Genomic DNA, 144,179 nt, shown 5'->3' with positions numbered 1-144,179 from the left:
ATGCAGTATGATGAATAACTTTTAAACTCTACAACACCAAACATTCAGCTGTGTCTGTGTCATGGGTGGTGGGGGTGGGGCCTGGCTAATAAGGTTTTTCCACCCTCCCTCCATGGATTGTATGAATCATGTATTTTTATACATGCATATGCATATATACATAGTTCTATGATGGTACAGCAATGCACCGAGAATTTTGTCTTGTCATGATGTTTAAAATCTGTTTGGTAATTTCTGCACTCTGTACTGTAGAGCTGGACAACTGTTTTAGCTGTTACAGTTATAACAGTTGCTCCTCCCTGTGAAAACTTACTGTCACACATTTAATTTTAGCTTCTTTCCAAAATTTCCCACACTTCTTGTTCTGCATTTCTTTGTGGTTTTCACACCTACCTCAGCAGCAACTTTACCAAAGAACTAACACAGCGGAAACTAACCAAGACAACCACAGACTCTCTAATTATTCATTTACTTCTTCTTTTCCTGTTCAATAAAACTGTATTAATGTTCACAGGTTCAATACATTCTTGTTCCTTCACTGAACCTTCAGACTGTACGATGTTCTGTCTCAGTGCACAGAGAGATTAACTGTAAACAGCATCTAAAACTGTTTCTTTATACTGTAAATTCAAAGTTAAACTTAGAAAACACTTAGGGCCAAATCCACAAAGAACGGATTGCGCCCGTTAATAGAGCTCTGAATTGCGAAGCATTTGCACCCGCAATCTGCCCTGTTTTAAGATCTTATTCGGAGCAAAAATGTTCATAAATTTCTGCAGCTGAGTGCAGTTTTCCCTTGTTTTGCATCTGATTGAGTGTTTTCAGGCTTTTCTCCACATTTCAGCACACAGATTGGTCCATAACAAAAACTGCAGAGAGCACAAAAGACTCAAATTGCGTGTCTTTAAATAGCAGAGATGCGCACACACACTACACGATCACACAATCACAAACCAACTTTCACGTATTTTGCGTCTTTTACTTCTCTAGTGTGTCGCATCTATGACATCATGTACAGAAATTTCCATCAAAATAGGCTGCAGCTATTAATGTGACTCAGGCAGGTCTGAAACGTGTTAGATTAATGTCTAAACCTTGCAATAATGTTGTTCAGGTGTTACTGAATGTATCCGGGATTTCGCAGAAACATCAGTAGGCTACTGATGTTCGGTCTGTTGCCCACAGCTGGCAGCAGCATCACACAGCAGTGGTCAGGACTTGACAGTAATTAATGTTCTGCGTTCTGCTACACATCTGCACAGATCAGTTGTTACACACAGTTTCCAGGTTTATACGGAGGAATTGTTTGTAATAAAGCAGCCCTTATGGGTGAATCCTGAGCTCCATCAGAGCTGTCAGGACATTTTTATTTATATTAGTTGAAAGTCCGAGATGAGCCTGAAACCCCCATATCCACTTGAAATCAACACATCATTACTTCTTAAGTTTCATCTACTGGCATCTTGCTCATTTTGCATGTTAATAATGTAAAGAGGAAGGAAGTTTATTTTTAACAGCTTGACTTCTGTCTTCTGCCTGCAGACCACAGAGAGACGTGATCGTATGAAGACAACGTCCTTCTACATTGAAGTCTTGTCTTTTTTCTTCTTGGGATTATTATTTACCTGCAGACATGTTTTATTATCTCTGAAGTCAGAGAGATGAGAGGAGCAGCTATGAGTTTAACAGCAGCAGCGAGTGGATTTGTTGTCTTCCTTCTCTCTGTGTCAGGTACTGTATGTCTACATTTACATTGTAGGTACATTGTAACTTATTCAGAGCAGCATGAAATGAGTTTCAGAGAGGAAGAAATCATTCATTCTCAGATCACCATGTTTATATTTGACCTGTAAAGTGATACATAGTCTATCCTTAAAACTCTGCAGCCATGAGGCATAGGATTGGTTTTATAATGGTTGGGACATTTTTGTTGGTTGACCAATATGCACATTTATGTTCAATTGCTCACATTTGTGTACACACAAATGTTTTGTTTTGTTTTTAATTAAAAATGCATTTACTTATTTAACTTGCCCAAAACAGGACTTGAATCATGTGGATTGTTTTTAGATTTAAAATGACACTTCACTCATTTATAAATAGATTCAAGACTTAAATCAATATTTGACACTTACATATGATAGAGAGTCACTTTACTTCATGCTACTCTGTTTTAACCAAACTGTCTGCTGTGTCTTGTCTCTCTTTTACTGTATAGATTTACCTTCAAAACACTACTGAGAGAGACACAGCAATGATCAAACATTAATCTGTCTTTAAATCATCTCAAAAACATTCACTTGTTTATATTTTCTAACCAGCTCATGAACTTACAGACTTTATGACACCAGAGTTCACCTGAGAACCTGCTGCTTCATCGTCTTGTCTCTAGCTTGCAAATCCAAATCTACACCAACTGTATGAGACATTCACTTTTGTTTCTTTAAAACTGATGTTAAGCAAACTAAATGTTTGTATACTTGTTTCCTAGTTTCCTTTCCAGGTTTAAAAACTGAAACACAATAATAAGTGAAAATAAGTCTTTCCCCTGATGTCGTTTTGAATCTGATTGTGGTTTCTGATGTGCTCTGTGTTACAGTGGTACAGGGTCAGAATGGCTGGGGAGTGACTTACACTTCTACTCAGATCTGTGCCTTAAAAGGATCAACAGTGGACATAAACTGCACCTACAGATACCCATCCAGAATAAATGACCGTGATAATGAAGTTGAGAGAACATTCTGGTTTACAAAAGAGAGTAATGATGTGTATGTGGATCTGGCAACAGACTCAGAGTATTCAGGTCGTGTTCAGTATCACTGTAATAAGAACGACTGCACTCTGAGAATCACAGACCTGAGAGAGAGCGACTCAGCTGAGTACAAGTTCAAGTTCATAACAAACGACCCAGGAGGGAGATTTACTTGTTCACCTGGAGTCACTTTGACTGTCACAGGTAACATTTTCATCTGAAGATTTAATAATTTAATTCCAAACGGTGAACACAAGTGTGTGTGTGTGTGTGTGTGTGTGTGTGCTTGTATGTGTGAATGTTGATAGTTAAGTTTCAAATCAAGTCTGCTTTTCTTTTTTTTTCTTTATTCATATATGCAGATCTCCAGGTGCAGGTGAGCAGATTAACTATCAACCAGCATTATTCCTGGGCAGAGCTGAAGTGTCACAGCAGCTGTCATCTATCTGATGGTTCTTCCTACATCTGGAACAAGAATGGACAGCACATTTGGGGACAAACATCTAATTCTTATTCAGGCAGCTTTCATTCTACAGACAGATATTCCTGTGCTGTGAAAGGACATGAGAAGTTCCCCTCTCCTTCACTGTGTGAGTTTACTTTACAGTCTTTTACACCATCTAGTGGAGTGTTTTAGCTAATGTACCATAACTGAATGTGTCTTAAATATGGGTGATATCACTTCCCTCTCTGTACTGGTCCCATTAAGCTCTTGGGATACTGCTGTAGGTATCCCAACATCAATACAACCTGTAAAGCACCACTGAGATGCATATTGTATAATGTCTGACAGCTATAGGCTACATGGATAAAAACACATACAGGAACAGTCATGCACACATAATGCTTAATGTTGGAGACATCAAGCCTCAAGCTTTTTCAGCATTAGCATGTTCTGTTGCACCTGTCACCACATCAAACAGTGTTGTCACAGTGTACTTACACACCCTGGAGTGCACTTCTGCATCAGAGGTTAAACCACTGGAGGGCAGTAAAACAAGGCTTCAGCTGGTGTTAAGTTGCTCTTTGATGGGGAAAAAAATGCACTGTGAAATGTATGTAGTTTAGTTCTATAGTTTATTCAAGTGCATTCTTAACTGAAAGGAGTAATGCTAAATACTACATTTCCCAGAAAGTTATGAGAACACTTGAAACCCAACAGTATACATGGCTCCTCATCTCATGATTGGCTCCACATCTCATGATTATACATTTCCTTTATCAAATTGTATCCAAATTAAATCCACGCCTGAATTTAAATGAGAAACGTCAACATTGCATTATTAATTGCATTTTGTGGTACTCAAGTGTAAAACACTCTTTATGTTTGTCCTTGTGTTGGTGCCATAAGCTTCATAAATTAGTCTTATGTCCTTCTCTGAGGAGGAAAGAAGGAGGCCCATGCAGTATCACAGCAGGTTTACATACTAAAGTACCTTCATGACAGATTAAAGTCTGTTCTCTGATGTTGTTATGAGTCTGGTTGTGGATTCTGTTGTGTTCTGTGTTACAGTGGGTCCCTGGGGAGTGATGTACTCTTCTACTCAGCTCTGTGCCTTCAAAGGATCAACAGTGTTCATAAGCTGCACCTACAGATACCCATCCAGAATAGATAACCTTGATATTACAGTTGGCAAAACTTTATGGTTCACTAAAATTAATGGTGATCAATATTTGGATCTGAGAACAGACTCAGAGTATTCAGGTCGTGTTCAGTATCACTGTGATAAGAACGACTGCACTCTGACAATCACAGACCTGAGAGAGAGCGACTCAGCTGAGTACAAGTTCAGGTTCATAACAAACGACCCAGGAGGGAAATATACTGGTTCACCTGGAGTCACTTTAACTGTCACAGGTAACATTTTCATTTGAAATGGAACAAAACATTAGTTCAGGCAGAGCACAGAGCTTTACCAGCAGCTTGGCTACCAGCTGACTAATAATGGTCATCATATTGATAGAAGTGGACAGTGTTTCCATTATAACCCGACACTTCTTACTATTACTTTGCTTACATGCTAATGCTGACACCATCTGCTGCCCCAATCTCCTCATTATGCGCTATGCTTTTTATATTGTTTATGTCGCTCAAATCTAATATTCATCTATGTGAAAGAGCAGGTTCTTTTCCACCAAATCTAACTTTATAACCATTTGCTATAAATGGTCGATTTCTTGACATTGTGATCAGTTAGTTTCAGATGTTTCAGATCATTGAGGAAATGTTACTGTGAACATGTGGATATTTGCTTGTATGTGCTGTATGTTGACAGTTAATTCTGAAATCACATTTCTGTTTGTTGTTCACAAATCCAGATTTACAAGTGCATGTTAGAAAATCTTCCCCCAACCAGCATCCCACCTGGACAGAGCTGACATGTCACAGCAATTGTCAGCTGCCTGTTGATCCTTCCTACATCTGGTACAAGAATGGCCAGCAAATGGAGGGAAACAAAGTTCATTTGCATCTGCACTCAATTAATCCTGAGGACGAGTATTCCTGTGCTCTATCAGGATATGAGTCTTGCCCCTCTCCTTCAGTGTGTGAGTTTTCTCTACAATGTTCCACTAACACATCAAGTGACAACTTTGACTCAAATAGTCTACAACAAGTCAGACCCAGTTTAACTGCTTACACTTTTTCATTTATACTTTGTACTTTTATCAACTTAACTATTTTACTTGGACCAAAATGTGATGTTAATTGTTTTTTTGTTTTTTTGTTTTTTGTTTGGTGTTTCTTAAATAACCTGATGGCTTGTGCTACGGTGTGTAAGTGTAGTCAAGTGCAGAGACACCATACTAAGCAACGTAATGTCGTTAGAATGTTTGTAGAGACAGCAGGATTTATAGAACAAAACAAAAAAGATGTGTAACAGTGAGGCAATTAGAGCTATATGAAACTACAGGGTCAATAAAACAGCAAGCAGAATCTGAACATACACAATCCAAAAGAGGAAAAACAAGTGTAGAAAAGGACAACTGATTAACAATTAGTGATAAGCAATCTCCAATCTGCAGTCTAAAACTGCTTGCATGAAAGACAGTGAGCACCTGAAACAGGTCAGTGGCAATAATCAAACATTAAAAAGGAAGTTGAAAACTTATTCTCTTATAATTTCTTTTCTTTAGAGTATAAATTATCAGAAAATGGAACAGACTTTGTTTTATGACAATATTCACATCTTAGAGCTAATATGTGTTCATACCATATCATCTTACAGATCCTCCAAAGCTTCCCTCTGTGTCAGTGAGTCCCTCTGATGATATCATTGAGGGCAATTCAGTGAATCTGACCTGTAGCATTGATGCTAACCCAGCTGCTAATTACACCTGGTACAAGAAGAATGTAAATCCAAACCTTCAAACTCTCAGTAAAGATCCACAGCTTGTCTTCAGCTCCATCCAGTCCTCTGAATCTGGAGAGTATTACTGTACAGCTGAGAACCAGCTCGGGAAGAGGACATCTAAACACATCTTTATTGATGTGAAATGTGAGTGAAACAGCTTATTTAAAAAGTAAAATACTGCTTACACTGGTAAACATCTTTGCACTTTTTTAACCAAAAAGCATTTTACAGATCATGCATGTTTTCTTCAGGTTCCATCTGCTGTAAAAGTATAATTTAACAGTTCTGTTTCCTTCAGTTCAAACGTTCAGACATTTCACTTATTTTAAGGACAATGCACATTAATCAATGTTTCTGTGTTAGCCAGCTGGCTAATTTTCAACTTCAGTCCCATGGGGAGATGTTCTGAAACCAATGAAGTGATGGTTGAAAATAACAGACAGAAGGCAAGAAGATGCCACAAAGACAATTGCAACAAAATAAGCACTCACAAGACAGTTCACAAGCCATGTAGAGCAACAGGAGACAGCAAAACATTAATACAATATCTACTATTCATCCATTCACTACACCACCTTCAAGTTTCCAGATGCTGCCACATGCATGATGCTGTTTTTAAAATCATGTGCCACTTTAGTAATCATCACCTTAAAATAATCTGTGTTAATATGTATTTTATAGATGCTCCAAAGGCCTCTTCTGTGTCAGTGAGTCCCTCTGGTGAGATAGTGGAGGGCAGTTCAGTGACTCTGACCTGTAGCAGTGATGCTAACCCAGCTGCTAATTACACCTGGTACAAGAAGAATGTAAATCCAGACCTTCAACCTCTCAGTAAAGATCCACAGCTTGTCTTCAGCTCCATCCAGTCCTCTGAATCTGGAGAGTATTACTGTACAGCTGAGAACCAGCTCAGGAAGAGGACATCTAAACACATCTTTATTGATGTGAAATGTGAGTGAAACAGCTTATTTAAAAAGTAAAATACTGCTTACACTGGTAAACATCTTTGCACTTTTTTTACCAAAAAGCATTTTGCAGATCATGCATGTTTTCTTCAGGTTCCATCTGCTGTAAAAGTATAATTTAACAGTTCTGTTTCCTTCAGTTCAAACGTTCAGACATTTCACTTATTTTAAGGACAATGCACATTAATCAATGTTTCTGTGTTAGCCAGCTGGCTAATTTTCAACTTCAGTCCCATGGGGAGATGTTCTGAAACCAGTGAAGTGATGGTTGAAAATAACAGACAGAAGGCAAGAAGATGCCACAAAGACAATTGCAACAAAATAAGCACTCACAAGACAGTTCACAAGCCATGCAGAGCAACAGGAGACAGCAAAACATTAATACAATATCTACTATTCATCCATTCACCACACCACCTTCAAGTTTCCAGATGCTGCCACATGCATGGTGCTGTTTTTAAAATCATGTGCCACTTCAGTAATCATCACCTTAAAATAATCTGTGTTAATATGTATTTTATAGATGCTCCAAAGGCCTCTTCTGTGTCAGTGAGTCCCTCTGGTGAGATAGTGGAGGGCAGTTCAGTGACTCTGAACTGTAGCAGTGATGCTAACCCAGCAGCTAATTATACCTGGTACAAGGAGAACCAAACACTGCTTCAAAAACCAGGGCGAAGTTATAATTTAACCTCCATCACCTCCAAAGACAGCGGGAGCTACTACTGCAAGTCTGAGAATCAATATGGACAGAACTCTACGTCTTTATTCATTGATGTCCAGTGTAAGTACAAAACAAATCAAATCTCTGACATACAAAGTTGGGTTTAACAGTATGTTATCCACAATTTGAGTTTAGGCTGGTAGAAACATCATGCTCTAAAGTAGAAAGACTGAAAGGCAGATTCTAGCATGGCCGATTCTTCTTTGGTCCCCCCTTGCTGGTTTTTATACACATAAAAATGAGCCTGAAAAGAAATGCTAATTTGTTTGGTCTCTATACATATTGCCCCCCAGATGCTCCAAAGCTTCCCTCTGTGTTAGTGAGTTTCTCTGGTGAGATAGTGGAGGGCAATTCAGTGAATCTGACCTGTAGCAGTGATGCTAACCCAGCAGCTAATTATACCTGGTACAAGGAGAATGAAGATTCACCAAAAGCATCAGGACAGATCTTCACCATCACTGATGTCAGTCCTGAACACAGTGGAAATTATTATTGTGAAGCCCAGAACAAAAGAGGACATCATAACTCCACCTTATATCTGACTGTTGTAGCAGGTACGTTTTTTTCAGTTCATTCACACATGTACACATCATCGGTCATAATCCACCATATGATGAAATGCAGTTGGGGGGATTTTGTGGTGGCAATTTAATGAAGCCCTTTTCAAGTTAAACCACCCACCTTAAATTCTTCAGTTTCAGGTGAGAAGAAGCAGCTGGTGATTCTATGTGTATATTAGAGGGAGTGAATGGTAGTCTGCACCAAAGATTTCTGCAATGACTGGTTTTAGTTTATACCGGCGCAGTGATGCTATGTGCAAAACTGCTTCAGTTACTTATTGGGTAAATAACAAACTGTAAGAGCTCTGCTTGGGCTGGATGTAGCGCCAACACAAATATAGAGCCATTTGTATTCAATAGTGGCTGAGAGAAACATGAACTCATGGAGAATCTTGATATTGAACTACTGCATATTTTCATTTAGAGGAAATGTGCCATACTACCAATTGTAGCACATCTGCCTGGCAGAAGGCCATGAGATAGACCCTGGATGTACTGAAAGGGTTCAATCTCCCAGATGGCTGAAGTTAGCTTGGGGATCCCACAGAACAATGTAATTTGTCTCCTAGGAGGGCCATCATTAATATTATTATTTTTATTAATGATAATGGCCTTTTTTATATCATTATTATTATTTTTGTTATATCAGTGTTGTATTTTATCACCATTACCCAGGAGCATGGAAATCAATTGTCATTGGAACAACCACTGCTGTTCTTCTGGTTATAATACTACTCTTTGTCTTCCTATTAATAAAGTAAGTAGATTTGTTTTACTAAAACATTGCTTATTAAGTACAGTTTGATAACTGAATTATGAAATAATTTGTTTTCTTAATTAATTCCCCTAACCAGTAAAAAGAGGCCTTGTAAGCAATTATCAGAGCCCGGAGAGAGAGCTGAGAACAGAGAACAGGTGAGTAAAGAGAATTAAACAATTCAGTGAAAAATCCAGTGAAACCCTGCTTTGGTTCAGCAGTTCAGTTCACACTGCTTAATCACTCAGTATCATAAATACAACATGAAAACTCAGTCAAGTTGTGGAGCAGTTCAATGTCCTCATCGCCATTAGTCTCTCTTCAATCCTCTTCATCACTTGGTCATGATTATATTCCTGCTACATCCAGAACTTTGTATTTTGAACAGGGTATTTGTTCAATACCTTATGTTTCTTTACTTGCCCTTTTGTCTCTTGTTGGTGAAAAAGGAACATCTGTTTGATCTGTATCATTACTTGAGGTGATGCTGCTTAGGCCTTTCCGGTTGTGGTTGCTTGTCAATTTGTCTTTGCAGCGTCGACCCACTGAGAGGCAGCCAGAGGAGCAGGATGACATTCACTATGCCAGTGTCACGTTCTCCAACAATCAGGCAGATCCTGTTTACTCCAACATCAGACCAGCTCGACTCCAAAGACGTGAAGAGGAAGAAGAGGGTGTTGAGTATGCTGCTGTCAAATTTAACAGTGCCCCAAGGTGAGCAGCTCTTTACACAGGGACATTTTTTTTATTTTAACATTTTATTGCTGTTGAATTTGCTTGTTTTGTTTACATTCTTGCTATCACTATTAGTTTATGCCATCTCCAGGATCATTTGATTTTTTTTAATTCCTTCTCAGAACCAGAGGTCAGGAAACAGAGGAAGACCCAGCTGCATTGTACAGCACAGTCAACAAAGCCCGATGAACACAACAGGAATCTCTAGTCTACCTTTTTTAAATTTTAAAGCAGGTAATCATTTGATTTTTAGCTATGCTACTGGCATAGCTCTGGAGATGGTAATGTCAGTCGGTTGGTTGGTTTGTTGGTCCTATTGGAACAGCAACTTATGGTCCCCACAGGATGAATCCTACTAACTTTGGTGATCCCCTGACTTCAACTCTAGTGCTACCAGCAAGTTGACATATTTGGTTTTTAGTCACATGTCTTGACAACTGTTGGATGGATTGCCATAACATTTGTTATAAATATCAAAGGATTCCCAGCATGTGGATGAATACTGATGACTAATGAGAAATTTGTATATAATACACTTTAAGATAAGTCATGGTTGTTGCAATGAAAACAATGCAAACCATGATGGAGGTTAGTATCGAATTCAGTCCCTACTCCTGAACACTTATAATTGAACAAATTAACTGAGAGCAGCCTTGCATGTTGACTTCATCCTGATTCTGTTTCTAAATGGGTCCAACAGCAGCGTCTACAGCTGTAAGATTCTTGTGTCAACTAAAGAACTGATTCTCTAAACTGAAAAAATTGAAATGGAAAGCAAATTTGACTGTGACCTTTTGTCAATATGAGTGAACAGTTGGCGTTTCAACCTAATACCTTAATTGTATTGAGCTTTCTATCCCTACTAGAGTTAACTTATCTCACTTGGTTTCTAATGTCTTTGCATGAATGTAAAGCAAATTATCTGTCACATAATTGTTTAGGCACCACTGAGAGAAGCCTGACAGAACATTTTCTTACATACTGAATTGTTGCCACATTTACTAAAAAACAAAACAAAAACAAAAGAAGACAGGAAAAAAAGGTTTGGAACCATCAGGCCACAAAATTAGTCTCTCATTCTCTCCTTTATATAGATTACAGTACAAAGTTTGTATATAGTTTGTAAATCAGCAACAAAGTTATTCCCTTAGGTATTTACTGGCATTGAGTTCATCATGCATATCAATAATGTGAAGAGGAAGTCTGGTGTATTTTAAGATTCTGATCTCTGTCTTTTGGTCTCCTGACCACAAATGAAAGTTACAGTTCAAGACAACTTCCTTCTAAGTCTAAGTGGATCTGCTTGATGTAACTGATCTTCTGTACATTATTTACCTGCTGATGTGTTGTTTTTTTTGTTTTTGTCTTGTTTTTGTTGTTGCTTGTTTTTTTTTTCTTTGTTTCTGAAGCCAGAAAGAAAAATGATAGGAACAGAGTTTAACAGATTTGTTGTCTTCCTTCTGTCTGTTCCTATGAGAAACCCGAACTGGGATTAAGAATAATACGGAATAATGAAAACTCAAGTCCTTGAGAAATAAAAACAAAAGAATTACACTTAAAATGCTCTAAAGAGTCAACCAATGTTGTGTGAGACACATTTCTCAAGTGACTTACTCCTGCTTACAACAAAGTGTAAAAGTCTCTTAAGAGCAACTTTCAAGTAATCCCAGGATTGATTACATGAAAGAATTATTTATTATTATTGGTTATTTGAGATATGTATTATTATTTATTTATATTACAGTAACCTGGAGGTTTCTTTAAAACCTGTATGATTGTGTGAATATATCTGTGTTCCCAGATGTGAATTAACTTGGAGAGTGCAATGTTATTATTACTGAAAGTAACAATGGCCCAAACCACAAAAAACAAACATAAGATGTTTCTTGAAACTGGAATTCCCCTTATGTAAAATAATTGAAAATCCAATCATTTTTTTGTAATTCTCGCCTCCAAGCAATCATGTGAGCCTGGAGAGAGTCCAGACAACAGTGAAAATGTGAGGAAGAAAAGTTCAACAGTACCAATGCAAAAGAAAACCCCATTCAGTTTCCACAGTTTAGTTCAGACTGCTGAGTCACTGACTATCTTCTAGATCAACCTAAAAATCTATCTGACAGAAAAACACTTCATGCTGCCCTTATGCCAACCTTCTTCACAAAAAATAACGAAGAATAATTGTTTAACTGTAAACCTCAAGAACATAATGAACAGGACCTGTGTATCAAGGTTGACACAAATGGTGTCTTTCTCCAGTTTTTATCACACCCTGATATCAACAATATGTTTCACAGCTCATGTTAGACATGTTATACATTGTGAAAATTTGAATATTTTGTTCTGCATCATTGCTGCTAGTGGTATTTACTTTTTCCTCATTCTTATATTGTATTATCGGAGTAGAGAATAATCTTATGGAACATGATATTATAACTGCTTTCACTTTCTGTTCTCTTTTCCACCATGAAAACACAAATAACATTTGAATAAAATGTCCATATTGCACAGATTGGGTTATAATGACCAGAAAATCTTTGTGTACACAGTTATTTTCCATCTTTCCAACACAATATCACTTCTCAGACAAGTCTGAGAGTCTACAGCCTGCAGGTGTTGACAGACAGTTCTGTAGCATCTGTAGCATCATCAAGCTTCTTGCATTTAGCTTGCAGGCTGGGATTGCTGGAGCACTCTGCAGACAAAGGCCAGTGCTCCACCCAGGTGTCCTTCCCTAATATGTAGATGAATCTGTCAGACAGGGAGCAAAAAGAGAGAGGAGTTTATTTACATTTAAGTTGCATTTTACAAGATCAGAGTGTATCAAGATAAGTTTTTTTAAAGAGTTACACTTGTGTGATTCATTTGTTCACTTGTCCCCATTAACCTCATGATTGATTATAAACCAGAAACTCAGGGTTTACTTCTTCTGATGTGGAAAATAAAAATGAAGCAGCCTTTTCAAGCCATAGTTTGTACTTAGGAGGTCAGTTATGTTTTCACAAACCCCAGTTTTTGATGTAGCCACAACAGAGGAAGGAGTGTAGCACATCACATGTAGGTGCGAGGCTATCAGAAATCAGCATCAATGAAAAGTGCCTGTCTGCACACGGACCTTAAACCCCAAATTTATTTAAATTGACAATGTTTCAATCCCTGTTGGCTGTCCAATGACCTGATGAAGTCTGACTAGGATCAGAACATTCATTTGTGGTTTGGTGGTTTGTCATTGTTGTAGCAGCAAAAAAAACGAGGTGAGCAGCTCTTCACACAGGAACATAGTAGCAAGAGTTTTATTTCAGTTTTTCCTTTATTACATTTGACTGTCATATCTTCATTATGGCTGTTTGTATAATTTAATACAATATCTACAAAATCACCTGATCCATTTTTTTAAATTTCCATCTCAGAACCAGAGGAAACTGGGGAAGATCTAGCTGCACTGTACAACACAGTCAACAGAACCTCATGAACACATCAGCAAACTCATGTTTTGTTTTTTGGGATTTTTTTTTTCAGTTTGAAAACAATGACAAGAACTCCTGCACACTGTCTCGCTTACTGCTGGAATATTTATTAAATCACTTTGTCCACTGTCCATTTAAATTGGTCTAAAATATATAACTGTCTCTATGATGCATTCTCAGAGAGGTCCACACTGAAATCTTATCTTAAATTTCAATGATTACCTGTGTAGCCCCAGTGTAAACCTAAGTTTTTAGTTCCTAAAAATGTGGATGAAAATAATTTAGTAAGTCAATTAAACTGAAAGTTATATAGTTTAATAAAGAAAGAAGTGGTTACCACAAGATTAAGATAATTTAGTCATAAAAAATGTAGGATGTAAATAGTTGAATAAGTAGTAAAAAACAAACAGTTCTCAACAATGTTGAAGTGGGTGTAAGCAAAATAAAATAATAAAAAATAAAAAAAACACAGATTGTCCCTTTAGTTTCAGCTATTTTGTTTGATCGGTGACTGTAGGTATCAATCGATTCTGTCTCTGTGCTGTCCAGTATTATGTCAGGTGTGTCCAACAATCATCAGCACTTACTATTCAAAATAATTACAATACACTCAAGAGTAATAAAACAAGGTACTGAGGTCACATTCATTTGGGTTCTTGTCACATAGGCATTCTGGGTAAGAAACGGGTGGACAAACTAGCCAAACAAACAAAGGAAACATAGACATCCATATTAAACTTTAAAACATCAATAAAGACTGGCAACAGCAGTGTGGTCAGGAAATAAGGGGGAGATCAAATTTACATTTGATTCAAAATAGAGTGTGTGGTGTGAGAAATGGAGGAAACAGAAAATAGGAGGTAATAAAAGCTAAATGAAGAATAGGACACAACAATCTATACAGCACACTTAATATAGAGAAGCATCCAATTGGTCTTTGTGAACATTGTTAATTACCAGAAACTGTGGAACAGTGATCATCAGCTGCAATAAACATATATCGGAGAGAAAGGACATGATGGAGGAAACGAAAAGATTCGGGCTAACAGGAGCAGGATTAAAGAACATACTGGAGTGTGGTGTTAGTGGACAAGGTAAAAGATGCTTGATCAGATACCTCAGGAGAACAGGACTGATGGAAAAAGTGACAATCTGGAAACTGTAGGAGTGAACTAACCAAAAGATGGCAGTAATGCAACACTATGTGATGCCAGTTGCTGTTAAACCTCAGAGAAGAAGAAGTAGGTATCAGTCAGTGCCACCTGTGGTAACTGGCTGTAGGTAAAGAAGAGAATGGAGGGCAGGGTTAGACGAAAAAACAACAGTCTGCTATAATGAAATAGTGGAAAAGTGATGAGAAATAGGGATTCTGCCAAACAAATCTGAGAGGATTTAAGTTTTGTGTTATTGAATTTTGTGACATATATTGATATAAACCAATTAAGTGTTAAGTATTTTCTCAGGTAGTTAATTGATTTGCTAATTTTGGTAAAGGTAATTATGTTAATATTATTTTGAAAGATACTAGTTTTTATTTTAAGGGGTAAATATTATTAATACATTCAAAAAGCAATCAGTCCTTCTAAATTGTTGTCAGTTATTTAAAATACAGCATGGTTCTTTGTTTATTAGTAGGGTATTATAAGTTTCACCTAAGGCAGGTAAACCTTTTAAATGAACTGAGCTAAAGATGCAAGTAGTGAAAGTGATCCTGGAGACTTCAAAAATATTCAGTGATAAAACCTGCTAACTTAAGTTTGTAGTACTTGTGCGACTGGAGTCACCGGAGTCATTTAGTGGAGCTGTGGATACTTGCCAGTGTAATATTTATTAACGTTGGGTTAGAGGAGATATACTAAAGATTATTATAACTTTCAGCTTTGGACATATCTCAGGAGTAGTGTATCAGTTAGTTAACAAGTGGTAAGATTGTAATGTGTAAGATATTTAAAACACATTGGAGTATTAGAGAGCTTTTACTGATCAACTTGTAATTTCCTATTGCTGCTATTAGATGGTAGTAGAGAGTTATATTTCATTGATAACAGACCATTTCCACCGTTCTTTCTGTATTTACAGTATGTCTTCCAGTTTCATTATTACAACCAGTTTTATTGTCAGTCAAGTATTTGTTGTCAATATTCTAACATTCATCTTGTGAATTATTTCTACTGCCTTACAGTAACATTACAATTATCTGTTTTTCTGCTTTCTTTATACATATTATTACAGCTTGTTTTTGTTCTACATCACACTTTCAATACCATGTAATTACATTTGTCTTTGTTCTTTGTTGTTTTGTCTTGAATAAAAATGTTCTCAGTTCTAATTGGAGAGATGAGTCACTTATTATGACAGTGATTGCAGTAAAACAGAATCTTTACAAATAGATTTCTGTATCACTGATTTTGTTTTTTTTTTTTTTTTGTTTTTTTGTCATACTGCACTTTTTATTTTCTTAATACTTATAATAAACACTGTACTCATCATGTGATTTCTTTCATCTCATACTGATGCAATACATCTTGTTGAACTCATGGTGGTGTATTCAGTGTATTAACATGCACTACAAGTGTGAGGAGATGCATCAGACTAAATGTCACACACTTGTCACGTGTCATGGTTTTTTCTTTAGACACTGAACTGCGCCCACACATAAAAAGAGTAAAATAATAAAAATATCTCATTATTTCTCTTTTCTCTTTAAATTACTAACAGGCCAGAACACTGGTCTCTTATTCTCTCTAACATAGATTACATCAAGTCTTTGGACAACAGTAAAATATGGTTTTATTTCTCCTCATGCATATTCATAATACTAAGAAAGAGGAAGGAAATCAAGTCATTTAACATCCTGATATCTGACTTCTGCTCACAGATCACAGAGGACGAGCATCTTAACAGACAACGTCCTTCTCTGTTGTAAGTAGAATAGTTTACTGATATGATTATTACATGTTATGTACATTATTTGATGTGTTTTATTGTCTGTGAAGCCTCACAGAGAGATGAGAGGAGCAGCTATGAGTTTAACAGCAGCAGCGAGTGGATTTGTTGTCTTCCTTCTCTCTGTGTCAGGTACTGTATATCTACATTTACATTGTAGGACATTTAGCACACTTATTCAGAGCAGCATGAAGTCATTTTAAGAAAGTAAATATAAAATATTCCAGATCAGCACTTTTCTAGGTTTGATGTATGTGTGATGCAGTATGATGAATAACTTTTAAACTCTACAACATCAAACATTCACTTCTGTTTATTTCTGTGTAAAATATAGCTGTTGAATGAAGACAAAAAAAATAATAACAGTATTTACTGCTGAACACTTTAATAATAATATATTAAGATGTTCAGCTGTGTCTGTGTCATGGGTGGTGGGGGTGGGGGTGTCTAGCTAATAAGTTTTGTCCACCCTCCCTCCATGGATTGTAAGAATCATATATTTTTATACATGCATATGCATATATACATAGTTCTATGATGGTACAGCAATGCACTGAGAATTTCATCTTGTCATGATGTTTTAAATCTCTTTGGTAATTTCTGCACTCCACACCCCTTCCTGTTAAAACTTGTCACCTACCTTATTTTAGCCACTTTCAAAAGTTTCCCTCACGTCATGTTCTGCATTTCTTTGTGGTTTTCACACTTAATTGAGCAGCAACTTTACCAAAGAACTAAGAGAGAGGAAACTAACCAAAACAAGCACAGACTCTCTAACGATTCATTTTCTTCTTCTCTTCTTCAATAAAACTGCATTAATGTTCACAGCTTCAATACATTTTTGTTTTTTCACTGCACCTTCAGAATATACGATGTTCTGTCTCAGTGCACAGAGAGATTAACTGTAAACAGCATCTAAAACTGTTTCTTTATACTGTAAATTCAAAGTATGTATAAATATCTTTGGACTTTTCTATGCCTGTGCTCACACAGGCAGAATTCAGAAATAATATCATGAAAGTCATATACTAGAATTATAAAGTGCCTAAAAAGTAAATAAACATGGAGAGAAAGAATGATACAGAACAAGTCTGTCAAGTTTTAATGAGGTGAAAACAACACTGATGTACCACTGATCTGCTGCTCTACTCCAAAAAAGTTAGTTAAATATGTTTTTACTCATTTTCTGTTTGAAGGACTTGTTTGATGACATATAAGAGACACATTTCAGGCGTTTAGCTTTTTTGAAACTACAATGAACAAGGATAACAACAGTAGAACCTTGGACTAAAGCTGAAACACTCAGCAGTAACAAATGATAAAATATGATAAACAACTGATAAAATACTGTATTCCAGTTCAGTTCTAGTTAGATTGATGCACGATGAGGAGCTTTGAATGGCAACAAGTACACATAAAGTCATATTGGTGCCGTGATCCACTTTGTTTTATTCAATGATTCTTAACTTGTTATGAATCTGATTGTGGTTTCTGATGTGCTCTGTGTTACAGTGGTACAGGGTCAGAATGACTGGGGAGTGACTTACACTTCTCCTCAGATCTGTGCCTTAAAAGGATCAACAGTGGACATAATCTGCACCTACAAATACCCATCCAGAGTAAATGACCATGATAATGATGTTGAGAGAACATTATGGTATACTAAATTGAGTAATAATGAACCTATGGATCTGAGAACAGACTCAGAGTATTCAGGTCGTGTTCAGTATCACTGTGATAAGAACGACTGCACTCTGACAATCACAGACCTGAGAGAGAGCGACTCAGCTGAGTACAAGTTCAGGTTCATAACAAACCAACCAGGAGGGAGATTTACTGGTTCACCTGGAGTCACTTTGACTGTCACAGGTAACATTTTCATTGGAAGACTTAATGTAACTTCAAATGGTTAATATCTTGGAAATAGTACTGTGAATGTTTGTGTTGATATTTTGTGCATGTATAAAGATAAATGACATTTTTATTCTTTCTTTACATTTCTAGATATCCAGGTGCAGGTGAACAGATCAACAGCCTGCAAAGTTCATACCTGTGTCCAGGCAGAGATGAAGTGTCACAGCAGTTGTCATCTAGATGATCGTCCTTCCTACATCTGGTACAAGAACGGACGGATAATAACAGAACAAACATCTCCTTTTTTTTTGGGCTTTTTTTATCCTGCAGACAGCTATTCCTGTGCTTTGAAAGGACATGAGACGTTCTCCTCTCCATCAGTGTGTGAGTTTATTCCACGAGCATGAGCATAATCAGCAGAGTAACAGTGATAAGTGTCATGTTATGATGTCAGCACTGTACAGCTGCATGACTATGATTGGATCATAAGATTAAAACATGTCCATATTTTCTCCTTCAGATGCACACAAGATTCCTCTGGTGTCTGTGAGTCCCTCTGGGGACATTATGTTGGACAGTTCAGTGACTCTGACCTGTAGCAGTGATGCTAACATAACAGTTAATTACACCTGGTACAAGAAGAATGTAAATCCAGACCTTCAACCTCTCAGTAAAGAACCACAGCTTGTCTTCAGCTCCATCCAGTCCTCTGACTCTGGAGAGTATTACTGTATAGCTGAGAACCAGCTGGGGAAGAGGACATCTGAATACATCTTTATTGATGTGAAATGTGAGTCAAACAGTTCATTTAAAAAGCAACATACAGCTGTTAGTCTTGTCAACCTTGTTAAAAAATATTAGGAAAGATTTTTCTGATCATGTCTGTTTTTTTCAGCTCTGCCTGCTTCACATTCAGTCTGCTGCTGTAGTTCACTGAGCAGCTCCAATACAACATGTTGTACTAATGCAACCCTTCCTCATTTTATAGTTAATTCATTTTGATACATCTCCTCCAGATGCTCCAAAGCTTCCCTCTGTGTCAGTGAGTCCCTCTGGTGAGATAGTGGAGGGCAGTTCAGTGACTCTGACCTGTAGCAGTGATGCTAACCCAGCAGCTAATTATACCTGGTACAAGGAGAATGAAGACTCACCAAAAGCATCAGGACAGATCTTCACCATCACTGATGTCAGACCTCAACACAGTGGGAATTATTACTGTGAAGCCCAGAACAGAAGAGGACGTCATAACTCCACCTTATATCTGACTGTTGTGGCAGGTAAGTTATGCTCATTGAACTTTACACACACACACACACACACACACACACACACACACACACACACACACACACACCTGTATACTGCATTTATCGATGAGCCATATCTCCTTTCTGTTGCTCTCAATTTTTAGGGAAATCAGTATTTATAATGAATATCATCGTGGTGATTCTGGTGGTCCTGATGTTGATTGCTCTGCTTCTCTTGAGTCTGTGGACGAGGTAAAATAATAAAAATTAAATACTTTCTTTAATTTTCTTATTAAAACATTTTCATAGTTTTTGAGTCATTTAGTTAAATATTTCTTGATTTTGTTGGATTCAATCCAGGAAGAAGAAAACTCTGAGCTCCACCACTGAACTGAATGAACCTGTAGAGACTATAGAGGTGAGAGAGAGACCTTATTGACAGAACTTACCCTAAAATACAGTTATGATCACTTGACTCATAAATGCACTCAAACACATTTATATTATCAGCATGAAGCTGTGAAGTGAATTTATATTTAAATTACAACTTGCAGAATGGAAAATCGTAATGTATTTTCACCTGAACACAATAGCAAACAATTCAGTTTTAAACACAATTTCATGCATCATTAATAAAATCTAATTAATTGCAAGTTTTATGAATGAGGTCCATTAATCCTCATTTTGACATCTCTCCCCATCAGTTGGACTCTTCTCTTGTGTATGAGAATGTCTCAGACTTGCAGGTCATCACTGCAGCACAGACAGAAGACACAGAGGAGCAGGAAGACGTGGAGTAAAGTCCAGTCAGGCTGGAGCATCATGAAAGGAAGAAAAAACAGGCAGATATCAGATTCATAGTAACAGTTATGAGAAGTAACTCACCTAAATTTCATGTGATTTTGTTGTGATGCAGTTGAACCAGAGGCTGGACTCACCTGATGGAAGCAGAAAGTAGTACAACAGTGAAATATGACAGTGGAGAGAGAGGCTGTAGAGGATGATGTGGACGTTTTCATGTTCAGTTTTCAGCAGCAGCAGCAGGTAGAAGTGAGCAGCAGAGACAGTCAGTAACAGCATGTAGCAGAAGCTTTGAGAAGAATGTGCTGATGGCAGCTTGAACTGAATCATGTCGACGTGTCAAACATGATTGATTGTTTAGATCAGTTGAATGTCAGGTGGTGTGTGTGACTCAATTGATTTATAATTTACTGAATGTTCTGTCTGAACTAATGCAAGCTTATTTTTTTCTCTGTAGAGTTCGTTATATTACAGATATTAAGGATTAGAGCTGTTGTGTGAAATGCTATTTTAAATGTAAAAACGCTATAGACTGGAGAGAGAGACTGTAGAGGATAATGTGGACGTTTTCAGTAGCAGCAGGTGTGTGTGACTCATAACTGTGTTTATGTATATTGAGTGTTCTGTCTGAGGTAATGCAGCTTATATTATTGTACTTTACTCCTTTTTCCTTTTCTATATTACAGATATTAAGGATTAGAGCTGTTTTGAAAACTATTATTTTAAATGTATAAATACTGTAATTAATATTAATTATTAATTAATAATTAATATTAATTAAAATTAATAATGTAATTTTGAGGAATCCTGATTATCTTCTTGTGCAGTATACTGTATATTTACACACATCAAACATGATCTCAGTTCTATCACACTTTATTGAATGTCACATTATCCAGATATTGCAGTGGCTGATTCACAATAAACAGACAGCTTCCACAACAACTGTAGTTGGAAACATGATTTCAGTTCCCTCTCACTGCTGCAGAGGGCGACAGCGTGCAGAAAGTTTCAGCTTTAAATAAATTGTTTTTATGTTTATTTTTCATTTTATGAATTTATTTTCCAGCTTTGAAGACAAATAAAATTTAAATCTGTTCTTTTGTTCTGACTTATTTCTCACTTTCCCTCTATTTTTGGATGAAACTTGTCACATTTTAAGAGTTTATTATGATTTGAGATGTTGCTAAAATGAAGATGCACAGACACAGTTTGTATTGAAGAAGACCTTAATTGTCATGTGAGATGTTTATCACCTTTTGGGTCTATTTAATGTCTTTGGGGTCACTCAGGGAAGCAGAAAGTGTGGCAGTTTACTGAGTATGAAGCCTTTTCAGTATAACAGTCCATATCTGTTAGAGACAAATGAAACTTAGTAAAAGTTCAGTCAGGAAGACTATCTTTTCAATGCTCAGGTCTGTAGTATTATTTCTCAAACAATCTGTCATTCCCATCCCTCACGCACCTCACTTATAATTTCCTTGCCATCATTCCCCTGGGCATTCATTAAGACGTCAGCTGTTCACATCAGCTGGTCACATCTAACCAATAACATGTTGACACACCTTCATTGTCAGCCTATGATATTGCAGCTGTCTTTTTAAATATGTTTTCTCCTTCTCTGCCTTAGTGCTTCTATGGTGCCATTTTGCGCTCCCCACCACTTCCCCATCACTGCTCAGTCTTTGCAGATTCATCATTGCATCACTTCATCAAACTCATCAGCCAGTCTCCAGACTCCATGGGGGGATTTATCTTGCTGCTGCTGAATTTAATGTCAAGAATAAACAGATTAAGAGCAACGGCTAAAAGTTAATTTAAATGTGTCTAAACAATCAGTGATGGATGGTTAAATGTTGTTTCAGGGTTGTGATTCAGTATCTCTGTTGTTTCACTGTCCTCTAGTGGTAAAGCTTCAGTGTTGCAGAGTCAGGCTTCATCACTGAGGTCTTCCTCCTGTCTGCATTGAAGGATAAGGGTGGTGATTTTCTATATTTCAGTGAGCCACACTGTTGCACTGGGTGACATGTTTTCTTTCCCCCAATAGCAATGATTACTATAGTTTGTTTAGAAACGGCTCCAATTAATAATGACAGCAATAACATTTACAGTCTCTGGAGAGACTGCAATGTGTTTGCATTTACAGAGTTTTACTAGCTTGTTGTGCTACATATCACAACATCTTGACTTTGTTATGAAAGAGTAATTAACATAATACCACAAAGTTAATAAGAAATACCATTAGACACTTCTCTTTTTCTGTGTATTTCTCTCTCACACAAACAAAACAGTGAGAAATGACAAATCATGATAGTTGCATCACATGTCTGAAGATGGTTTTGTATGAAGCATTTTCAGTATAACAGTCCATATTTGTTAGTGACAACTGTAGATCAATGACTGAATCATTTTCATAGTTTTCTAGAACATGCGCTTCAACAAGCAGCAGCAAAGTCTGGTAGCTCTCAATTTTTGCTGAATTACTGTATATTTACACACATCAAACATGATCTCAGTTATATCACACTTTGTTGAATGTCACATTATCCAGATATTGCAGTGGCTGATTCACAATACACAGACAGCTTCCACAACAACTCTGTAGTTGGAAACATGATTTCAGTTCCCTCTCACTGCTGCAGAGGGCGACAGTGTGCAGAAAGTTTCAGCTTTAAATAAATTGTTTTTATGTTTATTTTTCATATTATGAATTTATTTCCCTCTATGAAGATCACTTTTCAAGACCAGAACACTGGTCTCTTATTCTCTGTAACATAGATTATATCAAGTCTTTGGACAACAGTAAAACATGGTTTTAACATATATGTTTACTGTCTTATTTCTCCTCATGAATATTCATAATAATAAGAAAGAGGAAGGAAATCAAGTCATTTACTGTCCTGATATCTGACTTCTGCTCACAGATCACAGAGGACGAGCATCTTAACAGACAACGTCCTCCTCTGTTGTAAGTAGAATAGTTTACTGATATGACTACTACATGTTATGTACATTATTTGATGTATTTTATTGTCTGTGAAGCCTCACAGACAGATGAGAGGAGCAGCTATGAGTTTAACAGCAGCAGCGAGTGGATTTGTTGTCTTCCTTCTCTCTGTGTCAGGTACTGTATATCTACATTTACATTGTAGGACATTTAGCACACTTATTCAGAGCAGCATGAAGTGATTTTAAGAAAGTAAATATAAAATATCCCAGATCAGCATTTTTCTAGGTTTGATTTATGTGTGATGCAGTATGATGAATAACTTTTAAACTCTACAACACCAAACATTCACTTCTGTTTATTCCTGTGTAAACTATAGCTGTTGAATGAAGACAAAAAAATAATAACAGTATTTACTGCTGAACACTTTAATAATATTATATTAAGATGTTCAGCTGTGTCTGTGTCATGGGCGGTGGGGGTGGGGCCTGGCTAATAAGGTTTGTCCACCCTCCCTGCATGGATTGTAAAACTCATATTTTTATACATGCATATGCATATATACATAGTTCTATGATGGTACATCAATGCAATGAGAATTTCATCTTCTCATGATGTTTTAAATCTGTTTGGTAATTTCTGCACTCTGCACTGTAGAGCTGGACAACTGTTTTAGCTGTTACAGTTATAACAGTTGCTCCTTCCTGTTAAAACCGTATTATCACACATTTTATTTTAGCTGCTTTCAAAAGTTTCCCACACTTCATGTTCTGCATTTCTTTGTGGTTTTCACACCTACCTCAGCAGCAACTTGACCAAAGAACTAACAGAGAGGAAATTAACAAAGATAAGCACAGACTCTCTAATGCTTCATTTTCTTCTTCTCATCCTGTTCAGTAAAACTGCATTAATGTTCACAGCTTCAATACATTCTTGTTCCTTCACTGAACCTTCAGACTGTACGATGTTCTGTCTCAGTGCACAGAGAGATTAACTGTAAACAGCATCTAAAACTGTTTATACTGTAAATTCAAAGTTAAACTTAGAAAACACTTAGGGCTAAATCCACAAAGAATGGATTGCGCCCGTTAATAGAGCTCTGAATTGCAAAGCATTTGCACCCGCAATCTGCCCTGTTTTAAGATCTTATTCGGAGCAAAAATGTTCATTAATTTCTGCAGCTGAGTGCAGTTTTCCCTTGTTTTGCATCTGATTGAGTGTTTTCAGGCTTTTCTCCACATTTCAGCACACAGATTGGTCCATAATAAAAACTGCAGAGAGCACAAAAGCTTCAAATTGCGTGTCTTTAAATAGCAGAGATGCGCACACACACTACACGATCACACAATCACAAACCTACTTTCATGTATTTTGCTTCTTTTACTTCTCTAGTGCTTCGCATCTATGACATCATCTACAGAAATTTCCATCAAAATAGGCTGCAGCTATTAATGTGACTCAGGCAGGTCTGAAACGTGTTAGATTAATGTCTAAACCTTGCAATAATGTTGTTCAGGTGTTACTGAATGTATCCGGGATTTCGCAGAAACATCAGAAGGCTTGTGATGTTCGGTCTGTTGCCCACAGCTGGCTGTGTGTCACAGCTGGCAGCAGCAGCATCACACAGCAGTGGTCAGGACCTGACAGTAATTAATGTTCTGCGTTCTGCTACACATCTGCACAGATCAGTTGTTACACACAGTTTCCAGGTTTATACGGAGGAATTGTTTGTAATAAAGCAGCCCTTATGGGTGAATCCTGAGCTCTATCAGAGCTGTCAGGACATTTTTATTTGTATTAGTTGAAAGTCCGAAATAAGCCTGAAACCCCCATATCCACTTGAAATCAACACATCATTACTTAAGTTTCATCTACTGGCATCTTGCTCATTTTGCATGTTAATAATGTAAAGAGGAAGGAAGTTGAGTTTATTTTTAACAGCTTGACTTCTGTCTTCTGCCTGCAGACCACAGAGAGACGTGATCTTATCAAGACAACGTCCTTCTACATTGAAGTCTTGTCTTTTTTCTTCTTGGGATTATTATTTACCTGCAGACATGTTTTATTATCTCTGAAGTCAGAGAGATGAGAGGAGCAGCTATGAGTTTAACAGCAGCAGCGAGTGGATTTGTTGTCTTCCTTCTCTCTGTGTCAGGTACTGTATGTCTACATTTACATTGTAGGGACACTGTAACTTATTCAGAGCAGTATGAAGTGAGTTTCAGAGAGGAAGAAATCATTCATTCTCAGATCACCATGTTTATTTGACCTGTAAAGTGATACACAGTCTATCCTTAAAACTCTGCAGCCATGAGGCATAGGATTGGTTTTATAATGGTTGGGACATTTTTGTTGGTTGACCAATATGCACATTTATGGTCAATTGCTCACATTTGTGTACACACAAATGTTTTTTTTTTTGTTTTGTTTTTAATTAAAAAATGCATTTACTTATATAACTTGTCCAAAACAGGACTTGAATCATGTGGATTTTTTTAAAATGTAAAATGACACTTCACCTATTTATAAATAGATTCAAGACTTAAATCAATATTTGACACTTACATATGATAGAGAGTCACTTTACTTCATGCAACTCATGTTTTAACCAAACTGTCTGCTGTGTCTTGTCTCACTTTTACTGTATAGATTTACCTTCAAAACACTACTGAGAGAGACACAGCAATGATCAAACATTAATCTGTCTTTAAACCATCTCAAAAACATTCACTTGTTTTTATTTTCTAACCAGCTCATGAACTTACAGACTTTATGACACCAGAGTTCACCTGAGAACCTGCTGCTTCACTGTCCTGTCTCTAGCTTGCAAATCCAAATCTACGCCAACTGTATGAGACATTCACTTTTGTTTCTTTAAAACTGATGTCAAGCAAACTAAATGTTTGTATAATTGTTTCCTAGTTTCCTTTCCAGGTTTGCAATCGGAAACACAATAATAAGTGAAAATAAGTCTGATGTTGTTTTGAATCTGATTGTGGTTTCTGATGTGCTCTGTGTTACAGTGGTACAGGGTCAGAATGGCTGGGGAGTGACTTACACTTCTACTCAGATCTGTGCCTTAAAAGGATCAACAGTGAACATACGCTGCACCTACAGATACCCATCCAGAATAAATGACCATGATAATGAAGTTGAGAGAACATTCTGGTTTACTAAATTGAGTAATAAAGAACCTGTGGATCTGACAACAGACTCAGAGTATTCAGGTCGTGTTCAGTATCACTGTAATAAGAACTACTGCACTCTGAGAATCACAGACCTGAGAGAGAGCGACTCAGCTGAGTACAAGTTCAGGTTCATAACAAACAACCCAAGAGGGAAATATGTTGGTTCACCTGGAGTCACTTTGACTGTCACAGGTAACATTTTCATCTGAAGATTTAATAATTTAATTCCAAACGGTGAACACAAGTGTATGTGTGTGTGTGTGCTTGTATGTGTGAATGTTGACAGTTAAGTTTCAAATCAAGTCTGCTTTTCTTTTTTTTTTTCTTTATTCATATATGCAGATCTCCAGGTGCAGGTGAGCAGATTAACTATCAACCAGTATTATCCCCGGGCAGAGCTGAAGTGTAACAGCAGCTGTCATCTATCTGATGGTTCTTCCTACATCTGGAACAAGAATGGACAGGAAATTAGGAGACGGACATCTAATTCTTATTCAGGCAGCTTTCATTCTACAGACAGATATTCCTGTGCTGTGAAAGGACATGAGAAGTTCCCCTCTCCTTCACTGTGTGAGTTTACTTTACAGTCTTTTACACCATCTAGTGGAGTGTTTTAGCTAATGTACCATAACTGAATGTGTCTTAAATATGGGTGATATCACTTCCCTCTCTGTACTGGTCCCATTAAGCTCTTGGGATACTGCTGTAGGTATCCCAACATCAATACAACCTGTAAAGCACCACTGACATGCATATTGTATAATGTCTGACAGCTATAGGCTACATGGATAAAAACACATACAGGAACAGTCATGCACACATAATGCTTAACGTTGGAGATATCAAGCCTCAAGCTTTTTCAGCATTAGCATGTTCTGTTGCACCTGTCACCACATCAAACAGTGTTGTCACAGTGTACTTACACACCCTGGAGTGCACTTCTGCATCAGAGGCTAAACCACTGGAGGGCAGTAAAACAAGGCTTCAGCTGGTGTTAAGTTGCTCTTTGATGGGGAAAAAAATGCACTGTGAAATGTATGTAGTTTAGTTCTATAGTTTATTCAAGTGCATTCTTAACTGAAAGGAGTAATGCTAAATACTACATTTCCCAGAAAGTTATGAGAACACTTGAAACCCAACAGTATACATGGCTCCACATCTCACGATTGGCTCCACATCTCATGATTATACATTTCCTTTATCAAATTGTATCCAAATTAAATCCACGCCTGAATTTAAATGAGAAACTTCAACATTGCATTATTAATTGCATTTTGTGGTACTCAAGTGTAAAACACTCTTTATGTTTGTCCTTGTGTTGGTGCCATAAGCTTCATAAATTAGTCTTATGTCCTTCTCTGAGGAGGAAAGAAGGAGGCCCATGCAGTATCACAGCAGGTTTACATACTAAAGTACCTTCATGACAGATTAAAGTCTGTTCTCTGATGTTGTTATGAGTCTGGTTGTGGATTCTGTTGTGTTCTGTGTTACAGTGGGTCCCTGGGGAGTGATGTACTCTTCTACTCAGCTCTGTGCCTTCAAAGGATCAACAGTGTTCATAAGCTGCACCTACAGATACCCATCCAGAATAAATAACCTTGATATTACAGTTGACAAAACTTTATGGTTCACTAAAATGAATGGTGATCAATATTTGGATCTGAGAACAGACTCAGAGTATTCAGGTCGTGTTCAGTATCACTGTGATAAGAACGACTGCACTCTGAGAATCAGGGACCTGAGAGAGAGCGACTCAGCTGAGTACAAGTTCAGGTTCATAACAAACCACCCAAGAGGGAAATATACTGGTTCACCTGGAGTCACTTTAACTGTCACAGGTAACATTTTCATTTTAAATGGAGCAAAACATTAGTTCAGGCAGAGCACAGAGCTTTACCAGCTGCTTGGCTACCAGCTGACTAATAATGGTCATCATATTGATAGAAGTGGACAGTGTTTCCATTATAACCTGACACTTCTTACTATTACTTTGCTTACATGCTAATGCTGACACCATCTGCTGCCCCAATCTCCTCATTATGTGCTATGCTTTTTATATTGTTTATGTCGCTCAAATCTAATATCCATCTATGTGAAAGAGCAGGTTCTTTTCCACCAAATCTAACTTTATAACCATTTGCTATAAATGGTCGATTTCTTGATGTTGTGATCAGTTAGTTTCAGATGTTTCAGATCATTGAGGAAATGTTACTGTGAACTTGTGAATATTTGCTTGTATGTGCTGTATGTTGACAGTTAATTCTGAAATCACATTTCTGTTTGTTGTTCACAGATCCAGACTTCCAAGTGAATGTTAGAAAATCTTCCCCCAACCAGCATCCCACCCGGACAGAGCTGACATGTCACAGCAATTGTCAGCTGCCTGTTGATCCTTCCTACATCTGGTACAAGAATGGCCAGCCAATGGAGGGAAAAGATATATATTTTCATCCGGACCCAATTAATCCTGAGGACGAGTATTCTTGTGCTCTATCAGGATATGAGTCTTTCCGCTCTCCTTCAGTGTGTGAGTTTTCTCTACAATGTTCCACTAACACATCAAGTGACAACTTTGACTCAAATAGTCTACAACAAGTCAGACCCAGTTTAACTGCTTACACTTTTTCATTTATACTTTGTACTTTTATCAACTTAACTATTTTACTTGGACCAAAATGTGATGTTAATTGTTTTTTTGTTTTTTTGTTTTTTGTTTGGTGTTTCTTAAATAACCCGCTGGCTTGTGCTACGGTGTGTAAGTGTAGTCAAGTGCAGAGACACCCTACTAAGCAACGTAATGTCATTAGAATGTTTGTAGAGACAGCAGGATTTATAGAACAAAACAAAAAAGATGTGTAACAGTGAGGCAAGTAGAGCTATATGAAACTACAGAGTCAATAAAACAGCAAGCAGAATCTGAACATACACAATCCAAAAGAGGAAAAACAAGTGTAGAAAAGGACAACTGATTAACAATTAGTGATAAGCAATCTGCAATCTGCAGTCTAAAACTGCTTGCATGAAAGACAGTGAGCACCTGAGACAAGTCAGTGACAATAATCAAACATTAAAAAGGAAGTTGAAAACTTATTCTCTTATAATTTCTTTTATTTATTCCTGCCTCCATTATTGTCTTTAGAGTATGAATTATCAGAAAATGGAACAGACTTTGTTTTATGACAATATTCACATCTTAGAGTTAATATGTGTTCATACCATATCATCTTACAGATCCTCCAAAGCTTCCCTCTGTGTCAGTGAGTCCCTCTGATGATATCATGGAGGGCAATTCAGTGAATCTGACCTGTAGCATTGATGCTAACCCAGCTGCTAATTACACCTGGTACAAGAAGAATGTAAATCCAGACCTTCAACCTCTCAGTGAAGAACCACAGCTTGTCTTCATTTCCATCCAGTCCTCTGAATCTGGAGAGTATTACTGTACAGCTGAGAACCAGCTCGGGAAGAGGACATCTAAACACATCTTTATTGATGTGAAATGTGAGTGAAACAGCTTATTTAAAAAGTAAAATACTGCTTACACTGGTAAAAATCTTTGCACTTTTTTAACCAAAAAGCATTTTGCAGATCATGCATGTTTTCTTCAGGTTCCATCTGCTGTAAAAGTATAATTTAACAGTTCTGTTTCCTTCAGTTCAAACGTTCAGACATTTCACTTATTTTAAGGACAATGCACATTAATTAATGTTTCTGTGTTAGTCAGCTGGCTAATTTTCAACTTCAGTCCCATGGGGAGATGTTCTGAAACCAATGAAGTGATGGTTGAAAATAACAGACAGAAGGCAAGAAGATGCCACAAAGACAATTGCAACAAAATAAGCACTCACAAGACAGTTCACAAGCCATGCAGAGCAACAGGAGACAGCAAAACATTAATACAATATCTACTATTCATCCATTCACCGCACCACCTTCAAGTTTCCAGATGCTGCCACATGCATGATGCTGTTTTTAAAATCATGTGCCACTTTAGTAATCATCACCTTAAAATAATCTGTGTTAATATGTATTTTATAGATGCTCCAAAGGCCTCTTCTGTGTCAGTGAGTCCCTCTGATGATATCATGGAGGGCAATTCAGTGACTCTGACCTGTAGCAGTGATGCTAACCCAGCAGCTAATTACACCTGGTACAAGAAGAATGTAAATCCAGACCTTCAACCTCTCAGTAAAGATCCACAGCTTGTCTTCAGCTCCATCCAGTCCTCTGAATCTGGAGAGTATTACTGTACAGCTGAGAACCAGCTGGGGAAGAGGACATCTGAATACATCTTTATTGATGTGAAATGTGGGTGAAACAGCTCATTTAAAAAGTAAAATACTGCTTACACTGGTAAACATCTTTGCACTTTTTTTAACCAAAAAGCATTTTGCAGATCATGCATGTTTTCTTCAGGTTCCATCTGCTGTAAAAGTATAATTTAACAGTTCTGTTTCCTTCAGTTCAAACGTTCAGACATTTCACTTATTTTAAGGACAATGCACATTAATCAATGTTTCTGTGTTAGCCAGCTGGCTAATTTTCAACTTCAGTACCATGGGGAGATGTTCTGAAACCAATGAAGTGATGGTTGAAAATAACAGGCAAGAAGATGCCACAAAGACAATTGCAACAAAATAAGCACTCACAAGACAGTTCACAAGCCATGCAGAGCAACAGGAGACAGCAAAACATTAATACAATATCTACTCCATTCACCGCACCACCTTCAAGTTTCCAGATGCTGCCACATGCATGATGCTGTTTTTAAAATCATGTGCCACTTTAGTAATCATCACCTTAAAATAATCTGTGTTAATATGTATTTTATAGATGCTCCAAAGGCCTCTTCTGTGTCAGTGAGTCCCTCTGATGATATCATGGAGGGCAATTCAGTGACTCTGACCTGTAGCAGTGATGCTAACCCAGCAGCTAATTACACCTGGTACAAGAAGAATGTAAATCCAGACCTTCAACCTCTCAGTAAAGATCCACAGCTTGTCTTCAGCTCCATCCAGTCCTCTGAATCTGGAGAGTATTACTGTACAGCTGAGAACCAGCTGGGGAAGAGGACATCTGAATACATCTTTATTGATGTGAAATGTGGGTGAAACAGCTCATTTAAAAAGTAAAATACTGCTTACACTGGTAAACATCTTTGCACTTTTTTAACCAAAAAGCATTTTGCAGATCATGCATGTTTTCTTCAGGTTCCATCTGCTGTAAAAGTATAATTTAACAGTTCTGTTTCCTTCAGTTCAAACGTTCAGACATTTCACTTATTTTAAGGACAATGCACATTAATTAATGTTTCTGTGTTAGTCAGCTGGCTAATTTTCAACTTCAGTCCCATGGGGAGATGTTCTGAAACCAATGAAGTGATGGTTGAAAATAACAGACAGAAGGCAAGAAGATGCCACAAAGACAATTGCAACAAAATAAGCACTCACAAGACAGTTCACAAGCCATGCAGAGCAACAGGAGACAGCAAAACATTAATACAATATCTACTATTCATCCATTCACCGCACCACCTTCAAGTTTCCAGATGCTGCCACATGCATGATGCTGTTTTTAAAATCATGTGCCACTTTAGTAATCATCACCTTAAAATAATCTGTGTTAATATGTATTTTATAGATGCTCCAAAGGCCTCTTCTGTGTCAGTGAGTCCCTCTGATGATATCATGGAGGGCAATTCAGTGACTCTGACCTGTAGCAGTGATGCTAACCCAGCAGCTAATTACACCTGGTACAAGAAGAATGTAAATCCAGACCTTCAACCTCTCAGTAAAGATCCACAGCTTGTCTTCAGCTCCATCCAGTCCTCTGAATCTGGAGAGTATTACTGTACAGCTGAGAACCAGCTGGGGAAGAGGACATCTGAATACATCTTTATTGATGTGAAATGTGGGTGAAACAGCTCATTTAAAAAGTAAAATACTGCTTACACTGGTAAACATCTTTGCACTTTTTTTAACCAAAAAGCATTTTGCAGATCATGCATGTTTTCTTCAGGTTCCATCTGCTGTAAAAGTATAATTTAACAGTTCTGTTTCCTTCAGTTCAAACGTTCAGACATTTCACTTATTTTAAGGACAATGCACATTAATCAATGTTTCTGTGTTAGCCAGCTGGCTAATTTTCAACTTCAGTACCATGGGGAGATGTTCTGAAACCAATGAAGTGATGGTTGAAAATAACAGGCAAGAAGATGCCACAAAGACAATTGCAACAAAATAAGCACTCACAAGACAGTTCACAAGCCATGCAGAGCAACAGGAGACAGCAAAACATTAATACAATATCTACTCCATTCACCGCACCACCTTCAAGTTTCCAGATGCTGCCACATGCATGATGCTGTTTTTAAAATCATGTGCCACTTTAGTAATCATCACCTTAAAATAATCTGTGTTAATATATATTTTATAGATGCTCCAAAGTCCTCTTCTGTGTCAGTGAGTCCCTCTGGTGAGATAGTGGAGGGCAGTTCAGTGACTCTGAACTGTAGTAGTGATGCTAACCCAGCAGCTAATTATACCTGGTACAAGGAGAACCAAACACTGCTTCAAAAACCAGGGCGAAGTTATAATTTAACCTCCATCACCTCCAAAGACAGCGGGAGCTACTACTGCAAGTCTGAGAATCAATATGGACAGAACTCTACGTCTTTATTTATTGATGTCCAGTGTAAGTACAAAACAAATCAAATCTCTGACATACAAAGTGGGGTTTAACAGTGTGTTATCCACAATTTGAGTTTAGGCTGGTAGAAACATCATGCTCTAAAGTAGAAAGACTGAAAGGCAGATTCTAGCATGGCCGATTCTTCTTTGGTCCCCCCTTGCTGGTTTTTATACACATAAAATTGAGCCTGAAAAGAAATGCTAATTTGTTTGGTCTCTATACATATTGCCCCCCAGATGCTCCAAAGCTTCCCTCTGTGTTAGTGAGTTTCTCTGGTGAGATAGTGGAGGGCAGTTCAGTGAATCTGACCTGTAGCAGTGATGCTAACCCAGCAGCTAATTATACCTGGTACAAGGAGAATGAAGACTCACCAAAAGCATCAGGACAGATCTTCACCATCACTGATGTCAGTCCTGAACACAGTGGAAATTATTATTGTGAAGCCCAGAACAAAAGAGGACATCATAACTCCACCTTATATCTGACTGTTGTAGCAGGTACGTTTTTTTCAGTTCATTCACACATGTACACATCATCGGTCATAATCCACCATATGATGAAATGCAGTTGGGGGGATTTTGTGGTGGCAATTTAATGAAGCCCTTTTCAAGTTAAACCATCCACCTTAAATTCTTCAGTTTCAGGTGAGAAGAAGCAGCTGGTGATTCTATGTGTATATTAGAGGGAGTGAATGGTAGTCTGCACCAAAGATTTCTGCAATGACTGGTTTTAGTTTATACCGGCGCAGTGATGCTATGTGCAAAACTGCTTCAGTTACTTATTGGGTAAATAACAAACTGTAAGAGCTCTGCTTGGGCTGGATGTAGCGCCACCACAAATATAGAGCCATTTGTATTCAATAGTGGCTGAGAGAAACATGAACTCATGGAGAATCTTGATATTGAACTACTGCATATTTTCATTTAGAGGAAATGTGCCATACTACCAATTGTAGCACATCTGCCTGGCAGAAGGCCATGAGATAGACCCTGGATGTACTGAAAGGGTTCAATCTCCCAGATGGCTGAAGTTAGCTTGGGGATCCCACAGAACAATGTAATTTGTCTCCTAGGAGGGCCATCATTAATATTATTATTTTTATTAATGATAATGGCCTTTTTTATATCATTATTATTATTTTTGTTATATCAGTGTTGTATTTTATCACCATTACCCAGGAGCATGGAAATCAATTGTCATTGGAACAACCACTGCTGTTCTTCTGGTTATAATACTACTCTTTGTCTTCCTATTAATAAAGTAAGTAGATTTGTTTAACTAAAACATTGCTTATTAAGTACAGTTTGATAACTGAATTATGAAATAATTTGTTTTCTTAATTAATTCCCCTAACCAGTAAAAAGAGGCCTTGTAAGCAATTATCAGAGCCCAGAGAGAGAGCTGAGAACAGAGAACAGGTGAGTAAAGAGAATTAAACAATTCAGTGAAAAATCCAGTGAAACCCTGCTTTGGTTCAGCAGTTCAGTTCACACTGCTTAATCACTCAGTATCATAAATACAACATGAAAACTCAGTCAAGTTGTGGAGCAGTTCAATGTCCTCATCGCCATTAGTCTCTCTTCAATCCTCTTCATCACTTGGTCATGATTATATTCCTGCTACATCCAGAACTTTGTATTTTGAACAGGGTATTTGTTCAATACCTTATGTTTCTTTACTTGCCCTTTTGTCTCTTGTTGGTGAAAAAGGAACATCTGTTTGATCTGTATCATTACTTGAGGTGCTGTTGCTTAGGCCTTTCCGGTTGTGGTTGCTTGTCAATTTCTCTTTGCAGCGTCGACCCACTGAGAGGCAGCCAGAGGAGCAGGATGACATTCACTATGCCAGTGTCACGTTCTCCAACAATCAGGCAGATCCTGTTTACTCCAACATCAGACCAGCTCGACTCCAAAGACGTGAAGAGGAAGAAGAGGGTGTTGAGTATGCTGCTGTCAAATTTAACAGTGCCCCAAGGTGAGCAGCTCTTTACACAGGGACATTTTTTTTATTTTAACATTTTATTGCTGTTGAATTTGCTTGTTTTGTTTACATTCTTGCTATCACTATTAGTTTATGCCATCTCCAGGATCATTTGATTTTTTTTAATTCCTTCTCAGAACCAGAGGTCAGGAAACAGAGGAAGACCCAGCTGCATTGTACAGCACAGTCAACAAAGCCCGATGAACACAACAGGAATCTCTAGTCTACCTTTTTTAAATTTTAAAGCAGGTAATCATTTGATTTTTAGCTATGCTACTGGCATAGCTCTGGAGATGGTAATGTCAGTCGGTTGGTTGGTTTGTTGGTCCTATTGGAACAGCAACTTATGGTCCCCACAGGATGAATCCTACTAACTTTGGTGATCCCCTGACTTCAACTCTAGTGCTACCAGCAAGTTGACATATTTGGTTTTTAGTCACATGTCTTGACAACTGTTGGATGGATTGCCATAACATTTGTTATAAATATCAAAGGATTCCCAGCATGTGGATGAATACTGATGACTAATGAGAAATTTGTATATAATACACTTTAAGATAAGTCATGGTTGTTGCAATGAAAACAATGCAAACCATGATGGAGGTTAGTATCGAATTCAGTCCCTACTCCTGAACACTTATAATTGAACAAATGAACTGAGAGCAGCCTTGCATGTTGACTTCATCCTGATTCTGTTTCTAAATGGGTCCAACAGCAGCGTCTACAGCTGTAAGATTCTTGTGTCAACTAAAGAACTGATTCTCTAAACTAAGAAAATGGAAATGGAAAGCAAATTTGACTGTGACCTTTTGTCAATATGAGTGAACAGTTGGCGTTTCAACCTAATACCTTAATTGTATTGAGCTTTCTATCTCTACTAGAGTTAACTTATCTCACTTGGTTTCTAATGTCTTTGCATGAATGTAAAGCAAATTATCTGTCACATAATTGTTTAGGCACCACTGAGAGAAGCCTGACAGAACATTTTCTTACATACTGAATTGTTGCCACATTTACTAAAAAACAAAACAAAAACAAAAGAAGACAGGAAAAAAAGGTTTGGAACCATCAGGCCACAAAATTAGTCTCTCATTCTCTCCTTTATATAGATTACAGTACAAAGTTTGTATATAGTTTGTAAATCAGCAACAAAGTTATTCCCTTAGGTATTTACTGGCATTGAGTTCATCATGCATATCAATAATGTGAAGAGGAAGTCTGGTGTATTTTAAGATTCTGATCTCTGTCTTTTGGTCTCCTGACCACAAATGAAAGTTACAGTTCAAGACAACTTCCTTCTAAGTCTAAGTGGATCTGCTTGATGTAACTGATCTTCTGTACATTATATACCTGCTGATGTGTTGTTTTTTTGGTTTTTGTCTTGTTTTTGTTGTTGCTTGTTTTTTTTTCTTTGTTTCTGAAGCCAGAAAGAAAAATGATAGGAACAGAGTTTAACAGATTTGTTGTCTTCCTTCTGTCTGTTCCTATGAGAAACCCGAACTGGGATTAAGAATAATACGGAATAATGAAAACTCAAGTCCTTGAGAAATAAAAACAAAAGAATTACACTTAAAATGCTCTAAAGAGTCAACCAATGTTGTGTGAGACACATTTCTCAAGTGACTTACTCCTGCTTACAACAAAGTGTAAAAGTCTCTTAAGAGCAACTTTCAAGTAATCCCAGGATTGATTACATGAAAGAATTATTTATTATTATTGGTTATTTGAGATATTTATTATTATTTATTTATATTACAGTAACCTGGAGGTTTCTTTAAAATCTGTATGATTGTGTGAATATATCTGTGTTCCCAGATGTGAATTAACTTGGAGAGTGCAATGTTATTATTATTGAAAGTAACAATGGCCCAAACCACAAAAAACAAAAATAAGATGTTTCTTGAAACTGGAATTCCCCTGATGTAAAATAATTGAAAATCCAATCATTTTTTTTGTAATTCTCGCCTCCAAGCAATCATGTGAGCCTGGAGAGAGTCCAGACAACAGTGAAAATGTGAGGAAGAAAAGTTCAACAGTACCAATGCAAAAGAAAACCCCATTCAGTTTCCACAGTTTAGTTCAGACTGCTGAGTCACTGACTATCTTCTAGATCAACCTAAAAATCTATCTGACAGAAACACACTTCATGCTGCCCTTATGCCAACCTTCTTCACAAAAAATAATGAAGAATAATTGTTTAACTGTAAACCTCAAGAACAAAAATGAACAGGACCTGTGTATCAAGGTTGACACAAATGGTGTCTTTCTCCAGTTTTTATCACACCCTGATATCAACAATATGTTTCACAGCTCATGTTAGACATGTTATACATTGTGAAAATTTGAATATTTTGTTCTGCATCATTGCTGCTAGTGGTATTTACTTTTTCCTCATTCTTATATTGTATAATCGGAGTAGAGAATAATCTTATGGAACATGATATTATAACTGCTTTCACTTTCTGTTCTCTTTTCCACCATGAAAACACAAATAACATTTGAATAAAATGTCCATATTGCACAGATTGGGTTATAATGACCAGAAAATCTTTGTGTACACAGTTATTTTCCATCTTTCCAACACAATATCACTTCTCAGACAAGTCTGAGAGTCTACAGCCTGCAGGTGTTGACAGACAGTTCTGTAGCATCTGTAGCATCATCAAGCTTCTTGCATTTAGCTTGCAGGCTGGGATTGCTGGAGCACTCTGCAGACAAAGGCCAGTGCTCCACCCAGGTGTCCTTCCCTAATATGTAGATGAATCTGTCAGACAGGGAGCAAAAAGAGAGAGGAGTTTATTTACATTTAAGTTGCATTTTACAAGATCAGAGTGTATCAAGATAAGTTTTTTTAAAGAGTTACACTTGTGTGATTCATTTGTTCACTTGTCCCCATTAACCTCATGATTGATTATAAACCAGAAACTCAGGGTTTACTTCTTCTGATGTGGAAAATAAAAATGAAGCAGCCTTTTCAAGCCATAGTTTGTACTTAGGAGGTCAGTTATGTTTTCACAAACCCCAGTTTTTGATGTAGCCACAACAGAGGAAGGAGTGTAGCACATCACATGTAGGTGCGAGGCTATCAGAAATCAGCATCAATGAAAAGTGCCTGTCTGCACACGGACCTTAAACCCCAAATTTATTTAAATTGACAATGTTTCAATCCCTGTTGGCTGTCCAATGACCTGATGAAGTCTGACTAGGATCAGAACATTCATTTGTGGTTTGGTGGTTTGTCATTGTTGTAGCAGCAAAAAAAACGAGGTGAGCAGCTCTTCACACAGGAACATAGTAGCAAGAGTTTTATTTCAGTTTTTCCTTTATTACATTTGACTGTCATATCTTCATTATGGCTGTTTGTATAATTTAATACAATATCTACAAAATCACCTGATCCATTTTTTTAAATTTCCATCTCAGAACCAGAGGAAACTGGGGAAGATCTAGCTGCACTGTACAACACAGTCAACAGAACCTCATGAACACATCAGCAAACTCATGTTTTGTTTTTTGGGATTTTTTTTTTCAGTTTGAAAACAATGACAAGAACTCCTGCACACTGTCTCGCTTACTGCTGGAATATTTATTAAATCACTTTGTCCACTGTCCATTTAAATTGGTCTAAAATATATAACTGTCTCTATGATGCATTCTCAGAGAGGTCCACACTGAAATCTTATCTTAAATTTCAATGATTACCTGTGTAGCCCCAGTGTAAACCTAAGTTTTTAGTTCCTAAAAATGTGGATGAAAATAATTTAGTAAGTCAATTAAACTGAAAGTTATATAGTTTAATAAAGAAAGAAGTGGTTACCACAAGATTAAGATAATTTAGTCATAAAAAATGTAGGATGTAAATAGTTGAATAAGTAGTAAAAAACAAACAGTTCTCAACAATGTTGAAGTGGGTGTAAGCAAAATAAAATAATAAAAAATAAAAAAACACAGATTGTCCCTTTAGTTTCAGCTATTTTGTTTGATCGGTGACTGTAGGTATCAATCGATTCTGTCTCTGTGCTGTCCAGTATTATGTCAGGTGTGTCCAACAATCATCAGCACTTACTATTCAAAATAATTACAATACACTCAAGAGTAATAAAACAAGGTACTGAGGTCACATTCATTTGGGTTCTTGTCACATAGGCATTCTGGGTAAGAAACGGGTGGACAAACTAGCCAAACAAACAAAGGAAACATAGACATCCATATTAAACTTTAAAACATCAATAAAGACTGGCAACAGCAGTGTGGTCAGGAAATAAGGGGGAGATTGAATTTACATTTGATTCAAAATAGAGTGTGTGGTGTGAGAAATGGAGGAAACAGAAAATAGGAGGTAATAAAAGCTAAATTAAGAATAGGACACAACAATCTATACAGCACACTTAATATAGAGAAGCATCCAATTGGTCTTTGTGAACATTGTTAATTACCAGAAACTGTGGAACAGTGATCATCAGCTGCAATAAATATATATCAGAGAGAAAGGACATGATGGAGGAAACGAAAAGATTCGGGCTAACAGGAGCAGGATTAAAGAACATACTGGAGTGTGGTGTTAGTGGACAAGGTAAAAGATGCTTGATCAGATACCTCAGGAGAACAGGACTGATGGAAAAAGTGACAATCTGGAAACTGTAGGAGTGAACTAACCAAAAGATGGCAGTAATGCAACACTATGTGATGCCAGTTGCCGTTAAACCTCAGAGAAGAAGAAGTAGGTATCAGTCAGTGCCACCTGTGGTAACTGGCTGTAGGTAAAGAAGAGAATGGAGGGCAGGGTTAGACGAAAAAACAGTCTGCTATAATGAAATAGTGGAAAAGTGATGAGAAATAGGGATTCTGCCAAACAAATCTGAGAGGATTTAAGTTTTGTGTTATTGAATTTTGTGACATATATTGATATAAACCAATTAAGTGTTAAGTATTTTCTCAGGTAATTAATTGATTTGCTAATTTTGGTAAAGGTAATTATGTTAATATTATTTTGAAAGATACTATTTTTTATTTTAAAGGGGTAATCTGCGTTATTTATGTTTTTGTATAATTTCACCTAAAAGGGTAAATATTATTAATACATTCAAAAAGCGGTCCTTCTAAATTGTTGTCAGTTATTTAAAATACAGCATGGTTCTTTGTTTATTAGTAGGGTATTATAAGTTTCACCTAAGGCAGGTAAGCCTTTGTGGTGGCTACCTTTTAAATGAACTGAGCTGAAGATGCAAGAAGTGAAAGTGATCCTGGAGACTTCAAAAATCTTCAGTGGTAAAACCTGCTAACTTAAGTTTGTAGTACTTGTGCGACTGGAGTCACCGGAGTCATTTAGTGGAGCTGTGGATATTTGCCAGTGTAATATTTATTAACGTTGGGTTAGAGGAGATATACTAAAGATTACTATAACTTTCAGCTTTGGACATATCTCAGGAGTAGTGTATCAGTTAGTTAACAAGTGGTAAGATTGTAATGTGTAAGATATTTAAAACACATTGGAGTATTAGAGAGCTTTTACTGATATACTTGTAATTTCCTATTGCTGCCACTAGATGGTAGTAGAGAGTTATATTTCATTGATAACAGACCATTTCCAAAGTTCTTTCTGTATTTACAGTATGTCTTCCAGGTTGATTATTACAACGAGTTTTATTGTCAGTCAAGTATCTGTTGTCAATATTCTAACATTCATCTTGTGAATTATTTCTACTGCCTTACAGTAACATTACAATTGCCTGTTTTTCTGCTTTATTTATACATATTATTACAGCTTGTTTTTGTTCTATATCACACTTTCAATACCATGTAATTACATTTGTCTTTGTTCTTTGTTGTTTTGTCTTGAATAAAAATGTTCTCAGTTCTAATTGGAGAGATGAGTCACTCATTATGACAGTGATTGCAGTAAATCCGAATCTTTACAAATAGATTTCTGTATCACTGAATTTGTTTTATTTTTTTGTTTTTTTGTCATACTGCACTTTTTACTTTCTTAATACTTACAGTAAACACTGTACTCATCATGTGACTTCTTACATATCATACTGATGCAATACATCTCTTTGAACTCATGGTGGTTTATTCAGTGTATTAACATGCACTACAAGTGTGAGGAGATGCCTCAGACTAAATGTCACACATTCGTCACGTGTCATGTTTTTTCTTTAGACACTGAACTGCGCCCACACATAAAAAGAGTAAAATAATAAAAATATCTCATTATTTCTCTTTTCTCTTTAAATTACTAACAGGCCAGAACACTGGTCTCTTATTCTCTCTAACATAGATTACATCAAGTCTTTGGACAACAGTAAAACATGGTTTTAAAATATATGTTTACTGTCTTATTTCTCCTCATGCATATTTATAATACTAAGAAAGAGGAAGTAAATCAAGTCATTTAACATCCTGATAACTGACTTCTGCTCACAGATCACAGAGGACGAGCATCTTAACAGACAACGTCCTCCTCTGTTGTAAGTAGAATAGTTTACTGATATGACTATTACATGTTTTGTACATTATTTGATGTGTTTTATTGTCTCTGAAGCTTCACAGCGAGATGAGAGGAGCAGCTATGAGTTTAACAGCAGCAGCGAGTGGATTTGTTGTCTTCCTTCTCTCTGTGTCAGGTACTGTATATCTACATTTACATTGTAGGACATTTAGCTCACTTATTCAGAGCAGCATGAAGTCATTTTAAGAAAGTAAATATAAAATATTCCAGATCAGCACTTTTCTAGGTTTGATGTATGTTTGATGCAGTATGATGAATAACTTTTAAACTCTACAACACCAAACATTCACTTCTGTTTATTTCTGTGTAAAATATAGCTGTTGAATGAAGACAAAATAATAATATCAGTATCCACTGCTGAACACTTTAAAAATATTATATTAAGATGTTTAGCTGTGTCTGTGTCATGGGTGGTGGGGGTGGGGCCTAAGTTTCCTAGTAAGGTTTGTCCAACCTCCCTGCATGGAGTGTAATTATATTTTGTACATGCATATGAATATATACGTAGTTCTATGATGGTACAGCAATGCACAGAGAGTTTTATCTTGTCATGATGTTTAAAATCTGTTTGGTAATTTCTGCACTCTGTACTGTAGAGCTGGACAACTGTTTTAGCTGTTACAGTTATAACAGTTGCTCCTCCCTGTGAAAACTTACTGTCACACATTTAATTTTAGCTGCTTTCAAAAGTTTCCCACATTTCATGTTCTGCATTTCTTTGTGGTTTTCACACCTACCTCAGCAGCAACTTTACCAAAAACTAACAGAGAGGAAATTAACCAAGACAACCACAGACTCTCTAATGCTTCATTTTCTTCTTCTTATCCTGTTCAGTAAAACTGCATTAATGTTCACAGGTTCAATTCATTCTTGTTCCTTCACTGAACCTTCAGACTGTACGATGTTCTGTCTCAGTGCACAGAGAGATTAACTGTAAACAGCATCTAAAACTGTTTCTTTATACTGTAAATTCAAAGTTAAACTTAGAAAACACTTAGGGCCAAATCCACAAAGAATGGATTGCGCCCGTTAATAGAGCTCTGAATTGCGAAGCATTTGCACCCGCAATCTGCCCTGTTTTAAGATCTTATTCGGAGCAAAAATGTTCATAAATTTCTGCAGCTGAGTGCAGTTTTCCCTTGTTTTGCATCTGATTGAGTGTTTTCAGGCTTTTTTCCACATTCCAGCACACAGATTGGTCCATAATAAAAACTGCAGAGAGCACAAAAGACTCAAATTGCGTGTCTTTAAATAGCAGAGATGCGCACACACACTACACGATCACACAATCACAAACCAACTTTCATGTATTTTGCTTCTTTTACTTCTCTAGTGTTTCGCATCTATGACATCATCTTCAGAAATTTCCATCAAAATAGGCTGCAGCTATTAATGTGACTCAGGCAGGTCTGAAACGTGTTAGATTAATGTCTAAACCTTGCAATAATGTTGTTCAGGTGTTACTGAATGTATCTGTGATTTCGCAGAAACATCAGTAGGCTACTAATCTAATTAATGTTCTGCGTTCTGCTACACATCTGCACAGATCAGTTGTTACACACAGTTTCCAGGTTTATACGGAGGAATTGTTTGTAATAAAGCAGCCCTTATGGGTGAATCCTGAGCTCCATCAGAGCTGTCAGGACATTTTTATTTGTATTAGTTGAAAGTCCGAGATAAGCCTGAAACCCCCATATCCACTTGAAATCAACACATCATTACTTCTTAAGTTTCATCTACTGGCATCTTGCTCATTTTGCATGTTAATAATGTAAAGAGGAAGGAAGTTGTGTTTATTTTTTAACAGCTTGACTTCTGTCTTCTGCCTGCAGACCACAGAGAGACGTGATCTTGTGAAGACAACGTCCTTCTACATTGAAGTCTTGTCTTTTTTCTTCTTGGGATTATTATTTACCTGCAGACATGTTTTATTATCTCTGAAGTCAGAGAGATGAGAGGAGCAGCTATGAGTTTAACAGCAGCACGGAGTGGATTTGTTGTCTTCCTTCTCTCTGTGTCAGGTACTGTATGTCTACATTTACATTGTAGGACATTTAGCACATTTATTCAGAGCAGCATGAAGTCATTTAAAGAGAGTAAATTTTAAAACATCCCAAATCAGCACTTTTCTAGGTTTGATGTATGTGTGATGCAGTATGATGAATAACTTTTAAACTCTACAAAAATGCCAAACATTCACTTCTGTTTATTTCTGTGTAAAATATAGCTGTTGAATGAAGGCAAAATGGTGAAAAAAAAAAAAAAAAAAATTAAACAATAATATCAATATTTACTGCTTAACACTTTAATAATATTATATTAAGATGTTCAGCTGTGTCTGTGTCATGGGTGGTGGGGGTGGGGGTGTCTAGCTAATAAGTTTTGTCCATCCTCCCTCTATGGATTGTAAGAATCATATATTTTTATACATGCATATGCATATATACACAGTTCTATGATGGTACAGCAATGCACTGAGAATTTCATCTCATCATGATGTTTAAAATCTGTTTGGTAATTTCTGCACTCTGTACTGTAGAGCTGGACAACTGCTTTAGCTGTTACAGTTATAACAGTTGCTCCTCCCTGTGAAAACTTACTGTCACACATTTTATTTTAGCTGCTTTCAAAAGTTTCCCACATTTCATGTTCTGCATTTCTTAGTAGTTTTCACACTTAATTGAGCAGCAACTTTACCAAAGAACTAACAGAGAGGAAACTAACCAAGACAACCACAGACTCTCTAATGCTTCATTTACTTCTTCTTTTCCTGTTCAGTAAAACTGCATTAATGTTCACAGCTTCAATACATTCTTGTTCCTTCACTGAACCTTCAGACTGTACGAGGTTCTGTCTCAGTGCACAGAGAGATTAACTGTAAACAGCATCTAAAACTGTTTCTTTATACTGTAAATTCAAAGTTAAACTTAGAAAACACTTAGGGCCAAATCCACAAAGAATGGATTGCGCCCGTTAATAGAGCTCTGAATTGCGAAGCATTTGCACCCGCAATCTGCCCTGTTTTAAGATCTTATTCGGAGCCAAAATGTTCATAAATTTCTGCAGCTGAGTGCAGTTTTCCCTTGTTTTGCATCTGATTGAGTGTTTTAAGGCTTTTTTCCACATTCCAGCACACAGATTGGTCCATAATAAAAACTGCAGAGAGCACAAAAGACTCAAATTGCGTGTCTTTAAAAAGCAGAGATGCGCACACAGACTACACGATCACACAATCACAAACCAACTTTCATGCATTTTGCTTCTTTTACTTCTCTACTGTTTCGCATCTATGACATCATCTACAGAAATTTCCATCAAAATAGGCTGCAGCTATTAATGTGACTCAGGCAGGTCTGAAACGTGTTAGATTAATGTCTAAACCTTGCAATAATGTTGTTCAGGTGTTACTGAATGTATCCGGGATTTCGCAGAAACATCAGTAGGCTACTGATGTTCGGTCTGTTGCCCACAGCTGGCTGTGTGTCACAGCTGGCAGCAGCATCATACAGCAGTGGTCAGGACCTGACAGTAATAAATGTTCTGCGTTCTGCTACACATCTGCACAGATCAGTTGTTACACACAGTTTCCAGGTATATACGGAGGAATTGTTTGTAATAAAGCAGCCCTTATGGGTGAACTTGAGCTCCATCAGAGCTGTCAGGACATTTTTATTTGTATTAGTTGAAAGTCCGAGATGAGCCTGAAACCCCCATATCCACTTGAAATCAACACATCATTACTTCTTAAGTTTCATCCACATTTGTGTACACACAAATGTTTTGTTTTGTTTTTGTTTTTAATTAAAAATGCATTTACTTATTTAACTTGCCCAAAACAGGACTTGAATCATGTGGATTGTTTTTAGATTTAAAATGACACTTCACTTATTTTTAAATAGATTCAAGACTTAAATCAATATTTGACACTTACATATGATAGAGAGTCACTTTACTTCATGCGACTCTGTTTTAACCAAACTGTCTGCTGTGTCTTGTCTCTCTTTTACTGTATAGATTTACCTTCAAAACACTACTGAGAGAGACACAGCAATGATCAAACATCAATCTGTCTTTAAACCATCTCAAAAACTTTCACTTGTTTATATTTTCTAACCAGCTCATGAACTTACAGACTTTATGACACTAGAGTTCACCTGAGAACCTGCTGCTTCATCGTCTTGTCTCTAGCTTGCAAATCCAAATCTACACCAACTGTATGAGACATTCACTTTTGTTTCTTTAAAACTGATGTAAGCAAACTAAATGTTTGTATACTTGTTTCCTAGTTTCCTTTCCAGGTTTACAAACTGAAACACAATGATAAGTGAAAATAAGTCTTTCACCTGATGTTGTTTTGAATCTGATTGTGGTTTCTGATGTGCTCTGTGTTACAGTGGTACAGGGTCAGAATGGCTGGGGAGTGACTTACACCTCTACTCAGATCTGTGCCTTAAAAGGATCAACAGTGACCATACACTGCACCTACACATACCCATCCAGAATAAATGACCATGATACTGAAGTTGAGAGAACAATCTGGTTTACAAAAGAGAGTAATGGTGTGTATGTGGATCTGGCAACAGACTCAGAGTATTCAGGTCGTGTTCAGTATCACCATGATAAGAACGACTGCACTCTGAGAATCACAGACCTGAGAGAGAGCGACTCAGCTCAGTACAGGTTCAGGTTCATAACAAATGACCAAGGAGGGAGATTTACTGGTTCACCTGGAGTCACTTTGACTGTCACAGGTAACATTTTCATCTGAAGATTTAATAATTTAATTCCAAATGGTGAACACAAGTGTGTCTTTCTTTATTCATATATGCAGATCTCCAGATGCAGGTGAGCAGATTAACTATCAACCAGTATTATCCCTGGGCAGAGCTGAAGTGTCACAGCAGCTGTCATCTATCTGATGGTTCTTCCTACATCTGGAACAAGAATGGACAGGACATTTGGGGACAAACATCTAATTCTTATTCAGGCAGCTTTTATTCTACAGACAGCTATTCCTGTGCTGTGAAAGGACATGAGAAGTTCCCCTCTCCTTCACTGTGTGAGTTTACTTTACAGTCTTTTACACCATCTAGTGGAGTGTTTTAGCTAATGTACCATAACTGAATGTGTCTTAAATATGGGTGATATCACTTCCCTCTCTGTACTGGTCCCATTAAGCTCCTGGGATACTGCTGTAGGTATCCCAACATCAATACAACCTTCAAAGCACCACTGACATGCATATTGTATAATGTCTGACAGCTATAGGCTACATGGATAAAAACACATACAGGAACAGTCATGCACACATAATGCTTAATATTGGAGACATCAAGCCTCAAGCTTTTTCAGCATTAGCGTGTTCTGTTGCACCTATCACCACATCAAGCAGTGTTGTCACAGTGTACTGACACACCCTGGAGTGCACTTCTGCACCAGAGGTTAAACCACTGGAGGGCAGTAGAGACAAGGCTTCAGCTGGTGTTAAGTTGCTCTTTGATGGGGAAAAAAATGCACTGTGAAATGTATGTAGTTTAGTTCTATAGTTTATTCAAGTGCATTCTTAACTGAAAGGAGTAATGCTAAATACTACATTTCCCAGAAAGTTATGAGAACACTTGAAACCCTACAGTATACATGGCTCCACATCTCATGATTATACATTTCCTTTATCAAATTGTATCCAAATTAGCCATCAGTATGTATGGATCCACGCCTGAATTTAAATGAGAAACTTCAACATTGCATTATTAACTACATTTTATGGTACTCAAGTGTAAAACACTCTTTATGTTTATCCTTGTGTTGGTGCCATAAGCTTCATAAATTAGTCTCATGTCCTTCTCTGAGGAGGAAAGAAGGAGGCCCATGCAGTATCACAGCAGGATTACATACTAAAGTACCTTCATGACAGATTAAAGTCTGTTCTCTGATGTTGTTATGAGTCTGGTTGTGGATTCTGTTGTGTTCTGTGTTACAGCGGGTCACTGGGGAGTGATGTACTCTTCTACTCAGATCTGTGCCTTCAAAGGATCAACAGTGAGGATAAGCTGCACCTACAGATACCCATCCAGAATAAATAACCTTGATATTACAGTTGACAAAACTTTATGGTTCATTAAAATGAATGGTGATCAATATTTGGATCTGAGAACAGACTCAGAGTATTCAGGTCGTGTTCAGTATCACTGTGATAACAACGACTGCACTCTGACAATCAGGGACCTGAGAGAGAGCGACTCAGCTGAGTACAAGTTCAGGTTCATAACAAACGACCAAGGAGGGAAATATACTGGTTCACCTGGAGTCACTTTGACTGTCACAGGTAACATTTTCATTTGAAATGGAGCAAAACATTAGTTCAGGCAGAGCACAGAGCTTTACCAGCTGCTTGGCTACCAGCTGACTAATAATGGTCATCATATTGATAGAAGTGGACAGTGCTTCTATTATAATCCGACACTTCATACTATTACTCTGTTTACATGCTAATGCTGACACCATCTGCTGCCCCAGTCTCCTCATTATGCACTATGCTTTTTATATTGTTTATGTCGCTCAAATCTAATATTCATCTATGTGAAAGAGCAGGTTCATGTCCACCAAATCTAACTTTATAACCATTTGCTATAAATGGTCGATTCCTAACTGATCACGTTGTGATCAGTTAGTTTCAGATGTTTCAGATCATTGAGGAAATGTTACTGTGAACATGTGGATATTTGCTTGTATGTGCTGTATGTTGACAGTTAATTCTGAAATCACATTTCTGTTTGTTGTTCACAGATCCAGACTTCCAAGTGAATGTTAGAAAATCTTCCCCCAACCAGCATCCCACCTGGACAGAGCTGACATGTCACAGCAATTGTCAGCTGCCTGTTGATCCTTCCTACATCTGGTACAAGAATGGCCAGCCAACGGAGGGAAACAAAGTTAATTTGCATCTGCACTCAATTAATCCTGAGGACCAGTATTCTTGTGCTCTATCAGGATATGAGTCTTTCCCCTCTCCTTCAGTGTGTGAGTTTTCTCTGCAATGTTCCACTAACACATCAAGTGAAAACTTTGACCCACATAGTCTACAACAAGTCAGACCCAGTTTAACTGCTTACACTTTTTCATTTATACTTTGTACTTTTAGCAACTTAACTATTTTACTCAGACCAAAATGTGATGTCAATTGTTGTTTGTTTTTTTGTTTTTTTTAAATAACCTGCTGGCTTGTGCTACGGTGTGTAAGTGTATTCAAGTGCAGAGACACCATACTAAGCAACGTAATATCATCAGAATGTTTGTAGAGACAGCAAGATTTATAGAACAAGACAAGAAAGATGTGTGACAATGAGGCAGATAGAGTTATCTGAAACTACAGGGCCAATAACACAGCAAGCAGAATCTGAACACACACACACACACACACACACGCAATCCAAGGGAGGAAAAACAAATATAGAAAAGGACAACTGATTAGTGATTAGTAATTAGCAATCTGCCCCCACCAGCAGGAATCCAAATCTGCTTACATGAAAGGCAGTGAGTAACTGAGACAGTACACTGGTTAGTGGTAATAATCAAACATTAAAAAGAAAATTGAAAATGTATTCTCTTATACGTTCTTTCATTTGTTCCTGCCTCCATTATTGTCTTTAGAGTATAAATTATCGGCAAATTAAACAGACTTTGTTTTACGATAATATTTACATCTTAAAGTTAATATGTGTTCATATCATATAATCTTACAGATACTCCAAAGCTTCCCTCTGTATCAGTGAGTCCCTCTGGTGATATCATGGAGGGCAGGTCATTGACTCTGAACTGTAGCAGTGATGCTAACCCAGCAGCTAAATACACCTGGTACAAGAAGAATGTAAATCCAGACCTTCAACCTCTCAGTAAAGAACCACAGCTTGTCTTCAGCTCCATCCAGTCCTCTGACTCTGGAGAGTATTACTGTACAGCTGAGAACCAGCTGGGGAAGAGGACATCTGAATACATCTTTATTGATGTGAAATGTGAGTGAAACATCTTATTTAAAAAGTAAAAAACTGCTTATATTGGTAAACATCTTTGCACTTTTTTAACCAAAAAGCATTTTGCAGATCATGTGTGTTTTCTTCTGCCGTAAAAGTAAAATTTAACAGTTCTGTTTCCTTCAGTTCAAACATTCAGACATTTCATTTATTTATATGGACAACGCACATTAATCAACATCTCTGTGTTTGTCAGCTGGCTGATTTTCAACTCCAGTCCCATGGCGAGATGGTCTGAAACTAATGAGATGATGATTAAAAATTACAGACAGACAATAACAGCAAAATAAGCTCTCACAAGACAGTTCACAAGCTGTGCAGAGCAACAGGAGACAGCAAAACATTAATACAATATCTACTATTCATCCATTCACCAGACCACTTTCAAGTTTCCAGATGCTGCCACATGCATGATGCTGTTTTTAAAATCATGTGCCACTTTAGTAATCATCACCTTAAAATAATCTGTGTTAATATGTATTTTATAGATGCTCCAAAAGCCTCTTCTGTGTCAGTGAGTCCCTCTGATGAGATAGTGGAGGGCAGTTCAGTGACTCTGACCTGTAGCAGTGATGCTAACCCAGCAGCTAATTATACCTGGTACAAGGAGAACCAAACACTGCCTCAAGGACCAGAAGGAATTTATCATTTCACCTCCATCAGCCCTGAAGACAGAGGGACATACCACTGCAAGTCTGAGAATAATTATGGACAGGTCAACTCTTCATCTCTATTCATTGATGTCCAGTGTGAGTACAAAACCAATCAAATCTCTGACACACAAAGTGGGGTTTAACAGTACGTTATGATTTATCTGCCGTCTGAGTTTAGGCTGGTAGAAACATCATGTTCTAAGGTAGAAAGACTGAGAGGCAGATTCAAGCATGGCTGCTTTTTATTTGGTCCCCTCCTGCTGGTTTTTGTACAAATCAAAATGAACCTGAAGAAAAATACTGATTTGTTTGGTCTCTATACATATTGCCCTCCAGATGCTCCAAAGCTTCCCTCTGTGTCAGTGAGTCCCTCTGGTGAGATAGTGGAGGGCAGTTCAGTGATTCTGACCTGTAGCAGTGATGCTAACCCAGCAGCTAAATACACCTGGTACAAGAAGAATGTAAATCCAGACCTTCAACCTCTCAGTAAAGATCCACAGCTTGTCTTCAGCTCCATCCAGTCCTCTGAATCTGGAGAGTATTACTGTACAGCTGAGAACCAGCTGGGGAAGAGGACATCTAAACACATCTTTATTGATGTGAAATGTGGGTGAAACAGCTCATTTAAAAAGTAAAATACTGCTTACACTGGTAAACATCTTTGCACTTTTTTAACCAAAAAGCATTTTGCAGATCATGCATGTTTTCTTCAGGTTCCATCTGCTGTAAAAGTATAATTTAACAGTTCTGTTTCCTTCAGTTCAAACGTTCAGACATTTCACTTATTTTAAGCACAATGCACATTAATCAATGTTTCTGTGTTAGCCAGCTGGCTAATTTTCAACTTCAGTCCCATGGGGAGATGTTCTGAAACCAATGAAGTGATGGTTGAAAATAACAGGCAAGAAGATGCCACAAAGACAATTGCAACAAAATAAGCACTCACAAGACAGTTCACAAGCCATGCAGAGCAACATGAGACAGCAAAACATTAATACAATATCTACTCCATTCACCACACCACCTTCAAGTTTCCAGATGCTGCCACATGCATGATGCTGTTTTTAAAATCATGTGCCACTTTAGTAATCATCACCTTAAAATAATCTGTGTTAATATGTATTTTATAGATGCTCCAAAGGCCTCTTCTGTGTCAGTGAGTCCCTCTGGTGAGATAGTGGAGGGCAGTTCAGTGACTCTGACCTGTAGCAGTGATGCTAACCCAGCTGCTAAATACACCTGGTACAAGGAGAACCAAACACTGCTTCAAGGACCAGAAAGAATTTATCATTTCACCTCCATCAGCTCTGAAGACAGAGGGTCATACCACTGCAAGTCTGAGAATAATTATGGACAGATTAACTCTTCATCTCTATTCATTGATGTCCAGTGTGAGTACAAAACCAATCAAATCTCTGACACACAAAGTGGGGTATAACTGTATGTTATGATTTATCTGCTGTCTGAGATTAGTCTGGTAGAAACATCATGTTCTAAGGTAGAAAGACTGAAAGGCAGATTCAAGCATGGCCATTTTTTATTTGGTCCCCTCCTGCTGGTTTTTGTACACATCAAAATGAACCTGAAGAAAAATACTGATTTGTTTGGTCTCTATACATATTGCCCCCTAGATGCTCCAAAGCTTCCCTCTGTGTCAGTGAGTTTCTCTGGTGAGATAGTGGAGGGCAGTTCAGTGAATCTGACCTGTAGCAGTGATGCTAACCCAGCAGCTAATTATACCTGGTACAAGGAGAATGAAGACTCACCAAAAGCATCAGGACAGATCTTCACCATCACTGATGTCAGACCTGAACACAGTGGAAATTATTACTGTGTAGCCCAAAACAAAAGAGGACGTCATAACTCCACCTCATATCTGACTGTTGTAGCAGGTACATTTTTTCAGTTCATTCACATATGTACACATCATCGGTCATAATCCACCATATGATGAAATGCAGGTGGGGGGATTTTGTGGTGGCAATTTAATGAAGCCCTTTTCAAGTTAAACCATCCACATGAAACTCTTCAGGTCAGGTGAGAAGAAGCAGCTGGTCATTCTATGTGTATATTAGAGGGAGTGAATGTTAGTGTGGTCATTGCAAAGGTTTTTGCAATGACTGGTTTCAGTTTATACAGGCGCAGTGATGGTATGTGCAAAAGTGCTTCAGTTACTTATTACTATAAGAGCTCTGCTTGACCTGGTTGTAGCGCCACTACAAATATAGAGCCATTTGTATTCAATAGTGGCTGAGAGAAACATGAACTCACACATCCCACATAATAATGTTATTTGTTTCCTAGGAGGGCCATCATTATTATTGTACTATCTCAAAAGAAGATTTTTTTTTTTTGCTATATCAGTGTTGTATTTTATCACCATTACCCAGGAGCATGGAAATCAATTGTCATTGGAACAACCACTGCTGTTCTTCTGTCTATCATACTACTCTTTGTCTTCCTATTGATAAAGTAAGTAGATTTGTTTTACTAAAGCATTGCTTATTAAGTACAGTTTGATAACTGAATTATGAAATAATTTGTTTTTCTTAATTAATTCCCCTAACCAGTAAAAAGAGGCCTTGTAAGCAATTATCAGAGCCCGGAGAGAGAGCTGAGAACAGAGAACAGGTGAGTAAAGAGAATTAAACAATTCAGTGAAAAATCCAGTGAAACCCTGCTTTGGTTCAGCCGTTCAGTTCACACTGCTTAATCACTCAGTATCATAAAGTACAACATGAAAACTCAGTCAAGGTGTGAAGCAGTTCAATGTCCTTATCGCCATTAGTCACTCTTCAATCCTCTTCATCACTTGGTCATGATTATATTCCTGCTACATCCAGAACTTTGTATTTTGAACAGGGTATTTGTTCAATACCTTATGTTTCTTTACCTGCCCTTTTGTCTCTTGTTGGTGAAAAAGGAACATCTGTTTGATCTGTATCATTACTTGAGGTGATGCTGCTTAGGCCTTTCCGGTTGTGGTTGCTTGTCAAGTTGCTGATTATCATTCAAACTTAGTTCAATCCATTACAATGTGACACAACCAACCATGATTCTAGCAGAGTCACTGCTTAGTTTCCTGGTGATGAAATAACCCTGGTGAGAAAGGCACCACATGAAAGCGTCTTTCATCAGACGGACGTACCCCTTTACATGCTTGTCCCTGCAATGTTACTGCTTTCATTCGCAACACAACCATACCGGCATTTTCCCTGAAATGTTACTAGGTCTTGAGGTGGGAAACTGTCAGTACAGATTTCCCTGAATATCGATCCCTGCTCCCATTCACGCATGACCCCATGCAGGAAATGTTCCTGAACATTTCAGGGATAGACTGAATGTGTGAAAGGGGCTTTAGCCTGTTGCCATCACAACAGGGACAATAATAATAATAATAATAATAATAATAATAATAATAATAATAATAATAATAATAATAATAATAATATCAATTTTATCTATAGAGCACTTTTCAAGCAATAAGCACAAAGGGCTTTCCAAAAGAGAGGGAATTCAAAAACATAACAATATTAGTGAGAATTGCAAGAGGTAAAATAATGAAACACAAACATATACACATATATGCCATATATCTACACAAATAAAAGATAAAAACTCTCAGTGAAGGAAGAAAACGATAAAAACGCTCAATAAGAAAAAAAAATCAAACAGCTCATGACCATAGAAATGTAGTCTATCAGCTGTTAGGAAAAGCCATTCTATAAAAATATGTTTTAAGACGAGATTTAAAGCAGTGGCAGAATCACCTGATCTGATGCTTAGTGGGAGGCTGCTCCAGAGCCGAGGAGCCAGTACTGCAAAGACTTGATCGCCCTTTGTTTTTAACCTGGACTCTGGAATAGTCAGAAGACCCAGACTGGCAGACCTGAGGGAGCTCAGTTATATACTCCAGCGCCAGATCATTCAGAGCCTTGTTTGTGATTAAGACCACTAAAATGGATTCTAAAAGAGACTGGAAGCCAGTGCAATGAAGCCAAGATAGGTGTGATGTGAGAGAATCGCTTTGTTTTGGTCAATAATAGGGGTGTGCCTGAAAACAAAAAAGTTATTTGGCAAAGCACAAATAGTGAGTTTTTTTTTTTTACAAATATTTGTTTCATGCAAATATTTTAAAAATTATTTGTTTTTGGGAAGAAAAAAAAAAACATGTCAAATACCAGTGCACAGGTCAGTTACATCGCTATCTCAGTCTCTCTCCTCTGCTCCACTGTTACGTCTATCAGCAGGTCTCAACAAGGGGAGTCACATCCACCTGCTACATGATACACATTTCCTAATTTGGACATCACCCCTGGAGTTGGGGGTGTTCCCCAGAGATAAGACTGAGCTACTGACACACACAAAGTGCTCCCAAGGGACTCTACATAACCTGTTGTTCCCCTTGTCCTTTCCACAAAGTTAGATTGTAAAAAATAGGCGGTAAATGAAAAGTGCAAAGCAATAATCACCTCTGAAGTTCTTCTCTACATGTTACACGCTGTGCTGTCTCTGTGTTATGGGTCTATAAATAGGTAAAGGCCTGCAATGAGGCGATGAGTAAAGTTTTAGCCCAGTCAGGAGACTTGTCTATGATCTGGGAGACCCTAGTTCAAAACCCGGTGTGGGGACCCCCTTCGTAAGATTGAACTTTATTCATGAACACTTATTGTAACAAATTGTAAGAAGTTTTGGGACAGCCAGCTTTTTATATCATGTAGACAGCTATGTAATGAGGCTAATTTACTAGTGTCAGAAAGTTTAAATGACAAGTACAGCTGTGTGTCATCCACATAGCTATGGAAGGAGATGCTGTGATGATGGATTATCTGTCCCAGGGGTAACATGTATAGGATAAACAGAATCGGTCCCAAGATTGATCCTTGTCGTATTCCATGAATAGTCTGAACTGTTTGTGAGGTACATTCCCCAACAGAAACGAAAAATTTCCTGTTGGCTAAGTACGAGGAAAACCAGTCCAGAGCAGTTCCAGTAAAACTCGCCCACTGTTTTAATCTGTCTATAAGGATGGAATGGTCGACAGTATCAAAAGCTGCACTGAGGTCAAGCAGTAGTAATATAGAACATGCACCTGAGTCTGCAGCCATCTGTAAGTCATTTGTAACTCTGAGAAGGGCAGTTTCTGTGCTGTGTAGTTTGCGGAACCCAGATTGAAACTTCTCAAAAATATTGTTGTTACTTAGTGCCTGTAGTAGTTGGTCCAGCACTACTTTTTCAAGGAATTTTGAAATGAAGGTTAGTTTGGAAATTGGCCGGAAGTTTTTTAGGTCTGAGGGATCTAAACCTTGTCCCTTCAAGAGCAGTTGAACACAAGTGGTTTTAAAAATATCTGATACAACTCCAGAGGTCAGAGAGCTATGGATGACGGTCAGCAGTGCCTGGCTGTTTGACTCTATAGTTTCTTCAAGCAGTTTTGATGGGATAATATCAAGGGGACTTGATGAGGGTCTCATAAGTGACACAGTTTTCATAAGATCTTGCAGTGATATTTGTCTAAAATATTTGTCTAAACACATCCACGGAAGGGCAAGGGAGGTCGACTAAAGAGGTGGGGGGAGTGATATTTGCCCTAATATGATAAATCTTATCTGTGACAAAGGTAAGAATTTTGTCGTAGTCGGCTAGAGAAGAAGCGTCAGCAGTAGGTGGATGAGGGTTTACAAGCTGATTGATAGTTTAAATGGGATTCTGGGGTTGCGCTGGTTGGATGAGATTAGCTGTTAAAAATACTGGTCCCTGGCTTCCTTTACATTGCAACTGATAAGTGCTTCCTTTACCTTGACAAAATAAGTGGAGATGGAGATAAATAGATTGGTCAATAATGTTCTACCAAAGCTAGACATAACTACGCATGTAAAAGTAAATTTGTCTTTGCAGTGTCGACCCACTGAGAGGCAGCCAGAGGAGCAGGATGACATTCACTATGCCAGTGTCAAGTTCTCCAACAATCAGGCAGATCCTGTTTACTCCAACATCAGACCAGCTCAACTCCAAAGACATGAAGAGGAAGAAGAGGGTGTTGAGTATGCTGCTGTCAAATTTAACAGTGCCCCAAGGTGAGCAGCTCTTTACACAGGAACCTTTTTTTTAATTTTAACATTTTATTGCTGTTGAATTTGCTTGTTTTGTTTACATTCTTGCTATCACTATTAGTTTATACCATCTCCAGGATCATATTAATTTTTTTAATTCCTTCTCAGAACCAGAGGTCAGGAAACAGAGGAAGACCCAGCTGCATTATACAGCACAGTCAACAAAGCCCGATGAACACAACAGGAATCTCTAGTCTACCTTTTTTAAATTTTAAAGCAGGTAATCATTTGATTTTTAGCTATGCTACTGGCATAGCTCTGGAGATGGCAATGTCAGTCGGTTGGTTGGTTTGTTGGTCCTATTGGAACAGCAACTTATGGTCCCCACAGGATGAATCCTACTAACTTTGGTGATCCCCTGACATCAACTCTAGTGCCACCAGCAAGTTGACATATTTGGTTTTTAGTCACATGTCTTGACAACTGTTGGATGGATTGCCATATCATTTGTTATAAATATCAATGGATTCCCAGCGTATGGATGAATCCTAATGACCTATGACAAACTTGTGTGTAATACACTGTAAGATAAGTCATGGTTGTTGCAATGAAAACAATGCAAACCATGATGGAGGTCAGTATCAAATTCAGTCCCTACTCCTGTACACTTATAATTGAACAAATTTACTGAGAGCAGCCTTGCATGTTGACTTAATACTGATCCTGTTTCTAAATGGGTCCAACAGCAGCGTCTACAGCTGTAAGATTCTTGTGTCAACTAAAGAACTGATTCTCCAAACTGAGAAAATTGAAATGGAAAGCAAATTTGACTGTGACCTTTTGTCAATATAAGTGAACAGTTGTCATTTCAACTTAATACCGTAATTTTATTGAGCTTTCTATCTCTACTAGAGTTAACTTATCTCACTTAGTTTCTAATGTCTTTGCATGAATGTAAAGAGAATTATCTGTCACATAATTGTTTAGGCACCACTGAGAGAAGCCTGAGAGAACAATTTCTTACATACTGAATTGTTGCCACATTTAAAAAAAAAAAAAGAAGACAGGAAAAAAGGTTTGGAACCATCAGGCCACAAAACTAGTCTCTCATTCTCTCCTTTATATAGATTACAGTACAAAGTTTATATATAGTTTGTAAATCAGCAACAAAGTTCTTCTCTTAGGTATTTACTGGCATTCAGCTCATCATGCATATCAATAATGTGAAGAGGAAGTCTGGTGTATTTTAAGATTCTGATCTCTGTCTTCTGGTCTCCTGACCACAAATGAAAGTTACAGTTCAAGACAACTTCTCTCTAAGCCTTGTAAGTAGATCTGCTTGATGTAACTATTCGTCTGTACATTATTTACCTGCTGATGTGTTGTTGGGTTTTTTTTTGTTTTGTTTTGTTTTTTGCTCGTTTTTTTCTTTGTTTCTGAAGCCAGAAAGAAAAATTATAAGAACAGAGTTTAACTGATGTGTTGTTTCCCTTCTGTCTGTGCCTAAGAGAAACCCGAACTGGGATTAAGAATATAACTAAATAATGATAACTCAAGTCCTTGGGGCCCGTATTTATCAAACAGAATCAAAAACAAAGGAATTACACTTAAAAATGATCTAAAGAGTCAACCAATGTTTTTTTTGTTGAGTGTGGGCAATAAGACACATTTCCCAATTGACTTATGCCTACTTACAACAAAGTGTAAAAGTCTCTTAAGAGCAACTCCCAAGTAATCCCAGGATTGATTAAATGAAGCAACAACCAATCAGAGATATGGATTGACTATTGGGTTATATTTGGAGACTTGCTGTCCATGTCAAAATTGAAAAACAATCAACTGTCCAGTCAGAGCTTGGACGAAGCTTATTATTGATGAGCTGATGGCAACCATGACAGACAGTCTTTCTAAAAAAGGAAAAAAACCTCCTTTCCACCTCTTAAACTAATGGCACCCTTATTCAGTTAAAGGTGCAATAAACGACATTCAGCCCAATTTAGAACATTAATATAGCAGCAGTGAGTCCCTCCCTGTCTTCCCTGCATCTGTTTTCAACAATCTTTCACAAATGTTATCATATTACAGCTAAACAGTACAGTAAAATATGTTTCTGAAAACATTTGCAGTAACAGAATCCATAGTTGATCAGCACTGCCTAGTTTGACAGTTTGAACTGAGTTTTGTGAGCTATCAGTTCAGGGGCCACTTTCTGAACCGATAGCGTGCACATTTGTTTTGGTCTGAGATGTTGGTGCTATAGTGCGACATCTAGTGTGGCTGATTGTCATATATTGCACCTTTAACAAAAGAAAAAAGCTAAAGAATTTTCCTTTTGACATATGTTTTAATTTAATTATGACAATAAATGTATACATTGAGAGGAAATGTATAACATTGTGTGCATTGTATTTCACTTTATTTTTATTTATTTTTTTATTTTAGATCTTTATTTTTGTTTATTTATATTATGGTAACTTTGTTTGTTTAAAACCTGTATGATTGTGTGAATACTTGCCGCTGTGTTCCTATATTTCATTCAACTTGGAGAGTGCAATGTTATTACTACTGAAAACAACAATGACCCAAACCAAACAAAACAAAAACAATAAGATGTTTCTTGAAACTGGAATTCCCCTTATGTAAAATAATTGAAAATCCAATCATTTTTTTGTAATTCTCGCCTCCAAGCAATCATGTGAGACTGGAGAGAGTCCAGACAACAGTGAAAATGTGAGGAAGAAAAGTTCAACAGTACCAATGCAAAAGAAAACCCCATTCAGTTTCCACAGTTCAGACTGCTGAGTCACTGACTATCTTCTAGATCAACCTAAAAATCTATCTGACAGAAACACACTTCATGCTGCCCTTATGCCAACCTTCTTCACAAAAAATAATGAAGAATAATTGTTTAACTGTAAACCTCAAGAACATAATGAACAGGACCTGTGTATCAAGGTTGACACAAATGGTGTCTTGCTCCAGTTTTTATCACACCCTGATCAGCAATATGTTTCATAGCTCATGTTAGACATGTTATTCATTGTGAAAATTTGGATATTTTGTTATGCTTTGTTGTTGCCAGTCGTATTTACTTTTTCCTCATTCTTATATTATATAATCAGTACAGAATAATCTTATGGAACATGATATTATAACTGCTTTATCACTTTCTGTTCTCTTTTCCACCATGAAAACACAAATAACATTTGAATAAAATGTCCTTATTGCACAGATTGGGTTGTATGACTAGTAAATCCTTGTGTACACAGTTATTTTTCATCTTTCCAACACAATATCGCTTCTCAGACACGTCTACAGCCTGCAGGAGTTGACAGACAGTTCCTCTGCAGTATCATCAAGGCTCTGGCATTTAGCTTGCAGGCTGGGATTGCTGGAGCACTCTGCAGATGAAGGCCAGCGCTCCACCCAGGTGTCCTTCCCTAATATGTAGTTGAATCTGTCAGACAGGAAGCAAAAAGACAGAGGAGTTTATTTACATTTAAGTTGTATTTTACGAGATCAGAATGTATCAAGATACGTTTTTTAAAGAGTTACACCTGTGTGATTCATTTGTTCGCTTGTCCCCATTAACCTCATGATTGATTATAAGCCAGAAACTCAGGGTTTACTTCTCCTGGTGTGGAAAATAAAAATGAAGCAGCCTTTTCAAGCCATAGTTTGTACTTAGGAGGTCAGTTATGTTTTCACAAACCTCAGTTTTTGATGTAGCCACAAACAGAGGAAGGAGTGTAGCACATCACATGTAGGTGCGAGGCTATCAGAAATCTGCATCAATGAAAAGTGCCTATCCGCACACAGACTTCAAAATCCAAATTTATTTAAACGCACAATATGTAATTTCTGCCACTAGGGGTACCTCATTCAAAACAATAACAAAAGATGGAGTTTGTTGATGTTGTGAAGTAGCATGGGATCATGGGAGTTGTTGTCTTCATTGTTAAACAACCAGCCTCTCTGGGTTAGGATTCCTTCACTGTTCATTGTTCAGAAGGTTTTTACCAGGAACCAAATTATCCGCAGAGGTCTCCTCCTCTCCAGAACAAACACACCCGGTGATTAAAACTGGTAGAAACACTGAATAAAGCAGTTTCACATAAAAAATCAGTGCTTCTCTGACGCTGTTCAGCAGACACAAGACGTCCGTAGGGGCTGCAAGCCAAGCTGCTGCTAACTTTTGCTCAGCTTGTTTCTCTGACAACTTAAGATCCAGACATTCAGCAGGTGTTTAGCGGGAGCCAAATAATCCGCAGAGGTCTCCTCCTCCTCAAAACTAATGCACATGGGGATGAAAACCGGTAAAAACACTGTATAAAGCAGTTTCACATGAAAAATCAGTGTTTCTCCGATGCTGTTCAGCGGACGCAGGACGTCCAGTAGGGTCTCTGTGTGAGCCGAACTGCGGCTAACGTTTGCTCAGCTTGTTTCTCTGATAACTTAAGATCCAGATGTCCGATGACTAAAATCCTTCATCCGCTTAAAAGATATACTTAAAAAGAAACAACAACAACAAAACTTAAAAGTTTATCGTAAAAATGTGGCTTAAATCTGGATTTATCAATTTGTCAATTTATGACAGTTTCTGGCGGACAACCACAACACTAATGTATTTTCTTGTTTGGTAAACACCATTGTAGTGGACGACCATAACTCTGAGGCATGCGCACAAGATGATTATCATAACATTAACTTTTCTCACAACTTTATTTATTTTTACTTGCTCTCCTCACCCGTTTGTGCTGCTATCAATATTCCACTGGTCCTCTTTGGGGCCAATGATGAGGTACTGAGAGCCCTGCTTCAGGTTGAGCCCATCTCTGCAGCCTCCATGAGACATAAAAAACCTCTTCTGACCCACTACCACTCCGGCCTCCAAACCTGGAATGTAGCAAAAGAAATTTAAAATAATATGTTATTTTTTTGATAACCATAAAATAATGTAATTAGTCTGGATGTCAGTGGAGAGTTTTGGTCTCCCACGATTGTCTTAATGCTGTTGCAAGACATATTTTACAAAATTAACATAGTGTAAAAGAACAAATTATCAACTAGCTTCAGTACAAAAAATATTATTTCAGCTTCCAAATCTGACTTGGAATAAATAAAAAATTGTGGCCTGCTGTGAAGTTTGACATTGTGCAAGCAAATGGTGAGAATTCTTTCATACAGAGAAAAACGTAAGGGAAAAGAAGGACAGCAAGGAAGAAGAGAGCAACAGATATTTAAAAATAGGAGCAAAGAGTTAAAATATGTTAACAAATGAGTGAAGTGTGTGACATCAAAAACTACATGTCTAAGCCCGCCAGTGTTTGCCAAAGTACAAGCAAGAGCCTGACAGACAGACAGCGAAGGCAGTGACTCACCCAGCTTGATAACTTTTGTGATCTCCATCTCGTATTTGTCATAATAACCCTTGGTGACACTCAGCACCTTCACCTGGAAAACTGAAGCACATGAACAATAAAACTTGTCATTTTGCCCTGCTAGTGATGAGGCCTGTGGTCATGATGCCATGAAATTTGCTGTGGATGTTCACAGTCCACAGAAGATGAAACTGAATGGTTTTGGCTTGCCAAATTTGATCTTTCTATTTTCTCACATGTACAGTAGTAGTAGTATCACACCCTAATGAGCAAAATTTGCTTATGCCACAATGACTAAAAATAAATGCTGCAAGAATTAGTCCTGTTATTAATCCTATTTCTAGCAAGTAATTGGAAAGCTTGATATTTTTCTCCTTTTCTTACTGCAACCACACAAATCTTTGACGCATAGATTCTGTATATTCCGGCAAGAATTGCAAATAACTTCTCTCATGCTATCTGCTCATTTGTGCCACCACGCTTAATCAAGACTATGCATGGAGTGTGCAGCCTCCTATTGCATGTTCCAGTCATCCATTGATGCACTGCACTCATTTTACACCATTAAACACATTTAAACCTACATAGCTTTCAGGAAATTACTCAAACATTTAGACTTGCATTCATTTGCTGCTTATAATTGGATGTTCAAGGCAGCATCATTTCCATTTTTCCATTAAAAAATTCTCTCTTATATTTTTATATAATATTGTAAAAGCTTTTAACCAGCAATTACCTAATGAATTTCAATTAACTTGACTATAAACTTTCTCTGACCAAGTTCTGCTGTATGTGTGTGAATGTGAGAAAGTGTATCGTACCATGATGTAACTTCTTGCAGGCAAATGTCTCTCTTTCTTTGCTGGGGAAGTTTTCATTGTCAGTTTTGGAGATGCAGCAGTCACCTGGAGATTGTGAGCAAACAGAAAGTGAAAATGACGGGCACTATAAATACACACACACACACATGTTTGTTAATGGGGTGTTGAAGACACATGCACATTTTACCCTGTGTGCAGCGACAGACGTTGTCGCTGCAGATCTGAGTAAGGTCCTCTATGTCCTCGCTGGGAGTGTACGTACGACTGCAGCGGTGGTCTGACAGAACAAGACAGTGAAGAGATATACACCACATGATACCAAAACATTAAAGTTGCAATATTGTTTTTTTACTCAAATAAAAATAACTAATAAATAGGAAACATTTTGCATAATCAGTCTGTGTTCAGGACTAAGTCTGCAAATTTTTTGTCCTAGATTGGCTTTTCAGTATCTATTAGGATGTTTAGGGAGCAAACTAGTTCTCATAGTCTCACAGTGACACTGTATGAAGTGTATTCGCTAATATCAGTAAATATCGTTTTTATATCTTAATTATTTTCAAAATGCAGAAAAAAAGGCAGAGCAGAGGTCTGAAACAATTCCAGCCTAAGTTCTTCTGTATGGTGACGGTGTGGTTTTGTTCTCCTACCTGGGTTATAATACTCGTAGACAGTGACTGAGGATGGCTGGAGGAGGCCGACTTTGAAGCTCTGCTGAAGCCTGAAGATCAGGATCTCTGGCTCTTTATGAGACACCTGAGAGGAGGAGAGGATCATTTAGTGCAACAAAGCAGAGAAGAGACACAGAGACATTACAGAGTCAGTGAGAATATTGATATAGTTTGTTTAGTCTGAGTTTCCAGTTGAGTAAAACCTGGAAACTGCTCAAATCTCAGACTGTTGAAAAAAGACTTGTTCTAGGTTTTACTCGGGAATGTTAACCTGTAAAACTGCTTCTTGGTAAATACCTATAAATAGCAACATAAATAGATGCAAAAACTAACCATATTTTATGGAAGAATAATCTTGAATTTGTGCACATTGACAACATGAAGCAATTTCTGGTTGCAGACAAATGAACTTGACTGAGCTCCACAGTGTTGTTACCTTGAACAGGTGAATGATCAGAGAGCCTCTGTCGCTTAGATTATCAACAATCTTGAAGTTATTGATGTAATGGTCCACTGAGTTGGACAACTGGACAAACACATACACAGACAGAGAATTAGTCATCAGTACTGGCCTGGACATGTGGCAAGTCATTTAGCTATCACAGGTTTTTATCATGATGTGGTAAACTTTTAACTTTTAAAGAAGAAAATTCTTCCTTTTTTCCTGTTAAATGTTTTCCTTCCCTGCTTGAGACACTTACATTGAGACATGATTGTCTTTTTTATAAAGCAGTTCATGAAGTGTTCAAAAAAAATTGTATAAAGTTTATTATTGTATCGTATGTTCCAATCTGCATGTTTGTTCTTCTCTGGTGTGAAAATGTGAGCTGTTTTTTGTGTCATTTACATCCTGATGGCTGCTGACAGAGGTCTACTGCTATAGCATGCTCTTGTGATTTAAGCTCTAGAAAATATTCTTCTCTGAATTACTACATAAAGTCTCTGACATTTTTTGAGAGCTAGTGAGAGTGGTGCTGGAGGCTGTTTACCATCTCCAGGTCTGAGTTTTCGGGGGTGAAGCCGGTAGGCAGACTGATATCCAGGACCACCATCCTGACATCGCTGGGTCCTAAAGCCCTGTGGAAGTAAAACAATAGTCATCATCTCATCACCAGGCAGGTTATTGATTTTAGATCAGTTTAAATGAAGGTTATACAAATCACACACATAGTTTAAGGCAATACAGTAACTCACTTCACTTTGATGGTGATCTGGTAGGACTTTTCTACATCTTCTGGAGGCTTTTCTGTTACGGGACAAAAAAAGGATTATTTAATTAACAGTGGTTGAGTATCTTATCCCAAGGACTTAAATATACTGTATATAATGCTACATATATAGGGTATATATATATATATACTGTATATATACAAAGGGGTCCAAAAGTCTGAGCCTTCCCAATGGGAAAGTGGTCTATGACATTTGGACCCCACTGTTCACTATATACAGTATATATTGTTGTTAAAGTTAAGTGTATGTTTTATTTTGATGAATATGTAATTTAGGGAAAGTCATTGATAAATGTTTTTTGTAACTGACAGTACAGTATTATATAATGGTACAATACACTATATATTATCTTTCGTTTTAGGTTACTTCATGTTGTTGTTTTTAACAATATTTTATGATACGTTTCAAAATGCACTTGTATTCATCTTTCTGACTTAATTCTATGTTTTCAGGTTTAAAGCTCATCTCTTTGAGGTACTAATAGTGACTTTACTCAACCTAAGAGGACAGAAAGTAACACTAGAGAGCCAGACATCATGCAGTTATGTGTGCACTTATGATTGGAGTTACCGCTTGATTCCTCGATGGTGACACTGAGCTCAAAGTGCTTGCAGGGCATTTTCTCATCCACCTCATGCACTTGGTTGTAATAGGTCACGACCTTGGGTCAAAGTTCAAGTGACAGAGAGACACACAAGAATTGAATGACAATTAATTGTTTTTCAATGAGTTGTGAAACTGGCAGTGATACCAATATTCCTCCACAGAGTTAGTCATACCTCCAGTATTCCCTGTCCGTTCCCTCGAGCCTCAACAGCCAGGCCAAGATCAGCAGGCAGCTATGGAAGAAAAGCAGAGGATTTTTAAACAAATAAATCAAAAATACACTGCTTGATTTTGTTATTTCCTCCAAGTTGTTTGTTTGATGTTGAAAGTCAGCTATGAACTGTATAGTTAAAGAACTTTGAGTGAGGATATTTGCACAGAAGACTTCTAAACTTCATGATACTGTCTGTGATCTCTGCCTGAATTCACTAACTGAGATTATATTTCTCTCACCCTGGTAGAGCGAGCAGCATAGGCAGTCATGGGGTTGAAATGGTACAAAATTTCCTTGCGCCCCGTTATTTTGACGTCCACATCCAGACTGAGGTCATCGGGAGGAGGTTTGTTGATCAGATACTCTGACAGCGCCTGGAGTACCACCATGGTGGACTGAGAGAGGACAGACAGACAAGGGAGAAGGGGAAGAAAGGAGAAAGACACAATTTTCACAGCTTGATAACATTTTTGCATTTTTCTTGCCTGAATTACTGCATTGTCTGTCATTTCATCACTGCTATTTGTCTCACTTCAAAGGGGTCTGTTAGGGTTAGGGTCATATGCACTACTATTTACCTTAATTATTATCTTCCTAGTTTGATCATATTCACAAGGTACAGTAAACAATTTTGTAGAATTTGTCTTTGCAACCTTATTGTTTAATAATCAAGAGCAGAATTTGTAGTCAGCTTAACTCACTGTGTTAACTGTTCACATTATAGACTGATCAATATCATCACTGCACATAAAGTTTGAATTGTTGCAGTTATACTAGAAAAAAAATATTTTTTAGACACAATCTGCCAGAACTGTCCAGATTCACTGTCCAAAATTGTCCAAAATTGTGCATATTTGGGTGAGTATCAGTGCAGAAAGTGATGCTGAGATCAAAGCAACACCTTTAGGAACCCCAAAAAGACCTTAAAACTCACTCTGTGAGTCATTACACAAAACACCATTCAGACCTTTTGTGTACCAAAAGGTTGTGTTAGTCATCTCTTATGTGATGCTTCCCTCTGCTGGCTTATAATAAGCTGTACATGCATTATGACAAACCACAATGTGGAGAAAAGTTTGTGTTGGTCTATCTGTGCAGCCAGAAGTATGATCATCTCATCTGGACTGAAATTTCTCTTTAAGCAGGAAGTTTATGTTGTTACCAAAACTGCAATAAAATACACCAAGAACAGAGTTTACATCATTCATTAAAGCACAGCAGACAATTATGCATCAGGATTTTGTCAACTATGAGAAGTTTTGTTACTGAGTTTGTGTTGAGGTAACTATCCCATTAATATCCCTGGTTGCATTCGGTCATTTCAGGCCAAGCTGTGAATCACTGAACACAGGTGCTTTATGATAATTTTGGATTTACATGCTTTTGCACCAATAAAGTGCCTTGATTTTTCAGGTATTTAATCAACTGCATTAGAGAAAACATCACACATGTTGAAAAGGTTAATCTTGCTTCTACTCTAACATATTTTCTTCTATTATAAAAAGAAAACCCCTCACTAATCCTGTGTGAAGTGAAGAAAGCCAACTGTCAAAACATGCTGAAGTCAACAATAAATCTATGAGAGGCCGCTGAAAGCTGAAAGCTGAAAGCTGAAAGCTTAGAATATCTTGTTACATACTACAATACTTGATTACTTGTTACATACTCAGCTCCCAAATGTCCCCACCCCATCCCTCCGCTGTTACCTGAGTAGACCCGAAGCCTCCTCCTCTCCTCCGCTGGCTGTTCAGCCATTTGAAGGGCACTGCAGCTTCAGCCATGCGGCCCAGCTTCACTAGAGCCAGCAAGGCGTAGCCGGTCCCCTCGAGGGCGAACAAGGTGTTCTGACTGTCGGGCCAGTAGCTGCCACCTGGAGGAGAGAGAAAGAGCCCCTGCGTAAGCTAATGAGAAGGACAAGGCACTCATTCATTCACCATACCTTTAACACTGAATAATGAAGATGCAAAGCAAGGACCTTTATAATGTGAGGCGACAGTGCTAATCTGAAAATTAATTTTAAAAAGTATCAAAATGAACTCTGCAGCTAAATTTAAGACTAACTGGTTATTGCCTGACATGTTTAATATAAAATAATTTAACTGGCTAGATGCTGTATGATTGTTTAATTCTTGCTATTGCATTCCCTCTGGATGAGAGCATTGGCTGCATGCCTGAACTCCACACTTCAGTAACTGTATGTGGTGGAGACTAGGGAGAAAGGTACACAGTATAGAGATTTATAGAAGATATATCAGTTTTAACTTAAAGGGGACATATTAGGCACATTAGGCACATTTCCAGCTCTATATTTTTAATCTGAGGCTCTATTGGAATATCTTTGCATGTTTTAAAGTTCAAAAAACTCCTTATTTATCTTATACTGGCCCTTTATGCAGCACCTCAGTTCAGCCTCTGTCTGAAGCGGGCCGTTTTAGCTTCTGTCTCTTTAAGGCCCCCCTCATAAAGAACCCAATCTGTTCTGATTGGCCAGCTCTTGGAAGCTTTCCCTCAGGAGACTTCCACCAGCTCCAGAGGCAATGTAAACAAACTATGACACAAACTATAGGACTGGGATTTCACTTATTTTTCTGGTTATTTACTCAAAATGTCAACTTCTCAAATACATCAGTACATGTTTGAGCTGAAATCTGATCCGAAATATGAGTGGACAGAGCAAACATCAAATGAAAAAGCCTTAGCAACAACCTTGGCAACAAAAGCTGTGGAACAGGTAACCGTTTATGGTTAGATTTAGGCATGAGGAGTGAGATGGTTAGGGTTAGGGTAAGAATATCAGGGTCAGAGCCAATCAGAGGCAGAGTAAGGGCGGGTCTTCGCAGAATGCAGGTGAGGGAAAAAAATAACATAGGTATAAAAAAATCTTCACAGACAACAGGGACATTTCTACATATGTTAACCTCAAGTTTTGGAACTTTGACTGTGTTTAGCACAGATATACAACATCATAATGGTATATAAATAACAGAAAACCATAAAAAGCATAATATGTCCCCTTCAACAACAACTTTTTTTGTTCTAAAACATGATGTCTGAAATTGAGCCAAAGAATTGCAAAAACTAAAATGCAAAGTACAGATTGAAGCAGTTTTTAAAATTACAAAAAGTAACTTATTAGTTTTTGCAGGTAATATCCTCTGCTCTAAAAATGAAACAAATGAAACATGCAGGATACCTGGAGCTGCAGCTTTCAGTAAAATTTGTGTCGGGTTGAAGACTTTTCTCTGCAGAGCCAGTGCGTATGAGGCAATGGCCACCGTGTATGGTCTCCTCCCCGACGTCATCAGTGCACGCTTCAGGTACTGGGCTGTCTTATGCATAATTACCTTAAAGCACACAGATACAGTAGATTATAGTTTCAAGTACAACTCTACCACAAGTCATAATGACAGGGACATAAACAAGTACTTTACAGGCAACCGTGAATTATGGATAAAAGCCATCTGCTAATACAAGATGTTTTTTCTGTGTTCTTTACCTCTATGTTTTGACCACTGCAGCGGATTCCCGCCTGCTGCGCCTCAGCCAGCGCTATGAGGACGAAGGCTGTAAGGGTCGTCTGAGGGTCATCACCACGGAGACCACCCTGGAGACAAATAAACATGAAAATTGAATGTAAAAAATGTAAAGTTTTAGCACCATGTCCACTTCATTTCAATTTCTGCAAATTATTATTTCCGAAGTTTCCTGAATGCTTTTCCAAAACTGAGGCAAAACATCTGCCCTGTTTGCATTCTGGTTTACTGCATTAAATTGTGAATTGCAGAGCAAAATGGTGAAAGAAAGAAGCCCTGATTCTTTGATTAGAGACAATTGTTATGATTATCGACAAGTTTGAGTTTGTTTAAATCATTCCTGCTATCAAACTGTAGTTGTGCTTAAAAAATCATGTGCACTGATGTCAATTACCCTCAGAAAAACAAGACAAAATCACACCAAGCAAAAAATGTTATTGTTTTATGTGAGATTTAGAATGAACTTGTCCTTTAACAATGGTTTCTAGGATACTATAAATATTGAGGGATATTGCGCGTTAGATTGTTTATTTAAGGGGAATGTTTATATTAGTCTGATATACACTAATTAAAGTGAATTAAAAGAGGAGCAAGAAAGATGGGGATGGAAAGAGGAAAGAAAACATGCTCTCTTTGTTGAATAGACTAATTCAATTATCAGCAGTGTTTTTAAGTGTGTGTCAGTCAGTTTCTCACAATCATGGTAGTGCTGTAAACTGGGTTGTCCTCCACGAAGTGTCCCCTAGAATTGTGTTTGTTGTTCACCAGGTAGAGCAGAGGGTCACACACTTGTTGCTTGTCGATGCCAACGATGGAGTAAGCCATGGAGAAAACCTTCACCACGTACGCTGTGATCCTGACATTCAGTTAGACTGTGATTAGCTTACAGCTGGTCACTTTTAAATACACATCATCTAACAGATTATGTAACAGGGAACTGCATACTGATGTCAAAGTATTCAAATAGAGGTGCAACAATTAGTTGATTAATCAATTAATTGATTGGCAGAAAAAAAAATAGAATCTATTTTAATAATTGATTCATTATTGAAGTAAGTTTTCAAGCAAAAGTGCAAAACTTTCCCTGGTAAATATGACAATACCAAAAGTATTATCATTTGTGGGGATTAGCTGCTTTTCTGTCCCTTATATGAGTTAATTGAGATCTTTGGATTTTGATGTGTTGGTTGGATGAAACAAGCAATATGAGCTCAGACTGTGATTCTTTTTAGACTTTTTAAAGACCAAACAATTAAAGTAATTGAATTATTAATAGACTTATCAACTGATTATTTTCATTAATCAATAATGAAAATAATAATTAGTTGCATCCACACATTCTGATTACCAATACTTACTTTAAAATTACTTAAGTAAAAACAGGAAGAAACACCTCTAAAATGTCACATTGGCTCCCTTTTTAATCAAGTATCTTAATATGTCATTCATGTAATCCTGAAGAGAAGTCATGTGAAAACTCATGTAATCAAAAATTCCAAAATCTCAAATTAAAAATAATCCCGGATCAACTCCAAAACTGAAATAATTGTAATACATCTGTCTACCAGATTTTTTTTAGAGATACCCCGCTGACAGACAGACAGTTACAAAACATTCATGAGCTATTACGTAAATCTGCAAGCAAGCGTGGACTGACCATACAGTAATTATATTGTTTTTAATTCTACTTCCAATTCATGGAATAACACTGATAAACACTGAGTGTCTTGTAAACACTTAAGGGAAAAGAGCACAAAATCAAAACAAGAAATGTGGATCAATTAAATATGTTAAAGGTTATTTTTCGACCGTACCATGTGCTTGCACCTTCGCTCCTGTAGGGGGGGTAGGAGCCATCACTCTTTCTGTATTCCAGCTGGTTCTCGTAGCCTGAAAAACACATCACAAAAGAATTTAAAGATGGGATACAAAATGAGTGAGACACTTGGCTTACATGATTTTTTATGGGATCTGTTTTCTCGTTGAGGAGTTAAAACAAGATTATTCCACAACCATCCGTCCATCCATTCATCTAGTTAGCCAACATGCCGTCCATCTGTTCACCGAAGCTGCAGTTCGTACATCAACCATCTGTCTATCTATCCAACTATCCATCACCCACAGTGATGGAAAGTACATTTACTCAAGTATTGTAAGTGTAATTTTAAGATACTTGTACTTTACTTGAGTATTTCCATTTTATGCTATTTTGTACTTCCACTATGCTACATTTCAGAGGGAAATGTACTTTTTACTCCACTACATTTATTTCCCTGTTACCCATCCATCCAACCTTCCCTCCTCCTCTCTCACCTCTCTTGATGTAGCGGAGAGCCTCGGCCTTGCGCTGCACCCCCACGCTCTCCCAGTTGTTGGTTCGGTCCAGGTAGAGGGTGGCGATGAGCGGCAGAGTGATGCGGGCCAAGTTCTGCTCCACACAGCCGCCAGGCATCTGGATTAGAGACGCCAGAGAGTCCTCACTGATAGAATTGTCAATGCTGTCTGCCAACACATTCCCTGGAGAAGAAACAAGAAAATTTAGTCTGTTCGTCTACGTTCATTGTTAATCCTTACGACCGCTCTGCTAGTGACTGACCTCTGACATTGATGAATGTCTCTGGCACAGAGTTTGGCACAACTGACTCCAGTTCAATCTTGCCCATACGAACTGTTTGCGTTCCTGTGGTGGACGGAAACAGAACAATAAAATTAAGCTTCAGGAATATCTCATCCAAACCTGAAGAGGATCCATTCCTTGAAAAAAACAACCCCCCCAAAAAAAACATCAACCCTAATTTGTACACACATACAGCAACTACACATGAGCCTTAAAGGACCCTTACTGTTTGCTAAAGTACCAATTGAGCTTTTGAGCTATAAAACAATTAGGAAAACCTCTAAATTGTCCAAAAATTGTAACATTCAAAAATATGCATTACTTTTATTTCAGCATTACAATATAATTAAAGCTGCAAGCAGCATTGAACGGGCCTTCGCACCCTTGCACACATTGGGTGTGGTGCAAGGGTGTCCAAGGGCTTCTGTCACAGGCATGTAGATGTCTCCAGACCTCCATCATATATTCTACAGTTTAAAATACCAATAGGTAAATAAATAGTTTGTTTGCGACTCATAATGACAGGAGTTAACTGATAGACAAAGTTGATCTTTGGTACCCTGATATGATGCACTTCTGGCAAATATGAAACATCATGAGTCTTGCTACTATCTCACTGCACTAATCTGGAAGCTTCCTTCATGCCTTCATGCTCACATTCATATTGTAAACTCATGTATGCTTTGCTGCTGTTGTTGCTGTTATTTGCCAGACTCTCCTTAAACTCTCTCCTGCATCTCCAGGAGAAGAAACATATTATCATCTCTACTGATGTCACTGTTCCTGCACACAGCACGCTCATGTTGCTAGATAAATAAATAAATTTTGGTTTTTAGTGCTTTAAGTCGAAGGATTCCCAAGAGACGAGAGAGAAAAACAGAACACCAGAATTACAGCCTGAATCAAATCATGCTGAGTAGAGAGGATGGGACGTAACCATGATAAATGTAGCATTTAATATGTTGCTGACAGGAGAAAATAGTAAATTATGCATCTCTGCAGTCTCCTTACCTCCTTCAGCAGACGGGTTCAACACCACACTCCAAACTTCAGTTTTCTGCACTCCTTCCAACTGTTAAGGTAAAAAAAAAAAAATTATATCTGATTTTTTTTTTCTTCAAAATAAGTCTGTGTTCTTGTAAGACACATCTAAATAGTAAACAAAACTTCTGAACATATTTTAATTATTTTTGCACACTGTAAAGCAGGTACATCTGAAAATTGCTTGACGTATATATGTCATCAGTTAGTCTACAGTTGTAGACTTGTCAACTTTTGTTTTCCTAACTTGGTCTATCCTGTACATACATCTATTACACGTATGTCCATCTTGGAAGAGGGATCTGTTTTTCTTTCTGAGATCTCTTCCATTTTTTTCCAGTAAAAGGGTTTCTTGGGAGAGTTTTTCCTTACTGAATCAAGGGTCCTGTTGTATAAAACCCCCTGTGGTAAATTTGTACTTTGTGATATTAGGCTATATAAATAAAAAATTAATTTACTTGACATTTATAAAAAGACATTTCATGGCTGATATATTCCAGCATATCAAATTTGCTATCTAGGCAGTTTAAACTGTTGTTAGAACAATGATGGACCCCCAAAAGGTACCTTAATTACCTTAAGGAGGAGAAAAACTGAACTGTTAACATTTGTATTGTTACAGCTATTCCATCATCTTTAAAAGTAACTCACCACCACATTTAGGCTTTTCTGGATGCGATCTCCTCCTATGTCCCTGCCTACCACCATCACCTCCAGAGGAAGCTTCCCCACTATCTGCGGTATGATGGTGTAAGGCACCACTACAGAAGAGCCTGCCGACACCGTAACTTCCTGTGTGTGTCTGCCCTTGAAGGCGATGCTGCACATGTTTTCTGTCTTCATCAGCACCACCTGCACCTGAGCGGAAACCAGTCACAGAACGGTCAGCAGTGACACAAATCCTGTAGAAATGCATTATTTGCCCAGGCTGAGCAAAGAGAAAGTGAAGGGATAAAGGTGATTTTCTTACATCCAGGTCATCATAGCCGTAGTTATGGACCACGGCTTTAATCACAATCTGTTCGTGTCTTGCCACTGAATACGGCAGCTTCAGGTCCACAAAGAAACGTTTCCATGCTCTGATGTTGTAAGGCTCGGCAACGCAGAAACCTGCACACATTCAGAAGTAAATTAATAAATCTGCATGTGGAACGTCAAGAAGATGATTCCACTTCAACTTTTACTTGAACATCTACAAGAATGACTCGTAAGTCATACAATTAATACTTGGATGAAAGTTTCATCCCTTTAGATTCAATGATTGAGTCATTTTTTATTGCAATTTTCAGTTATTGGTGTCAGTGCTGACTCTATGTTTACTCATCAAATAATAATTCCAACATTATGAGAATGACATTGTTTGAATTAGCGTATTGTGTTCAAAAGTTGTTCAGAATAAAGTAGATGGAACAAAAACAGAATGTGGATTCAATATTTGTTATTTTAATGCCTAGTCAGTCATTGAATGTTTGTGTTTGTTGAAACAAATCAGACTAATTAATCCAATTCAAATAAAGCTGTTCACAAAAAAAAAAAAAAAAAATCATCAGTAAATCATTCCAGTTTCAGTACAAATGGGTCATAGCACAACAAGGCAAGTTAGCTCCCACACCCCTCCTCCCCCTACCTGTTTGAGGTGATGTACTGACTGCCATAACTCCCCACTCTGTGATGCTGTCAGGTAATGGGTTACTCACAGTCTCAGACGCCAATCTGTTGAATCAGAATAAAAGTCAACTTTATTTGCCTATTATGCTGAGAATGCTTAGTAAATCTCAGCATAAGTGAAAAGGACAAATTTTCAGGACAATACAGATACAGAGATACAACCAAAGATATCAAGCCTAAAACATATAAGAAACTGCTATTATATAGAACAACAGACTATCTATATACAGGGTTGTGGTACTGGTAGTGCAAGAGTGAATGGAAGTGCAAAGAATGCTGGAATAAATACTACATGGGTAATAAATTACTTATACTATGCACAGTATATACAGACTGCTTAGATTTGCATGTATGCAATGAAAGGATATTATATAACTGTTATTGCACAATGTTTTTATTACACTGTAATAGATAGATGATATGTGTGTACATTACAATGATCACCTTCATGCCAGTGTGCCTCAATTCATCACCAGCAGATCAGCAGTCTAAAATAGGGCTGCAACTAATGATTATTTTATTTTTCAATTAATCTGCCATTTATTTCCTTGATTAAAAACATCAGAGAAGAGTGATGAATGCATATGCATGCCAATGAAAATATTCTGAAGCTCAAGGTGATGTTATCAAATGTCTTGTTTTGTCTGACCAACAGTCCAAACCCCAAAATATTTAATTTTCTATAAGGTAAGACAAGGAAAAGCAGCAAATTCTCCCATTTGAGAAGCTGGAACTGTCAGATGTTGTGTATTTTTGCTTGAAAAAAGACTTCATTGATTATCAAAATAGTTGCAGATTAATATTCTGTCAGTCAACTGACCTATTGACTAATCGTTGCAACTCTAGTCTAGACTACAGCTTCTTCATAATAGATGTTACATAGAAGTCTATATAGTATGACTGCATGAACGGTGATTCACTGTATAACTAAAGAAAGACAAAGAAAGCAGTGTAAAGATTTAAGAAAGAGTAATCCAACATTTTTTGCATTTCACAATGCAAACAAGCACATGACACACAGACAGGCATCTGCATTGATACAGGACATGTATAAGCATTAGACACACAAACAAGCACAGTACACACATGCAACACCACAAACACAGATAAATGTATGTCAGCATAGTTGATTCTGAGCTGAGCTTCAACATGATGCAACCCAGGGGATTCAAGGTGCTACGTGTTTTGTCTCCGAGGTGAAATGGGGTGAGAGACTTTGGACCGACCCTAACCTGTCCATTCATCCTTCAAACACAGTTAGTCTAGTACCACTGGCTGGATTTTGGACAAAACTTTTCAGTATCCAGTTGCTGTTGGGGGGTCATATTAGTCCTTTCCAGTGTTTGAGAGTTGCATTCAGGCACGTGTTTAATGGTCCAGACACTGAACAACTTATTGGATGTTGGTAAAAATTTGGGGAATAAAGCATCTCATGCTTTATGTGAGCCCTAAAATCTAACAGTCTCAATTAAAGGAATGATGCTGTTCCACCGACTGAGGTTTAAGTACACCAATGAGACTTTTTAATCTCTGTAACTTCTACTCTAACCTTTCACTCACCCGTCTCTGTCGGCCTCGCTGGGCAGGTCAACATCCTTCCACAGCCAAGACTCGAAGAACTTGGAGCGCAGATACACCTCACTCTCATCCAGGTAATCCCAATCTTCCTCCTCCTCCTCCTCTTCCTCTTCCTCCATCACAGGACTCGACATCATTACCCTTCTCTCTTCTCCCATTTTGTTGTTATCCGTAAAGGAAAAATGCCCTTCACGTGCAGATAGCCTAGGTGATTCACGTCTAGCTGCCCAATCTATGTGAACACATTCATATATGATTAGCAGGTCTTGACCTCTTATTACACAGCTCTAATATATTAATCTTTCAATATGTCAAAATCAGTACAGACACATTTCTGAACATGCAATGAGCTGAGTGGATGAAACTGATTGAGATTTTCTCTCACGCTAGCTTTGGTTCTAGGGATGGTAACGTCAGACAGTTGGTTGGTCCACCACTTTGGAGGATGTATCTTAATGACTTTGATGATCCCCCGACTTTTCCTCTACTCTAAATCAACACTAAATTAAGATGGAAAGCATGGTAAACATTATACCTGCTAAGCAGGTAGTGAGCATGTGCTGACATTAGCAGTTAGCTCCACTGACTAAGTCTGAAAGAAGTCTGAGAAAGAAAAGACAAAATGGTTACAAAACAGGAATTATAATAATGTGTCTTTGAGTATGTTGAAAAGCACTCTATTTTTTTTTTATTATTATTATTATTACTACTGTTATTTTTTGGTGGATAAAATGTGAATGTAAACTGCACCATATTAATGTGCAGTTCAAATAATGGTGAAGATACACCCACAGAATTAGCCCCTAATGAAATTTGCCTACTGATTATGCCAATAATAACTATTGATCCACAGTATATGTGTATCTATAAATAAAATCAACAAAATCAATTTCCTGCTATTGTATGACAGTTCTAGAAAGATTCTTTGGGCCAACATTAAAGAGACATGCTGGTTTTATCAGTGGTTAAACAAAGGAAGCACTGAACCGCAATGAGAGTAATACTGCTACTACCCTGCTCTCTGTGGGCTAAATCGTGTTTCACTTCCCTTTCACTGGTTAGGCTGTGGTCAGAAGTTCCTGAAAGTTTCAAACCATAGAGAACAGCACAGCAGTAGTTTTCTTTTTGTGATTCAGTGTTTAATTTTATTATAACTGAGGTGAATTTGTTGCCTCAGAGTTTGTGGTAGAAATAATTCATTTGTTATATTTGTAATATTTAATAATGCTCTTCACTGTTTAGCAAGTACATACAGTGTGCCTGAAAAACAAGTTTAACAATCACTGTAAGGTGAATGGAAAACTTCATTGAAATATGCATCAAAGTTGACTGAACCCTCTTTTTTCCCAGCAATAGGATTAATAGTGCCTCTCACTTCAATTGGATTGTGTATCACATAGTATTTAGCAGTGTGTTTACTAGCGAGTAGGATCAAAAGTGTCTCCCTGTAACATTTTGGAAATAAAATGTTGGAAACTTCAAACTTCAAAAATGTTAAATCACAGTGTTCCTTTAAAAATCCCTGGACATCCAGCAAAAACTAATCACTTGACCTATGATAAACAACCTCTTTTTCCACCAAATTTCAAAGCAATGTGTTTTAAAAGTTTTCAAATTGTGTTCCTAACTAGCAAACAAACAGGACTGAAAAGACAAAGCCTCTGGTGGAGGTAATTACCAAAGTTGTGCCGGGAGAGGGGTATCCTCTCTCTGCCGAGACCCATAAAACTACGATCAAATGATAGATAAGTGGGCCTGGGTGGAAGGGTGGTGGTGGGTTGTGGGGTGGTGGGTTGTGGGGTGGTGGGAATCTCGGTATCAAACACCTGGTCCCTGTAGGTGGCGCAGCAGTAGCGGAAAGCCCGGATGCACTCCCAGCCCTCAGTGATGTAGAGGGAGCGTCGCGTGCACGAGTACGGCATGGGGATCTCCCTCAGGCCATCCTTACAGCAACGGTGCTGCAGCTTTTCCTTGTAGTGACTCTCTGGAGGCGGAGAGGAGAGGAGGGGGGCGGAGGAGAGGAAGACAGCAGGGAGTAATCAGTGTTAGTAATATAGTAATCAATATTTTTTACAACAATTAATGAAAAGGCTGTGTAATGTAAAATTGGTTGGTAGCTAGTAGTGATGAACCCACTCTGAGAATTATCACCAAACTTGCCAGCTTTATGCACCTTTTTAGCTTCTTTTAGGAAATTGTTTTGGTTTTTAGAGCAATTTTACTGTATGGTTCAATCTCAGCACTCTCATTGGCCACATTTCCAGTAGCAGCGGGAAGCTGTATTCAGTCAAACAAGCTCTGATTGTTCTGCTACAGTTGCTAAAACAGTGGGTGAAAAAAGCCAGGTAAGAGAAGGCGGAGATTAAAACAGAGTTGTTAAAAACAGTAGCTTAAATCACCAGTCAGGACTAAGAAGTGCTTCTTTCCACCTGTTCTGAGCCAAACAAACACTCTGTGATGAGAGAGCACTCACCCAGCTGGGCTTTACGTCGTAACAGTTCGGCAGAGCGTCTCCTTCTGGCACTGCCTGGACACTGCAGGGCTGAGGAGAGGAGAGATTAAGTTTAAACAATTACCTATTTATCAAATGATTGATCAATATCCTTACCCTGAACTGATTCCTATTTAAGACTTTTCAAACAAATTCTAAACAAGTCTTCATGTCTACTACTTCTTATTATTTTCAGTTTCAACTCTATCCTGGCAAGAATACAACTCTGAGGCACAGAATAACTGCTGTCAGTAACAAGCTGTCAATTCAAGAAATATTGTCATTGTATCAACCTTCAGTATGAGTTACTGTTTTCCACAGTGACTTTTGCTTGCTTGTAATGTGAATAATTTTTGAATCTTATATTAAGTCACTTTGGATGAAAGTGTCAACAAACTACCTGAAACGACTCTTTAGCAATGCATACTACCTGTAAGTGTTGAAAATGTTAATTCAACATACATAAGGGGGGCAAAATATCAGTAACACTTTTCAATATAATACAGTCCAGTACTGCCACTGACCCCAATAATGAACGTAAAGTAGAATAATCACCTTTCTGCTGTTGTATTGGATTGCATCAGATTGCAAAAGTGTTCCTAATAAAGTGCTCGGTGAGTGTACATAAAAGCATGACTGTTTCATATACAGACTTATTTAGAGATCAGACTAGAAACCCACCCATAGTAGGTCCAGTTTTGCTTCACTTTCGGTAAACACACACTGTAAACATGGACTTCAGATGCCACGCAGGCAAAGAGGGACTACAAAACTACTTTGTGACTTTAACAATTCATGATAGTTTTTTTATTGCTATAACTATAATAACCATGTACATGTATGTGACAGTGTATTGACAAAAAAAACTTGCACAAACAATGCTTTTCTTTAAATCCATTTTTCTTATCTAAAGAAAAATAACAAAAAAAAGAAAGAACACAAACAGTTAAGTCTCACTCACTTGTATCTCCAGTTCATAACCAATCAATATTTTCCAGACAGATTTTGCACCCATCCACCTCATCATCCATTAAACCTGCAGATGTTCTTACATCGGATCAATAATCAATACTAGTCAACAAACTATTGCAATGCACCGCATACTGGATGAAGAGAACATTTACAGCATGTTGAGTAATCCTGTGAATCAGTCTGTTTGAGAAGTTACAGAGCCTGTATGCGTCATCAGAACTGCTTGTTGAATGGGAACTAAACTGATAAGCCAAATATTGGTGAGAAAAGCAATATGTCAACTCAACCCTTGTTTTTTTAAAGCCTTGCTTTTGAAGGTATCAGAGTAGCTTAAATTGTCCCAACACAAGGGCAGGCAGCTACACCCAGCTTCACGTACCTTGTCTGGCTTGGGTTTTGAACCCAGCACTGGAGGTGTAGAGCACTCCTGCATCTGTGAACACCTTCATGGCATCTCGGCCTCCCCCTCGCGTGCAGCCTATGTCGCCATGCTCCACCACATCCCAAATCTAAGCAAAAGAAGAAAAGGAGACTTGATGTTTTTGCCTCTTTGCATTCAATTTTCAGTAGGGCACTAATGATGGTTAACTTGTGACACCATCACGTTTTCCATTATGTCACCTAAAACTAATGTTTACTGTTCACACATATGTGCAAAGAAAGCATGACTTTTGGGAAAAATTTGAAAGCAAATTGAGAGACTAAGATGACCATTTATATTGTCATCTATCATCTTTGTTTTTCTCATGTACTACAAGGTGGAAAACAAAGAACTTGCTTTTATGCTCCTCAAAACTTTTAGATATGCGTCATAAAACAGTTGCAGATTTTACATTTTGCCATGAATATCCCTGTTTGAATCTTTTAGATGTGTATATATTTTTCCTTGTAAATTGGTTAAAAAAAATCTTAATTTTGCAATTTTTCAGTTTTTAGACATATTCTATTCTCTTATTTTATTATATTGTTGCTTACAGTCTTAATTGTAATTTACTGTAATGGATATTCTAAAACACTCCTCACTTCACATCCTAAAACACAAATAAATACACACCTTTCTCTGTGTGAGTCTGTCCTTGTTGAGCAGATACACAGCGTTGTCCACAGCTACCAGACTGACTTTTGCCCCTGGGTCACCTCTGACCTTGAAATCAAAGGTCCTCCCTGGCTCGTAGTCACGAGGTACGCCGTCCACCGGCCCAACTTTAAGCTGTAAGAGAAAATGCATAAAAATGCATTGACACAGTGATAAATACAAGATCATAATGGAAAAACATCATAATGAAGAAAGAACAGAAACAGACTAATATTGGCCATATTCAAAAAGTTATGCGACCATGTGCTACATATCACAAGCTTTTGACTTTTTACCTAAGTTCTTTGAGACATTTATAATGTAGCACAAAGTCAAGAGGTTGTGATACGTAGCACAACAAGCTAGTGAAGCTCTGCAAACGGAACCGCGTTCTCATGCAGTGGCATCTGCCTTACACAGAACTACTCTCCAACGACTGAAAATGTGATCACTGCTTTTGGTCTTTACTCTTTAGTCATTTCTAAACAACCTAACTCGACCAAACTCTTTGTGATGAAGGAACATGTCATCCAGTGCAGCACTGTGACCACTGGACATGTTTTTAATAGTTTTTTGGAGAACAAAAGTCTACAGCACAGAGGAATAAGATATATCAGGCTTTGGATACACACACAATACTTTTTTTTTATTAGAGTAGATATTATTAAAGTAGATCAATTCATTGTTGCTTTGGCTCTGCATATGAGCTTTGTTGACAACAAGAAAAAAAATAGAAAATTGACAGCTATAGCCCTGAGCCTTGCAGTCTAGCATAAGAACACTTTTTGCATGTTGACAGACACACACTGTGAGGTTTTTGTAATTGAACTTGTAACTTTTTCAGCTATAGAACAATCTCTATAAGCTCCTCCAGTGACCTCTGAGACTTAGCTGATCACTCACCCCTCCAACACAGGAATCTACCACATCCACCCACACAGAGTCAGCCACCACCTCTTCACGCCTGGACCAGGGAATGGTGTAGAACGCCACGAAACGGAACGACGGCATCATCTCCGAGGTGACCGTCAGCCCGACATGGGTTGACACTTGACCAGTCACATCCACACGCTTAGCAAGGATGATTTTGCCTTTACTGAGCACCTGAGAGAGACAAAAGTTTTGAAAGAAAGTCATGATTGCATTTTTTTTCTTTCCATTTTTTTTATTTCATTGATGTATTGAAAATGTTCTGTGCTGAAAAACGGATGTGCCTGTCTCACCATGTAGGTGATTTGCTTAATGAGGTCTCTGTGGTCCTGGTCTGCAGCACTGATGGTCAGTGACATGGACAGGCTGTCCCCTACAGACACAATATTGGTCCCAGTGGAGATGTATAGGTAATTCCGTTGGCTCATGCTATAGGGGACATATGGCTGAACATTGACCTGTTGTTTGGCCTGCTGCTCTGGTCTCAGGCCGGCCTGTGTGGTCTCAGCCTGAGAAACAGACAGAACAAGAAATACATTAAGGTTTATGACAAATTTCTCTCCATTACTCCACAGATATATTTCCTGTTCAAAAACTAACAAAACCATAAAAATAACATTAAACCATTAAAACCATTAAAATAACATGGAATGAAGATCACAAACCCGCCATTATATATCTGAAGGGTGTTTGATAGAGATGTCCACAATTACCTTATGCCTTTTACCACCACCACCACCACCTTAGTACATTTTTTTTTTTTAATTTCACTTCAAAAAATACTTTTCAACAACATAGGCCAGACCATAAATGCATGTTGTACACTCAAGAACTGTTTAAAACCTCAAAAAAATCCTTTAAAATTCTAGTCTACAACCCAAAGTTTCCAGAGATACCAACTGTTAAGGCATAATGTCTCTAAAATGATGTACAACACATCTAGAATATTTCCATTTGATGTAATAATGCAGCTATGTATGTAATTTAATGGCATCATGGGTTCAAATATTTAACACAACATAAGCACCATAAAGTTTCACTGTACTGTTGCAACAAACACATGCAAAGTATATTTTAGCATAGCCATGCAAATTAAAAGTTAAATTCTCACAACATTAGACTGTCTGCTTTTAAATCCATGCCCACCCAGCTGCAGGTGGGTTGAGGCTCTGTATAAGTAAAAGTAACATGCAGTCATACTAACAATGATTGTTTTTGGACTTTGATCGTTGGGCATGTTGATGGTAGCTCTTGCTGTGCCGGAGCTGACGACCAGGGGCTCGTCCAGCAGATTCAGCTTTACCGGGACATTACGGGCTGGGGAACCATCATGGTGGCTAACCTGGATCTGAACAGGTTGGGAAGAATTTCTGTGTGATTTTACTTAATTTACTAAGAGTGACTGAGGTAGAGAACACATAAACACAACACACAGAGCATCCAGCTTGGGATGTTTGTTTTTACTGGAGCCATAAAAAATATCCAGTTTACGTAAGATAAACTACAGTAGATAGAGGAGTCCTTACTGTGAAGTCGAAGGGTAGACCTGGCTTGAAGTACTTTGATATGTCTTTAAAGGATACAACATAAGGAGACTCCACAATTTTAATGCCGGTCTTCTGGGCTTCAACCAGGTCACTGCCTGTACAGCACACAAAACAGGGTCAAACAGCAGCAAATAACTCTTAATAGCCACAACCCTGAATAATCTGTTTAACTTTGTTTCAAAGATTTTGAGTTTTTCATACCATGTCACTCTATAAACATTTCTTACTGATTTTTTTTACAGTTCCTGAGAGGAAATTATGTATTTATTGGGTAAAAAATGTTCTTGTATTTTTTTAATGCAGTGTCTGACAGAGAAAGTTTCATATCCATCCAAGGCTTGGAAGTACTCAGTCTGTCAGTTATCTAATATTGAAAAATGAAAAACTAATTTTGAGTTGTTTTTTTTTTTCCACACAACACCACTAACATGCCCCACATTTCCCCCAGAATTGTGACACAGAGGTAAGCTTTTGAAGACTTTAGTTTGTTCAACGGGCCAAAGGGCATGTTGATACACATCATCAAACATGGAATTGTACAGATGTCGCAATCACTGTGTCCTGTAGGGCAGATAAAATAAACACTGGTCTAACTTTGGCAATTTGAAGAGTTTGTTCTCCCTAGGAAAAACATCAACAAACTGAGCAACAACTGATATAATGACTGATTTTATTGATGGAAAATCATTGGTCAAGGGGTTGACTTTCTGGTCTTTTTTCCTGTGTACCAAAACCATAAAGTGCTTACCTGACTTGGTGAGGACAGAGGCCTTGACATACACAGAGTCGCCCACCAAAGATCTGATGTTAGGAAAAGTTGTCTTGATCTCCTCCATGCTCAGCCTGATGATTCCTCCATCCAGCTACAAGAGACACAGAGAGTAATTTTACAAAACAGTCAATAGAAATACTTGTTATTTTGCCACTGTTACTGATAATTTACAGAACTATAACCAGTATTTTTCAATTTTCACAAAGAAAATTGACTCAAGGTCCAGCTTTCAGGCTTTGTCTACAGCTTCCAACCGCACCTCACTGTCTTCATACAGTATGCGATACTTACTACTAACTTCATCCACTATTTACAACTATAAGATGGGGTTGAAAGCTCCAGAAAAAGCTACTGAGTGGACCGTAAGTTTGGATGTTTTCCAAGTTCAAGAATAAACTTTCACATACAACTTTTGATATCAATATTGAACCAAATAACTCTGTTTGATGTGAAAGTTTCACTCAGAGTACCGAAGTCACAGAAACTTAAAATGTAATTCTGTAGATGTCTGTAGCTTTTAGCGTCCTTTAGCTCATTGTTTTGGTTCTCCAGTTGCACACAGACTGCATGGTTAAGTCTCATGGCTCCTGATATAAAACTATAGGCAGCCACTTCCAGCAAACAAGCTCAAAGCAAAGTATATGCTACCGGCACTATAACAGCAGACAAAGTTAGTGTGACTAGCTAATGAAGAAAGTCAAAACATCTGGCAACTCAAGATGTTTTTCTCCCTAGTTGGTCAAGACCATAACAGATCTAAAAAAGCGGCTTGAATGTTGGACGTACATTCAGGTGGACAGAAAACAGGACTCCAATTAGCCTTATCAACATAATAAGCTGAACGTATATAAAGGCCGTATTTTCGTGAGTTTGTTTTGGAGCCTTTATGACCCCTTATTGGTCAAAAATCAATGAATGTATTGGCTTATCAAAACCTCAACCCAAAGCTTACTGTACACAAACAGGGGCAACAACAGTTTGTGAGGAATACACAGAATAACTGGTTAATTAGCATTAGCAACAATGGCATGGCTGAACAGATTAACAAAAGAGTGCCACTTATAGAAAATCTAATTTTCAAAGAAAAAAAAACATCACTGTATGCTGTACATTATTACACTGACAGGGGAAAAACACCACAGCAGTTTTTGCTTAGCATTAATCCCAGAGAGCATCTTAATGCCAAAGAATGATAAAGGTACCAAAAATATGTTTGGTAATATTTTTAGCACCAACAACTTATTACATAGCTCATAAATGTGGCAGGGAGATGGCGTACATTCTTCCTTTACAAGGTTAAATCTTAATGGCGGCACCCATAAATCAGTGACAACAGTTGGTGAAATTTTTGGATGGCAGTGACTTACATCTGACACCTGCTTCACTGAAGGTAACCTTCTCATCTCGTTGTTCGTCTTCACTCCAAACACTACATAGGCCGTCCCCTGGACCGGCTCCCCATATAGGTACCTGAACACAGTCACAACAACGGTTAGTAAACAATCAGTGGTTTTTATTCATGCTTTTATTTAAATATTATTTTTAGTATTTTCACCTTTACTGGAGAGACTGACAGGGAAGATACAGACAGGAAACACACAGAAAGAGAAGCAATAAGGGTACGACATGCAAAAACATTGCTGTTATATGGTGCGTGTCTTAACCACCTGGCCAGTTTAAAATTTCAATATTATATTTTCTTTATTTCTTCTTTATGAGGGTAAATCCCCATGTCATCAAATAAAGTGTGTGAGTGCCTTTATTTATCTACTTATTTATATTTGGATCCCTATTAGTGGTTACCCGCTCAACAGCTACTCTTCCTTTGAAAAAGAAAAAGTTGTGGTTTGTGGTTTCCGAAAGACAAACCAATGTCATTGTAAGAACGATTTTGCAAGTCCTGGCTATTTCAGAGGCTGGTTAAGGATGAGCACATGGTTTTAGACTTAAGGTTAAAGTTAAGTTTGGGTTTAAGTTAAATTTAGCACAGGATTAGTAGGGCTTTAGGCTATAGAGTGAATTGGGGGCTTATCATCAAATTTCCAGGTTTATATTAATATTCTGGGGCTCTAATAGAATAAAAGCTCATGATTTAACTTATGCTGGCTCTTTATGCGGCCCCTCAGTTCTGTCTCTGTCAGCCATCCTTCACCTGATGTCCTGAAATATGCGAGTAGACAACCCAAAAAACCCACAGAACAACCTTAGCAACAAAGACTACAAAACGGACGGCTGTTTTGTGGGAATGCATGAACGATGGGAGTTCAATGGGAAATAGAGTTAACATTGCAAACAAAGCATTCAGAACAGGTTGAAGCCCTGGTTTTGGAACTTTGACCATGTTTAACATAGATATCCAACATCATAACAGTATAAAAATAACAGAAAATTACAAAAAGCATAACATATCCCCTCTACACTTTGATCAGTAGCAGTGTGGGTCATGGCTCACTTAAATGAATAAATATGGCCAAGAGATGTACCGTATTATAAATTGCAGTGCAACAGTAAATAAGGGTTTGTGTATTGGACTGACCTGGCCGAGATCTCTACTACCAGCTCACGGTCATCCAGGTCGAGGAAGGACTTCCTGGGTGTCAATGTAACATTGAAGGCTGGGAGCACTGAAACACCATACACCATAAAAATAAAGAGTAACTGTATCACACAGTTGGAGAGCCTATGAATCACTTTGTTCCAAAATGTGACATTCAGAGTTGAAGAAAATGTGATTCATACTTGACAAAAATTATTTCTAGCTACTGATATAATTAGCAAAAGCAAGCACGATTTATACTTGACCTACCGTATTTCTTCACTTCAAACTGGGAGGTGAATGTGTTCTGCTGCCGGTGGTCAAACTTGGCAACCACCGTCCATGTTCCTTCACTGTCACAGACAATCAATTAGATATTAGAGATATTAGAGATAGCACATAAAACAGAGGGATATTCTTTGGCCTTTTATGTGTTACATGTAATTTAGAAAAACCAATCTATCATTGGCAAAATAATTATGATCCCTTTATTGATGGCTGTAAAAAAGTGAAACCATGGTCACTACAGGGAGCAGACTCAATATCGCACTAGTGATATTACTGTAAAGGCAGAGTTTCTAGAAATCAAAACTACTTCACCCATAAATCCTGTCGCCCTTCACTCCTTTCACATTTGCCAAAAGCTGAAAATTGTAGCTTAATTTCCACAGGAAGAAAAGTGCCCCACTACTACTACCAAACTACTACTGCTTTTTTAATTTAAATGCAATGTAAATGCTGTCTACATACTGCCAATTGTCTTAAATAAATCTTAAAATTGCTTATTTTATAACATTAAAATGCTCCATGTAATCAGGTCAATCATATGTTTTTGGGGGATTTTTTGGCAGGTACAGTTGCGTCTTTTTTGGGAAAGAAAAAAAAAAGGAACTTTCACTTGTTTGACTTGTTTTGATGTGGCCCTGGATTTACCCTAATGCCCTTTAGGTTATCTGTCCATCACAGTCTCTTCTGTTCACGATAAATGCTACAAAATGTGGCTTGAACTTTTAATCACATAGAATTATTCTGAAAAAAAAAAACTTATTTTCTTCAGTTGAGGTATTTCAGTAAAGTGAATTTAGTCACCCTAGTGTACATCCACAGCATATTACAAAGCCTTAACTGGGGCAGGTGGAGGCCTAAAATAAACATGTTTGTGACCAGCGAGGTGAGTTTTCCCAATAAATTCTGCTGAGACAAGAATCTATGAGAGTGTGAATTCTTGACTAACCGTCCCTCAATGAATAATGTCAACACCTCTAATCCTCTAGGTGTTGGAAGGTCTTTAAAAAGGAGTCCAACAAGTTGATCTTACTTGACAATTTCGGAGAGAATGAAAGTTTCGCTATGGATGCCATCAACAGCTCTGACTCTGAAGATCTGCTTAACCACCACACCCTCTGGATTCTGTAACACACAGAGATAATTTGAGCTAATATGAATTTAATAATCCATTAGGTTATTACAAGCTTTGACACAACCTATAACTCATGATAACTCATGTACCTCCAGCAGATCTAAAAAAAATCTTCCAATGTTTCCCATTCTCTTTTAGAAAAAGACTCTCTTTTAAGCATTTTGTTTATTACAAAATTATTTACACACATTTTACATTTCAGCGATAATGTATCGTTATTTGTTTACCTGGATATCTATTGTGATAGAGCTGTCAAAGGCCTTAAAGGCTGGAGAGGACACAAAGGCTCTGAACCGTACTGAGAAGGAAGAAACAGCGAAAGGGAAAAAGTATAAGAAACAGACTGAAAAATACTCAAAATAAATAATAAAGTAAAATAATTTTTCAATTTTTAATACATCAGTCAAACATTATTCAGGCTTGTATATATAAGTTGCATCATCATTATTACACTGCTACCACTAATGGTGGTTTTATCATGGCTAAACTTTGACTGGAGAAATAAAATAGTTGCTCTTTTTACATATCCACCAAACCATTTTAACAGTTTTAACCAAAAACAGTATTTGTGGTCACTTGTGTCATTCAAGTACCATTATTTTTAGTCCTTACCAGTATCTCCAGGCTTGTAAATGGGTTTGTCTGTCTGGATGAAGATGTATCCAGAGTGAAAAGACACCATCATTACCCTCTCCTCAGAGTGATAGTCCTCGAACCTCACGGTCAGATACACAAAGTGGTTCTTTTTGTCTTCACGATCGAAATGGTCCGAGGACAGCTGGGAAAAATGAGATGAGAAACAGGAAGATATTTAAAATGTTTTCTTAATCATGTAAACAAGACACTTGGTTTAGAGATAGATGATTTTCCCAACTAGAGTCCTGTAGAAAGATGGATTATTGTCATTATATGTATAACCTAATTTTTTAACTGTCTCTGACTACAGAGCCTGTTCTGTCACTGTGCTGTCAGTCCAAATACTTCAACAGTCAAGAGGCACTTTTGTTCACTAATATACTCAAGATAAGTAAGCCATTGTTCCAAAATTGCAGCTGTCAGCTTATTACATTCATGCATCTCCAGCAGAATTCTTTCCATTGCTCTGGGTAACTCTACTTCCTCAATGGCTCAGTTTTGGTGTCCCTCAAGGTTCTGTTCTTAGTCCCCTTCTGTTCCCTATATACATGCTGTTTCTCGGCCATGTTATTCAGAAGCATGATGTACTTTGCCATTTTTATGCTGACGACATTCAACTCGCAGATCCTAGCAGCCTAGCAAATCTCAGAACTTGCCCCTCTGATATTAATTCCTGGATGTCCCAAAACTTCATTAAATTTATTGATAATAAGTCTGAGGTCATTCTGTTCAGTCAGCCAAATTTCATCAGCTCTTTTGGTGCTAATCTTGGTGATCTGTCAAATAATATTAAGCAGGCTGGTAGGAATCTAGGGGTATATTTGATGCTAGCCTCTGTTTTAACGATCAAGTCAGAAATGTTGTCAAGTCATGTTTCCCCCAGCTCAAGATACTCTCTAAAAACAGAAAGTTTTACAAGCCTTCATTTATTCTCAGCTCAATTATTGCAATTCACTTTACTCATGTATCAACCAGAGCTCCCTCCACTGTCTCCAATTGGTACAAAACACTGCAACTCGACTTATTCCTGGAACAAAGAGGCATGATCACATTACCCCCATGCTTGCCTGCCTAAATTGTCGCCCTGTTAAATTTTGCAATGATTTTAAAATCTTATTGCTCAATTTTAAGGCTTTAAACGACCTTGTACCTACATACATCTCTGACTCATTGACCTGGTATATTCCCTCTCAGCCATTAAGATCCGTAGATGGAGCCCTGCTGGTTACTCCCAGGTCATGGTTGGTGACTAAGGGTAATCAGGCATTTGCTATTAGAGGTCCCACAATATAGAACTCTCTGCCTACTGAAGAAAGATGCACTAATTTGCTAGCTTCTTTTAAATCTCTTCTTAAAACTTTTCTCTTTGTCAAAGCTTTTGGAAATGTTTGATATATACTTTTATTTATTTGATTACATTCATTTTATTGTCTCTACTTTCTTTTTATCTGCCTTGTCTGATTTTCTTTTCTTTTTGTTAGGCACTTTGTAACGTTGTTAAGAACAATCCTATATAAATAAAGTTTAATATTATTATTATTATACTATGTTATAAAAACTTAAGACAAACTGGAGGTTAAGACATTTTGACCAAAACATACTCATGTCATTTATCCAGACCATGGCACCTAAAGTCATGATCTGGTGAGTCACCTGTATAGTCTTGAGAGCGTGATAGCCATTTCCTGGTTCGAGTCTGACGGAGTCCTGGAGGAGCGTGGCTGTCTTACTGAAGTCCTGGATGGAGATTAAGACAGTGACAGGGCTGGACAGACTGCCTTCGTACTGCAGGTAGATGTTCTCCGGACTGTCTGTCCTCAGCAGGTCTGGAGCCAGCAGAGTAAACCTGCAGGACGACATCACAACACGAGACGAGGGCAGGAGTCATTAACTTGTTAGATACTGTAAACATTTCAATGACTACTAACACTCCTTTCACTATCACCATTAGTACTACTTCACTAACTACTGCTACATCTACTAGCCCTACCACAACTTTCACAACACTCTCTCTTCTTTCCCTAAGCTTCCTTTTCCTTTTCAAGAAATTTACTATGAAATTACTAAAAATATGTGACCTGTAAAATGAAAAAAGCAATGCCTAATACACTACTGTCACCATAGTTACCATTAAGGACACTGAGGTCATGTCCTCAATATTTTTATGGGAGCTTTTTTTGTGTGTTTTAGCAACCTAGAAGGTATTTATTTTCTACAATTAAAAAGTAACTGGGTGAATATTTTATAGGCTGATTGGCTACTTTTGAGCCGACAAAAAAGGCTTCAGTGTTTCCTGACCAGAAACCCTACTATTAGGCCACTACTACTGCTCCAAATATTACGACTGAAAATAAACACCATTACTTAAATGTGTTAAAGGTGCGGTGTGTAGGATTTAGTGCCATCTATTGGTGAGGTTGCATATTGCAACCAACTGAATTAAAAAAATAAATAACCCCTCCTCCCCCTCCAAGAATGTAGGAGAACCTATGGTGGCCATAGGTCACCCTACATAGATATAAGGTGGTTCTAAGGTAACGAAAACACAACGATTCTTATTTTCAGGTGATTATACACTAATTAAAACACACTATATATTATATTCCATTTCTGCCAAGTCCATTCCACTAGACACCACAAATTCTACACACTGCACCTTTAAATTTTGCTTTAAAAGATGAACAATACAAAGCTTGTGGATGGAAAATAGAGAAATAAAAGAGAACTGATGAGTGATAAGATGTCAGAAAATAATTTTAAAAACTGCCAGTACTAAAATAGAAGTAAGAGTGAATATAAAGTGATAGGTCAAACTTAATCTGTCCTTGAAGAAGGAGAATTATTTGTTCTGAATGTTAACGGTTGTAAGAGTCAACACCATATCAGCAACTGTACCTTGCAGAAGAACTGATTTTGTGCTTCGGGTCAGATGGTAAACTGTAAAATAAACAAAAAAATGTTTATTTTTAGTCATGATACAAGTGTTGCCAACAAGAGTAGAGATCAAACAAACAAACTGTGGTATTGGAAAGTCACATAGCATTAAACAACAGTAAGGTAACATACAAAATTGAAACAAGGAGAGGGAAAAATGTAGTGACTGAGTTTACATTCCCATTTAAAAAAGTGATTTATTTTTTAATGTTTTTGTAAAACACAATGTACCCCGGAGTTTCCCCTACAACTGAATAATAATGACAATAATAAAAAAAAAAAAAAAAATAATAATAATAATACATCTAATTAGTACGACACTTTTCATTCATAGTGAATGAAAAGTGTGTTTTTTTCACTGGATAAACTTTAAATTTAAAAGCTGTCCCACAATGACAAATATTGATTTCTTGGGAAAAAACTTGATATTGTGAAATTTGGGCTATTGATATAGTCACGTCAAAAGATGTCAGATGATGTCACAAAATAACTGTTCAGTGTAAATACATATTGTATAGTATTTGTGTTTATTTTTTTGTTAAGACAAGTCCACTTTGGTTACTTACGAATGGAGGTCCCAGTATTTGTTTATTGGCTGAAATCTGGGGAGCAGATTCAGAAATAATAACTTAAGCTGTCAGAGACTAAAAGTTGCAACTGTGCATATGATCTCTGTGTGCACACCTACCTGTCAAACCAGGGGGGTCGACCTCGGGGTCTGTTAAGAACACAACTTCATTAGTAGGTAACACTTCAATAATATAAACTGTCCTAACAGTCAGCAGAAAATGTTAAAGCAAAAACAACTTACCTTTCTAAAGTTATTCTATCCTGAAGCCACTCGTTGGAGTTGCAGAGAAGCATAAGAAATAAAATGTTGTGCAGTGTCCACCAACCCATGTTGACTGACAGGGAGCCTGGGTGAACTGTGGCCACCGGAGAGACAATCAACTGTTAAAACAGAGCCGTAACCCCCCCCTTCCTCATCAGACTATGTACAGTCAACAGGAAGAAGAGGGACTAATGTTTCTGATCAATAATAGTGCTCGGACACAAAAACAAACTACAAATTCTTGTATGGAATGAGTTAACTATTTGAACCAACATAACCCTCCAAAGTACCTTTATTTCAATAAAATCCTTCATCCTTATTTAACAGAAACTACCCCAATACTCATCATCATTTCCAACGTAGAGTAGTCTGTACGGTTAAACCAGTTTGCCAATGGATTGATCTCCCCTGTACTGAATGATATGCGACCAAAATATTTATTTGATGTGTCTATCTACATTATGAACCATCCAGACCTCTCAGGTTGTCTGGTTCAGGTCTGCTTTCTGTCCCCAGAGTCAAAACTAAACATGGAGAAGCAGCGTTCAGGTTTATTCACCACATATCTGGAACAAACTCCCAGAAAACTGGAGGTCTGCTGCAACTCTCAGTTCTTTTAAATCAAGGATAAAGACTTTTCTGTTTGCCGCTGCCTTTTAATACATTTTATTAAATTTATTTATATCTCTACACCATAGCTGCACTGTAGCTTTTATTCTCCTGTTTTATGTCTTATTCTACTTTTAGCTTATTATAATATCTATTATTTAACTCTTTTAAATCCTACTTGATGTCTTGTCTTTCTTTTACATCTTGCCTTTTATGTTTTATGTACAGCACTTTGAAATGCTTCCCTGTTGAAGGTACATATTTTACATGTAAACTTGCCTTTCCATACTTACTAATTAAAAATCACAACCATTCATGACCACATTTTAGTGGAGAAAGCATCTTTTTTTCAAAGTTATATTATCTAAGCCATGTTTGGATTTAGGCACAGAACAGCGCCCACTAGAGGGCGACGCTGCTGCAACATTAGCTGTCAGCTAATGATTGTTCTAACGATCATCATTACAAAATCTCCACAGTGCAACACAGGTCATTTCAGGAGAAACAATATATAAAATGCCCAGCAATATCGATTTGAGATTCTGACAGAGATCTGAGGTGCTGTCACTCATCATTCAAATATAGATGCCAAAACCTTTTCAGGGGACTTATCCTGCTTTGATTTTCTGTCCTTTTTATACTGTTATTATGTCAGATCTCTATGTTAAACGTGATCAAAGGTCCAAAACTTGAGGGTGTACGTATGTAAAAATGCTGCCTGCCTTCCCTGAACGCTCCGTTTGCAATCTTGGTGTTACTTCCCCATCAAACTGATGCCAGATTGTTCACACATGGCCGCCAATGGCTGTTGGTTCTGCAGCCTTGTCGCTTATGTTGTTGTCCACTCACGTATTTCAGACAAGATCGAACTGAGGGCATGCATAAAGGGCCAGTATAAGACAAATCAGGAGTTTTTAACTGTAAATCATGCAAAGATATTGCAGTAAAGCCCCAGAATAAAAACACAGACCTAGAAATGTGTATATGTCCCCTTTAAAGACTTTATAGTGGTGTAATTGAAGCATCTAAACCCCCATGGTACAGCCACACAGATGTTCTCACTTGTTTTGCCCGATTAGGTTGCTTCTCAGGACTGCTTCACTTTCCTCTTACACTGTCATCATTCTTACCAGTACATAGAAATTTATGACATCATGTAATTCAAGCATAGCTACACCCAACTCCAACCTGACTTGAGTTCTTATCAGCCACAACAATTGAAAACATGTGTGTGGGGGTTAAAGGGCTGTTAACACTGAAAATTGCGATGATGCTTTCAGAACAGTGACACAGGAAGAAGCTGTATAAACTGCACTGTGCAAAAAAGTTAAAAATTTAAATGTAATAGAAACCTTTTATGAAACTAATGCATCATGGTGTCCAATGGATTCCAGGAGTTATTTTGTGGCCAATTGCTAGAATTGACCTCTCTGGTGTAACTTACTCCTTAAAAATGTTGCCAAATTTACTTGAATACTCATGAAACTGTGGAAGCAATGATAACAGCAGATAACGTCAATAGCTCTGCATTGATATGTCAATTAATAAATTGAAAGAAAATTAATCAGCACCTGCTTGTGACGGTTTTCTGTTTTGTTTTGGGGGTTTTTTTTGGTCATATATGAGTAAATGGAACATCTTAAAGTATCGGACTGTCACTCAGACAAAGCAAACAAATTGAAGACATCACTGTGGGCTCTGAGAAACTGTGAAAGCAATTTTTCACTGTTTTTTTTATCATTTCATAGACTAACCGTTTAACCAAGTAAATAATCTGCAGATTAATCAATAATGAAAATAATTCAGCCCTAAATATCAATAATATAACATGCTACTCTTCTTAAAAAGGTCAGATTTTGCTTTGTCTTAGTCTGTGGGTGAGTTTACACAGTGGAGCATTTATGCATTGACTCTAATCATTATTAATAATAATTTATGAATGAATTATTTCTGGAGATGTTAATGATACTAAGTCCAAAACCAGATATTCACCATCGGATGATGTAGATAGTTGCAACAATTTCTGCTAACAAATGAAATTTAAACTCATCAAACAACAGTTTAACTGCAGTTTAAACTATATTTAACATTTAATTTACAAGGTTCCTGACAGTTTTGTTGTCAGATCACACATCTGTGGGCATATGAAACAGAAAATCAATTTAATCAAACATTTTCAGCTGGGTCTGCAGTGTTTACACAGTCTGTCTTCATAAAACACATGTATGATACTGAATTCTGCAGGCTACCAAGCTCAAAATTAAAATCTTATTTTACACATTGTGTTTAAAAAAAAACAAACAAACAAACCGAATATTTCTATTATGATCAGTCCGTGGCTGTTTCACTCTCACAAAATAACACTTTTCATTCAACCTCATTGTCCAGGGTCTGAATCAGAGTCGCTGTAGTCTGCCACCAGGGATGTGACTGCTCCAAAACTTCTGTCCTGCTCCTTCTTCTTCCCAAAGTCCTCTGCGTCTGTCAGTTCTTTATTCGCTTCCTCTGTGATTTTAACCTCCCTGCATCCACTGTCATTTGTCTCTGTTACTTCTTGTCCCACTTGTGTTGGTACCGTACTCGGTCCCTCCTCTCTCTGAGTGACCTTTGAAATATCTTTGTCATACGTGTTGACTTCAAAGTCTGATTCCCTGTGGGTGATGGTGGCGCAGGGTTTAGTTTTGATTCCGGATCCTCCCGTGCGTTTGCGGATCAGGGGGCTGTGGGAGGCGCCCAGGGCTTTAGCCACTGCTGCTTCTTTCCCCTGCAGGCCCAGCTTGTGCAGCAGACTGCCAGCAGCGCCCCCTGGTGAAGGTGAGGTGGAGTTGAACCATGAACGAGAGGAGATCTGTTTCCGCTTGCTGTGCTTCTTGTCCTCATAGGCTGAGCAGAGAGGGGGAGGGGAATAATAAAGAAGATATTTTTAGAATTCAAATTTTTGTACAAGCTGTGGTCCCATTAATATGGCTTCAGTTAGAAAAATGTCAAAAATGTATGTGAAGGTTTTTTTTTTTTTTAAACAAAAAAGGATTTCTTCACAAGGTATCTTCTACTATTTTGCTATTTTCTCATTAACCTCTTCAACTGAGTGCAAATTCATGCTGTGCATAAAAATCTTTGTTCAAATTCACAAATTACTGTTTTAAATTCTAGTGGAAAAAACAGAAATGTTGGGCTGAATTCTGGAGAGAGGTGTCTAAAATAATGCACAAGAAATCAAGAATATTTTTATTAGATTCCATTAAGTTTGAGTTTTGGGTTTGAATATTTCACTCTGAGTTAACATCAGAGCTATAGTGAAGGGTTTTAACAAGCTGATATGGGATATATATGATGTAGTCAAGATTATTTTTCCAACCTCACTCACGATATTAAAAGGGATTTTAAGATGTAGTGCAATTCTAGCAAACATATCCCATGATTGTCTATCAAACACTGATCCATATTCAGCCACAGATTACAAATTTGCATGTAGTGTGTAGTTAAGATAAATTATGCGACCCTGTCACATCTGTGTGATTTCTGACAGATTTCCGGCTGATACAGACATTCTTTTAAAATATATTCATTTCTTAAAAAAGTTACTGCATTTTTTTCAAATGCAGCTTGAGGACTGTGTCCAAAGAAGAATGGTTTTCCTAATTTTTAAAAAGAAGAGCTGTTGTTGCAAGTAAGGTGGGGTCAAAGGTCAAATGCAGTCAGTGAATATTTTTAAATCCTATTTCTACTTATATCAATCGTGTATGTGAGAGAAGAACCCATATCTGCTGCTTACAGTCAGGAGCCTGGTAGGTGAGCAGTGCTGCCAGTTTCTTGTCTTCATCTTTCTCCGGCAGCAGCGGGATGGACAGGTTGGTCCTCATTCTCACCGCGTTGTCCTTCTCTTCCTGCTCAGCCAAAACTTTCTTCTCTGTCTGCATCACAAAGTAAAACAGAGTCCTCAGTTTGGTGATGCAATGCAAAAAAAATCTCAAATTATGTCAGTCTACTGTATGCAAATTAGTATTTCAGAGGAAATTCAGCACAGGAACATTATCTTGGGTAGCATTAATACAGCAGATACCTGTAGAAGAGATCAATATCTTACTCTGAACTTCCTGCGGAGGGAGCTGTTGAGCTGGAAGTCGTCCTTCCAGCCAGACTGGTAGTCCTGAATCTCGGACAGTGAGGGCAGAGCCTTCGTAAGCTTCTCCTTATCTTTCCCACCGTGGTCCAGCTTATACATGGCATCCGTCTCCAGCTTCTCCTTCTCTGTCCGCTCTGTCCAGAGAGACGCAGGAGAGAGTTGTTTAAGAAAAGAGAACAAGCATGCAAAGAAGAGCAGGTGGCATGAAAAAAATAATATCAACCCTTGAGAGAAAAACATTAGCAAAAGACACCTTTATGTGCTTATATCCTCAAGGATGTGCATCGTCACTGTGCTCAAAGAAAGTGAACTAAACAAGTCATTTATCTTTTGATTTATAAACATGAATTTGTACCTGTGGTGAGTATCTGCTCATTTTCAGCCATGTCCCAGCGCTCCTCCTTCCTGCTTGCCCCGCTCACGATCACATAGTCGCAGGTCGCCGGGTCCGTCTGCATCTCGATGTAGTTAACACACAGATGGCACTTCATCCTAAACCTGGTGGGTAGGTCAACAAACATTAATATTTTAAATTCTTGATTTGTGATTTAATTTTTTAGACACTTTTATTGTCAGAGGCATCGTTTAAACTGCGTCACACGGCTCAGTTCACGTCAACTCAGTCCGTCTGTGTTTACCTGTAGATTGGCGTGGTGTAGTAGTTCCCCACTTTCTTCTTCTCAGCATTGTAACGGACCCCTGTACAAGAAGAAAATCTCTGTTATAGAAATGTGTCAGACAACATCATGTGAGACTGAGCCTGACTAAAAGGGCAAAGTTAATTCTCCCAGCTTACCCATGCCGATGTGATTTTTACAGCCATCACACCAGATGTTGTAGGGCATCTCAAACCTTTATGGACAAAAACAGTCAGTTAAAACATACATTCAATTCAACTTCTTTCTTATTGTTTAATCACAGCAAAGAAACTGCTTCATTTGGAATAAAAAAAGTTATTTACACAGTTTTTAATTGGATGAATGAACTTACTGACATACTATACACTGACAGAATAAGGCATGTTGTAAAAGATAAGCTTGCTATAAGCTATCAAATTTAGGGGCCTCTCCTTGTTTTTGGGAGGTAGCTAAGTTTATCTAAATGTATCTGTTTACTTTTTTATATTGTATGTGTATTTACACAGTGTTTAGATGTGTGTATATCTGCACTACTTTTACTCTTTACTTATTTTATTTTATTTTACACAAAGATTTTAACTATCTGCTACTCGTCATCCCTCATGGACTTTCACCCTAATCTATGAATTGTTTAATTATAAGAGTTGGATCTCCCCCGTTTGTGTCTTCGTTTAGAGAAAGAGGTTTGGATGTGTGTGCTTAATTGCACCATATTGGTAATTTTGTGTTTACTGTATATTGTATGAAAATTATCATAATAAAGCATATTTGAAGCTCTGAAATAAAAGAACTCCAAGTTCCAAGTTACTTCTTTTCTTTGTCTATCAGCATTATTTTATCAGCATATTATGTCATTTGCTTCTATAAATATGTATTTTGGAGATGATAACCGGTCAAACCAAATGAATTTAACTTATCTAATAACATGTCAGAAGCTGGATTTCAAATGATATCATTTATCATTTTCAATCTCCAGTTGACATCAGTTTATCATTTCTACAGTATGTGTGTACTGACCTGATGATGAGGATGCCCTGGGACAGTTTCCTGGCCCTCTCCCGCAGAGCGTGAGTTTTATGGTAGCCATTGAGGGATCCATGCTAAAGGCAAAGAATGATGGAGATGTCAGTCAGGATCTATACACACAAAGTTGAGCTAAAAAGATTGAAAACTCTTGTCTGTGTGGTCATACAAACCTTGGCAGGATCAAAATCCGGAGGGTAGTATTTGTTTGTTCCTTTTCTTTCACCCTGTCAAGAAAACAGTACAGTCTGTTTTGTTAGTAAAGAGCACATTCTGAGTATTTAAATATCTTTGTGGTTATTTTTAACTTGACAGACACAGGTGAATCATACTCATCACGGCTTACCATAGTGACGTCTGGATCTCCACACCACTAATGGATGCACCCTTTTGCACAAGATAAAAAAAGAAGTTATGTCACTGACACCATACTGATATAGCTTCAGATAACAGGATAGGTTGGATTCATAAGTTCCTCATACAAACTCAGAACTGGGGGCGAATCTGATTTCCGGTACTATAGTTAGTTAAACTTTATTTATTCAGGGAATCTCACTGAGATCAAGATCTCTTTAGCACAAGAGACAAGAGAAAAGATTACATTTTACACAGGATCACGATAAAACGGTTCATTCCCATCACAATCACTAAACAATCATCCTACACACTCACAGACACAATCACAAGAGATCACAAAAGAATATCAGCTAATAAAACTTTAAAGTCTCTCAGAGGAATGAATGTCTCTAATGTCAAGCTGTGTTGGAGTAACTTAGTAAGGTGTATAATGTGAATACAAGTGTATGTCGACCGTAAAGGCTTGTGTTGTGAACAGAGGGTGGTCTGTGTGAAAACATTAAACTGACTTTTTTTTTGCAAAGAGTGTGCTGTGACGTTTTCTCATTACATATGACCTAAACGCAAACTAGCATTAGCCAACATGCTAACGTTAGCTAACGTTAGCGTGTCTTCGTCCAAATATGAACAACGTGTAACTGAACGGAAAGTGCAAACACAATCATTTGTGCTGTCATTTTGAAATGTGAAGCTGTCATGTGTACTTTTTACATAAAAATCTCTCAGTACTTACAAAAGCTCTTGTGAGCTAACTGCAGAAACAGTCAACAACCAAACATCAGAGGACCGATGGGTAATTAAGACGTAACATCCGGAGCGGAAGTAACGTCACGCTGCAGAGCACTGTGGGAAGTACCGGGTGAGGTTGAACGCGTGTTGCATGCCTTCAGAGGTAAAATATATCAAACTTGTATCTTCTGTCATTACTAAATGCCGCAAAAATGGAAGTTAAAACGCAGCCGCACAAACGTTACATCTGCTCGTTTCCCGGCTGCTCGGCGGCGTATAACAAACAATGGAAACTGGACGCTCACTTGTGTAAACACACGGGAGTGAAGCCGCACACATGTGAGCACGACGGCTGCGGGAAGTCCTTCTGCAGCCTCTATCACCTGGCCCGACATGAGCTCACTCACAGCGGGCAGAAGCCGTTTCATTGCACCGTGGACGGCTGCACTCAGGCCTTCACCACCAACTCAAACCTGGCCAGACATGTCAGCCGCGTCCACACCCAGGAGCAAAGGAAGTACGTGTGTAAAGTTGACGGCTGCGGGCTTGAGTTCAAGAAGAACAAGCAGCTCAAGTCCCACATGTGTGAGCAGCACACCCAGCTTCCCCCTTACCAGTGCACTTATGAAGGCTGCCAGATGCGGTTCGCCTTCCCCAGCAAACTGAAGCGACATGAGAAGGTGCACAGAGGTTACCCCTGCAAGGAGGAGAGCTGCATCTTCACTGGAAAGACCTGGACTGAGTATGTTAAGCACAGGAAGGAGCAGCACAGACCCAACCTGAGGTGCGAGCAGTGCAGCAAGGTGTTCAGGGACTCCTGGTTCCTGCAGCAGCATCAGCACGTCCACTGTGACGAGCGAGTAGTCTTCAAGTGCCCCAGGGACGGCTGCGAGAGGTCATTCACCACGACCTTCAACCTGCAGAGCCACATCAACTCCTTCCACGAGGAGCTGCGGCCCTTCGCCTGCACCCACCAAGGCTGCGGGAAGACCTTCGCTATGAAGCAGAGCCTCCAGCGCCACAGAGTCGTCCACGACCCCGAGCGGAAGAAGCTGAAGAGGCCCCGACCCAAAAGATCTCTCGCTTCCAGGTTAAGCGGCTACAGCGACCCGAAAAGGGCAGTCTGCAAAAAGGCCCGGGAGTCCCTCAGAGGGTCTGGACAGAAGAAGACAGCTCCACCTGGTCCTGTTGAGTTGGTTTCCCTCCTGCAGGACACGTCCTTGCTGTGCAGTCCTGCTGTGGACACACATGGACTTACGAGTGCACTGACTACACCACTAACAGTATAGAGTCTAATGAAGGAATTTACAGCATGATGAAGGCAGCAGACATGTTGAAAGCATTTATCCCACATTATCGTACCTGACTTTGGTTGTTGGAGGTCCTGTTATTGTGTAAAGTTTGTCCAACATTGTGAGTCAACCGCAAAAAACCTGAAATTGTATTCATTTTGGTTTGGTAGGCTGGAACCTAACAGACTAAACTGGTTTACATAATTCACATGAATTAAGAATGAACAAGTCAGCATAGCGACAGGAATAACTTTTGGCCTGGAACCAAATCCTCTGTGTGACGTCAACTGCAGTGCTGTCTTTGTATTGAAATGATCTATTTGTGTTTAAATGGTCTTCTTTTTTTGGGACTTCTCTTTCTGTTTTGTTTCAAGTGCGTCATTTTCTGGAGCATTTAATCCACTATATCTGTTTCATTTATATAAGGAAATATATTTTTTCTCCATATTGTAAATTGAATAAGTGGAGTTAAGAAGCATAAAAAAGTTAAAGAGAAAATTGATCTTTTTTTTTTGTTTCAGTGAAACATTTGAACGCCTTGAAAAATGTTTTTGATTTCTTAATGGTATTTATTGCACTTTAAGGGTCATTTAAATCTGTGAGGTCTCCTGGCAGCCTCATATGTACAGGAACCTCTCATTTATTTAGCTTTTACTGAAGGAGATGAGATCATTCTGCACATTACAGTTGGAGCCTAAATGGAAATTGATCTGAACTAAACTGAAATCAAATATGTTAATATTATAGAGTTCTGATGAAGATATTTTGTCTGCGATTAATTTTATTACCAAAGAAGAAAACATGTTTAATTTGAAATAAAAAAAAAAAATGGAAGGTCACATATATACATAAAAATGAAGCCTCTGAAACATTTTCTCTCTTTTTTTTTTTACACATCTGCAAACATGTGTAATACACTGATATTGACGTGTGATTGGCTGATCAGGTTCTATCAGGAACTTGGACTCTTATCCAGTATTTTAGCAGTTTGTCATTTTCTCACTGTTCATATTATGAACTTTTTCACTCTATTCCTTTGCATTAGTTGAGTCTGTAAAATGGCAGCTGGAACTGGCTATAAAGTGTGTGTTAACCATGGATGTATTAAGATTAATAATTATTATTATTAATTAATTATTCCTATGAAACATCCATGGTTTTAACTGAACCCCTAACTGTACTGAATCAAACAGATATTAGATTTTACTATGTATAGCACAGTTACACCATGTGGCCTTAAGTATGTGGACACCCCAGTTCATTTATATTTGCAAACTTTTGGTCCCGGATTCGGCTAAACCCCTTAGCTCCAAATAAGGGAAATCTTAATGCTACAGCATGTTATGATGCCCCAGACTATAGTCTATAAAAAAAATGGTTTTCTCAGTTTACTGAGAAAGAACTGGACTGGCCTGCACAGAGTCCTGAACTCAACCCCATTCAACACTTCTATGAACTGGTGTAGCGTAGAACACAGAATGTGAGCCAAACTTTATCACCCAACCTCAGTTGCCAGCTTCACTAATGCTCATGTGTCTGAATGGGATCAAATTCCTGCAGCCAGGTTCCAAAATCTTATGGAAAGCCTTCCCACAAGTCTGTCACAGCAGCAGATTAATGCCACTGGATTTGTACTGAGATGTTCAGCAGTCGTATATGAGTGTAATGTTCGGGTTTCCGTTCTACTTTATTTTGGTGTCCACATACTTTTGGTCACGTAGAGTATATCTCTCAACCTTATTTCATCATGGTCGAGAAGTCTGCAGCTGATGTCACTGACTTACACGTTCCCAACCAAAGGAGGGGTGTGTGCTGAGAGTGAAATCAGCTGCTGCAGAGAGAGGCTGGGAAGATTCTTGCGCCACGATGACACATGGTCAAGTATTTCAGCACCGACCAACAGATTTACGGCGTAAACAGGAGCAGCTCTGCGCGAGTTTGAGATTCCGAGGCTAAATCTTCTCCGAATATTTCCAGTTACAGGAAGGCTGCTCCCTGCATTCCTGCCCCGCTCAGCTCAGACGATCCCTATATGGACTGGCTGTCTGACCAGCTCACCCAGGAATGCACCAAAGGCCTCATCCAATTAGTATTCATACAGTTTGAATGTAACATGTAATATAAGATCCTGGAATCATTTCCTCTTTTACAACCTTCTCGCATGGATGCTGGAGCGATTAAACCTTAATTTATCACGTGGAACAAATGCTCTGATTTGTCTTGATGACTGCTGCAGAGAAACTGATAACTTACAATAACACTGCAGTTAGATGCTGTATAGTCACATCAGTCAACATTTCAGTAGAAAAACCATCCCTTTGGATTATGCCTGTACTACAAATCAGACATCAATATTTCTGTGGTTTTTCAGTTTCTACATACACACTTTCGTGAACATTACCCTTTGGAGTCAAGTTTCATTTTGGTTAATTTTTACCGACTTTGAATGCATTAATGTTTGTCTTTTTTGTCTTTTTTCACGTTTTAAACCATCCTTACCCCACATTCATTGTATACATTTTTCAGCGCAAACTCAGCTATACTTATCATTTTGTCACTTTAAGAAAGTGTAAAGCTACCAGAAACACAAAAAAATGACTGTTGCCTCAACAAATGTACAAATCTTTAATGATAATCACTCAAAATATCATTATAGAACAGTTCAAGTTTGTAAAAAAACTACTCATACACACAAATACAGCAGAAAAATGTAAGAAATAAAACCACAATACAGTCTTTTTACATGTAAAGTGATTTTATCCCAACTAATTTTTATGACTTTTCATTTCTGTATTCTACTGTAAATCACTGAAAATATGAATAATTAAGTTTTTAAAATTTCTCTCAAAAAAGTGTTTTATGCTCTACAGACATATACTCACCAGCCACTTTATTAGGAACACCTGTGCAATCTAATGTAATCCAATACAACAGTTCTGCCATAAATTCTACTTTTACAAAGCTTAGGCACTTTCAGCTTTTCAGGTGACAATACTAACTCAAATTGGTAAAATTTCCTCAAGTGTTAAGGAAATAGTTTTGGTATAAGTTTGAAGACCCATAGGGGAGAATAAAAAACACTACAAAATCATTATTTTAATTGTTAAAATCAGGTTAGTACACACCACTGATCAAAGCAGAAGATATGTTCATATTTCCTATTGAGTTAATGTACATACAGGAAACAGTACATCTTAAAAGAAACATATCTTTGATCTATATGTTGGCTTCCTGTGACAAAAAACATACAGGAATGCAAAGGAGACAGAGTGCAGGGAGCAGTGATGCACCATCAAAGACCTATGATGCCCCAAAAAAAGATTTACACCGGAAAACAGACAATACGCCTTTTTTCACAGCAGACATTTTGACTTGTCATAGTAGTAAAAGCACAGGTGTTACTAATAACATTAACAACTCTATTCAATTGTCCCAGTAAACCATGACAGTGTTAGAGTGAGCCAGCAGGACAGTGAAACAGCTAAATGGAATTCATTTTCAGTCATTCATTTTATTATTTACACCCATACTTTTTTACTGTGATGTGTCAAAATGTCTTCTGTGAAAAAAAGTCTACCCATATATCATGTAGCGAGCCGAATGCCGCCCAGAGCTTAGAAGCTTAAAATCTGACATTTTACAGGCTAAATGATTAATTGAGAAGATTATTGGCAGATTCATCAATAATGAAAATAATAGTTGGTTACAGCCCTAAAAACAACCAGGAATTTACTGCTTACATGCCCTGAAGCAACACTCAAATCCCCCAGCTGCTCCTGTTGAGCTGCAGTGGCCACCAGTAGTTCTTAATACATGGCTGCTTCCATTATGTAAATGTGTGTATTTTGCATATGAATATTTATATTTAAACAGGTAATATACAGTATTGCTTTTTATTTTTAACTTGTAATTAAAACTCATAATTTTTTGTAGTTAAAAGTATAAAAGTAATACCATAAAAAATGTATTTTAAGTATCAAAAGCAAGCAATTCCTACTTATGTAGATGATGATCCCAGTCACGTTAGAGCATTACATATGTTGTAGTGTTGTATCATTGTAACTGATGTATTTATGTGTAAGCAGCATTTAGCTGACAAAGTTGGAGGTTATATCAACTTTTTCACATGCAGCTGGACAATTTGATCTGTAAGAATGCATCATATTTTATAAAGTAAGTAAGTAAACTTTATTTATAAAGCACCTTTCAAAACCAGAGTTACAAGGTGCTGTACAATGTATATACCAATATAATAACAATATAAAAAACAGTAAAAACCATAAAACTACACAGAAGTCAGATACATAAACAATAAAAACAATAAAACTTACATGGGGCAATCACACATTATGGGACAAAGTGCTTACGAAACAGGTGAGTTTTTAACAGCTTCTTAAAACTACCAACCGACTCAGCATTTTTTATAACTAGGGGAAGACGGTTCCAGAGGGTAGCGGACACAACTGCAAAAGTAAAGTCACCTTTAGTTTTAAGCCTAGATTTCGGAACAGCCAGAAGGCTTTGGTCAGTAGACCTCAGTGATCTCACTGTGGCCAGGGGACACAATAACTTGGAAATATAACGTGGGGCCAGCCATGTAGTGCTTTATAGGTAATTAAAAGAATTTTAAGGGTTTCAGGGTTGTGAACATGGAGTTACAATAATCAAGACGGGAGGAGAGAAAATCATTAATGATTTTTTTCCAGATCTTGAAAGGATAGTATAGCTTTGATTTTTGTTCTTAGTCTTTATGTGCCACTCGAAGTTCTTGTGTTGGTGAAAGAAAACTCCTGGGTTTTTTGAGGCTCGCTTAACATTTTCTGCTAGAGGACCAATACGCTGCTGTGTTTTCTCAGAAATGCTCTCAGGGCCTATAATAAGGACTGCTGTCAGGGTTAAGTTGGAGGAAGTTATTTGACATCCACTTCTGGATAGCTATTAGGCAGTCTTGCAAGGTAGAGAGTTTGCTAAGGTCATACAAATTGAAAGAAAAGTATAGCGGTGTATCGTCCGCATAGCAGTGATAAGAAATACACTTAAATCGACTAATTATGAAACCAAGGGGGAGCATGTACAGGGAGCAAAGAAAAGGACCAAGGATTGAACCTTGGGGTAGACCACGTCAGCCGAGCAGATGAGGAGACATAATGATCATTGGCCACAGAAAAACTCCTGTCTGAGAAATAGGAGGCAAACCAGTCTAGGGCAGTCCCGGTTATACTCGCCCACTGCTGGAGCCTACTAAGTGTCAAAAGTTACACTTAGGTCAAGCAGCAACAGAACTGAACATTCCCCAGCATCAGCATGTATTAAAATATCATTTGAAACCCTAATCAGAGAAGTTACTGTGCCCCACACGAAAACCAGACTGGAATTTATCAAAGATTTCATTCCTTCAAGTTGTTTACATACTACTTTTTCCAAGACGTTGGAAAGAAAAGGAGGTTTTGATATAGGTCTGTAGTTACTGGGAAGCAATGGGTCAAGGCTTGGCTTCTTCTAGAGTGGCTGAATAATCGCATGCTTAAAATAATCAGGCAGAGCTAAGGGAACTATTTATAATAGAGAGTAAGTATGGTCCAAAGGAACTGAAAACATCTTTAAAAAGAGTGGTTGGAAGAATGTCAGGAGAGCTAGAGGAGGGGCGCTTTTGGAAGACAATGGCTGTGAGTTCTTCCAATGATATTGGGCTAAAGTGGCTAAATAAAGAAACACAGACCAGACAGTCTACTCCAGGGGTACAGGAAGGCAATATTTTAGACCTTTTATCAGTGACCTTGTTAACAAAAAATGATAAAAACATTTCACAGTCATTATTTTAAAAGACCAGTACAGGGGGAGAGGCAGGGTTAACCAATCTATCGATAGTGCTAAACAAAGCTCTGGGATTTATTGCAATTAATCAAATTAGAAATATAAGCAGTTCTCATCTCTGTCACTTTCTTATTAAAAGATGAAAGTAGTTCCTTCATGGGAATAAAATGAACCTCCAATTTAGTGTGTTTCCACCCATACTCAACCTTTCTGCACTCTCTTTTAAGACAGCGTATGTCGTCAGTCATCCAAGAGGATGAGTTAACCGTACAAAGAGATTTTTTTTAAGTGGAGTAACAACATCTAGGATTGACAAACAGAGGTTATTAAAGGATCAGACTAAATCATCGGTCTAGGCAGGGAAAGCCATATCCTTAGTAAGGTCTACAGAGACAGAGGCAAATTTGTCTGCAGAGCGGCTGTTGAGAGTGCAAGAATGGGTCGTACATTTCATGGATTGGGTTTCAGCATTGAAGACAGTATGAAAAATAATACATTTGTGGTTAGACACATAAAAGTCATCAATGCATAAAGTATTAAGATTCAGACCCAAAGTAAAAACCAAATCAAAAGTGTGACCATGATTGTGGTTTGGCCCTGATGCATGTTGCATTAAATTTAACGATGGAGTAGTGCTTAAAAACTCAGCGGCAAATTTATCTGATGCATCATCAACATGAATATTGAAATCACTGACAATCAAAACTTTGGCAAGTTTAACAACCACAGAAGGTAAAAACTCAGCAAATTCAATTAGGAAGCCATTATTTGGGCCAGGTGGGTGGTAAATCAACCAATCCAATTCTGAGCATGTACACCTCAAAAGTGTTGAACTCGCCAATAAAGTTGTTATATGTTTTGTATGTCAAATCTTAATCTTCTTCACTGTAAAATAATGTAACAAATAGTGTAGCACAAATAAAATAAAAAATAAAATATTTCCCTCTGAAATGTATCAGTGTAGAGGTTGATATATATATTGGTAACACTTTCTATGATGTCCATGTCTATAATACATTATAAACATACTTATAACACATTATAATCCATATAAATACAATTATAAGCACTCATAAATATTCATAATGATTTATAACAACAATCATAATACATTATAAAGCATTTTATAATGACTTATAAGGTCAAGTATCATAATACTTCATAATTGCTGGTCACTCACTGACAGGACCATAGTGTATTATAATTCTCTTAGTTGTAATACATTATAATCATTTTATAATGCATTATAACATGTTAAGTTGTATATAACGGGAATACTAAAAGTACAACACCTCAAATTATACCGAAATTGTGAAACAAATTGAACAGTACTTGAGTAAATAAGCTCTTAGATAACAATATACACACACACACATATATATATATATATATATATATATACATATATACTAATATCCATATAAAGGGGCCCTACTCTGTTTTAAGTTTGTGATATCGATCCTGGCATTAGAGTAGGTTACGCTTTTTAAAAATATTGGGTATCTAGTTTTGGAATCGTATCAGGCAGTGTGTTCAGATCTGACCAGCCTGACCACAGTATACAAATGTTGTCACCATTTTGTGTCTTTTTTCTTTCTTTTTTGACAAAAGTGATGGCACGTTCTTCCCATTCCTGTCCTCTGACATCCTTGAATTCCAGACTGGTTTTTCAGTCTGTAATCCAAAGGGATTGCTCTATCTCCACTGTATTTCTCCCACCACCTCCTACGCTTTCCCACTATCTTTTCATTTCTCTCCTTGGCCTTCGTCCCTGCGTCTCTTTGAAAAGTAGAAGGAATGTGTCAGGCTCTTTGCCCTTTCGTGCACTTGTTTTCCATGGAAATTACCGGAAAAATGGGTGCTCTCAGTGAGAAGCATTTTGCTTGGCTGAGGGCAGTTGAGTCAAGCGGAGCTCTTATTGTTGTTAACCTGTACAGGTTGACAAAGAACTTTCATTTATTGTATACTGCATGCACAAAGATGAAGGTTACATGCATGTATGTACTGACACTTAAAAGCTGCCCAGTATAACCATAGTCCTAAAAGACCAGACTATAAAGTACCAGAGCGGGGTTTTGCTCAGTGGCGCTTCAATGGTTGAATTTCTGAACCCCTTTAAAACTAAACACCAGATGTCAACTTGTTCAAGCGGCTCAGACAAGATTTCACAATTTCTTTGCACAATAACTCATTAAACTGTAAACTTTTAGGCTGAAATTTTATCGTTTGAAAAAGGTTTTTGTGCTGTTGATATACATTTTTGTATATAGAAGGTATTCTGGGTTAAATTTGCAACTATTTTTTTGTTTGTTTGTTTTTTTAATTACCGTTCAAAAAATGTTGTTGCATTCTTTACATTAAATAAATAGAACTTAAATCATTATGGCTGTTTTAGGTAACATAAGGCCATAGTACAGTGTGATTTTGAAACAAATAGTGTAAAACCTAAAGAATACACTCTCTCTGCTCTCTGAAAGCTTCAGTAAGGATTAATCATACATTTATTAATGACTGATGACGTATTCATGAATGACAAATGGGTTCAGAAGTTTGATATAGAGACTAATTATGAGGGGGGACTGTGAAGGGTCAGAATATGAATCGTATGAAATGGTTAAAAATTTTGGAGACAGTTATGTCCAACTGAAATTGTTTTTACTTTAGCAAGTGTAGCATTTGCATGAGGTGAATGCGTGATGGTGATGATTTGGACTAGCAGCAGATAGTCCAAGAAATATATAGTCAGTGTTGTTAAACACCTGTATTTGAGGTGGAGCTTGCTTAAAAATACATTTTTCATTTTAATGTCTCATTTTGTGCAGTCTCCAAAGCCTTATCCTGGAAAGAATTATTGAAATTCCTGGCAGTAAATTTCATGGATCATTGTGAGTTCAAGATTTAGGGATGATTCCTTTTTAATTCATATCAGCAGTGCTATAATAAATGAGAAATGGGGCTGTTTAACTGAAATAAATAAACTCAAAATCTCATTGGACATACTCCTCTTGTCTAAATATAACTAAGTGAAACCAGGAGGCAAATACTAAAACAGCTCTGTAAAAGTAATATCCTTTTTTTTGATTATTGTATTATTCGCATGCATTGGATATTTCCTGCTATGTGAACTGCTTACTCTTTTCTTTAATGTTCATTCCTTTGTTTACCATTTATGTTCCACCTTTTCTTGTTTAGACTTTACAGATTGTCTCTTGTTATTTTAATAGATAATTCAACACCTGACTGAAAGAGTTTTCACATGCACATTTACTTTCATAATGTTGATCAATGTGCATTTCGCCTATACAAAGAATACTGTATATGTTTAAATATTCTTAGCACACTATAATCCAGAGCAGTTAAGAGTCTGTGTAACTGTGCTGCTGCCGTTTGTCTACGCAACATACAGTAACTGAAGCAGTGTGTTTGGAGGAAATTGCCTCAGTTAACATTTAAACAGACAATTTGTCTTGATGAAGTAAATCCATCCTCCACAGTCAAGCAAGTCATTCATTTAAACTAAAACGATGGTGTCGTGAAGACTTTCAAATTTCAGTGATTTTAAATAGTTCGCATTTGGCTCTATGATATTACCCTGCTGTCAAAAGGTTTCAGAAATCATTGGAAATAAGTAATTGATTTTTGATTTGATTGATTTTTTTAATTGACATCTTTCCCACCACTGCCGTATTCTTAAGAAACTACATATGTCAGGTTTTGATCATGTTATTCAGTTTGCTAATATTAATCTAAACTTATCCATAAATATCTAAAAAAAACAGGCTCTTGAGGTACTTCTACTACCTGAGGAACCGTAAGGTGTCCTTTTGTAAATCAAATTAAAACTGTTTTTAAAAAGGAACCAGATGTGTAGTCTTGTATGATCTGTTGGTTCTCTTTGAGTTGTGTTGTTTTACATATTTTGTTGTTGTGTTTTGTGTATCATATTTGTATGAAGGTCCGTACAGACATTGTTAACCAGCTTATGCTATAAATGCCAAGGTGCATGGCATTAGTCCAACACCATATACTTGTCTCCATTAAAATAAACAATAAATACATAAAACTGTACTTAAAAAGTCAAAAATGTAAAGCAAACCATAATGCCTTATTACATCTGTATTCTTGGCTGTTAATGGATGATTTTAATGAACTGGAAATACTTACTAGAAATAAACCTACACTTACTTTAGTCTTACAAGCAGTCTTAATTGTGAGGTACATATAAAGATAAATGTGATCAATTTAGATGGAGTTCACAGATATAAATCTAGAGAGAATGATACGTGTTATTGTAGGGCTGTTTGTGATTAAAGCGACTGGTTTCAGTATTCTCAGATATAGAGGAGGACCAGACGGTTTGGCAGCTCATTACCTAATTCAGCGGTTATCCATATTTTCAGCCTGAGTCACATCATTTGCTATAAAAAGGTGCACAGAGGTGTTTGACCTGCACCTGTATGGCAGAAACAGGGTCCAAATATGCACTTTCTTGCAAACTCCAAATTCCACTCACTGCCTGTTCGGGCCCTATGACCTTTACATAATGCATATTCTACATATTCTACATGTCAGCCACACATTGCTGATCCAATCCCTCAATTTATGGACCGGCTCTGTCTTCTTTTCAAGACGAGTCACCTATTGTGGAATGTCTGCTGAAACAGGCCCTGTTGTGTTCTAATTATAACCTGACTTCCTTTTTTTCTCTTCAGCGTTTAACCTTTTAGAGTTTCTTCTTACGTTCCTTTATCAATCCTCAGAAATTACCTTTAAAATTAGAAAAGTGACTAAAGCAGATTACAACGGGGGCCTATTTAAAGACATTCCACAATGACTTATCTTGCTCTTTTAAACTTTTTAAAAGCTCCATCATTTACATTTCCTACATGACTCATTTTTTTTTTTTTTTTGCTTTTTGTTTGTGTATTGATAATTTTCTGATTGATAATTTTCTGTCTATGAACGTATCTCTTGGCTGCCTTTCCACTTCCGTGTCTGTCTTGCTATCTTTCTAATGATTCATTTATCACACATTCTTCTCAGCATCATCAAAGTGGCATCATTGTCCACTCCTTCAAGTCACTCCTTTTAAGAAACCCCAACCCTCCATTTGCCAGGGGCCAGAGTCCTCTGGAAAAACATCTGCGGGAAACTCAACAATAAACCAGTGATTTACACCAATTAGATAATCCCAACAGGACAAATTCTGGGTCAAACGCCCGCCTGCCCTCCTACGCTAGCTGTCAGGCTCAGGTGAATGGAATAGTCTGTTGGCAAGTAACGGGTTAGTGTCTGTCTCCCCCCTACACCTCCTCGTCTCGTCCCTTCACCCCCCTTCATCTCCGAGGGCTATATATTGGAGGTCGCGACTCGTCTACATCTTAAGCATCACTCGCACCCGCAAACACTTGCAGACACGTCTGGTTCTCTTTGAGCGACGGCGTAGACGAAGAGCAGACTCTAGCGATGAGGTCCCTGCTGAAGCTGGTTGTGATTCTGTTCTGCATCCAGAGGGGAGAGGGCCACTGGCTGAGGTCACTGATCGGTGAGTGTTGGCTGAAATGAGGGTCATGACCTATGACCTTTTGGCTAAAATCTACATTTTACTGAATTTCCCAATGTTGTGTTAAATATGGTGTATATACTGAGAAATTTGATCTTTTAGCTAGAGTGTAAATATTTGTTGTTTCAATGTGGATTGGGGTGAAGTTTGAAAGTAGTTGCACTTAGCTGTCAGTTAGGACCCTTTTGATAAATTTCTTACCAGTAATTTGGTACATATGATACGTATAGATAACTCTTTCTGCCTTTTCTAGATCAGAAACGAGAAACAGCATCACACATGTCTCCAAGTGAGGACAACAAAAGCAGAGATCCTGCTGAAGAAGATGGCCAAACAGAGACTTCTGAAGTTGGGCCATCACCCGATTCCATCGTCCCGATCCCGGTCCGGTCACGCCGTTCCACTCATGACTCCCAGTGTGGCCTGCACTCCATCCTGCTGCAGGTTCGAGACCTCGGGCTTGGCTACGACTCAGACGAATCCGTCCTCTTCAAGTACTGCAGCGGGACGTGTCCCCGCGTTCGCTCCAACCACGACCTCACCCTCACCAACCTGCAGCTCAGTGGGGTGCTCCCACAACCGGCGCCCGGGGAGCTGTGGCACAACGCGCCCTGTTGCCGGCCCTCCCACCATGAGGACATGGCCTTCCTCGATAACTCACACCGCTGGCACAAGGTGGAGAAGCTGTCGGCTGCGGGCTGCAGCTGTGTGGGCTAGAGGGCTGAACGTAGACGGGTGAAGCGGGGAGTGAAAGGGTGGGGCGGTATGAAGCGATCGAGATGATCTGGGAGGACAAAACTGGTTTTCTTGTAATTTCTGAAAACGACAACTTTCATTCCAATATTTCATGTTTTATGTCACAAAATCAAGCTATTTTCCCCAAATTGACACGAGTCGCTTTTGGGTGAAAACCTCATAACTCCAAGTTTTGTTGATTTAAATGGTTTGACTTCAACTGAAGATCTCATGAACCTCAACAGGATTAGAATTTAACAACTTTTGGCTTATGAGAGCTTTAAAAAAACTACTCCGATATCAGTCAAGCTAAAAACCAGGATGCTTTCTGAGTTCATGAACAGTTTGCATTCTGGAAAAAAGGGGAGTTTTTCATTTGACGTCTGCAATAAATACATAAAGGGATTTGGAAGGGAAGTCTTCAAATGTAAATACTTTTTCATACTTATGTCAACTGATTTTGCTCTATTCTGAATGTTTTGATATCCTGACAACGCCGTTTAGAAGAGCAGAACTCAATCAGAGACACGATTCTACAAGAAACTACTTGACATTTTTTTTGTAAATACGCTGACATATATATTTATTTAAAATCTTTAGTGCAATTTTGGGGTTTATAATAGAATGGATCATGTGTACAAAGCTGCATAGCTACATCTTGTGGTTCGACAAATGCAGCCGAGTGAAGCTCTTTACAATTCAGACAAAGACACCGACGGTCCTGCCACATTTTAAAACATTTATTTATGTATAATAAGTTATTTATTTATTTGTTGCCATTCATTTGTCATGCTGATTAACTTATTTTATAACGTGCTCATCTCTATGTTCATTGTGTACAGTACTAATAAAGATAAGCTTGTAAAGAACCGAACCGTGTTGGTTGGAGTATCATTTATATAAAGAAGACAAAATACATAATGTGGTGTGAATTATAAAAGAAAATGTTTATTCGGTTTTGTACAAAAATATTTTGATGTCATACAAAAATTAATAAATCCAATAGCGTGCGGGCGAGATGACTCACTAATGAGCTGAATTCATATCCAGATTGTGTATTCTGTGAAACATCTGGTAACAAAATCTCAACAGCATTTGCTTTCCGCTTTAAAGAACTACATTTTTGTAAAGTTAACAACCATAAAGACAGACTGGGAATCTGGCTGAAGAGTTAACTTTATTTAGACGGCAACTGTCTGAAAGTAGCTCACCTCAGGACTAAAATAAAACCACTTCTCCAGCATGGTTATTTATAAATTTACACACACTCCAGTTATGATCTCATTGATTTGGGTAGTCCACGTGAGCCTTTACGATTCCTGATATTCCTTCTTTCAGCACTTCTTTTCCAGCACCAGCAACCTCGTCTTTACAGACAGAAAAACTAAACGTGGTAGTAAGATGCCACATTAGGTTTTATATAACTCCATCAGGCATCCTAATTTGGTTTTCTTTAGGACGACAGTATAGCCTTGTTACTAGAATAACAGGAATCTTCTCAGTACGCTTCTACTACTTTCACCCTCTCTATGTGGCCATCGTATCCTCCTCTGTCTCCTCTGGCTCTGCCCCCCACACCTGGACACGCCCCTCCATGGCTGTAAGGAGGCAGGTCTCTGTGGGGTGGAAGGACAGCGACTGGACGACAGCCTTCCCCACCGGCAGCTTCAAGGACAGAGAACCCTGGAAGTGAGGGACGCAACGAAAATTTGATGAAAATTTGGTGACAAATAGCATAGTGAGGATAATTTGATTTTGAGGATGGACTGGTTCTTGAAGACAGATTGTCAACCGAGTCCACTATTACACTCCTCTGCTATTCTGTTATAAAAGAGGACTCAGGCTGCTGCTCTACATGCTATTGTTAAATATTTGTTAGTATTTCTGTCCACTGTACTTTTGTAAAACGGTTGTGATGAAACGTTCAGTGCTCTACGGAGGTTGTTTAACGGGACGCTTACCTCCACGAGGTCCCAGCAGTAGACGTGTCCGTCCTCTGAGCAGCTCAGGATGTGGGTGTCTTTATTGGACAGGCAGCAGTCCAGCTTATAGCCCTTCATCTTGTGTCCTGTATACCTGAGTAAAACAAACAAACAAAACAAATGCTGGTAATGTGTTGAAACATAGATGACAGTTTACAGCTTAAACAGTGGAATAAAAGTGTTCAAGCCTAAATATTGTTTTAGTGTAATGTTGTTCTTTAAAATGACTAAGAATCACTGCTTTTGTTTTTATAGATTTTCCTGGAAAAATATCTTGATTTTTTAGAAGGAGCTGATTAAAGATATTGCTGGTAATGTTGCAGCATGCACAACTCAGATTGTCCCCCTTACATATGTTAGATAAAATATAGAGAGAAGATTCAAATGCTCTGCTGATTATGAGTACTTCAAGTACTAAAAAACCTGTAAATGTTGACACTATTTTTCACAACTGCAAACGATAATTTACGACTTTTATACTAAAATTTCATCGATTTTTTTATTGACTTGTATACTCAAAACAATGATCCCTTCCTATACTGTTTTATCACACTGTTTTATCTTTTAAACAAAGTGGAAGGAGACCCAGTGATGTGAAGGCATCATGCTCTAAATGAGAGAAACAGTTGAACACCACTCACTCTCCCAGCATTTCTCCGGTGCTCTTGTCCAGCAGTCTGACCGTTGAATCCAGACTGGAGCTCAGTGTGCACTGACCGTCCTGACTGAAACACACACAGGTGATGGGACCTGGAACACACAAACATACAAGTTACAAGTGCATTTAAAACTTCTGCACACACGTCCTTTACTGAGCAGGTGAAAATGTGAATGATCACATGAGTAACACATTAAGAACTGATGTCTTAGTGTAAAAACAAAAACTGCTTTATGATATATCAACACTTAACTTTACTTTTCTGTTAGCTTTCTACTCTTATGAGCTATATTTTCATCTTCTGTAATTCTATATTATCATTTTTTTTTTTATAAATCTTACACTGCTGGGATGCATCTTCAACAGAATAATAGTCGTCACCATGTTTTCTGAATGTGGAAAATACCGTAATGGATAAGATTACTCACTGCTGATGAAGTCCACATGCAGTTGTCCCATTCTCAGGTCGTAGCGCCTCACTCTGCCGTCCACCGACCTAAACAGAAGATGTTTGTTGTGAGAAGAGTGTGTCAGTGCAATCTTAAAATGTATGTTATAAAACGTTATAACTGCTGCAGTCTGAATGAACAGGAGACATTAGTAATTTGTGAATTAATCTTAAAATCAAATCCAAATAATGGCAAAATAAGTAGTTTTCTGACCCTGTAAGCAGCTCATGTTGCATCACTTTGACGCTGCTGATGCTGTCTCGAGCCTCATCTAGAACCTGGATGGGCTCAAATCTTCGGGACCTGGTGTCCCAGCACCGCACGGTCCCGTCTATGGAACCTGAATGGTGAAAAATAGATATAATACTTTTATTTATACACAAACACAGCATGAATAAATGAACATAAAACTCTAATAATAGTGATACAATTTGAAACAGTAAATGATCAATATTAGTTTTGATCGACTGGACCACACACTAATATACTGAATAATGTATTGTAGGTATGTTACATGATTGGAGACTTACCAGACAAGATGACAGTTGCCTCCTCATTGAACTGAACACAGTTGACTTTCTGCAGACAGAAAATTTTAGTGAGATCAAGAAAAAAAGCAAAACCAAACAGACAGAGAAACAAAGTGACATTGTGCAGGTGTGACAAACAAACAGACAGCAGAACTGACCCCGGCATGACCTCTGAGCTTTCGTGTGACCTGGCCGGTGGCGACGTCCCACAAGATCACTGTCTTGTCCGAGCTGCAGGAGCAGATCTGGCTGTTGTCATAGGAACTGTGGAAGTAGCCAATGAGAAACAAGAACGGTTCATTCATGCAGGGGTTAAGAGTTATAAAGCGCTATTCTGTACTTCAGTAAAGTATAGTTAGTTATTGTGTCATGTGCATACCAGTGCCCAACTCACATCGACTTACAAGAACACCAAAATACAGTTGCAGTGGTGAAACATTTGTCAAACATAGACAAGAACAAAACTTCCTACATTACATTGCAAACAAACAAAGTCTTTGTTTAATCAAGAAAATAATCAGCATGATGAACTGATTATGAATTGTTGTTAGTTGCAGCCCTACATGTAGTCATCCTGCCCATTCCTTTATCTATCTATCTCTTAAGGACATCTTTTCAACATTTCTCCTTCTTCATGTGTTTACACTACTTTATCATGTAATTTGATGAAACTATATCGCTGAATCGACCTGCCTGACACAGTGTAGGTGAGGTGACTGTGACAACTCTTCGCTCACCTATCTGCATCCAGAACCTCGTATCCGTGGCCACTGTACGTCTTCAACAGGGTCCCTCGGCTCACACTCCACAACTTTAGAGATTTGTCACTGCCACAGGACAGCAAGTAGTTCCCATCAGCTGATCAAGCAGGGAGACAGGAGACAGAGACAGGTGTAAGCTGAAGCAGCTGACATCACAAAGAGTGTACAGACTTAAATAATACAAACATGACACAATAGAAGAAAAGAACGCAGAGTATTTACTTTACTCTGTTAATTTAACTGGACTACAGTCAGACTATAGTATGCATGTTTTCATATATTGGATATTGATTTATCTCAACAGTCTCAACATTAGCATGATGAATATTTGTGTGTCATTATTACAATTGAAGCGAACAGCCCTGACAGCTCCTTGCTGACAGTCTACGGTCCTGAGCAGATGCTGGGGAAGCTGAGGAGCCTGAGGTCTGGGGAGAGGAAACGCCATGACACAACCTGTGTGGACAAACAAACACATGTCAGTAACAATTCCCCCTTCATTAGCAGCTGGTTCTTATGTGGTTTTATCCCTTTTAATTTAAAACTTGCACTTTATTTAGAACCGTAAGTCGTCTAGTATTAACGTTACTTCTTGGCCCCTCAAAAACTCTATTTTACTTCACTGGCTTCCTCAAAGGACACTAAAATGACTTCTGGAAGTCCGGTTTCTAGCTTGAAAAGTAGATTTTTGTATACAAACCTGACTAGCATACAAACAACACTTTACACTCCATCTAGCATTTTCTTCTCACAGCGGTGTGAGTTATTGTTTTACTTACCAAAAAAAGTTCAAATTTAGGGGTGGGTCATGTTGATTTTCCTGATGTAATTAGTTAAATCAATTAGTAACCAATTTTAACTTCATGTTTTTACAGTCTAGCTAAAGTCTCTTCCATTCATTTTACCCCTTATGTTTGCTAATACGCGCAATGCATACTGGGATCAAGTACTCCTTTCAAAATAAGATTCCGACAAGCTTCTTCCCGTTTAAGTTTAGCCTACGGAGTACGCTCAACTTTAATTTTGAAACACACCGGAAATACACCTCAGGCCGTTCACGAAAGGGCCGATCAGCTGTCATTCTGTCCCTGGAGTTTAAATTTACTCCTAAAAAAAATCATAACACGAGGGAATTGTAGCATATTATGTCCTCCAACAACATGTCAGACCCGAGGCGACAGAATAAGATTTTGAGGTGAGTATTTTATACAGAAAATCGAGCTTTTTTTTAAGTGAAATTAGCTACTTTAGCTAATGGCAGCTAACCAGCTAACCTCAAATCATGAGTGTAGCTTGAAGGGATTAGCGATTAGCTCATTTAGCTGTAGGATTTATACACTCCTGAACTGTCTGCATATGTGGATAATTACTTAAATATTCAATCGTTTATCGGTGGTTTAGTTCTGTTCATTAATTTGTTAACAGTATTTCTAAATGAGTAGTGTTTCCATATGTCGTTCATTGCTATTTGCCCTCATCTCATTCATGGCAGTCAGTTAGCAAATGACTTTCTCATTGGGCTACTCTTCAGTGTATTTTGTTCTTTTCAAACTAACGATTAATGTCATTATTCAATCATCTGTCGATTACTTTCTCGATTAATAGATACGTTGTCCGGTCCATACAAAGTCAGAAAATTATGAAAAACGTCGATCACTGTTTCCCAAAGTCCCAGGAGACGTCATCAATTGTCTTGTTTTATCCTCAACCCAAAGATATTCAGTTTACTGTCATAGAGGACTAAAGAAACCAGAAAATATTCACATTGAGAAGCTGGAATCAGAGAATTTCGACTTTTTTTTTCTTAAAAAATGACTCGATGAATTGATTATCAAAATAGTTGGCAATTAATATAATAATTGGCATTAATCAAATAATTCACTAGTTGTTCCAGCTCTATTTCAAAGTTAGAAACATTGTTCTTTAGGAGCTGAATAATTAACACAATCTTGTGGCACAAGGTTACGTTTACACTATATGGCCAAAGGTCAGTGGAACCCCCTGTATATACATCTGGGGCTGTTTTTCTTGGTTTTAACTTGACCCCTTAGCTTCAGTTAAGAGAAACAGTAATGTTATAGTATAAATCGATATTTTAGACAATGTTGTTCTTCCAACTTTGTGCCAACAGCTTGGGAAAGGCCCTTACCTGTTTCAGTATGCAAAGCCAGGTCCATAATGAAATGCTTTTCCCAATTTGCTGTGGAAGAACTTCAATGGCCTTCACAGACTCTGATCTCAGCCACATCCAACACCTTTGAGATGAACTGAAAGCTGACTGCGAGCCAGGCCTTATCGCCAACATCAATGCACAACCTCACTAATACTCTTGTGGCTGAATGAGAGTAAATCTCTGCAGCCAGGTTCCAAAATCAAGTAGAAAGCCGAGTAGAGAAAGTTGAGCAGAGTGGAGGCTGTTACAGCAGCGGATCGATGTCCATGGTTTAGAATTTAGATGTTCAACAATCACATTTGGGTTAAAATGTTCAGGACCAGGAGTGCAACAGTTGCAGGGCCCACATAACATGAAAAATGATGAGTGTGCAAGGCATGTAGTGCACAGTAGCCTTAACTTATCACTTTTAAAATGTTAAATATTTAAAGATCCCCTTCAGACATGCTGGAGGACATTTGAATAATAATTTGTATCCGTTTTTTTTTTCCACAAAAAAGTTCAATTACTTAGTTAGAAATTCTTCAAATGACATCTACTCCTTCTCCCTCATTAAAAATCCAGAATGTATGAATATGTAAACAGTTTTCATTTCAAAAGTTTAGCTGCCGGACACAAGATGTCTCCTACTTCACTGTAAAGTCCATTCTCAGTGTTTGTGCATTACAGGTTTCAAGTTTCCACATCACACTTGTGTAAATTGAATATTCAACCAGGATTAGCTTCCGAAAATAGTTGTGATGTCACAAGTCATGCTTGTTGGCCCACCGCTTTAACATTTTCATGAACACATATAGAAACTTCCCCGTTCAGCAGAAGAATGTGAAACAGCCTTCAAATGTTAAACTCTGCACATAAGCTCCAAACATCCAACTGCAGTAACAAGAAGAAAAACACATTTTTGAGCGGCGGGGGGCTTTAAAACACACAATAAAACAACCGACATTAAGTGTTTGATCGTGCTTTTATGGTGTTACAGGTACAAGCCTCCCAGCACAGAGACCAACCCCACACTGGAGGACCCCACCCCTGACTACATGAACCTGCTCGGCATGATCTTCAGCATGTGTGGACTGATGCTCAAGGTGACCTACAGGAACACACACACACACACACACACACACACACACACAGACACACACACATACAACCTCTGTCTCCTATGCCTCCTCTGTCATCTGCCTGTGTGTCCACACTAAAGGGCTGTTGTCTCTGAAGGGTAGAGCTTGGTCCAGCCCAATCGTTCCATTTAGAAGATTAAAGGTAAACTCACCTTTTAGGTTGAAGGATGAAGGGCAGCTTTCGCCTTTCAGGACACAATAGACTTAATCAAAAGGGCAAAGGCGGTACGCTCATGTGGCCTCCCAGTCCAATAGCAGATCATTTGTTTAATTGATTGTCTTTCCATCAACAAATACGTTTCTTTACTTGTTTGTGTTCAATGTTAAAACAATTGAACGTATTATTTTCCCCCTAAAATCTCAAAATTCAGTAACACTGCCAGGTCTAAGTGCAAGAAACACTCATACTACAAATGTACCTATAGAACCACTAGAGGTGTACAAAATAATGGCAACAATATATTATATGACTATCTGTATATCGTAGATAAGTACAGTAAAACAATACTGTACATGTGAAGGAAGCACAGTAACCTTTGCCTGTAGAACAGCTTTTGTGTTGGGAAGCATCACGTCATGCATCTTTGTTTTCAGAACAGGATTAGAGCAGTTTCCAAATGACAACACCAAATTGAGAGTCATCATGTATTCATTGATTTGGTGCCTTTTAATCAGCTGTGCCGTCGTCTAGCCTGGTTCAGTTATCTCCATAATAAACTTCAACTGTTTGTTTTTGTAAATGCAGTTTGTCTGTCTCTCTCTAAAGAAATGTCTGATCACTAGCAGAACATTATATGTACCATTATATGAAATTTTAATCTTTCAAATCTTCCCTATGCTGGTACATCTAACCTGTGTAACCTGTGTGTTTGTGTTTCAGCTGAAGTGGTGCGCCTGGATCGCGGTCTACTGCTCGTTCATCAGCTTCGCAAACTCCAGAAGCTCCGAAGACACCAAACAGATGATGAGCAGCTTCATGTGAGTATGAAACATAGATTACAGATTATAGTTTGGCTAGCAGTGTCGGTCCGGGAGGGTTGTACCACAGAGATCAGGGAGAAAAGACCAGCCTTCTGTCTAACTTCGAGCTTGGAGATAAATCAATAATATAGTTAATTGACTTTCAGTGGAATTACATCTTGAAGAAATGCTTATATCACATTATCATTTTTACAATGTTATAAATGATTCTAAGCCAACTGTAATACAAAAACTTAACAAAATGAGTTATTGAAGTTTTTCTTTTACACTTTTGAATTATACTATTCTGTCCGACCCAAGCTTCCCCCTGATTTGGCAGAGAAGCGTGCGCACTCAAAAACGTTTAATTCTGGCAAACTGTGGGCGTCTTTACTGCTCGTTATAGGGGATGTGACTCTCTGTTGCAGCTCTTAGTTATGATAAAGGCTAATGAAGGTACTACTGTATGTGTTTACATTAAAGTCTTAAATTAAGCAGCTTTAAAACCGTAGCTTAGACTCAATTCTGCCTGCCATCGAGACTCCAGATGAGCCAACTCTAATGTCCAAAAGCTTTTAACTGTGTGACCTCCAGGGTTGATACATTTCCATTTGCTTATAAAAAGTGTACTACACCGGGGCACCGGTCCAGTAAAGCTGGGCCGGGCCCCCGCAGACAGACAGATTTGCACAGAGGAAAAGCCCTCTGGTCCATTGTCTAGATGAGGTTGTATTAAAGACAAGCTTGATGAAGACGTAGTTTTAGTAACGCAAAATGTTTGGCTCAGCAAGTAATGTCAGACGATGAACTTAATGCACCAGCGTCTTGCGCGTAGATGCCGGTTCAAGGTCGGTTTAAGGACATTTGTCAATTGCCAAGATGTGATGTAAGCATCCCTGTGTTATTAAATAAAGGTGAGTTTCTACACTGGATGAAAAGAGAAGTGGAGGGCAGGTACATGTTTGTGTAAATGAACCACTCAATGGCCTCATATGTCTCAGATGAATTCATTATACTGGCTTCAATACTATTCAGACCTGCACTCAACTCCAATAATATGCCAGCCAATAATATGCCAAAAAGAACTGGAGTGTGTTTTTTTGCTTCATAGGCGAAAGCAGGGTGTAATTTAAAAAGTCACACTCCATGAACACAAGTGCTCTTTGAAATCAGGGATCACAACACATGCAAACGTGTTAGCAATACTGTCTACACCTGATGAAGGCTAAAGACTAAGCCTCGCAATAGTGAAGGTTTTTTTTTAAATTCTGCAGACTCAGAGCACCTTGGAATTTAGTTCCTTGTAGTCTTAATAAAACTATGTTATAAATTATGCACTTTCTGTTACATTTATGGTGTACACTTGTATGTTTATCCTGCTCCAATATAATTCTGAGCAGGAAATTCATTAAACTAAGGTGGCAAGCTACTCAAGAAGCGGTGTTTCTGTTTCATAGTGACTTTAAAACTAACATTTCTTTTTTTTTTTGTCCGCAGGCTGTCCATCTCAGCAGTTGTAATGTCCTACCTCCAGAACCCACAGCCGATGTCGCCGCCATGGTAACCAAAGGCCCACGACGGAGGAGCATGGGAGTGAATTGTGGACGCCGGAGTGGGTGACGAGACAGCTGACTGGCCCCCCTGGCTGTCGGCGAGCAAAAACAGAGACGGAAAGGAAGATAATGCGATAGAGAGAGAAAACAGATGACCAGGAGAGGTGGACAGTAAAGAGGACGCTACATCATAGATGAAGGGATCAAATGGCCTTTGACTGTGTTCTCATGATGTTCTCTTTTCAGCCTTTTCTAAGTCTTTTGTTGTTTTATGGAAACTTTGACGTTTTACTTTTACGTTTGGCTGATCTGTTGAGGAGTTTATGGTAAATAAAGATGTACGGTTTTAAAAGGAACTGCTGGCTTTTGTTTGTCTTTGGAAGAGAACATTAAAGTTGCATTCACATCACATGGAAGTTTTGGTATTATTATGGTACCAGTCTATCACTTATAAATACTGTCTATATCAACATCCTAGTGGCAACTATAACTATAATATTTCTCTGAAAGCTGCAATATATCACACTCGGCACTAAATGACAGCGAGGCACTGATGCCTCTCATCAACTTAAGTCCCTTTTTCAATTTTAATTCAATTCAGTTTACTTTATTTTACCTGAATAATCTGCTCAGTATCAATACTGCTTTCCAGAGAGTCATGGAAACATTTTAAAACAAAGAGAATTAAAACACATCAGTCTATTGAACAAGACTTCAAGCTAACTTTACCCTGATTTAGTTGTTTGTTTTACTAGTTTGTTACTTTAACCTTTTTTAACCCCCACATAATCAACTCTGATTAATATACAACACAGATAAATCTCTGCTTAACTCTTAAAAACTTAATTTAAACAGATTTTTATATATAATAGAGTGGATTATAGTGCTTTTATACAACAAAAAAAGAGGATAAGAATTACACAAAATGTAAATATCAATCATATGGCACACTTCTAAACATGAGGTTATGTAAAGGTACTCTGTGAAATTTGAGATATGAACGAATAGTTGTACACAAGTAAATTTCTTGTACAGGATTAAACCGTACTGGTGTTGTGAGTGTGCACTTTCAGGTTCAGGTAACTTATAATGCACTACACACCGCAGCAGACATTTATCTGTTGAGAGGTCCCCACCCCCCCACCCTCACCCCTCCCACCCCCCTTCCCCTCTTCTGGGTTCAGGAGCTGTTACATCTGCTAATCAGTCACACACACACATTTACAGTAGGTCTAACCCTCTCCAGTCTCTCCTCTATTAAGCAATAAAGCCCTGCTCTCTCTCTCTCCTCTACAACACACACACACACACACACAGCATTAATTGCTTGTGTGTGTGTGTGCTGATGACCTGACAAGAAGCTGGAGTGTCAGCTGGATGTGAGACTGATTTAATGGCTGTGTAACTCATGTCTCCTCAGGCCGGGCTCTGCTGAGGCCACGCTGAGTGGGAAATTGCTGCCACAATTTCAGCAAACTCCACTGGATTTTCTCTTGATTTAGTCCTGACTCAAACTGCTAACTGACTGACTTTTTGGAGCACAACAACTCCCTTTACACTTTTTGTTGTGGCTTTTAAATTCTGCCCGTCCCAGTCACAATGCCGCATTTGTTGTTGATTGCTATCAGAGGAGAGGATATTGAATTTGTCCCGAGTCAGCAGTTATCATCAGCATTGATCGGGTGGGCTGCGTAATTTGGATATTAAAAACTGTCACAGTTTGCTGAATGTGGATCTTAAGTTCAGCCGGTGACAGGTTTGAGGCAATTTTAATTAAATCTAATCTCCATATTCTGCACTGTTGGATCTGCCAAATCAAAGCAGAGTGTAAGGAGGACTCTTGTGGATCAGACCTCCATCTCACTCTGTAACACTAGAGGGCACAACGGTATCACAAATGAGTCTTGAATGAACATCAGTGGCCTCAACTAGTATGGAGGAAAAGCACCAAAATGACACTAAAATGATGTTTTCTCACAGAAATGTTTTAATCTCGAAAGACATTTTTACACAAAACGGCACAAAATCCCTCCAATAAATACTTCTTAGTGATGTTGAACAGCTGGCAAGTGAAGTTTTTAAGGCTGTCCTGAAACTACTCCTCACACATTCACCATGGGAGCCCACTGACCCAGGTTGCCCCTCTACTCTGAACTATTCCTGCTGCCAGTCAAAATAATATGAGATACCAGAGTTTGTTTTAGTCTCTTGAGAAGAAGCCAATACCTGGCAAATAATTTAAAAAGCAACTTCTACAGACTTGAAACCTGATCCAGATGAGACTTAAAGCAAACATAAAGGTTTGTTTTGGTTATGTCAAAGCTTCGGTGTACCTGCCTGCGGTGAGTCTTATTTCGGGGTTTAATCAAGACCAGCGGTGAGTCTGCGTCCGTTGGGAAAAGGGAGGTTCTGTCTGCTTATGGCTTCAGAGACCAAGGCGCCGATTTGCAGATTGTGTAGACGTTGCGAAAGTTTTTGCTTATTAAGTCTCAAATTACCACCACACCACTTTAATTCACTTTAATTTATCTTATTTTTATTAATGTTATCAAGTGTTTCCATCTTATGTTACATTAATGGGTTTTTTTACATGCTTTTATGTCCTTTTCATGTGAAGCACTTGGTGCATGTGATTTATTTTATTGTAAAGCACTTTGAGCTGCATTACTTGTATGAAAGGTGATAAACAAATAAAGTTATTATTATTATTATTATTATTAGCCTGTTTGAGTAATTTCAGATATCTAGATAGAGTCTTTATTGTTCCAAGGGAGATTTGTTATCACAGCCTGTACATACAGATATCCACACAACATATGCAATGTCTACAAAAACCCATAGAGCGCATCCTTACTGGAGACTTACTGGTGTGGTTTGGCAACCTGATCGAACAAGACCACAAACAACTGAGTAGGACAGTAAAAAAACAGCTTCAAACATCATCACAGCCACAGATTCAGGACATTAACTTCTCCGCTGCAGAAGGAAGACCTTAAGTATTACGGAGGACACCAGCCATCCAACACATGGTCTGTTCTCATTCCTTCCCTCAGGAAAACGCCCACAGAGCATCAGAGCTCAGACCAGCCGCCTCAAAGACAGTTTTTACCCCGAGGCAGTTAGAGTAGTACTGGGCAGTAAGCACTTACGTAACTCATAGCAATTTATTATTTGTGGAATTTCTTACTTATTGTTTTTTTTATGATTATGTCTAATTTATATGTAGTTTTAAGGACTGAGAGAGCCTGGGCAGACGCATTTCATTGCATTTGAATGTACAGTTGTAATTTTTAAATGTATATGATAATGAACTTGAGCAACAACATAAACGTATATATACACTCATACACACACACTATCAACTATCAAAGAGGCAGTTTGTTCCGGGCTGCTCTGGCAGAAGAGGCAAAATATCAATTCAAAGCGAGCTCTTCTTTCACATTACCAAGTGAGAGCATTATGTTTTTTCTTTTGCTTCATTAGACTTAGGTGGTCCCTTGACTCTCACAGGAAGACATAGATGATATAATATTTCATGTCACCTTAGAAACATCATTGTCACATCTACGTCTTCTAAATCAGGATGTGTTTGTTTGCTAGAAAGCAGGTCAGTTTCAGCTTTTTACACGAATATGAAATTTTCTGCCAAAGTTTGAACAACTTGAGCAAAGGTGATGTAAGGTATCTCTCCTTCTGAGCACCAATCAGCATTCAGCAATATTTGAAGGAAAAGGTGATGACAAGTGTGGGGTTGTTTGGCTTCTGTTGCCGGCACCGCCACTCAAATCTGATTAAACCACACCCGCGTAGTCCTGATGAAGTGGGTAAGCTGACTTTTTGATACTTAAATAAATAACACTTGAGGTGTTTTTTTTCAAACCCTAACTTTGATTGTTGCATATTTAGTCATGAATATTTAATGTTGTAGAGAAATACTGCTTAATCCTGCACTAAAGGCATGTTTAATGGATGGGTCCACAATGTATTTTTAAAAATTAGTGAGTAAAATGAGTTAGTAAAATAAAGTTACAGTGTTTTTAGTACAACACTCCCTCTTTGTGTCTTGACAGACAGTGTTTTCCTGTTTGACACTATAAAGACTGTAACTTTGAGAGATATTGACTCAGCTTGACTAATTTTGAACAGCTGAATCTTCATATTATCTTCAAGCAAGCAAGCAAAGTTAATTTATGTGTGTGTAAAATAAAATAAAATGCAGTTAGAATAAATGAAAAAACAAATACACCAGATGAAATATACAAAATAAGATATAAAACAGCACATACTACCCAAATGCCTGTCTGAACAAATGGGTTTTTAGCTGCTTTTTAAAAGCGTCTACATTATCCAAGGACCTTAAGCTTGTGGGAAGAATATTCCAAAGCTTAGGGGCTGCCGACTGGAAAGCCTGGTCTCCCCGGGTCTTAAAATGTGTACGAGGTTCACTTAGAAAGCCCTCGGTGGAGGATCTAAGAGCTCGACTAGTGGCGTAGGGGTGCAGAGGGTCCGTAATGTACTGTGGTGCCTGGCCTTGTAGGGCTCTATAAGTGAGCACCAAATAAACTTTTAAATACATTTTTGCACAGAAGGAGGATTGTGGATTTTGTCCCCTGTCACTTACAATGAAAGTGCATTATGAGTGGATGTCTTAATAGTTGGCATTAACAGGAGGAATGATTACAGCAGTGATCAATTGGGCACCTGGCTAAGGATTTGAACCACTAACCTTTCAGACCTAACGTACTTTAACCTTGAGGCTGTGTCCTTTCCTATCTATCATGATTTTAACACTTTTAAGATGTGCATGTGTTTCCTGTATTCGATCTATATTGACATTTCTGAGCGTGTACATACTTGCGTTTGTGTGTGCTGTATGTGTGGACGTGTGTTTGTGCATGTATACCAAGGTCCACTGAGTCTCTGCAGCATAACAGCCAGGCTACTTTGTGTGTCCTCAAATGAGGTTACACAGTACTGAACCTCTGCAATATGTGTGTGTGTGTGTAGAGAAAGTGTATGTACGGCTACAGACTTTAATTCTCAGGAGGAAGGTGTTATTGTTGGATGTGAACACTAGTGCTGTTGGTGACAAGATGCTGAGTTGGGCTTCCTCTTTCATTGTGCTGTCACACACACACATAAACAGATAGAGAGAGAGAGAGAGAGGTACATAACATGACACACAAAGATGGAAGAGCTGCAAAAACTGCAAACACTTGCACGCATTTAAATGTTAGCGTGCACAACATTGTCACCAGTATGAACCGAGTTTTCCAGCCGCATCACAGCTTGGTACTGGATTTAAAAAAAAAAAAAGAAGAAACAGTCAGATTCCTGTGACATTGGTCCTGTAGCTATAGCCTAGTTAACCTGAAATGATCTCAATATTTCTCTATCACCGTCCTATTCCTTCTCTTCCTTAAAGACATACACCTGTGAATGCACCAGCAGTGTCACAGAGAGAGAAAATACAGAAAGGAAATGAGAATTCATTAAATGTTGCCAAAACCAACAGAATTCATGTCTCTTTCAGTCATGTGTTAAATAAACTTTATTTGTTATCTGTTATTTGTTTAATATCTGTGCACATCTGTTATTAAAAGACAGCAAGGAGATTGTCCTCTTTACTGTAATTCATGTTTTTAACCATGGGAAAATACGCATTTGCTTCTAAGCTTATTTTATTTTAACTTTTTTTTGCAAACTGATACCTTTTTACGCATTTTAACTGTATTTTCTTTATACTTTTTTGTAATGTGTGGCACTTGTCTCAGCCTGTTTATGCTGTTTGTATTCTAAATATTGCTGTAACAAATTTTTATTCTGCTCTCTTAGCCAGAAGATTTAAATTGCTGTGCTGAGGATGAATAAAGTTCTGTGAACTGAATTAAATCATTTATTTATTTATTTGACAAGGGCAATGCTCATTAATTAACAAAAAAACAAAACAAAACTGTAAAATTCAGATTTTGCTTTTAAGTTTTATGTTATTTAAGCAGCTAAAAAAAGACTTGAAGGTGCTTAAATAAAGTAAAATGAATGAAAAGTAAGAGACATTTTTTATTTTCCACTGTGGCCTGTGGTATAAATTTGTCCCAGGGGCACCAGGCAGTCAAGTCATTTTTATTCATGGGAATATAGATAAATAAAAAAAATCAATGAATAAATAAAAACTTTGGCTGGTGGTGGGACTCCTTCCCAAGGATGGAAAATATATCACAGGTGTCCCTGAAAGGAAGTAGCAGCTGAATTACAAAGTGACAATATTTAATAACTAAAGCATATAATATATAGACTAGTAAGCAAAAAAAAAAAAGTGCAAATCACGCAAGACATCAAATACTGTAACATGCAGTATATCAAGCACCTAAATAGCAAATACAACATTTGAATTTAATGTAATTATGTTTATAAGTAAATGTGTGTTTCTTTAATACGTAAATATATGAATTAATTGATAAGAGGGAGAGGGAGCGACTTTCATAGAGATACATAGAGAGAGGAGAAAACGGGAGAGTGGGAGAGAGAGAGAGAGAGAGAGAGAGAGAGAGAGAGAGAGAGAGAGAGAGAGGCTGGCTGGAGTCCAGTGTGGTGGGTGAGGAGCAGTCATCGCACACACAACGTCCTTTCAACAAGAACAGACCTCTAAAATCACAACTGGAGCGAAAAAGATTCCTTGACTGTTTTTGCACTCTCTCCCCCCCCAGTTAACAACGTGATCTCTCGGCGTCACCACATACCGTCTGATACCGGCTACCGACCAGCTGACATCACAGTGACAGTAACTGAACCGGCGAGCATCACTTTTGACGGGATGTTGTGGATGTGAACATGGAGTTTTCCTCCCCTCCGGTGGTGGATACGCTACTGTTTCTCCTCCGCTCGTCCAGTCCTCCCAGTGCCGTTGACTGGTTTCTAGCCGCTCCCGCCCGACAGGTGAGCAGGTCGGGGCTACCGGAGACCCGGTGGGCGGGTCTGGAGTCCCCGGTGCCAGCAGGCTCACTACTCGCTGGACAGCAGAGCACCTGACAGACAGGTAAGACTGCACAGAGCTCCACTTACAGGATAAATGTGAATATCATTGTGACATTAAACTGCAACTATAAATCCATGCATCACTTGCCAGAAGAAATTCAGTGGATAGAGATTCTGGTGATTAACGAGGCAAAGGTTGACCCAAAATATTAGTAAGTAGGAAATAGTCTAACATGAGATAATTATTTGGTCAATATTTGAAGTAACTTTAAGATCAGGCCTACTATCACTGTTTTGTTTTTTTTAATAAATGCACACATTTGGCCAAATTTATATAGTATACCTAAGAAAACTTTAGTCATTATGATATACTAGGCTATTAAATGGGTGGTTATCCTTATAATATCATTATTTGGTCTATAGATTGATGATTGGTCACTAAACAAGAAGATCAGTCTGGGCACTCACTGCATTATTTGCTTGTGATGTCTGTTGCTTCCTCTTTGCCTCATTTCTCCTAAATGTACATAGGCCTACCATTCAACACAAAACACACAGTCATTTGGCCAGTCCCAAAGTCGGCCACCCCATGGTTTGATCCAAATTAGTCATGGCAGATAGATGGACTATTCGCCTTGTACTTCAGCATTAATAATGTATGAGATGACCATACAAGTTTAGATGCTGATAATAGTTAAGTTCAAAAATCAAGAAATATTTGATCCTTGAATGTTGATCCGTGGCTTTTCACAGTTCACGGTTTTGAGCTTTCATTGTAGCATCGTCACCCTGCCAATCAGTGTGTTTTTAAGTGGCAGAAAACTGCTCCAAAATATATCGTCACTCCACATTTTGTCAAAATCAGACCACTGGTGTCTGACTACTGCTCCAATCTGAGTTAGAAAAAACCTGAACCATTGTAATTTGTGATTTGCAGCGTAGGATTCGGCCCAATTAGGAGCCTTTTAAAGGCCTGTAACTAAAATTAATTGGAGTAATTCCCAAGTCATTAAAATGTTTAGGTCTGATAGATCCTTAAATTCCCTGCAATTACAACATAACCCAATCTTTACTACCCCCTGAACATCACTGCCAAATTTGGTCAAAGTCAGATCTGTTGTTGGTATCTGAGATTTCACATCGAATGAAATGACATCTGACTGACGGGCAAGACTCAAATCAGACTGAAACACAGAACACTGAACCTCACAGGCCCCGGAGCATCTCCTTCTCAATGTAATAATAACTCTGTTTGCCTTTGCTCAGTCACTGTTGATAAAGCACCAACAGAGGAGGGACAGTGGTTTATTTACTACAGTCTGCTGAGACCGAGACCTTTGTACTCCTTATTGGTTCCTGGTTCCATAGATTCCATATATCAAGGAAAATGAAGCTATTTCCATTTATTATCAATATCTATAGAAGAGAAAAAGTGTAACAAGTTGACCATGCTAAATCTGGATAGCTTTTATACGGAATTAGATTTAGGGCTGCGACTAACGATTACTTTCTCAATTAATCGATTTGTTATTGTGGTCTGTAAAACGGCAGAAAATGGCCCGATATGCTTCCTGGTTAACAGTCTACAACCCAAAGATATTCATGTTACTATCATAGAGGACTAAAGAGACCAGAAAATATTCACATTTAAGAAGCTGGAACAACAGCTGGAGAATTTTAGCAGTTTTTCTTTAATAATTACTCAAAGTGATTATCGATGATCAAAACAGCTGGTGGTTAATTTTCTGTCAACTGACTGATCGTTGCAGCTCTAATTTTACTGTAATGTAGCCTAGCCAAAACAACCCAATCTTATCTAAAGCAAAATGAACTCTAATCCTGCAAAACAAAGCTAAAATTGTTGAGCTAATTTTGTTAAGTAATAAAAGATCATTTTTTAAAATACTGTTTGCAAATAAAATAAGTCGATCAGATATGATAGAGTTAACTTTAATAATTACTTTGACAAAAAATCACAAATCAAGGTCCAAGGTCAAGGTTATTGTATGTATATCAGTCAGAGTTAATAACCATAATAATTAGTTTGACAACAAAAAAAAAATCTTAAATCAAGGTCCAAGGTCAAGGTTTTTCTCAAGCCTTCATGGTCTTCCTCAGCAGATGCAGTTTGCTCTGTTGTCACGGAGATAGTTCAGCGTGCTAATTGTATCCGCTGAGGAGTAGCCGTTTTATTTTGTCAAACTATCATTATTTTATCATTTTATCTGGATTAAAGTGTATTTTTACATGTACATGAAAGAAGAGATCATAACTGCAGGCTCAGTGTGTTTAGACAGATCTTCTTTGTGCTAAAAAAAAATAATTACAACAGAAGCATGAAGACAATGACAGCCATGTAACCAATACCAAAATTATTTCATACCATCTCAGCATCACTGCATTTTCAGAGAAGACATTATATAAGGTTTGTCTTCTCCTAGCCACAGTTGGCTGACAGAAGAGGGCATTTTAACTTCTTTAGATCCCTCAGGTGTGTCACAAAGGTGATTTTATATCTCCCAGCTTTTATTAATAGTTTTAGGACAGAGAGTCCTAAACAGAAAAGTAAAGTGACAAACACTAACGTTTGTAGACTTGCTGCTATTGACCCCTAACTCAAATGTAATATTTAAGATGAAAGAGCTACAAGTCAAACTGTACCGATGCTTCAAGTCTGAGACCACCCCGTAGTCATATGAAGAACAAACAGCTCTCCTACTGCTGTCTCCTGCTTTGAAGAATAAAAAAAAGTCTCTCAGATCCCTCAACTCCCCTGCTGAGAGGGTCAACATCGTGATAGACATTGAGGTTTTTCTTCCGGGGCTATTATTGTAGACATTCAGCAGAGTGTCAAATCCGCTATTGGATGAGTGAGTTATGTAAAATCTCTATGTGCGGATCTCTCGAAAGTGCTACTGTACCTCTTAGCCAAAAATACTCCCTGTTCTCTCTTTTCCTTTTGCTATTTTGGCCTGTGTTGGCCCGAACCCGACATCAACGTAACATCATCTGATCTAAATGTTATCGCATCTTTACAGGGAGCAGATTTCCTCCCGCTTCAGTTCGCTACAGAGGTAGAGGTTTTCTTCCTTGTTGTAGGAAGGACTAGAGTTGTTCTGACAGATGTGTGCATATGTGTGTGTTTGTATTTTTTGTTTACTATCTCTGCAATCTCACACCTGCGCTCTTACCTGTTGCTTCTGGGTCATCTCACTTCTGACCCTCCCTGTCTCAGTACTCTGTTTATCCATCCCTCCATCCCTTTATCTATCAATCCATCTCATCCCCACCTCCCCTATCCCTCTGTTTGTCAGCTTTACTTGACTGAATAGGGCTTTACTGGCATGAGACGAAACAGTGGAGCTGTCAGAGTCTGTAGCTGTCAAACTAAACTAACAATAAGCAGAAGTTGCCAAAGATGAAAAATCAACAGCAATGGAGACGAACACAGATAAACAAGATAAGCGTTAAGTATGAATAGACAGATAGTGCGGTGGATACAATGCTGCCAGCTGCATAATTTGATTGAAGGTGATCAAGTCAGCGTCACGTCGGCCTATAGCGATGTTACGACTGATACTGTTGCTTCCAGGCATGTTTTAATATTCCAAAGCAATGACGTCTGAACCACTGCATCTGTCCTTTCCGTATCTGCAAAAATCCTTTGATTGATGACGTCTGAAGCAGTTTACTACTTTGTCAGCAGTTCACACTGGTCTGATCCACTGTGGGGTGATAAGCTCAATGAGTCACAAATGCACTTTGTGGCTTGCAGAGGTGGAATTAAAGAGAAGTGACTGCCAGAAGTGACTGCACAGGCGTTGTTACGGTATTAAACGTATATTCGTCGGTTGATGTGGCCGATACAACACACACGGACAAATCATATTTCAATCAGGGAAGGCACAAGTTGACATGAATTCAGAAGCTTTATTTGATAGTCTTTGGTGTTGACCCTGTTGATTAAATGGATATATTGCGATGGAGCCATAGAAATACCAACCAATCGGAGATCCCCGCAAAGAAGCCATAGACGGGGCCTTGACGCTGGTGGCGGTTGGGCGGTGGAGGGGTGAAGCAGTGATGCAGTATAGACTGCAATGAAAGCAGAGAGAGAGAGACAAAACAAGTAAGGTGGGTTAAATATTCTTAGGTTAAGATGGTGATTGTGCACAGAGGGAGGTGGAATAATTGGATTACGGAGAAGTTGAGAGGCGGAGTTCAATGTGATGACAAAATAGGCTGACAGTTGTCTTCCTGCTTGAACTCGCACTAAAAGCTTCATTTGTCCAATTACTCGTTGTGTTCATAAGTACCGTCACTATGTTATGAAATCATATCATATGAAATCACGTTCTTCACACTGTAGGATGTAAAATCGACTTGGACAAAGTCAATGACAGGGAAATAATACACCGACAGAAAACATTCAATCTAAAATGGGCTTACAGATGTGTAACATTCACATGAAAAAAGAAAGCTAGCTTTTTTCAATAGCTAACATTATAGTCTGGATAAAGTTTGGTGTATTTTTGATGAGCATTAGAAAGTAACAAATATACATCAGTCAAGGTACTTTGAGGTAATTCCATCTTGCTAAATTTATACTTGTACTCGCCTGCATCTTCTCATATATTCTCTGCTACATTTATCATGACTGCTGTAGTTGTTAAAGTAGTTAAAATTAACTCCACCTTGACATCATTAAAATGCTACTTGCTCATGAATGCATCAATAAAAATAAACCAATAATATAATACATGTATCACCTGGAAAGGGGGCGTTCTTTTGATACTTCTAGTACATTTAGCTGGTAATTCATTTGTACTTTTAGCTTAGTTGACTTTTAAATATGGTTTGAATTGATAATTTAGACTTATTTTTAAACCCCGTTACTGCTACCTTTACAGGATCTAAATGCTTTTTTTGTTTTTTTGAAAACATGATTTGAATTATATTTACTTATCTTTGCACTTTTTTTACCATGCTATGACAGGCTGACTTTTCCTCTGTTTAGATCTGACTCTCTGTGATCCAGGTAGGTCTTACCACTCAGCGTATGACGCAAATCAAACGTGGTTGTCATGGATGTACCGGGCTCAGCGGAGTAAACAGCATCCTGTGTTCTGGCTTTTATGCAATAGTCGGATGAAAGCTAGAGTGAGTCAGTGTGTCGTGGCACCCTTGGGTGAAACCCAAAGTAAATACTTCCACTGTGAAACGCTGGCTGGGTTCAGCCGAGCACTGATGCGGACAGCAGCCATATGCCTCTGTTTGTATTTTTGTGAATAGAGGTGGCACATCAATTTTCTCTACCTTTGGCTGTCTCTCTCTGTGTGCCCATCAGTAACTCAGATTTATAAGCCCCAGTAACACCTCTGTCTCCTCTGCCGCCCCATAATTTTGGCCACCTCTGCTAGAATAATGGATCTCAGCATGTTGCCAGCTGATTTTATTCATGTCCAGAGCTAGTGTAGTGACTCACTGTGAGACAGTTTACAATTTGATTATATTTTCCAAAGCCAAATCACTTGATCTCCATTTGTTAATTGGAGACATCTTTTGGTTTTTAAGTAGCGCAGTGGTGGGGTGATCTTCTTTCAACCAATTATTACATTCGGTCGAAAAATGGGGATTTAAAGGGGACTTAACATCCTTTTTGTGATTTTCTGTCATTACTTTTGTAATGTAGGATGCATGAGTTGAACATGGTCAAAGTTCCAAAACATTGGGTGAAGGTATGTAAAATGTTCCCTGAAACTCAAAAGCCTACTCAGCCTGCTCTGAATGCTTTGTTTTCAAAGTTACCTCTACTTCCCCATCGAACTGACGTCTGTAGTCTTTGTTGCCGAGGTTGTTCCATGGGTTGTTAACATTGTCCACTTGCACATTTGGGCTCGAACATGTATGGATGTATTTGAGAAGTTTCCATTTAGAGTATAGAACAAGAAAAAGAAGCGAGAACCTACTACTGCTGTTTGTTCATGTATCCTCCCAAGCTTTAAAGAGACTGGAGCTACAACAGCAGGGCAGGTATAACATAAATAAGGAGGTATGTTTTTTTGAATAGTGAATCATGCTAATATATTCCACTAGAGCCCTGTAATAAAGATATAGACCTGGAAATGTGCATGATATGTCCTCTTTAATAGGGTTCAACCTCTTAATTAACAACGGAGCTGTTGAAACATATTTGCCGGGAGGTTCCTGCTTGATAACTACAATATGGGCAGATGGTTGGTACTACTAAACGGTTTGTTTCTCAAGAATCCTAACCATCCAACTTGTACACAAAGCAGGTCTGGATAACACATACACATACACACACACTCTGTAAATGTGTACTGCTCTTTTCACAGTTCAGTGGTCCAAGAGAAACACTCTCACACTTCATTTAGCTCAGTACATTTACTCCTCAATGTTCCCACCTGGGACATTTCTGAAGATGTGAGACGCACATTTTATTGCACAAATAATATAACATAGCCACTCGCCAGCGGCAGCTAACGCATATATATTTTATTATATTTAGGCTACACAATATTAGAAGGCTGCTGTACGTCAGGGGTTTGTATATATTAGATCAGATTAAACTTTATTGTCATTGCACACAGCATTAGCATATTACCAGCAAACAGCAGCAAAAGTGCAACAGAAGAGTTATAACAAGAAAAAGTTTAAAAAATAAAGTTGTGTGTGTGGTTGCTTAATGAGAATAGGACCAAGGATAGGGAATACAGTGTATGTGTCCGCAGACCCTGTTGTACACAAAATTTACAATACTGTATATTTTCACAGGCACGAGGCTTATACAGTATAACCGAACTGCATGATCTCACATAACATTTGTTGTTGGATAAAGCTGACTTCCATGACTTTGGTCTAATATCTGTCCAAAAGAAGCACATTTTGCACATTTTTCAAAAAGATATTGTGTCAATGCAAGCTCAGCTAAACTGCATTGGGAACCACCTGTCTGGCAGTAACCTCAGTTAAATGGATTTAAATGTTTGTTATGTTTGTTACCATATGACACCTTTTTCTGAATGAAACTCTGTATTACACATCCATGTAGTCCTGCTTGAAAATGAGCAATTCTGACTCCAGGCAGTATTTAGCTTTTAGCTGTCGATGTCACATTCAACAAAAACAAAGCAGAATTAAGGCACTTTCTCAGGTGCTATTTGAGGATAGCCTAATAGCTGATGTGAGAGGAGAGACGGTACGGCTTGTTATCATTCACCTGCTCCTTGATGGATGCAGCAGTCGGGGAGCTGTGACCTGAGAGGTCAGAGTGTCGTTGGGGTTGACAGGCAGAAAGAGGTCAGCGGCAGTCAGACAGTCAGAACATCAGGAGACCAGTGGCTGTGTTTGATCGCTAAATTGAAAGGCTGGATCAATTTTTTCCTGCCAAATGAATGACAGTCCAACTGGCTGTCTGGTTTGTTTATGTCTAATTTTAGTGAGTGACTTGCTGAATGCTGTAAATCATGCTATCTTGAAATGAGGCTTTTGTCACAAGATGATATTACATTAACTTTTTAGCCAGATCTGTAGACTACTAACCAGTCACCACTCAATTATTCAGTTCAACAGTGCCTTCTTGATAACCTTTTCTGTGGGACGAGTTGTTGATTTTGCTCATATGTAATGTTTCAGTCAGCACTGAGTGTGCATCATTTAGTGTACAGTTAGCACATGTCAAAGATAATATGTGTAATTCTGTGCATGTGACTTCTATTAGCTGTATACTTGATTAAAGCCACCATGTGTACAATGTCTATGTGTTTAATATCTTTCAAATTATTCTGCTGGCATGAGCTTTTGTTTGTAGAAAAACTGATAACAATAATCTTAACAATGTAATAAGGGTAAAAAATACTTAAGTAATACTTAATTTTTATGTATGAATTAATCCAGCATCTATCATAAATTCCTGTTGCTCACCATTGACAAATGTCACTCTGACTTTATGTGATTAATTACCCTAGTTAATGAATGTTAATTTTATACCCTTATTATAAAGTGTTAATGAAATCAAATTGAAATTGACAATCAAATTGAAAGTTCTTTTAGTGTATGGCAAATAAATAATAAAATATTATTTTTATAATTTATATATATTATATTATATATATATTTATTTTTATAATAGTAAAATATTTCTATTTTAATTAATTAATTTCTATTCTAATTTAATACAATTACAAATATCAAAAAATAATATTTTATGTTTTAAATCAAATATTATATTATCAAAAGAAATAAAAAATAAACTGTAAAAAGTCACAACAATACTAATTAAATTTACAGAAGAGGTTAGGCTGTGTTTCTTTCTTCAAGACAGTGTCCCAAGTCACTCCCTGTTATACTGTCCATCATTTTAATTGAGTTTCCAAATTCTCAATTATGCACTATTGTCGTCAAATATTCCCACAATGGAACCAAAGATGTCCATGGCATACACATTACTTTCTGCAAACGATCCCACAATACGCTGTGTTGCTTTTTTTGTAACACATGTAACACTACGCCGGACATAAAATTATTACTGGTCACTATAACGTAAACTATAGAGTGTCAATTACATAGTGAATGAGTGAACAAGGGAGTGATTTTGGACGCAGCTGAAGACTCTGTAGAGTCTAAGTAGTGCCTAGTGCAGAGAGTAGACATGGCTAACATGTGCAAGCTAGCCAAGTTACCTGTAAGTCCGTCTGAAAGGGTTTGCATGATTGGTTGTCTTTAGCTATGCTGTTGCTAAGCTAACACGTTTCTACTTGTCTGAAGTGTATCAGCATGTAACTGTCTCAGTCCAACAGGCTAGTGTGTTAGCACCTTAAAAAAGGGAGCTCAGGATAAGATACAGTAACTTCCATTTTTGTGTTTGCTGCCACTGAGGGAAAATAAATCCTGTTTTTGAGGGCTGGGGGCAACGATCAACTTCTCAACTGGAGCAGACTGTAACAAGCTTGTTACAAGGTGTGAGGACGGCTTGATTGGTGCTGAAAAAACAGAAACCTCCCTATTACAGCTCAGAGCTACATATGTGTATTCAATGAAGGTAACCTACCTTTAGTCCTGATGTCGCTATTTTCTCTGTATGTAGTAATTTCTCACAAGAAAAAAGGCATTTACATGTGATAACAGGAGGAAAGGATGTTGAGCCAGGACAGGAGCAGGTAGCTAACACGTAATTAGCTAACGTGAAAAGCTAGCAAATGAGAGTTTGACAGTTTGGTATTGTTGTTTAATAAGAAATACGAACATAGCAGCTGGCTTATATACAAAGTAACAAGTTTTTTATCAAGGTTGAGAGTATTGATTGGTGTGGTGTCATCCCCGTCCATCCCCAACATACTGAACCAGATAGTTTTTAGTAATTTTGGGCCGTTGTTGACCGTCTGTGGCGGGGCCATCTGTAGTTTTCATTGTGTCCCCCACTAATGGCACAAGTAGACCCTTTATTGTTGGCTCTGGCTGATTCAGCACATTGAATCTGCTTTTGAGGCACTTGCACTCAAATTCACTTACATTTCCATTACATTCAACTGGAAAATCATGATTACTTTGGACTTTTATATCACTGCTATCACGCAGATGAAAAAGAGAAAACAATCTATTGCGTCTCAGTTATTCTTCTGAATGTAGAAGTTTTCCTCTGAAAGTAAAAGTCGTTTCTTGGCCAAGATTTTCAGCTCATCTGCAGTTTTCTGCATCCTGGTTTATGCTGTTTATTTTCTATTATTTTGCCATATATTTATATCTTCCGGACTAGTGGACATCTTATTTTGTCAACATGCTGTCAGGCACTTAGATCAGCACTCAGCTGTAATTTAAAACATCCTCTCTTGACCTTACACATGCAAAATACCTTTGCCAGTCAGCTCCTCCCCTGCTGAATGCCTACTCTTTACAGGATGCATGAAAAGGTGTTTTTCACAGTAAATTTAGAGAAATTATGGTCTAAGTAGCCGCTCGGGGCTGCTTCAAGGGTAGAAAAAAAAAGGTTTTACTCATCCACTTTCCCTTTCCAGATTTTCCTGGGCTGCCTGGGGATTCAGATCAGTGACCTTCCAATCAAACCCGGCTTCGGTGACTTTGAGGCTTTGCCCCTTTCTTCTCTCTTCTGTCCCTCTTAAATGCACCAAATCAAAATGCTTCTCCCTTTTTTCTTGACAAGCTTTGCAAGTCAATCAAATTATGATTATGATCATACTAGTATTACCACGTTTATAGTTAGTCAGCTAAGGGGAGTGGACAGAATACTGGAAACAATACAGAAAAAGTTTAATCACTGTTACTAACAAAGGGTGAGTTATGTTCTGCTGCTGCAGTTTTTATAAATAGCACACTGGAAATTAAATGTTTTGACGTCAGTGTTGTATCAGGAGCCAGCAGGCTGAATGAATTTATGCAGTTATGTGTGTGATAACATATTCTTTCCTAATTACCAACTGAACAGTTTCATAACACGAAAACTATCAGTTATTCTACAATAGGAATGTTACAAAGCTTCATTTAAAAACATTGTTGGCACTAGAAAATCCCAATTTGGGCAGCAGAGTGGATCCTCGGTTGAAGGTGGTGGGACAAAGAAATTACAATGAATCAACACGCTGAACCCCAGTGCATACATACACACATAAGACAGAATAGACTCAGTCATCTATATTAAATATTCCTTTTAGCCATATATTAAACATTAAATTGATTACATCTGTTTTTTTATTTTTATTTTTTGACACCAGCATCTAACCAGACATTAGAGGAACATTATTTATAGAGGATGTGCAACTGATGATTAACTTCATTATTGATTAAATGGTCCGTTAAATGGGAACTCCGGTGTTTTTTTTTTTTTGTATTGCACTTAAATTTAAGGGCCTCACAAGAGACAGATTTGAAAAAGAAAAATTGGCACAGCAGGCACCGAGATATTCTGAGTCTTGGTCCCTGTATGTATGCGTCAAGCTCATAGACTGTATAAAAATATGGACGTAGTTACCGTGACGTCACCCGTTGTTTTCTGAGGAGCGGTTTTGAAGCTCAAAGTGAGCCGCTCCGGCCATCGCCATCTTGGCAGTGTGTGACGCTGCCTAACTCCCAGCCAATCAAAAATGGGCAAAGAGGCGGGCCAAATGGCTGAAACAAGCCACCTAGCGGCTGGCGGACCTGTCACTCAAGCAGCCATGTCTTTCATTATGCATAACTTTACAGCTTAATAAAATTTAAACGGGTGAGTTATAAAAAATTTGCCCCCCTACAGTTGTCATGAAAGGGGAAATTAGCTATAGAGACCAAAACGTGTTTTGTACCAGGCTGTAAACATGTTTATTTCTGCTGTAAAGTTGGGCATTTTAACATGGGAGTCTATGGGGATTGACTCGCTTTTGGAGCCACCCTCAAGTGGCCATTCGAGGAACTGCAGTTTTAGGCACTTCCGCATCGGCTTCATTTTACAGCCCCAGAGGTTGCCGCTTGGTCAAGCTCCAAAGACAAAGGTTCCTACACTTCCCATAATGCAACTCAAGAACATCTTTCTTTAGACTCAAACTGTGCAGTCAAACTCCATGCCCCCTGTTTATAACAACGGCTTTCAGTTACATATTTGTAGTCTGTAAAGCTAAGCTAAGATAACCGTGATGACATTATCAGGTGTTTTTTTAAGATTTTTTTTTGACATTTTTATTTGATAGCTGGGCACCCCACCATTAGGGTTATTTTATCAGTCTTTGGAGCAATCCCTCAACTGCTTTTAAATTTTAAATTAGTTCACCTTCACCTGAATGTAATGTCAAAAAATAAGAATAAATACCCAGTGTACATTCTCAGAAGCCATCTTTGAAGTTTTCATTTTTCTGAACATTTAAAAAACTCAAAGGGATTCAGATAAGATATCAGAAAGAGGAAAGCTGAAAATCCTCACATTGAAGAAGTTGGAACCTACAAATGTTTTGCATTATTATTTGATAAATTATTTAAAAAGAGATTCATCTCTAAAGAATGTTTTCTGGGCTGGTACCACATTGCACATTCAAAGTAAAAGCGTCGTCAGCAATACAGATAAAATCTCTGAATGCTATTTTTGGTGGTCAAAACTATAGTTAGACACCGTCTCCTCATTTGGAAATTTAACCGCCGCTGCAAAGATGCCTCCTCTTGTATGATGATGTCATTTCAAAGACACCCTGTTGGTTCATTTTAACTGGTGTAGGAAGCGGAGACAGACTGACAGGCAGAATTGCAATGCTCTTTGAACATTAAATTATAAAACACACTGGATGCATTTTCTGTTGATATAATAATCAGTTAATCAACTGATTGTTTCAGCACTAATCTTGAGGCACTTTTATAATGACTTCAGCACTTAGCCATGGTTGCTACTTCAGTCCTCAGCCCAAGCAGCAACTACCACAGCTTGAGGCTGATGCCAATTCGGAAGTACCTTAAAGTGCAGTGCTAGATGCTGGCTTCCACTGAATCCTATCAAAAAGCATCAACTTTTCTCTAGAAATAATAAGTCAGTAATGTTTTTGAATGAATCATTATGGTCTCAATCGCTAAATTCAGGCCCTCTAATAAGTGTGCCTCTGGTCATTTTGGATATTATTGCTCCATTAATAACACTTGAAGATGTATAGTAGCTTTGAAGTCTGGCGTGTGTGCATTGATTGACAGCTTTATATACGGTCTATGCCTCAGCCTCAGGGAGTCTAAAAGAAAGTAAATGGTTGAATTATCCAGTTGCAGATGCAGCATCAAGACACAGTCTGTCATGCAGGCTGGCAGTGGCTGCGGCTTCGGTTGTCTTCTCTCACTAATACTCTGTGCTGTAAATCTACAGTACGTAGAGTTGTAGTAGTTTCCTGCTAAACCAGAGGTGCAGAAGCCTCCTTGTCTCCTCTGCTGGGGAGAAAGAGAGTCACAATGAGTGAAAGCGAGAAAAGGATTTTGCTTCATCTGCATGGCTTTGCTCTGTCTTTCTCTCTCAGCAATTAGTCTTTCCTCTACTCATCTGTCATGTCCCCTAATCTCTCTCACCCTCTCTCTCTCATCCCGCTGGCTTTTGCTGCCTCTGTACCTTTTATTAAAGTGCTCTCTCCATCATACAATTGTGCCTTTGAGGTAAATGCTGGTCGCATGTTTCCTGGTCTCCCCACTTCCCCGACTGTCTCACTCTTTTCTGCCCTCCGTAGCTGTCTCCCTTTCTTCCTCATCTGTTCAGTCATTCACCCTCGTCTTTCCTCTTCATCTGTCCATCAACCTTTCTGTCTCCCCTCATAATCTCTCCACCTCTTTGTCAGTCTTCGGTGTCCTTGTTAGTACCACAGTTTGCCCTTGCACTGTGCTATGTGGATGGTCCTGAGTTTGTGGTGTTATTCAAGCCCTGCGGCACACATGCACACACACACACACACACACACACCCTCAATCACCCAACAAAGTCCTTACCATAGCAGTATGTCTCATCATTGTACCTGCAGTGTGTGTGAGCGTAAATCTGTGTGTGTGCACCTGTCTGTGTGAATTAGTTTTCGCTTTACACCATGTCAGGGAGAAATAATGTGTAATGCACTCTCAGCAGATAACTGGTGGAGAAAAACGCTGTTTCCAATTCGCTTGTGCACACACACATATACACACACACTTGGAAACATGCACACATAAACCAGGAGCATTTTTTTTTTGCAATTACGTAGTAAAAATTAAAATGCCAGGTTAGCGTCATTACTCTTTGCAGGCGTTTAATGTGTGTTTCCCCTTCATCTTCCTGTTCACCCCTCTTTTCTTCTCTCCGTTTCTATCCAAACCTCTCATTGTTGTTTGCCCTCTGTACTTTTATTGAATGCCTGGTTTATTAATGCGCCCCTTTCTGTATGGATTCATATTCTTCACCTTTTCTCACTCTTTTTTTGTTTCTTCTTTACCAAGGGCAAAAAACATTATTTTACTTTTTTTTTTTACATACAAAAATTGTCCTGCAGTTTCAGTGAGGACAATTGAATTGTTGAAAACTGCAAAATGAATTTATATATTTTGTTCATGTTTTGGCTGAAGAGATGTGTAACATTATCCTACATAACAGTCTGAAACTCCATACACATATTAAATTACATGAGAAACAGTAAACCTGAGGTAGTATAGATAAGGATAGAATTAACACTTTGCCCACGTAAGTAAATGTTTTTAATTTCATGAGTGGAAGATGAGTAAAAGGGGCATAAACACACCTTAATACCTGTAAGAGCAGATCGTGTACATCAGGACAGATCGTTGCGTGTTCTCACCTTGAATTCACTTGCCTTTCATGAAGTTCATGAAGAGCTGAAATACACTAAAAGAGGAGAGAACATGAAGGAGTGCAGTGTCCGCTAAATCTCCCAACAATTCCAGCCATTATCACGATTTTACCGGC

At 38.1% G+C, this 144,179-nt stretch overlaps 7 protein-coding genes and 1 long non-coding RNA gene across 8 annotated transcripts; 5 read left to right on the top strand and 3 right to left on the bottom strand.

Annotated features, from left to right (window-relative positions):
* Window positions 1-4,433: 4,433 nt before the first annotated feature.
* LOC137180473 (B-cell receptor CD22-like) lies at window positions 4,434-13,084 on the top strand. Its single transcript, XM_067585865.1, has 10 exons — window positions 4,434-4,610; window positions 5,072-5,299; window positions 5,980-6,249; window positions 6,787-7,056; window positions 7,594-7,851; window positions 8,085-8,345; window positions 9,027-9,108; window positions 9,206-9,266; window positions 9,644-9,822; window positions 9,966-13,084. Exons 2-10 carry the CDS (start codon window positions 5,197-5,199, stop codon window positions 10,030-10,032), a joined length of 1,551 nt encoding a protein of 516 aa, XP_067441966.1. The 5' UTR covers window positions 4,434-4,610; window positions 5,072-5,196; the 3' UTR covers window positions 10,033-13,084.
* Window positions 13,085-26,445: 13,361 nt separating this feature from the next.
* LOC137180472 (B-cell receptor CD22-like) lies at window positions 26,446-29,799 on the top strand. Its single transcript, XM_067585864.1, has 4 exons — window positions 26,446-26,860; window positions 27,784-28,128; window positions 28,584-28,817; window positions 29,522-29,799. Exons 2-4 carry the CDS (start codon window positions 27,801-27,803, stop codon window positions 29,797-29,799), a joined length of 840 nt encoding a protein of 279 aa, XP_067441965.1. The 5' UTR covers window positions 26,446-26,860; window positions 27,784-27,800.
* Window positions 29,800-52,197: 22,398 nt separating this feature from the next.
* On the top strand, window positions 52,198-59,206 carry LOC137180172 (uncharacterized). The gene is made up of 4 exons (XR_010927920.1): window positions 52,198-52,626; window positions 52,725-52,785; window positions 56,053-56,231; window positions 56,376-59,206. It is a non-coding gene; the product is annotated as an uncharacterized lncRNA (long non-coding RNA).
* LOC137180171 (complement C3-like) lies at window positions 59,193-91,810 on the bottom strand. Its single transcript, XM_067585448.1, has 44 exons — window positions 91,692-91,810; window positions 91,569-91,598; window positions 91,447-91,482; window positions 90,842-90,883; window positions 89,600-89,792; window positions 87,923-88,088; window positions 87,538-87,608; window positions 87,209-87,300; window positions 86,161-86,243; window positions 85,891-85,978; window positions 84,722-84,824; window positions 83,331-83,445; window positions 82,562-82,677; window positions 82,240-82,383; window positions 81,329-81,544; window positions 81,009-81,209; window positions 80,085-80,240; window positions 79,410-79,539; window positions 78,041-78,109; window positions 77,246-77,551; window positions 75,550-75,799; window positions 73,949-74,034; window positions 73,292-73,431; window positions 72,973-73,179; window positions 72,292-72,352; window positions 71,260-71,343; window positions 70,977-71,180; window positions 70,478-70,553; window positions 69,360-69,519; window positions 68,627-68,734; window positions 68,324-68,474; window positions 66,837-67,000; window positions 65,370-65,525; window positions 65,090-65,149; window positions 64,881-64,971; window positions 64,275-64,326; window positions 64,070-64,157; window positions 63,517-63,606; window positions 63,060-63,165; window positions 62,597-62,686; window positions 62,410-62,493; window positions 61,589-61,669; window positions 60,956-61,103; window positions 59,193-59,664 (listed from the first exon to the last, which is right to left on the bottom strand). The coding sequence occupies exons 1-44, from the start codon at window positions 91,778-91,780 to the stop codon at window positions 59,520-59,522; spliced, it is 5,328 nt and encodes a 1,775-aa protein (XP_067441549.1). The 5' UTR covers window positions 91,781-91,810; the 3' UTR covers window positions 59,193-59,519.
* A 2,571-nt stretch (window positions 91,811-94,381) lies between these two features.
* On the bottom strand, window positions 94,382-99,282 carry yju2b (YJU2 splicing factor homolog B). Its single transcript, XM_067585446.1, has 10 exons — window positions 99,199-99,282; window positions 98,455-98,495; window positions 98,282-98,335; window positions 98,103-98,185; window positions 97,244-97,299; window positions 97,086-97,146; window positions 96,803-96,945; window positions 96,409-96,581; window positions 96,097-96,235; window positions 94,382-95,204 (listed from the first exon to the last, which is right to left on the bottom strand). Exons 2-10 carry the CDS (start codon window positions 98,455-98,457, stop codon window positions 94,699-94,701), a joined length of 1,218 nt encoding a protein of 405 aa, XP_067441547.1. The 5' UTR covers window positions 98,458-98,495; window positions 99,199-99,282; the 3' UTR covers window positions 94,382-94,698.
* Window positions 99,283-99,393: 111 nt separating this feature from the next.
* Window positions 99,394-101,584, top strand: gtf3aa (general transcription factor IIIAa). Its single transcript, XM_067585447.1, has one exon. It carries the CDS (start codon window positions 99,407-99,409, stop codon window positions 100,481-100,483), a length of 1,077 nt encoding a protein of 358 aa, XP_067441548.1. The 5' UTR covers window positions 99,394-99,406; the 3' UTR covers window positions 100,484-101,584.
* Window positions 101,585-113,521: 11,937 nt separating this feature from the next.
* wdr83 (WD repeat domain containing 83) lies at window positions 113,522-117,919 on the bottom strand. Its single transcript, XM_067585443.1, has 10 exons — window positions 117,758-117,919; window positions 117,324-117,434; window positions 116,955-117,075; window positions 116,376-116,481; window positions 116,218-116,266; window positions 115,901-116,027; window positions 115,667-115,734; window positions 115,222-115,330; window positions 114,560-114,674; window positions 113,522-114,281 (listed from the first exon to the last, which is right to left on the bottom strand). Exons 2-10 carry the CDS (start codon window positions 117,424-117,426, stop codon window positions 114,126-114,128), a joined length of 954 nt encoding a protein of 317 aa, XP_067441544.1. The 5' UTR covers window positions 117,427-117,434; window positions 117,758-117,919; the 3' UTR covers window positions 113,522-114,125.
* Window positions 117,920-118,003: 84 nt separating this feature from the next.
* wdr83os (WD repeat domain 83 opposite strand) lies at window positions 118,004-123,141 on the top strand. Its single transcript, XM_067585445.1, has 4 exons — window positions 118,004-118,173; window positions 120,131-120,236; window positions 121,153-121,250; window positions 122,730-123,141. Exons 1-4 carry the CDS (start codon window positions 118,124-118,126, stop codon window positions 122,794-122,796), a joined length of 321 nt encoding a protein of 106 aa, XP_067441546.1. The 5' UTR covers window positions 118,004-118,123; the 3' UTR covers window positions 122,797-123,141.
* The last annotated feature ends 21,038 nt before the right edge of the window (window positions 123,142-144,179 follow it).

This window comes from Thunnus thynnus, chromosome 3, assembly GCF_963924715.1.
Source record: "Thunnus thynnus chromosome 3, fThuThy2.1, whole genome shotgun sequence".
NCBI lineage: Eukaryota > Metazoa > Chordata > Actinopteri > Scombriformes > Scombridae > Thunnus > Thunnus thynnus.
This window is presented reverse-complemented; position numbering and strand designations above follow the sequence as displayed.

What these genes read in the sequence shown, in the direction of transcription:
- gtf3aa (XM_067585447.1), top strand. Translation starts at nt 99,407, where the DNA reads ATGGAAGTTAAAACGCAGCCGCACAAACGTTACATCTGCTCGTTTCCC.
- LOC137180171 (XM_067585448.1), bottom strand. Translation starts at nt 91,780, where the DNA reads ATGGGTTGGTGGACACTGCACAACATTTTATTTCTTATGCTTCTCTGC. An exon ending in ACGCTCTCAAGACTATACAG is followed by an intron (nt 88,089 to 89,599) that starts GTGACTCACCAG and finishes CATTTTTCCCAG; the next exon opens with CTGTCCTCGGACCATTTCGA. An exon ending in ATGCTGCTCGCTCTACCAGG is followed by an intron (nt 65,150 to 65,369) that starts GTGAGAGAAATA and finishes TTTCTTCCATAG; the next exon opens with CTGCCTGCTGATCTTGGCCT.
- wdr83 (XM_067585443.1), bottom strand. Translation starts at nt 117,426, where the DNA reads ATGGCGTTTCCTCTCCCCAGACCTCAGGCTCCTCAGCTTCCCCAGCAT. An exon ending in CAACATGAGCTGCTTACAGG is followed by an intron (nt 115,735 to 115,900) that starts GTCAGAAAACTA and finishes TCTTCTGTTTAG; the next exon opens with GTCGGTGGACGGCAGAGTGA. An exon ending in ACCGGAGAAATGCTGGGAGA is followed by an intron (nt 114,675 to 115,221) that starts GTGAGTGGTGTT and finishes TGTTTTACTCAG; the next exon opens with GTATACAGGACACAAGATGA.
- yju2b (XM_067585446.1), bottom strand. An exon ending in TAAAAATCACATCGGCATGG is followed by an intron (nt 97,147 to 97,243) that starts GTAAGCTGGGAG and finishes CTTCTTGTACAG; the next exon opens with GGGTCCGTTACAATGCTGAG. An exon ending in TACACCACGCCAATCTACAG is followed by an intron (nt 96,946 to 97,085) that starts GTAAACACAGAC and finishes CCTACCCACCAG; the next exon opens with GTTTAGGATGAAGTGCCATC.
- LOC137180473 (XM_067585865.1), top strand. Translation starts at nt 5,197, where the DNA reads ATGGAGGGAAACAAAGTTCATTTGCATCTGCACTCAATTAATCCTGAG. An exon ending in TTTGTCTTCCTATTAATAAA is followed by an intron (nt 9,109 to 9,205) that starts GTAAGTAGATTT and finishes TCCCCTAACCAG; the next exon opens with TAAAAAGAGGCCTTGTAAGC. An exon ending in GAGCTGAGAACAGAGAACAG is followed by an intron (nt 9,267 to 9,643) that starts GTGAGTAAAGAG and finishes TTGTCTTTGCAG; the next exon opens with CGTCGACCCACTGAGAGGCA.
- LOC137180472 (XM_067585864.1), top strand. Translation starts at nt 27,801, where the DNA reads ATGTACTCTTCTACTCAGCTCTGTGCCTTCAAAGGATCAACAGTGTTC. An exon ending in AGTCACTTTAACTGTCACAG is followed by an intron (nt 28,129 to 28,583) that starts GTAACATTTTCA and finishes TGTTGTTCACAG; the next exon opens with ATCCAGACTTCCAAGTGAAT. An exon ending in TTTCCGCTCTCCTTCAGTGT is followed by an intron (nt 28,818 to 29,521) that starts GTGAGTTTTCTC and finishes ATCATCTTACAG; the next exon opens with ATCCTCCAAAGCTTCCCTCT.
- wdr83os (XM_067585445.1), top strand. Translation starts at nt 118,124, where the DNA reads ATGTCCTCCAACAACATGTCAGACCCGAGGCGACAGAATAAGATTTTG. An exon ending in CGACAGAATAAGATTTTGAG is followed by an intron (nt 118,174 to 120,130) that starts GTGAGTATTTTA and finishes ATGGTGTTACAG; the next exon opens with GTACAAGCCTCCCAGCACAG. An exon ending in TGTGTGGACTGATGCTCAAG is followed by an intron (nt 120,237 to 121,152) that starts GTGACCTACAGG and finishes TTTGTGTTTCAG; the next exon opens with CTGAAGTGGTGCGCCTGGAT.